Genomic DNA, 142,973 nt, shown 5'->3' with positions numbered 1-142,973 from the left:
GGGATTTGAGATTACATGGTTAAAAAACAACAACCCTCAGACAGACTTCTTAGAAGGTCAAATAAAACACTACATGCCTCACAGGGAGGAAGGAATCCTCTACTACCAGTGTAGTACCAAGCACCAAGGTGCCTGCTACCTGAAAGGCAGCAGCGTGAGCTCAGGTGCTGGTTGCTAGGGGCAACCAGGAGGAGCTAAGGGCCCACACCTGGTGAGTCAGCTGACAGGAAGGGGCAGGGCTGACCACTATAAGACTCAGACAGGCGGGTGAGGGCTCTCCCCCCCCAACTAGCAGCCAAGGGAGAAGGAGCTCTGTGAGAGCAGAGCAGCCTGATGGCATAAGCAGCTTCTGTTTGTAGATAGCCTATGGAGAATTCCCTGGTAGGAATTTGGATGATGGTTGGCTAGGTGGCTTAGGTTTTATGTGATAGCCCAGGGGCTTATGTTATTGTCATGTTGTTGTTGTTGTTACACTGGAGGCTGAGTGAGGCTATTAGGGGTTGGAGGAGGCCTCATAGGGGCTCTATAGTAGTGTGGGGACCCTGGTGCCAGAAAGGACACATCATTTAGGGGTGCATTGACCCCAGGCCCAGTGCAGGTGGTGGTGAGACACATAGCCCATAAGGCTGGGGTGCACTGAGTCAGACAAGATTAAGGGCAGCCTCCCTTTAAACATTATTAATAATCAAAGATGTGGAGGGTGAGATTGTAAGGGTGCTTTCAATAACACCTGGGCATAGTAGGGGGTGCTAGGGGAGTTTGTGGCCACCCCTAGGACCCTACTCTGCTACAACTGGTCTTGCTTAGAGGAAAATACCTAGGAGAGACTGTCCTTTCTCTGTCCAGGAAGATGCTTGTGTTCTCCACTGATCACCAAAGCCAAATAGCCCTGGTGCTTCCTTCTTCATTTTGGATATTTCAGCTGAGCTCAAACTTTGTACCTGGCCCTAAGAAAATGCCCTAATCTACCTGAATGGTTGGATACCCAGGTGCTTTCTCATTTGTGCCATCCCAGATGCTAGATTTTAGAAGACCCCTCCTAACTTTTTTTTCTCTACCAGCCCAGTATTGTGGTGTTCAACATCACAGACACTGAGCCAGAAAGAGGGAAACAGAAAGACCCCAAGACTCCCAACACTGACTCTTGTGTCCCAATGTGTATGACCAACACTCTAAATGCTCCAGGTCATGACCATCTGAGCACAAAGTCTCAAACTTTTTCCATCTGCTTCAGTGCTCCCTGAGTTGGTGAGGGGGGAAGGGTTCTCTGACTACTTTGTACTCTTCGGTACTTCAGTGCTTATTACCATTTTCATTTTGCTAACCATGAATTAGAATGGAGACCTGCCTTTGCTACCATGGGACCTATGGTTCATTATTACAAATAACCCAGATTAGGAGTTTTGTATTGGGAGGAAATACAATCATTTGTATTATATTCCCCTTTTACAGGGAAGTGGGGTGATTTTTAAAAGAGAGGTGTGGGGTTTTTTTTGTTTTTGTTTTTTTGTCTTTTTTAAGAATCATTCCCCCTACCCCACATCAGTGCAAAAACTAACTTTGAAGTCACCTGTCCCAGTGTTCAGCCCAGGTTTGTTCAAAGCTTTTGCCGACATTTGAAAGATCCTTGAGCAAACCTGGTCCCAATTCTGGTCTCATTTGAACCCAATTTAAAGCAGGCCTGAGTTGATTTATAGTTTTGCATTTTATATTTAAAAAAAAAAAAAAAAACTTTCTGAAAAAGGTGACTTTGTTCACATTTTATGAGACCAGATGAGATCATGGTGGTTTTGATTAAATTTCCCTTACTTTTTTTTTTCTGTTTAAGCCAGAGGTCAAACTTTGAGGAGCAACTCAGTCCAATGAGAGCCAGTGCTTCTAACTAGCTGCCACGACCCAACATCAAATCCATTTGCCACTGACATCTGGGCTCAGGATGAAATCACTTGGCAGGCCAGACCCAGTGTGGAGGTTGCTGGTTCCTGGTTTAAATGCATGAGCCCAGGCATATCTTGGGATGGGGGTGCTGGTGAATCTAAACCAAAGGGAATGTTTGCACGTGCCCCCACATCAGAACTGTTACTGCATTACAACTCTCAGACAATGGGAGAGGGGAGATTTGTTCATCCTCCTGCTCTACCTGTGACAGGTTAGGGTGGTTTTGAGTCATGTGCCTTATAGTTGTGCAAAAGCATTGTTTGTATAATGCTAGGAATAAGTTAGACAAGCACTTTTATGGGATCATTTGACTAGGGATAAATAAGGGCTTGGACAAAATGACTGCCTGAAGTTCCTTCCAACCTTGTCTTTCTAAGACTTCAAACCTTTAGCAGCTGTAAAGAAAGAGCTGCTTTCCTATTAGTTACCACTGCATGCTCTGGCTTTAGCTAGGGTTTTGTATTAGACTCTAGACCTGACCCTGTACTTCCTCAGACCAGTGACACTGTATAGACTGCTCTTGAGATTGTATTGCAGCTGCTGTCCTTGGGAGATCAAAAAATTAGCAGATAGGATTAGGTCATGGCAGTGTTTGAAGCTTTGACCCTTCAAGTCTTAGTGAATAACATATTGGTGCTAATATTTGAATGGGTTCAGTAGGCACCAAATAAATGGCTTCAAGATGCAGTATGCACTGAACATATTTTAGAGCTACTTTTTTTTACTGGGGAACATACTGGAGCCTTTTAAAGGATTAAAAATAACCTGCAGTCAGTTAAAGCATTCAGATTATTCAAAATCCAGTATATGATACCAGCCAGAAAGTCTGGACTGTTTGCACCCATGTCAATTCTGTACATATATGTCTGGCTATCTCTTATATGAATAGCAGCTTGTACTGGTGACCAAGATGACAGGTGGGTTGCCAGTCAGGATTGTGGTATATATAATGTAGACTGAGGGAACAGAAGTTTGCAAAGCCTTTCTCTATACCTTACATACCTCTTGCAAAGAATACTTGCTCCTCAGTATTCATCTCACCAAGTGCTAAAGATATGAGCAGAGCAGAAGGAAGCATACCTATCTCAGCATTGCTTTCTGAGGGCCAGGAGTAGGATCTACAGAGATCTATAGAAAGACCCCCAAAGACCTTGATAGGCAACTGATTAGGCCCTAGTCGTCTCTGGTAAGAAGTGGATTGGAAATAACCTCCCTAAACTCCTTTAAGTGCTGCTGATGGTCCTCAGTCCATGCTTCCACACCAGCCCTCTCTCAGGGCAGTGATGATGATGCGAGTTTTACCCAGCCAATATTTAGGTCCTCCTAGTCTAGGGAGATGCGAGGAGAGGAGAAATGAGGGAATGTTTGTGGTTTGCTGCTTTATTTTTTCCTCTAGCTAGCCTCCCTCTATCCACCCAACAACAACCAATTTAAGACACCAGGGCTAGGTACAGACATCACACAAATTGGCTTAAGTGACCATAAACTTGTTTAAATATGTAACAGAACAGATGTTCAGTGCATATAAACCAGTTTGAAAATGGCTACAATCAGTTTGAGATAAACCTAGTTGAATATAGTATCAGACCTAACTGTTTTGGGTCAAACTGATTTATGTAATGCCTGTCTTAGACCTGTTCCTAGTTTAACTTAAACCAAAGTCCCCCAGCGTCCTAGATGCTTTGCAGCCCTGGGCAGGGCTCTCTGCTGGAGCTCTGGCAGAGAGGGCAGGTACAGCAACATCTGCCTGGTTTCCCCTTGCTCCCCACCCCACTCCCTGCTCAAGCAGGGATCCCCCTTCCCTCTCCCAGAGCACAAACAGTAGTCAGCATGCGGTATGTTAGCTAATGCTGAAAAAGGTCTGTGTCAGGTAGACAGGAGGACAGTTGGAGCTAATCAACGGGTAATCTCCCTCCATTCCTTCCTTGGAAAAAGTTGTTTAAGAAGAGCTTGAACTAATGAGAGATCCTTTTGTTTTCTTGATGGGCTGATACATGCTGATAAATGTTCTGTTATCAGCTCCCTGAGGGCTGCTTCCTGGTCAGGAGCAGTGAGGTGGGAAACCCCTCCCTAAGCAAAGCATCTTGCTGGGGCCTGGCCATGCCCCCCTCAGCTCAGTGTTCAAGGGGAGGGAGAGCTTCTCTAGTACCCCCTGGCTTCTAGCCTGAGCCATTGCAGGCATGTGTCTGCATTTCTTCACCCCAGAGGGGATGTCTGTGCAGCTACAAACCAGTTCAGCCAGGCAGGTTAGACTAACCTGCAAAGATTGAATCAATGCAGGCTCAGGCTCTTTCAGTGTCTATCCCTAGCCCTGAAGCCTATGAACCAGTGCTGGCTGTGACCTCTACTTTTGTCCATTTGGCAGGCACTTTGTATTTTTAGGGGTTTGAATTCTCAGGCCATGCAGCAGGGTGCTTTTCTGTTCTGTTAGGCTGGTGAGGAGTTTGACTACCAAGAGGCACAGACAGCTGCTGATGGATGCAAGGATACCACCTACAGGAGACTGTAGCAAATCTGGGGCCTGATCCTAAAGCCCAGGGACTAGTAGCCTCACTGACCTCAGCAAGGAGGCTACAGAATTAGGCCCCTCCACATTAATCCAAGACAGGTGCACAAGCAGTATCTATATGTACCATGTGCCAGAAAGAAGTTTCTGGGTTCAGAGCAAAGGAAAAGGCAATTAAGGGGAGTTTGCTGTGGAATTAGCCAGGAAAATGGTAAGTAAAAGGGGAATATTACATACATGACTGTGTGAGATCATTATATTACAGAGGCTTTCAACACTATCTCATAAGGACACATTGAAAAGATCTACACATTTCCTAATGAAAGACTAAAAAAATCCTGTACCTTTTAACATCCTGCACTTTTAACCAAAGGCTTAACCTGCATAGAAAGCAGTGCTTTTCATATTTAAATTTGAGTGGGGCTGTTACAGGACAGGAGGAAATATAGCTAGGCTTTCGAGCCCAGCTGCCAACAAGGGAATGCTTAAAATGGGGTTGAGAGAGACAAAATTGATCAGGAATGGTAATATAGCTCAGACATCCCAGTTTGCTCCCTGCCCTTGCTTCAGGCCAGTGTGTAGCAGGGTGGTACCCAGCTGCTTGCTCCAGGAAAGAAGCAGATAGTTGCTTACTTACCCCCAAGACCTTTCTGCATCCCCATAGGGACGAAGGAGGGTTCCCTGTGCTGATGCATGCTCCAGGTCACACTCCAGCTGTACAGGAGCAGAGAATATTTGTAATGCCAGCAGTGTTTGCTTTCCTGGGCACCAGACCATCAAGCCTGCCATCACAGGTAACACAGCAATGCCTTGGCGGCACAGAGGCTTCTAAGCTACTGGCCCATCAACGCAAGAAACATCATCTCTTGGGTCACTACAATCAGGGGATTGTTCAGAGATGTGTCAAGAGCAGTTTTGGCTGTAGATTTGTTCGGTTGGATCCTAATGAGGAGTTCACAACTAGCCGTCAGAAACATGCTGCCCTTTTGGCCCGAGTAGTTAACAGGATGAGAAATGGGTAATGTGAGTCAGGTGACTTTGTTAACATTACCAATTAAAACAATCAACCAAGAACCTGATGTTTCCTTGAAACCTGCAGTAGCAAACACTTAGCAGACAGTCTTGCTTACAGATCCTTGTGCCTGCCATTTCAGTGAGTTCTGCACCCCAGACTTTATATCCTGCTCCCTCTTCTCCCCTTCTTTCAGGGTCACATCACAACATCTCCTGCCGTTTTTCCCATGCCAGCAGTCCAACAGCCTCCTGCCCATACTTAAACCTGCATATGGGCAATTTGAGAAATCTTTGTGCCTGCAAATGCTGAGCTCTGACCTAGCAAGCATGGCCACAAACCCCAGCCATTTTTCTACAATGAAGAGCTTCGCTTGAGCTTCAACTTGAGCAAAACTGAGTGCTTTACACAACCCTTGCCCTAAATGAATCCTGCCATTGTCTTTGGAGCCCAAGACAAAAGCATGCAGAGTTAATAATGGCTTTTAATAAGCATAAAACTTGGCATAGGTTCGTTAACAGATCTATGTACTTGAATAATAAGCACTGGTTGCTTAATCAGGGCAGCAAATGTTACACAGCATTTCCTGAGTTGTATTGAAGGCTCCTGCCCCTAAACTCAGTGATCAGACTGCTGGAGAAGAGGATGCATACAGGAATGTCCTTTTGGAGTCACTGTAAGGACACTGCTCCTCGGAGTTTGAATTTGAGGCAGGGGACAGGGGAAGCAGCAACAGGAAAATCTTTAGCAATTCCTGTTTGCTCCTGAAGTAGAATAAAATCTGACACCCAAAGACAGAATTGCAGTCAGTAAGTCTATGCAGGGACCAACCTTGGCATCCAGAAACCTGCCAAGGCCCAGGGTTTCACGGGCCCCTTGCACATCAGCCCAGCCTCTTGCATTGCTGGTGCACGTGGCCTCCAAAGTAAGAAAACAAAAGAAAGTTGACGTGGAGCCATAAAGGCTGACCCAATCAGAGCCCCTTGGCCTTGAAGGTTTTAGGCTGTTTTAATCTGGATCCTGGGACCAAGAGTTTATGGGCTTGTGGCACCATGCAGCCCCATTTGGCACCCAAACTACCTCGCTCAGCGCTCATTCGAGGCCAGCACTGAAAATGGAACAGCTGCATTATTGCAGCACTTCACCCCAGCCAATTGTCCTGGTTGAGAAGAACTGACTGACTTCAAATCCAGAAACAGACCCAGTTTCCTCTTTTGAGCCTGCCTTTCTGAACAATCAGCACTGAAATACATTTATCTTTAGGGCCATTATCAGCCTGGGCCCAAGCAAGGACTTGAAACAATCATGGGAGAATGCCATAGCATAGCAGCAGAGGTAAAAGAGTGAACATACAAGAATATATCTTCTTAGGTGTCTTCCTAGAAACTTAACTCTAATGCATCTCAATATAACTGTGACATTTATAACAGAGCTAAAGGCACAGCAAATTAATTAGATGGAAAAAGTACATCAAACTTATTAACTAATTATGAGGGAAAATCCCTGAAGCAGATGCCTGTGTTGCCTTAAGTGCAACTAACTCTTAACTAGAAACCCCAAAAAGAATTCTGCTATTAAAGCATTATTTGGACTCAGACTCCTAACAAATGCCTTTTTTTAAATCCTGTCTCTCCAAATAATCCTAACAGTTTCTAAGGAGGCGGGGGTGTGAAGGAATCTTTTTAGAACATCTCAGTTGTTGAAGCAAAAAAAGCTCTAGTTTGAATTATTTGTGAGTATTTAAACCTATTATAAGCTGATGAGCTATTGCGTATTAGCTTGATGTCCTGCATGTGTACTGCACTTAGTACCATGAAGCCCTGGTCTATGGACTAGGGGTCTTGGACAACCTCACAATTCAAATAATTAACTAATAATGTCTAAATTATGAGGGACTAGTAAACTAAAGAACTAATCTAAAGATTGGTACAGCATTTTCCAGCGCCTAGGAATAAGCATGGCCAATAAGCCACTCATGATCAATAAACCTTTCTGCTTTCCTCATCCGTAAGAGTCAGATGGGTAATCAAGAAGCAGAGAGGGAGGCTACTTCGCACTGCTGCAGGTACAAGACCAAGAACTAAGAGAAGTGGGAGAAGACCTGGACTATTTGAAGTCCCTGGCAAAACTTCTATGAACTTCAGTGTTGTCAAGATTTCATCCATTGAGCAAAAAGCTATAAGAATCAAGCAGATCTCTTTGGAGAGGTTCTTAGTTATGTGTAAGAGAGACTAGAGAAAAAGTAAAATACCACAATTATCCACTATACTTCATCAGCAGATCCCTTTAGAGGTCCAGAGATCCACCAATTTATTTAAAATTGGTATTAATTTCTAGTGACAGGTGCTGCATTGAGAACCCTGGTGACTGAAAAGTAAAGTAAGATGGGTCATGAAAATATGGACACTTGTCTTAACCATCCCAACACAAATATACCTCATTCTTGGCCTAGAAGAATCAGCTGTTGGAGCCCTTCAGACTTTATCTATCACTCATTGTTGATGTTGGAGGTCATTGGTGAAGCTCTGTTGCAATGATGGGGTTTATGCTGTAGACTGGGAGACAGCTCATTTTGTGTAGTTCACCAAAAATCCACAAAATGGTAATACAGCTACCAACCACTTTTAGTCAGGTTCATTATGATGACTGACAGGTGCAAGGCATCATTCTCAAGTGCCAATCCTGTGATGCATCCAGTCGCAGGTGTTTTGTCTTTGTATAAAGATGCGCAATTGCGACCTACCCCATTGTCAAGTCAGACACTGGAATTTTATTCACAAATGCAGCAGGTAGCAAGGTTAGCAAAGGCAGTGTGGTCTCTGCCCATACGGGTACACAAAGGGCAAACTGGAGCCTTCATTGGCTGCCTGGCTCGATCTCCTGAAATCCATCCCTGCATGGAGTAGTTGAACTGCTCATCAATGTGATTGTACAGTTTGCTGACAAACTGAATTCAGCAGAAACATTCTGTGCTATGCAGAAATATTTGCAAGCGCAGGGCTCACTTCAGTGAATACCAATTACCGGCATATCTTCTTCCTTTAATTGGTAGCAACTAGCACTCAGTCTGAAACACCACCTGCAAAAAGCTTCCCTTCACGTTTCAGCTGCAGCCTCATGTTCAGGGAAGCACAAAAGGTAGCCAGTCTGCAGAAATGCATGACAATCCCAGGGCATCTCTTTTTCAAATGACACCCAGGAATTTGCCTCATTCACAAGATTTATTAACAATATAGAATCCAATTCTGGACCTCTATCATGTTGAGTTGGATCTTACTCCACAAGCCTGTTAATTAGCAAGACCTCTTAATTGCAGTGGGATGCTTTGTGGACACCAGGTGTATATAGAGGGTAAAGGTGGCAGGATCATCACAAGAAATTTTGCTTTAGTGACAGACAAACTGCCAATGGATTGGAGCAGAAATAGGCCAAGAAGGGCCGGTGTTTGGGCCTATTGCAAAACCTCAGTCATCTTTATTATTATTTTTACACTGCCCAATTGCAGACTGGGTGCTTCACAGTGGCAGCAAGGAGACACGATCTTTACTTTAAGGAGTTCACAAAGGATGTTATCCTATATGACAGCATTTCTCAACCAATGGGTCACAACCCAAAAGTGGGTTGCAAGAATAAATGAAAGGGTCATGAACAAACTCTAAAAATGGATTCTCCTTTAAAGGAGAAAAACGTGGGAAACTGTGGCTTTTCCCTAGCAGGCTGGCAGATGTCCAGCCTGCGAGGGGCTGCTTGGGGCTCCCCATGCCACCCATTGCCCCACACTCAGGGGTTGGGATCTGGGGGTGGGGGGCAGCAGACCAGGAGTGAGGTGCCCTGGGTCAGGACCCATGTGTACAAATGGGTCCTGCTACAAAAATAGTTGAGACCCACTGATCTAGGAGACTGGAAGAGAGGGAGAGTGGGGAATGGCAGATGAAAGGCAAGAGTACCATCAGTAAGAAAGTGAAGTTACTCAAGAAGAGCTAGTTTATGGTACGGTGGCTAGAGAAGAGTTTGTCCACATAACATGCTCTGTGGCAGGGACTGGGGCTTTCATTCTGTCCCACTAGGACTATTAGGGGTTATGGTAATAAAAATAAATGTCCTTCCATTTACTTGAAGGAGATTTGGATCAGACCCACAGTATAATTCTGTAGCAAGAATTAAACTGATATTTGGCTCTATAAACAGGCTGCTATGGAGTAGGGAAGTGACACTGGCTGTGTACAAGGCTTTGGGAAGACTCAAATATTGTGCTCAGTTGTGGCACACATACTTAAAATCACACTGAAAGCCCAGAGAGGCTTTGGAAAAGAGTTCCAAAAATTACCAGAATTTTGCAAGTGGATTTTAAGTTTACAAGGGCCTGTCCCAAATCACCTCCAGACACTGGAAGACTTGAAATTCAGGTCCATTGGGCACAACTTGAGCCCACTGTTACTTTGCAGTAATGTTGGTGGCAAAAGTTGTTTGTGGTATCAAAAGGACAGTTGTTCAGACCCATTCATGCCTGGAATAGCATAGAGCAATTGATAAGTAAAAATTACCAGTTTTTGCCTTTCTCCCCTGTTGGTACAGTACTCCAACACACTTCTAGTCACCTGCTCTCAGCTGCCAAATGACCTGAACTGATAAACTGGGCAAATTCAGAGCGAAGGACTGTTTGCTTATTAAACCTCCCATTAGGTTTGTGTGAATTTTGGGGGGGGGGTTAAGAAAAGAAAAAGTAATCGATGTTGTTGCTGTTGTTTCCATTTTCCTAGCAACTTGGTGGAATCGCAGTCAAGAAACTTTGGCTATTTTAAGACTCTGCAAAATCCAAACTGTGTGCTGGCAACCCATCCCTCTGCTTATTAGTAACATTATCAATAAGGAGGGTCATAAATCGCTCACCAAGTGGGAACTCAAAGACCAAAGTCATGTAACACAAACAGGCTCAAAGCAAAGGAGTCCCTTTAGTGTGAGGGTGGTCTGTGTAAAGTTAGGAGACACCTGCTAGCAAGTCCTGAGACACTAGCATCTGTGTAAACTTGCCCCCTCCCTGTGCCCACAACCCTTATAAGGTGTTGAATGAATCAGATTCATGAAAAAGGCACTGTTTAGTGTAGGTCTAAAGCTTACATATACCTAAGTAAAACAGAGCCAGCGCTGTGCAGTCCTGGGATGGATTACCAGGGACCACAGGGAGGCCTATTAATTATTGTGACAAGCTGATCTGCGTGCTGACTGGTGGATTGAGTTCCATGGAGGCTTTTCTTTTTTTGGTGATAACAGACCCCTCTGTGCAAAGTTTTCAAGGAAGTGCAATATAGTTTAAAGGATCTAAGGAAACAAGAGCACCAGAAGAGAGTCCAAAGCTAAACAATTCCCTTCACCCAACCCAGCTGACGAAATCTCATGCTGCTAGCTAATGAGACCAGCACCAGGTGAGCTGCCAGCTTTGCATTACCCAAATCTCAGTGAATTTGGAGAAGCTGAGTGCTTTCAGGCCTCTCTAAAAGCACAAACCAGATGGGAGCTTCTGGGCGACATCTTATTCTTGCACCTGTGCAAAACCCGAGTCACTTTGATGCGGTAACTCTGGATCATATAACAGGGAGCAGAATGTGGTCCCGTGCCTGTGAGAGTGAAGTCATACTAGGGCTCATTCAAGAAGCAGGGAATGCGACTCCAGTTTGAGCCTTTTCATGCTGGGGGGAAGCTAAGCTAGCAGCTTCTCATGTGTTAGAAAATTAAGTACAGCTTGTGTGGCCTGTGCAAGGCTCTGCTCACGGGGGACAGGGGCAGGGCAGAAGGAAGCAAAGAGGGCCGCAGCATGCACCCTGACTCTACGGGACAACTTGCAGAGGCCCCAGCCTCAGCTAAGGCAGCTGGGAATCAGCCAAGCACAGCTGAAATCCACCCCCATGCCCCCCAGCATGCCCCATTCCACCTTTGCCAGGGTTTGGTGATTCAGTGGCAGCAGAAGCCAGCAGTGATGGCAGGTTTATGCCAACTGGGAGAGCTGCTCTCTTTGTCTGGGCTTGTTTGTACCACTACAACAGCAGCAGCAAAGATCTGGCCCTTGAAGTCCCTGAGGCCTGATCCTTCTGCTAATGAAATCAGGAGTAAGCAGAAATGTGAGCACCGACTTATTTCTAAAGTCAAAGATGAACCTCAATTATAAAACTCCTCAAGCACTTGTCATCCAATTTGCCTAATGAGTTAAGCAGTAGAAGTGCCCTGTGCTTTAGCCCCTTTATCAGAACAAGAACTGAAATCTGAAAAAAACCCATATTGCACCAAAAGCAGGTATTTTAAAAAACAGAAAAGTCATATATATTATTCTAAAGCCTCTCATTGTAGGTGAAATCTTTTCATCACCCGCTCTCAATATAACATGCACTTATCTTAAAGGACATTTACTTTTCTCCCCTTACTGACTGTATTCAAATTGTCAAATGACACTTTGTTGGAGATATTAAAACCTAGAGGTCATTGAGAACCTGACATGAAAGCAGGAACACACATTCTTTCGTCTGAGCAAAAGTGCATATTTGGAATTTTAAATGCAAATTTTTGGAGGAAGAATCGCTTTTCTGGCAGGCAAGTACAGACGGAGCATTTGAAAGAAGGTTCTGCTTTAATTTTTGACAAGTGTTATGAATAGATACCATTCCCCACTATTACAGGGAAGGGCTTGAACAGAGGTCCTTTGGAACTGGTCCCCAGTAGAACAGCCACATAAGGGGCAGCTACAAAGGGGAAACAGTTTTTTGGGGACTGTGAATCACAGTTCATTATTCCTAACGTTGTGCTAACTTAACTGTTTAGGAGAGATATCAGGACCGTGCTGTATCTCCATCATTGCCAAGGCAGCAGAGTCAAAAGCTAAGGCAACTGGCCTAGGAGACGAGTCCTAGGACGGTGATATTGCTGGCTCTACCACTAGCCCTCAGTGTGACCTGGGGGATGTCACTTCACCTCTTTGTGCATCCATTTCCCCTGTCCTCATAAAACCTGCCTCTTTTTGCATGCTAGGCTTTTTCAGGCCAGAATCATCTGACTCTGCGTTTGTTCAGCTCCTATACAACGGGGCCCCAATCTCAAGTGGGTATTTGTGGTGCTTTGTGTTACAAATGAGAATACACCATGTACAGAAATGTCACTGATATTAGCGGACATAAGGAGTAGAGATTAGGCACTGGATCCTCACTGATGCTTTGATACCATGGTGACAGGCACCCTTGAAAGGACTTGGATATTTTGGCTTATGATGTACTGGGACATTATTTCAAATCTAGCCCAGGTTAGCAGTAACCAGAGACTGTTACCTGAAGGTAACTTTTTAGTGGTCCTAGAAAGAGTTTTATAGTATCAATTTATTTCCAAGAGGGCAAAAAAAGGTCCTGCAAACACCCAACCTTCCTGCTGGTTGTTCCAGCTGTTTGGTGCGCACAACCATCCATGGGAAGCATTGCAAGCAGGCACCGTCTTGGCAACACATCTTGTCTAAAACATAAAACAGCTGTGATACTGGGCTGGAGGCTGCTTGTTTCCAGCTGTTGGGCAACTAGCAAGATACAGTCAAACACAGGGATGGAGAAAAGGGAAGTGGTGCTGGCTCCTACCTTGGGGGTCTTTAAGAGGAGGCTTGATAATTACCTAGCTGGGGTCATATGAGCTCAAGCCTACCAGGGGTCATATGAACCCAGTATTCACTCCTGCCCAGGCAGGGGGTCGGACTTGATGATCTGCTCAGGTCCCTTCTGACCTTACATCTATGAAACTATGAAAAAGCCCTCTCCATTAACCAATCTCAGGAAGAGCCAGGACAGATATTTGCGCTCACATCTCAGTGGTGCAGCCTACCTGTGTACGCCTAGAAAAGAGCAAGGGAGATGCCGTCGAGGTCAGTCCTGGTGCCCAAAGGAAAGCAGGTTACACTTGATCCTTCCAATACTTTCCTCCCCCCCACCTTATAGAAACCCCCCCCCACCCAACTTTCTCCGTGATATAATTTGGGCCTATGTCAGCGAACATCTGTGAACTGAAACACCCAGGCAATCTCATTAACTTGTATGCACAAAACAGACAAATCTGGACCATGCCATCTAGTGCCAAGAAAGCTAACCACACATAGTCCTGGAGAGCCCAGCTCATCCCTTTGTCTTTAATCAGATTTCCTCTTTATTGTGCCCAGCAAGGGGAGAGAAAGGGTAAAGAAAAGATGCACAAAGTTTCACTTCATCCTTTAGTTGCAAGGGGCTAATTCTGCAGGCCATTCTGGGATTATTTACTAGCCACCTTCACACCCCTTAATACCTCTCTTTCTCCCTCCCTTTTTTCTGCGATGTCCAGTTGTGTGACATGCTGAAATGCATTGCGGGACATGAGCAGCTGCAAAGCTATCAAGCCAGCTTTTGCAGAACCATTTTTCCAACTGTACCAAAGATGTCAACAACAATCAATAAGCCAAAGAGCTTGAAAGAGGATAAACAGCAGCCTTTTCTAGGTCCTGAACCAGTTCGGTTCCTCTGAATGTGTGTTAGATTACAGCCCAGCGTGCTAACCCTGACTCACCAGGGCACACAGGTGCAAGCAAGAGCCTGGGGCTATAGAGCACTGCATTTTCCCAAAGTATCACTGTTACAGAAATGTCTGTGCTGGGGCTGCTCGGGTTTGTACCATATAATGCTCAGGAAAACTACCTACTCACTTCCCAACCACAGCTGTGCTTCACAAGTTGCTTCTGGTTAGGAAAGATCCTTCTATTGTGGTCGATACCCTGTACCCATAACGTGGGGGATACTGGCTGCAACACCAGTGCTGTCTCACTGCAGACAGGAAGCTTTTTAAATGAATCTGCTATGCCGGGACATTGGTTCAGACTGGTATACACAAGTGTGTCTTCAAACACCTGCTTGCCACGTACAACAAACCACATAGCTGTAAAATGCCGCGAGTGTGCTTTCAATAACCGTTGCACCAACACTTAGTACTCCCATAGTATTGCATCTCGAGCCACTGCACAGATGATATCCAATCCACCCTCACCTGACCTCAGCAAGGTAAGTGATCATTATTACAGGTGGCGGAGCCCGTTATCAGTCCCTCCTTCACTCTTTTGTTACCTATGTTGCACGCGTGCTCTTTTTCACTAGCCGGATAAACAAGACATGAATTAAGTGCAACTCTGCGTCTTTCAGAGTGCTGAAAACTCAATCTCACAGCCTGCCGGTTTCGTACCCCCTTGAAATCAGCAAAGCCTACTCCGCAGTTCCTTTTCCGTGCCTCCCGGAGAGTTCCTCAGTGATGATCTGAAGTTTGGATGCAATGTTGTTTTTCTATATAAATGACATTATGACAAATGATGAAGGATTGAATTACACTTCAATCAAATCAAGCCAAACCCAGTAGGGATCAAGGTCCCAATGGAAAATATACACGGAGTTCCTTAGCTTCCTGATTTGAATCACTTTGTTCTTCTTCCAGAGAAAGAGAGGGGGAAAGAGGGGAAATTTGGCCTAAAATAAAACATTTTCCTTTTAAGTTGAACACTTGAAAATGGCTGGGAGGAAAGAGCTGAAATCGCTGATACTGAGGATCAGCCCAGGACTTTCGCTTTTGGAAAGCAGAAGCCAGAGAGTGAGCTATGGTGTGAAAAATGCAGCACCGTGTGCCCCAAAGGGGGCTAATGTTTGCTGCATCCAATCTCCTGCAGATTGAGACCCCTCTGCAAAGCACTAACCCAGTTAGTTCCTCCTCTGCCAAAGGGGCAATAGCACTGCCTGGAGCTTTGGGAAGGGCTAGGGATGCATTCACTCCTCCTTGCACTTCAATGAGCAACAGAGATTTTTTTTTTCTGTTTTTTTTTGTTTTGTTTTAGGGGATCTGCCGGTGAAAGAACTGCCTTCTTCCATCTCCCTCCACATAGGAAAAAGCTTTCTTTTCCTTGCACTGACTGGCACTTTTTTGAACATATCTTTTCTCTTCTCTCCCAATTTTAATTGCCCCATCAGTATTAACTTTGTGACCTTAACAGCCTCCATTGTATTTATTTAAAACTGTTTTTTTCTACACGTTGTATTCCGCAGCTCTCTTTAGGGCTGGTGTCTATACATTTGGGGGATTTTATGTTTATGCTCAGCTACATCCCAAATACATATCTGGGATTCATCTGGCCCACGGAAAGTTTGAAAAACACTACATAAAAATATCCCTGTTTCAGGATGGTGGAATTCTAATGAGATTGGGCAAGCTTAAGACATCTCTGCCAAACAAGGCAAAATTTTGCAAACACAGCTCGTAAGGCTTTGAAATGGCTGTGTATGAATCGAAGCTCTAGCCCAGATCTGACTTTGATCCCAGCCCCATGCAAAACTTGTTGAGATCCATCTTCTCTGTCCATAAATTCCAACACTTCTGCATGCATTAAAAAAAAATTCTTCTTGTTACTGCTTCATCTCAGTGGGCAAAAATGTGTACATACCCATCCTGAAATACACACATATCATCTCTCGCATGAATATACGGAGCCCTGATTCCTATTTCCACTAAGACCAATTTATATCGTTCTGACCATTAAAGTAGTCACTCCCTTTCCCACTTCCTTATGCTTCCTCTGTCAATTTTTGCCCCTATCATGGTCCACACTGCCAAGATTTTACCCTCTGAGTATGAAGCCCACATACATGTACACACACACACAAATAGGCACACTTGCTATCTGGCAATCACACCCTCATCCATTCCAAAAAATAAAAAGAAATCTATTTGCTACAAGTTTTCTCCCCACAGTAATAGGCTTTGCAAAGTCTTTTAAAGAATAATTTAGGCAATAATTCCCAGGAAATCATTTGTTACCCACAGTTAATATCCAATATGTTCATGTTACATCTCAACTTTGTGACACAGGAATCAAGGCGAACAGTACAAAAATCAGGGGCATTAGATCCAAATGGGTTCAGCTTCTGAGGATAATAAAGACTTGGAAAGATGTATAAATTTAAGTGGTTTTGAATAAAGACGGCATTTCAAAAAGAGGCAGAATTGTTACTTTGAAATAAGCCATTATTTTCTGCTTTTTAAATTCCAGTCTTTAATGGGGGACGAGATCCAGACTGAAGAGGACCAAAGAGAATTTGTGATGCAAATGAAAGGTGGCATTTGAGAAGCAGAGGTATGGCATAATGGGTTGACACACCACCTGTTGACCATGGGCTCAGAGCTTTGCCTGGCACATCTGCAGGCACATCACCCCCAAGACATTAGTGGGGCAGAGGTTAATGTTCCCTTCCCCATGAAAGCACCTACCTCCTTTTTACATACATTTTTCCTCTGGCTTTGAGCTCCAACCTCAACCCCAGGTGTGAACATCACTGAGTTTTAAAGGGGTTCCACTCTGGATTCAGATCCAGACCCCAAGATCAAAAAACATCCCCCGCCACTGGGATGATGTTCTTGTTATCGGACTGGCCAGTGCCCCAAGGCCAGGGCAGGGCAAGAGGGAAAGCGCATGATATTTCCCCCCCCGCCCCCTCATTGCAAACAGAAATGGAGGAGGGCATGACTGCTTGAATGAAAGAGCGCGTGCCCACGTGTTGGTGTATTGCACTGACCGTGTGTGATAATATCCCCAGTTTGTCCTCCCGGTGTACTTCCAGCAACGGCCGGCTCACTATCCTGGTACAGTTCTTGGTGGAGGACAGCCTGGAACAGAAACAGAGTCAGGGATTTGAGGGCTTCTCACCCCCCGGTAAAGCTTGAGATTTTCATTTCAAAGCCCTTCTAGCTGGCTCTTCGTGAGCCTTCAAGTGGGAGGGGAAGAAAAGGGTAGAGAGAAGCTCAAGGCTGGGATCTTCCCCTTGCCACAGCCACCAAGACAGTAAGAAGAGTTGTAGTGCTCTTCTTCCTCCATGATGCAAAGACACAATGATTGCCATTGTGTCTCTTGCCTACACCTGCTCATGTCAGCTAGGGACATCTCTAGATACCGTGATGTACGCGTTATAGCTGCTGTGCATTCAGGAGGGCAGAGCATGTCTTTCCTCATGCTTCTGAGTTAATGGAGAGCAAGAGCCAGGGTGCTACATGGAGGGGAAGGGGGAAGAGGAGCATGTCCAACCACTTTCTTGGGCCCAGACTTGGTCTGTAAAGGTGCTGTGTGTATGGGAGCTTTGTGAGAGCCAGGGCAAGCAGAGCCCTCCTGCCAGGCAAAGAAGCAGTTGCTCCTTGAACGCTGCTGAGCCAAGGGGGTAGTTGTTTTGGGGGCTGTGGTGTCACCTTCACACAAGACAGGACAGGTTCGTGGTGGATCTGCCCCAGCCCATCCTTCATGTCTCCCCCCCATGCTGCAGAGAGGATGAGACCTGCCCTCAGAGCACTACTTCTGCATAGGCTGGAAGAGAGAGGGTGAAGACTATGCAACCTGCATGGTGCATCTAAAACAGTGACTGATGCTGTTAATTAAAAAGCAAATATGCAACGTGTGCTCCAAGCAACATCAGACCACAGCACGCCACCGCACACACTATCCCCCCCGGGGAGAGGACCAGAGCAAGCCACAATGCTATTAAACAGATAATGGGAACGCCTTCAAATAGCACGGGGGAAAAACCAGCATGGTACAGAGCAGAACAGGTGAGTGCTAGAATGGAAAAGAAAAAAGAGGCATCCATTAAAGAGAACACACATGCACAAAACAAACAACCCTTTATCCAAAGGGAAAAGAGGTTGTTAAAAAAAAATTTAAAAAAATAAATAAAAGAGGCTCTTAATAAGGGCCTGAGCTAGGAGTGAAGGGCTCAGTCTAATTCATGTACATCCACTTAACAAGAAAACTCATTGATAAGCAAACCACCTGATGCTTGCACAGCAGAAAAGAAAACACCTGGTTCTGCCTATGGGTTGATAAGCCAATATCTTTAATCTTTTTTTTTTCCCTTGATGACTGAAGTACACACTCTGTGCGGCCTTATGCTCCAGCCACATTGGTAATAGTGACAAAGCTTTGATGTCCCTCTCATTCAACAGAATGTTGTTTAGTTCAAAGCAAAGAACAGAGGCGATTCTTTGCTTTTAAATTATTAGCTCCCTAAGTCTTCTGTAATGATATAGTTTGACTGAAGTGTGCAGTTTATTAACTACATAAAGACGATATTATTAGAGCGGAGAAAGGCAGCCGAAAGTTTTGCCTTTCAGCTCAGCAGCAGGGGTTTCTGATACTTTGATCTCAATCAATGCTAAATGTCTTTGTGAGATAGAGGGAGCAGCAGAAATTACCTTTGGCACCATGGCTACATCAATTATTTAGCTCCTTTTCTTATAAATTAAAAGTCTTCTTCAACTTTTACCCCAATTTCTTCCCTTTTTTTGTTACTCCTCCCCACCCCCCAGTTGACTGGGGAAATAAAGGCTGACTAGATGTCTGGCTGCATACACTAATGATTACCTCTACGTTACCTACTGGTAAATCCTAACCGTGTGCTCTAGCCTTGCAAGGTCTTCTCTGGGGTTTGGCGACAGGTTAATGCTAACAACTAGAACAAAAACATGTGAACTTGGCCAATTTGCTGTTTAACCAGATGATGGCATGAATTGTTGTAGATGTGTCCATGTCTCTTTGGTTTGTTCCCAGTGCCACTAGGACTGATAGAGCTGCAGAAGCAAGAAAGCTAATGCAGAAGAGGTATTTTTACCATATAGCTTTGCTGTGAGCTGGGTTAACCCAGTGGTGATACTGCAGGTATCTTATCTATACTATAGCTTTCTCCATTGGTCTCCAGTGCAGCAGTGGGAAATTTTAAGAGCAAGAGTGACAGCTACCACCTTGGCAACATATAGGAGACTGAACTAGGGATGGCTAGAGATTCAAAGCCTCCTTATTTAGTGCTGCAACTTAGGCTTTTAACCACTGTGACTGGACATAGAGGAGGGACCCATAACACCAGTTGGTTACACAAGTATAGCATAGACCAAACCTTTGTGTGGTAGATGAGCTGGCAAAATAAAATGCAATTATGTTGCCTAGTGATGCTGTTCTCTTTAGCTTGCTCTAATAATGCTTTTCCTTTCTGTAGCCCCTTTTCAGATAAAGATTTGAAAACACCTTAAAATTAAACTCTGCAAGGCCTCTGGGAAGTGGGCAAGTATTATTTTTCCTATTCAGAGTTGATCCAGTGCCTGATGGAGTTAGTAAATAGCATTTCATTGGCTTTAGTGAGTATTGGATCAGGTCTTTAGAGAGATATATAGGGCTATAGTGATTAATGGCAACATTCTGAAAAATATCTAAGTGACTTAGGTGCATAAATCCCATTGGCTTTCAATGGGAGTTAGGCTCCTTGGCACAGATTTACTGATATATTTAAAGTGCCTAAAGAATCATATAGGTGTCTAATAGGATTTACATTTACAAGCAGGGTAGGCACCTGCCTGCTATTGGGAGTCAAGCACTTTATATCTCTGAGGCCCCTGTAAACCCATTTTGACTAGATATGAGCTAGACATGAATAGCTTTTTTCCCTCCTCAGATTTTGAGGCTCTAGCAGGCATTAAAATGGACTAGGGTTTTTGTTTGTTTGTTTGTTTAAATCAGAGCAATTGCTTTGTTTGGGTCTCCAAAAATGAGGCAAAAACAATGTGAAGTGATGTGGAATCAAGGTAAGAGGTCTTGTTGACTATGGATTACCTTCTCATTGGGCGTGTCTACATGTTCATTAATGCGCTTTTGCTAATGCATATTAAAATTTAGTATCTCCATTATGAGGAACTAGAAAAAGGTGCATTAGCCTATTTTAATGTGCATTAGTGAAAGTGCAAAATTTTTTTTGTGCTGCTTTAATGCACACTAAAGTGGGCTAATGTGCATTAAAGCACATGTGTAGACTTGCCCATGGAGTCTTTTAAGCAGAGGCATCAGGGAAACATTGCAAGGACAGGAGTTAGCTACATGGATGTTAGTGCTCTGGATATAAAATGACTGCATCATGAGAGTGGTAGGAACTTCCAAAGTCATCTCATCCAGTGTCCAGCAGGATTCACTGGTCTTAAACCAGGAGGAAGGAACACAGGGAAGGCAGCGATACCCACACTCAAGTTACAGATTCTTTTTCCGTCCATGTCCTGTTTCCCGCTGGGAGAGTCCGCACAATTGCAATTGCATCAATGCAACTCCTGTGACTGAGCTCCTAAGAAAGTCTGCTTGGAAATCTTCTCCTCTCAGCACCTTTGGTCATGCAAGGTTTTTCTACCTGGCTAGAAACACCGAGAACTAGAACATCACCTGGTGTCAATGGGCAGAACACAGTAACTTCAGGGGAACCATACAGGTTTACATCAGCTGAGCACTGGGCCCTTACAGCTCAGCTTGCATCCTGCTGTATTTTGGGAGGCTGGAATGGCATCCTTCTGACTGCAGCCTTACCCTGAGGGAGAAATGGCAGATCTTTGTGGAGAGCAAAGGCATGAGCTACAGGAAAGTTGCAGTATGGCTGTCAAGCTGTTGGAGAGCAGCATTCTGTTTTCATGGTGATCAAAGTTTTGTAAGAACAAGAACATGAGGAATTGCTTCAAGCTGCTATGGCAACATGAATTTTAAGAAATAAATGGGTTTACAAGTCTTTTTAGAGTGGTATGGAACAGCTCTTGGAACGAGTGTCACTAGGAGGATCCTATCCAGGAATCAGATGCTGCTGAGCCAGGCACACTGCAAAATATACCACAAGGAAGAGACATCACCAAGACTGGATTCTCCTGGCCACCAGCACTGCCTCCCCCTCAGCTAGAAAAATGATGTTGGGATGGGGATCTTCATGAGATATTCATCCCTAATCTTATAAGGAGAAATTCACCCCTGGGAAGAGGCGCACTGCATGCACTACTAAATTTGGGGTATATTCTGAGTTGAGCAGAGTTTAAGCACAGGCCTCTGCCTAGAGATGAATTCCACCCACAGAGCATGATTTCCAAAAGCATCATTAATCAGAGCTGTGGACGTGGGCTCAGCTTGTGTCTCAGTTTGCAAGCCAACTTCCCCTCGGTGCAAAGGCAGCAGTGACAGGGAAGTTGCTGATGGCTCATTTCATACCATGATGCTATGAAGAGCTGTCATGCTCCGAGTCAGCTGTTCTTCTATTAATGGCATTTCAGACAGGAAGAACTTGCTCAGACAACTATGCAAACCACATGGAAACCTCATGAGAATGGGTCTCTCTTCCAAGACATCAAGTACTTCTCTTTCTGAGGCCTGATCCTGAGAGGTGCCAAGTTCCCTGTTCACTTTAAAGTCAACGGGAATCGAGGCCACTCACTCACACATAGTACCAGGCCTCTAGAGAGCAGAATCAGCACTTGGGGCACTTGTACACGTGACAGGGGTTTATTCTGTACCCCCTAAATTGAAACGCTGGATTTTTAATTGAAACCCATGGTTTAAAATTTTCTGTCACATTTATGGCGAGGGGTCTGATCCTTTTTTTTGGTCAGAGCCAGAGCCTGCCTGCTGCTGGGGGGCGAGTTTCTGGTGAGCCAAGTGGCCCCTGAGCTGCGGGGGCCCCCGGTTCTTCCCTCCATGGTAGCAGCATCCCTGGGCTTAGCAGGTGCCTGCTGAAAGCAGAAGTGGCAAGGGGCCTGCTCCTTTTTTTTCTGCACACCCTGCCCACCTCTCCCGCGGCCAAGGGGCAAGCTGACAGCTGCAACGCATCATCACAAACTCCACTACATCCAGATGCAACTTAGTTTGCAATGATGCAAACTCAACTAAACCCCCTGCAAAACTGGTGCACGTGTAACATGTGATACCATTAAGCCACACAAATGACATTTTCTTCATGTGTACATTGTGACGACCGTCACGTGTATAAGCGCACTTGGAGTATAAGTCCCAGTTAGAAAGAAAACAGGAAAAACGTGAGAGTGAGCTGGGGGCAACTGGTGCTACTGAGAAAATAGGTCACTGTAGGTGCTGAAATATGCAAATGTCCAGTTTTCCAGACCCATTTTTAGCCAGAATGTCTGTACTCCAGAATATATCTCCTGATTAGCACTTAACCCTGGGCTACATTTACCCGTGCCTTTCAACCACTTTGCATAGCTGTGGCACTAGTACGACACCCACAAACCCAACTTAATGGCTACTTAGGGTTAGCTGAACACCAGCAGTTTAAAGCACAGCCCGTGTTTGGCCTCTGCCGAGATGACAAGCATAGATGGGACAAAAGAAATTAGCTCCTCCTTCACTCCTGGGGTGCCCTCGCAAGGTCATAGTTGAAGTACATTGGCAAGGCACCCTTAGAGTTTGTCCCGATAGTGCCCAATGTAGACAAACAGAGGATTGCAGCCTCTTGGCGTGTCAAGCCTGGTCTCCTTTCATTGGCATCCCTCAGGCATGCCGGTTCCAGAAATCTGGGGTCAGTCTGAACTTCAGGCCAAGGCTCAAGTCAGAAATAAATAAACTCCACCCTGGATAAATCCAGCCCGGGAACTTTAGCCATTCTTTGTGCCACCTGGAACTTCTTTGCCAGTGACGGACTCAGTGCAAGTCACGCAGTTAATCAAGTATCTTGTCCCCCACGTGGGAATTTGTTACAAACTTTTCCATTACAGCTCCCCCGCTACATGGTTCCTGACAATCATAACCAGGAGAATGGAAGCTTTTCCAGGGTCTGTTAAGAGTCAAAGCAGTACTGTAGCAATAAACATTTCCTGCGAGATGTGAACAGATGTTCACGTCTCAAAGCAGAAGCAAACAGGAATAGAATCAAAAAGGCAGGGGGCTGATTTCGTTCCCCGCGCTGAACTGTGAAAAGAAGTCTTCCTCCAGCCACCCACCCCTTCAACAAGGAGGCCGGTGTGACAGAGTCCTACTCATGTAGGGCAGAGGATCTTCTCTGCTGCTGCTGGTTTCTTCTTTCTTCTGTCAGCCAAACAGCAGGGGACTTTTTGAGAAACTGCCCATGGGGAGTGATCACTTTTTCCAGTCATTAACCTTACACATCCTTCACATTATCAGAGTACTTTGGATGTCTAAGTTGCTGCAGTGAGCTAATTCCTTCAGGTGACTCCAGGCAGCTTTAAATGGGCTACTGCACAGCAAGGGGATTTGAACTGCAAGAGCTGAAAGACTCCAGCACGTCGAGCCTCCAACCGGGGAGGAAAGGGGGGAGGAATATCATCAGATGTCAGTGTGCTTGCAAAGCATATGATAGCAGCACTTCTCTGAGCTACCCAGGGATCTGAGGCCTCCAGAGGAACGACTAAGCAGGTCCTGAAAATGCTCTGACCTGTGATGGGAGCCTGTACCCTAGAGCTGATTGCTGTTAGCATGTTAGTTTTGCAGTGCTGAACAAGAAATTTCTTGGCTCTTTACATGTGCCAGCTCTAGGCATTTACAGGCTTCTCTTTGGGTGTAAGGGGCAAACGTGATGCCCATGTACCACTTTAGTCCCACTTACACTCTATAATGAGGACTCAAGTGCTGTAGATCGAGATGGATTTTGCTCTTGGGGCACAAGGCAGCTGTAACTTCAGCAGCATCAGGCCGAACTTCTGCTTTTCCTCCACTATGACTCAGATCTCAAGACACCAGGAGGTCCACGCAATCTGCAACCCCAGTCTGGCCTTGGCGCAGAGATTGCCAATAGCACGCTTGTGGCACATCCTATAGGAACTAGAACAACTGCACACGGGTCACTGAAGGCCCGCAGGAGGGTGGTAACTTTCCGTCTCTAGCATGGACATTATGCATCAGCGACCAACCTCCCCTTTCACGCTAATGCAGAATCATGAGGTCAAATTCGTTGTTCAACAAGTCATCAAGTCCTTGTTCAGATAGCTCCACCTGAGAGATCCAGTACACGTGCTGCTGTCCAAAGCCTACAGCCATTGCATCCAGCTACTGCAAAGAACTTCGAAGAGATGAGAAAACCACACAAACAGACACTATGAGGTCCAAATGGGTATTTTTTTTAATTCCCACATATAAACATACAGGCCCTAGCTATATACACCACTGTTCTGTTCAGCCCTGTGACTTCTGCAGTAGAAGACCTGGAGGCCTGCTAAAAGGACCCCTGCCTCTTTATAGAAATATTACCCAATTCTTATTTACTACAAAAGTCCTCCTAAAATTGTGTGCACTGAATTAGATATTACCACTGCTTAAACACTGCTGAGTAGCTGGTGGCATAGGTAGTGTGCATTATGTCACATTTCTCATGGTAGGCAATAGGAGCATGTTGCTGACTGACCACATCGCAGCCCAGTAAGTAGATGGGTAGAGAAGAAAACTCAGTTTTTCTCTTACAAAAAAGAAAAAGCCCGCTGATTCTGGAATATTTTATTTTAGAGTGAGAGTTGTCTCTGTTCAAAACACAGGCCAAGCCCAGCAGCATTCCCAGAGCAGACAAAACAGGTCATTTGACTGAGCACTAACAGCAAGGAGTGGTCTGAATTGTATTACACATTCCAGGATAAAACAAACATTGGAAGATATTACCCGTGGCTTGACATTTGTACAGAAGAAGCAGTCAATGTGCTCTGCCCTTCGGGAGAAGACAATAAAAGGGTACATTTTCAGAAGGAGGTCAGAGTTGGGTATAACCATGTCATAAAACATTAGATCCTCTTTCTGGATGAGCTACGCACAATCTTTTATCTAGCAATCTAAAGGTCATCTGTCTGCTTTGCATGGGCACCTTATGAGGTGCAAGCTGTGTTGTTGCTGGCTTAGCACTAGCAGAGTTGCACATTGGTGCAACCAATCTGCCTTTTACTTGGGTCTTAATGTCTACACAGGGCAGCCCAGAGGAGCTAAGAGATGCTTTGGACTAGAGACAGAAATATTATTTCCCTCATATCTCAGTGAATCTTTCTATACCTATTAAAGCTGGAACATCTTAGTGGGCACTTACGGTTTTCCATTACCCAGGTATAAAGGCATATGGGTAGTTGCTGATTAGGCCTGAAGAAGGCATCATCCTTTCCTCGTCTCTCTCAGCCACAGATATAGTGGCCTTCAGTGTGGAATGGTCTTGAAGAAGGCAAAAATTGTGGGGATGGCTACCTTGTTCACCAACTCCCCTCCAGGAGACAGTATAAAAGCAGAAGAGAGAGGCAAAGAACCACATGAGAGCACCAGAAAGACTCACTATCACAGCAGTAAGTCACCATAAAGAGCTGTTTATACTCAGTTCAATTGAGAGACAATAAAGGAATACATTTTGTATGTACTGAATCACAAATCTTGTGAACTCACTGCTGCAAGAGTTTAGGGAGACAAGCAGTTGATGCTGTGCCATAAGAAGATACTTAAAAACTGATAGGAATGTAAACATCATCTCCTGCAAGAGTACCTGCAAGAATGCAATGGCAAGGGAGCTTTCAACCGTCATGCTTCAAAGCATGGTATTTAATGAAGGAAATGCACCAGTGGGTTCCTCCCCTCTTTCCTCTCCTCATTTGCTGACATCTCACAAGATCCAGGGATGTAAATTCTCAGCAGAAGAAGTCACCCCTCCTTTCTGACTTCAGTTAAACATCGGAATGGGAACTGTGCCACTGAAATAGGGGCTAGGCAGTAATGCCTTGCTCTAGCTGTGCACCTTTAGCGAGAGTTCAACTCAACCTGCAACAGCAAACAGTACGTGCAGTGGGATGTAACGTTCACTCAAGAGATCAGGAATTAGTCAAGTGCATGTGAGTTGGGGAAAACTACCCCAAAGAAGGGGAATTATTAACCCTTTCCATAGCCTTCTGGATACAACTAGAAATATGATTACTGTCCTTTGTCTGAGCCCGGGCCACAAAGGCTGGGGACTGTAGGACAATTTAGGACTGAAATCAGTGTTGCATAGGTACTCACTGTTCCACCCCCTCTCTTTTCCTCTTGCATGCACATGTACACAGTCTTACAAGTCAGCATCAGTTTAAATTGATTGCTGAACATTACAGAACAGGCCACGCTGCCTGGGTAGGTAGGTGCACTGAAGCAAGATCCCAGCAGAGGGCAGCAGCTCTTTAAAAGAGAAAAAAAAATATAAGGGAAAATGATCAGGGGGAGATTCTCCCTCTTCCTACTAGGGTTGGGCAGATTTCCTTGGGGGCCCGTTGGAAACAAAACGCCACGCTGGTGCAGGCAGGAAAGATTGCCCATTTGCTCAGATTCTTCAGGCTCCCCAAAGCAGGAGCAAATTGCTCAGTGAAAACTTGTGAATGAATAGCAAGGCTTGTGCTAGAATTTGGAACCTCCTGCCACGGGGAGGTTCCAGAAGAAAAACTTTTCCAAACATCAAACTGAACTGCAAAAAAAGAGGAAAAGGCAAGAAGAAGGGGACTCATGACACCAATTATAGCTCCCCAATTCTCTGCTCAGCCTAGGGCATCTTCGAACAGATGAGAGGGCCTGCTGGGAGCCTCCTGCAAGGGAATATGGGCCAGCAGAGCACAGATGGAGCACAGAGCACATTCCACGCCTCCCCTGGACACCTGCAGTTACTCACACTGTAACAGAACAGCAGTCCTGACAACTCCTGTTATCATGAGTCTTGTGATACCTGTGGTCTTTCTGACAGCTCCTGTTCCAGAAGTCTTATGAGCTACGAACCTTGGCTTCCAGTGACTAAAACCAGTTCCTGGTTCTCCTGGCTGCTATAAAGAGCTGGAAAAACGTGAAGCCGTACAGGTCAGAGGCCCCTGTAGCTAAGACAAGGAACCCTAAGGATTTGGGATTCTCAAGCAAATCTTGTGGTCTTGGGGGCAACGCCTAGTTTTTGGCCATCCTGGAATAATAATCTTGTCCTAACAAGATGCTTGGTCACCACGTGGAGTCCCTGGCCATGGCATCACATCCTGCAGCAGGCGGTGCTACAAGACCTGCTCATCAACTACGAATGCAACCCCTCATCAAGACAATTTTAAGATCCAGATATCACGGCATGAGAACATGGGTTTCTGAGGAAATCATCTCCTATCTCTGCTAGGAGGGGTCCTGGTAATATTCCCATCCATATGGGAAACACTCCTGGTTCCTTCCCTCCCTACCAAATTACATGAGCCAGTAGACTAGGGAAAGCTGCAAAACTACTGCCCCCAGAAGAACACATAGGGGTTGGGTCAGACCTGCAGGCTTCACAGGTCCTGGATTGCTGCTAAGGCAAGGGTGGCAAAGTCTGGCCCATGGGCTGGATCTGGCCCGCATTTCCCAGCAGCCCCTGCTTGTGTGGCTGGGGCCAGTTTCCATGGAGACCCCAGAAGCAGCCAGGCTGTGATAGCGGGGCTGGGGTTTCCATGAAGACCAGCCCTAGCCACACTGGCAGTCAGCAGCGGCACCAACTTCTTCCTCGTGGGAGCTTGAGGGGGGCTGTGCTGCAGGCAGAAGTGGGGTGGGCTCAGCTGCAGCCATCTGTGCAGGGCAGGCAGTGGTGCTGCTGGGAGGGTGGGTATGGGCAATTTTGGGGTGGCTATAGCTCCCCCCTAGTGCTGCCCCTGTTTGCAGAGCATGTGGCAGGGTGGGGAGCTGCTCTGGGGCCAGGCTGGGGTCTTGTGATGGTGACAGCATGGTCCAGAGCTGTGATCTGCAACTTGCAGGCTCTGGCAGGGGTGTGCAGGCACCGGATCGTGGCTCTGCCCCGGCTCTAGACTATGCTGTCACCACTGCAAGGAGCCAGGGCAGAGCCATGATCTGCTGCCTGCATGTCCCTGCCTAGGGCATGCAGGCTGCAGATCGTGACTCTGGATCATGTTATCGCTGCCACAAAATCCCAGCTGGGCTCTGGAGCAGCTCTGCACTCTGCCAGTGCGGCTGGGGCTGGTCTCCATGGCAACCCTGGCCTCATTCTATCACTGCAGCTGCTGCTGGGGCTCCCTGGAAACCGGCCCCAGCCACACGGGCAGGGGCTGTTGGGAAATGGAGTCCGGCTGGATCCACCATTTTGCCCACCCCTATATTAAGAAGATTTCAGGGCTGGAGGCTGAGTATTTCTGTGGTAGATCATCCAAGCCTGGTGTTAATCCTGAAGAAGTGTTGTTCCAGGGCAAAAACACCCCAAAACTGTCCTCAGCCTTGCCAGAAAACAGGCAAGCTGCCTTAAATCTGGGCAGCAGGAGAGCATGCAAAACCAGAGACGGGTGAAATCCAGTGCACAGTGGTTAGAGAGTGCACAGGGCAAGGAGACAGACTGGTAGGGGGCAATTAATATTTAAATGATAGGCCCCAGTTGTCCTCTCTAACCTGTTTTGCTGGAACAGACAGAAGAATCAGAGCTTGCAGTAGAGGAAAGGGAGGAAGAGGGCACAACTCATACTCTAGACTTGAATGTTGTAGGGTGGGTTGATCAACTAAAGGACTTAAAGGCAGAACTTAATTTGCTGCAGCCAGTGCGACAAGCTGTGTTGAGTTCAACTAAATACAGTGCAGACAGCAGCTTTACCATCCAGGATTTCAAATGCAGCAGGAGGAATCAGCAGAATCAACCATTTCCACTTAGGGCGAGCACATTTCCACATACATTTAGAACATACAAAAACAACAGTAAAATAGCTAGTCACAGGCCACGTGGCCAATTTACAAAACACCCAAAGTTAGCCACATGTAGGCAGCCCCTCTGCGTAATCAACACGTTTGAAGCAAACAAGGAGGGAATCATAGTGTCAATGCAGTGACACCATACTTGGGGGCTGGACCTGATGGTCTGCAAGGCCCCGAACAACCTATGAATACCTGGAAAGTGACACTCAGGACATTCATGATAGGGATACAGTTTGGGTCAGTATATCCATTTCAACTGTGAATGGGCCAAAGCCAGGAAATTTGATCTTCCAAAATGGTTAGGGGGCTGTTGGATCCAGGGTTTCCAGACCCTTCCTGACAGCTGTGCAGTGCTGCCTTAGCTATTCCCCTTGTGGTTTGTCTTCTGTGGAAGTTGCGGTTGTTGTCAGCTATCGGGTTATGCCACCGTAGACCTTACTGGTGTAAGTTTCAAACATCTGCATGGGCACATATCCCCTAGCCATCGCCTGTCTCCAGTTTAAATGGACCTAAAATAGATAATTATTAATAAGAACCTGAGATGGGCCTGAGCCCAAACCCTGGATCCAAAGACGCCCAGACTTTGGAGGTGTTTGAAGTCTGAATGCCAGTCTCTGAGATGCCTGCAAGAGGTCTACGTTCCAGCTGTGTTGTATGAAATGCAACATCACCTCAGGACAAGACAACTAACTATGCATGATAGACCATCTCTTAGGATGTATTTGCATCCCCTAAAAGGTAATAAATAAGGTTCATTTGTCAAGATGCCAGTGAGAGTTGGGTCTAAATTTCAAAGGATATGAAGGAATATAGGTCTAGAGATGCACACAATTCTTGAGTTACATACAGGGTAATGGGTCCATTATTCATAACTGGTGTGGTTTCAGCTTCCTTGATGCTGAAGAATATCTTTAATGCACTTCTTGAACAGCATGGTTCTTGTATTGAACCGTATGTGGTGAACCTTGCAGAGTCAAGGTCTGGAAAAAAACATCCATTTATAAGTAGGTCACATCTTGGCTGCCTCAAGGGCTGCTTGTTATCCAGCCTTTCCTTCTTCTGTAAGGGTCTCCCAAGGGCAGATAACCTCCTTTGCGGAGTCCTTGCTAACTCGGTGGCAGTCCTCCTCTTCCTCCTCAGAGTCTATTGGATAGATTCTGCTCTCCAAAGGAACATCCGTTTTTATCTGGAAGAAGCTGTGTTGCAAAATGAAAACTTGTCACGCGTAAGGCACTTTTTGAAGTGCTCTCTGAGACAGCGAATGCGCAGCATGGAGTTTGGCTTTGAGTCTTTCTATCACTCCAGCCCCAAAGCTCAAAGTAAAAAAAACTCAGAGGCACAAGCCCACACAGACAGTAAAGAAAGTGTGCACACCAACCCCTTTGAAGAAGGAAAAAAAAAATCTGCTGTGCAGCACTTCCCCAAACTCCTCAGGCCCCAACCAGATGGGTTAAGAGGTCTTAAAACTTGTCACTCTGATTTTGCAATGTGGACTTATTTACTTACCTGGTAGCAAAGATGGACCAAAAGAGGTGATGGTCGCATCTGGATTACTTTTTGGCTATAGGACAAACCAGAACTTGCCCAGGGGATTCAGAGAGGTGGAACTTCCAGACCAAAATCTCCTGGCTCAGAAACTGTGTTTAATGATATTTTGGCTGAAAATAGTGGAACTTTTGCAATCATTTCCCAAGGTCCCAGCCACCTTGTTACCACTTTCTTGCTCATTAACTTGGGCCATATCTGAACCTGCTCTAGGGAAAGTCCCTTTCTAGTTTTGGAACCAAAGTTATATACAAGCATATTTAGACATTCAAGGCCACTCTACTCTGATATAAACTTACCATCTTTACTTGTGGTACTTTATTCATAGGAAAAAACAAAAAAAAAATCCAAAAAATCCCCTCCCTCTCAAAACCCCCAATTATTAGTGCTGTATCTTTCCAGTAACACTGCCCTTTCTTCTCCTGAATGGCTAAGTTGCTGATCAGCAGATGCAAATAAAGTGCTGGAGCCAATACTCCAAGCCATCATTTGAAAAGGGGGTGACTGAAAACAGATAGCACATAAAAGGAACAAGCTCACAATGTGTAATTTTCCATTAAACTACAACCCCCCCAAAACAAACAAACAAACCACAAAACCACAAAAAAACCAATCCTTTGTGGGCCTCTCCCTTGCTTCTTCTTGCCAGGAGATGCACAAGATCAGAAAGACCTGAATTTGAGGAGTTTGGAGCAAGGATTCAGTCTTCTAGGAAGCATTCAGATGGTCTCCCTCACTCCTACCACTGCTGGATGCAGATCTCTAGGTCTCTCCCAGGTACTCAAAAGCCCCCATCAGTAAAGGCATTCAGATGCAGGTTGTGATACTAGAAAATGTTAACAGCTGCCCTCAACCACTGACCTGGAGGAAGTTCATGTTGCCTTCGTTCAGGCAAAATAAAATGCTGATTAGGTGCCTGTTTGCTGAGAGCTGAAAGGAGGCCTATTGCCCAGGCAAGGCCCTCAGAGAAGCTAACGATGTTCAGCTGAGGAGGTTTGCTGGAGATGGACTGCATAGGCAAGAGCTGGGGCACAGAAATGGTCAGCAGCCCTGTCTGGGCAAGGGTGCAAGGCATCGGGAAGCGGAAGAGAAACAGCTGTGTGCATGGCTGGGAAGGGGCACGGACAGGGCGGACTGGCGACACAGCTTGGAAACCACGAGCAAGGAAACAGCTGGCGGCTCGTCATTCCCGCTGCATTGAGGACGACCGGATCGCGCGTCCGTTGTTTGTAAACGGAAGGCATCAAAGAAGTACTTGAATTGTGCAATCGCTCTCTCCCCAAACTAGAAAGGCCCCAACTCTTGGCTAAGTGTGCAGGGCGAGGGATCACAATCTTCCTGAGAAGTGGGAAATGCTAGCACCCCCTTTCCCAGCAGGGAAACTGGGGCACAGAGAGGACTCTCCATGGTCGCACTAGAATCGCCGCGGAGAGCGTCGAACCCCACGTCCTAACCCCAGGCCGCTACAGCATCCTTCCTGCGGAGCAAGAGGTGACCTGTGTCGTGGGCAGGAGGGACGCTGAGACAAGGGCAAGGGGAGGAAAGGCTCGTGAATCAATCGAGCGCGGCCCAGCCCAGGCCGGAGAGCTCTGCTGGTATCACCATGGCTGCAGAGGTGTCATCCCGGGCCAGGGTTTGCCCTTCCTCGCTTGCAGGGCTGGGCCGTGGCAGGACTTGAACTTGTCCGGTCCACACGAGAACAGGCGAATACATGAGCCATCAAAGCCCCCGTTGGCAGAGGGGAGCCCCCATGCATCTGTATTTGCCGCAGAGTGAGCCCCAGCCAGAGCCCCCGTCTTTGGGTTCAGGCCTGAGCCTAGCGCAGGCTGGGAAGGTCCCCAGCCACCGCCGCCGGCCCTGCTCCCCGGAGGCGCCCGGGCTCTCACCTACCAGCTGTGGGGACAAGCGCTTCGGCGCCGCCGCGAGCCAGGCACTGAGGGGACGCGATCGTCAAAATGGCGTGAAACCAGGGCTGAGCGCGAGCCCCACACGCAGGAGAGGCACAACCCCCTCGCAGAGCTGGCACCGTCCTTCCCGTAGCTCCGCCTCAGGTGCAAAGCTGAGGAGAAGGTGCCGGGGCCACAGGTGCGGCCTGTTACTTAGCTCCCAGCCTGCGCGGCTGCGGGGAGGGGGCTGCTCGCCACTTATTTCCTTGCTGTGGCGTGGGGGGGCTGGCTCCGGGCCCACAGAGGAAGCCGGGTGTTTTGTGCACCGGCGCAGGCAGAGCCGGGGGAAGTGGCTGTCAGGTGGGGCTGGGCTACCTGAGGAGGGCAAAAATCTCAAAACGCCGCAGCGAATGCGACAGGAAATGAAGCCCTTCCTCAGGTCCTGGGCTAGCTGCCCTTGCTGCAGACCTCTCAGGCTTTTTCCTCACGCCCTGGTGAGAAGCAAAGCTCGCAGGCCTCGCTTTATCCCCGTGCTGAACATAGCGATGCGCGGGGCTCGGAGCCACCCCTCTGCGACGGTTCGGCGCGGTCTCTGGCCGTCGGTGCGAGTTCAGAGCAGACTCGCGTACATCTGTTACTCGTGGCCCCGTATGGGTCGAGAGCTGCCATGACACAGAGACACGTGGCCGCATCCCTGTCTGCCCCGTTCTGTGCTCTTGGAGGCATTGCTGCTCCACAATTAAGCACCGAGGAGGATAACGGCACGAGGGGCCCAGCGCCCGCATGCAGAGACCAGCATCAGAGGGTCCCCCCCCGGCTGCCCGGCTGCCCAGAGGAGCACGGTGCAGGGATACTTACTTGGCCACTCTCTTGGAGGTCTGCTGCAGTTGCTGTTCCAGGTCATCCAGGGGCTGGACCTTCCCGTGAGGCACTGCCGGGCACTTTGGTGAGAGAGTCGCAAACACCGGCGAGTTCAAACATCCCCGTTTCAAGAACCTGCTGAAGGACAAGCTCATCCGGGCTTTGGGAGGCACCTTGGTGTCCGCATGCCCAGGCACCTGGCTGTTGCAAGGGCCCGATTCAGAGTCTGTGGAGATCTCGGTGCTCTCCGTGATGGAAGGGAAGTGGCTCGAGTTGCACCCGTTGGTTTCCCACCTGGTTTCCAAGCCGGGGGCACTTTCTAGAGCTACGCTAATGGGTGAGGGGCAGACAGTGCTGTTTGGCAGAGCGACGTGTCCGGGGGATTGGAGAGGAAGGTTAGTTGGGACGAGGCAGGAGGGGGATGGATTTGATGGTGATGGAGGAGCACGGGTACCGGTGTACACAGCCAGGTGAGGGACTGGAGCTGTGAACTGACACAACTGCAGGGAAGAAAAGGAGACACTTTAGATCAGGAAAAGCAGCCGGCGAGTCACAGGACACAGACCCCTGAGACTCTGACTCCTCTGTCTGGCTCCCAACTGGAAATAATCCCCTCCGAGACTGGAAGCCCTTTGGACTGTATACCATACTGGTGCTAGTAAGTTATAGAAATGAGAGGTGTAAGATCCTAGCTAGCTAGGTAGGTAGATTGTGTTTGTGATAGTGCCCTCACGGACTAGCCCCAAGACGGGATAAAGGCTCTAGTACGAACTTGCTCAACTTCAGAGGCTTGCGTTCTTACGTCTAAGAGACCTGCCCTCCCTGTATGAGATGTATATAGTATTGTGGGTGTTGCTGGATGAATTGCAGCAGGGACATGCTATCTGTCTGGCACTGATTCACCCCTATGCATGTTTACTATGTCATATACATGAGGATGAATATTAAGAGCTCTCCAGTAAGCAAATGCTTGGATAGCAAAACAGGTTTATGGCTTGCAGCTGGTGCTCTGGTCAGGCTGATGAATATTTAGGCTACAATATTCCAACATAGGGAGGGAAAGGAGGCAGCCTGTAAGGGAAAAGTAACTGTCTGACATGAGGACTAAAGCATGCATTACTCATCTAAACTGATCTCCTCTGGTCTAACAGCAGCTAACTGGTCTCTCAACCGAGGAGCACACAGGACTCAGTTCCAGAAAGTCCCCCTGCCTGAACAGCAGGTAGCCAGTGAGAGAATCCATGATGTCTTTGGGGCACAAAAAGCAAAAATACAGGCAAAATGTGGAGAGACAGGTAACAGGTAGGAGAAATAACCCAGAAAAAAAGAGAGAGGAGGAGAAAGAACAGGACAAAGAAAAGATGACAGCAGCTAGGCCAAACTACTGCAGTCCTCACACAGCAGAGGCTAGATCTTACTGCCTTGGGAAAGTAAGGGCTCAGATCCCTGCAAGACATGGGCTTGAACTCAATACAAAGGGCCCCAGGGCTCTGGGTCCAGTTGGACCAGGATCTGAACTTGCATTTGAAGGCCATCAGTAATAATCTGAGCAAATATCGCAAGCTGGGAGCAATCCAGACCCAGACTTTGAAATGTGAGCTCCTCGGTAAGAAGACCGGTCCCAGTTGCAGAGATCAGATTTGCAAATGGGTCTGATGGCTCCAAAGTGCATTTGCCTGGAGGTCTGTCTCTCAGAGTCAGCTGTGGGGCCTAAGCTGTCTTTTCATCCTGAGATCACTAAGCCTTTTGTGCAGGATGCAGGGGGAGACCTTCATCTTCTCTTCAGGCAAAAATGAAGCACAGAAGAGACTTGTCCAGGAGAGAGCCCTGCTCTCCAGCAGATTCCTATCCTGCTGCTCCGTGCTGCCTCCCGTAGGAGTAGAGATGGCTGCAATACTGTTCAAACAGGTTGACTATAGTCTGTGTCGCCAATTGTGTCTCCTGGTCAGCTGATGCTTGCAGCGCAGGAGAGCTGCCAGCTTTTCTTCACTACAAAACTGAATTCTCTTTTTTCCCAGGGATACAACAGTGCTCTCTTCAGAGGAGCTGTGCACTGGGGAAAGGACAGTGCCTTCCTCACTGCCCCACTTCAGGGACAGAGGCAAGAGGCAGATATGTGGTTTTGTTCTGGCTGGTTGCCCATGCTGGGCTCCTCAACTCCTCAACAATAAGAACTACAGGTTATCATCATATATATCTATATATCGATAGATCTATCTATCTATGTATATATAGATATATTTATATATAGAGAGAGATCTATAGCTAGATCTATATATATGATAACATGTAGTTGTAGCTAGATCTAGCTATATATATAGATCTAGATATCTATAGCTAGATATCTAGATATTGATATCTAGATAGCTATATATATGATAACATGTAGTTCTTATTGTGTGTGTATGAATATATATATATATTTTTGTTTGTTTGTTTGTTTGCTCTCTTTCTCAGTCTTCCCTCTTGTGGGGGGGTGTACACACACACACACACACACACACACACACACACACACACACACACACACACCCCTCCCAGAAGAGGGAAGACTGAGAAAGAGGACAAAAATAGAAAACGAACCTCCTGGAAGAACAAAGGAAAAAAGAGCTTGGGACTGAGAGGAAAACATCAAATCCCTGACAAATACTGCAGCCACCCTGACAGCAATGCAACATTTTTCACAAGAGGCGAAGATGAGAGGGATTCTGCTCTCTGCCTTTCTGGCTGGGGTGGTGTGAGGTGCTCAGAGGACTTTCTGACAAGCAGAAGTCACCTTCATGACCTCTCCCATGTGTCTCAGTGACATTTTGGAAAAGTTGCTTCTTGTTTTGAATGGCCCCCAACAACTCTCTGTCATACTTCCATCCTCCCCAGTCCCTCACATTGGCCTTAAATGCCTCAGGTTGCCAAGGAAATGGGTGATGGTTGATGCAGCCACCTGTAAGCGCAGCTGGAATTGCAGAGGACAACCTGACACTTCTTCTGTCCAGTGTGTGGACAACACCCAGGCAGGAATGCAAGAATAGATGGGGAACTCATTTCATGTCAGAGGCCAGGGCCAAGCCTGGCAGGAGGGAAGGAGCTGATACTGATACTGTCAGTGGCAACAGGGAGTTCAGTAAGTGTCAAAGACCTCCCTTCACGAGTGAGCAGGAAGAAGCAGTAAAGTACACAGACAGAGGAGCTATCAGTATCAGCCCACCTTTGGGAAATCACTACTTCCCTGAAAGCCTGCACATCTCCAGAAGAGCTGCAACCTAGACAGAATTAGTTTACCTGTAAGCATGTCCAAAGATTGGTCAGAAGCAGGATCAGGAGGGTAGCTGGGCCCTAATTCATCATCCATTTGTATCAATGGAAGAATTTCTATTGATTTCAGTGAATGCTGGATTTAGCTCGGGCAGACCACTGCAAAGGATTCAACTTGCTGATTTCATTACAGAGGTTAGTTGTAATCAAGGAATCTTGGAAAACTATAACATCTTGTTATTAAAGCATATAGTGAGGCTGGGACCTTGATTTTGGCAATGGATGGCATAGCCAGGCTAAAATCTGACTTGAGCATACAGATGTGATGACTGCTCAACAGACTGAGGATAGAACCAGAGACTCCAGGGCTAGAAACACACACCGCTACATCATGAGCTAAAGAATTAGGCTTTTTCAGCTGGGTCCCTAAGTCTCACATCCTCCACAGCAGGAAACCTATAGCACGTGCTCATCAGAAGGTTGTGAAGATAACGTGCCTATGTTGTTATCTTAGAGTACACCTCTTAGGTTTCCCCAAAAACTCCCAAATGAATCTGTGCCAGCAGAAATAAAGATAAGCTCAACATTTAAACAAAAATATTAAAGGTAATGGCCCCGACTCCCAAAAAAATACATGCATGGCAAAGAGACAATGCAATGAAAGACAAACACTCTGCTCTTTTTCACTTTCTACATTCATTTTTATTAGACAGGTGAGCAGAAGCAAGGAATGCATGGAAATGATGGCAGAGAAATAAAACCAAGCAGCACTCCGAAATCCAACAAGAACAATTAATTTCTGGACTAATACGATATAAACTCCAATTTACATGGACTGGCTTTGATGTGAGTCAGTGATATTAGCCAAGAGAAGCAATGTCTATGCAAGGGTAGGGACTATGCCGAATGTGGGAAAAACAGTTGATGGAGATGAGAAATAAAATCATACCAAGAAACCAAATAAACATTGCAGCAGGTAGATTTCTTGGACCCTGTGTCACTGCTGCTGTTTGTGCCACAGCAGTGCCCTCCAGGAGACAGGAAATCTCCCATGTTCACTAGTCTCATTTAGCTTTTGGGAGATTCAAATAGCCTTCGACCAAGCCTGCCAAGTGCTAAGCACCCTCAATAACCATTTAAACTAAAGGCTGCTGACTGTTCTCAGCCCCTTATAGAACTGATCCTTCCAAGCGTAACCTGACTTCGAGGATTTACAGCCTCATCCTGCTCCTATCGAGCTTCATCCCCGCTGAAGGCAACAGGCGCTTTGGCATTAGCATCTTTAGGTGCTGGAGCAGGGCCTTACCTGGCAGGCCTTAAAATCAGAGTAGAGGCCACATTACTTATTTTGCTTCAGCTCCTCTAGGCAAGATGAACAGCCGCTGACACCAGTCGTGAACACCTCAAGCACTGCAATGAGGTATCAGAAGAGGAGCTCTTCTTATTCTTCAGTGACACCAAAAGGGCTCCCAGGAATCACCAGACTGGGTGAAGGCAGGGGGCTCTCACCCTGTATCCTGGCCCGCTGCTTCAAAGGCAGGCACAAAAATTGACTGAGGAGGCAATTAGGCAATAATCAACCTGTCCCCTGTTAGTTACAGGCTGGTTCCTGACCTGAGACATGAGGGTTTATAATCCGTCTAGAATGTGGGTTTTTTTTCTTATTCTAATCCTGGATGTTCCTGGATCCGTTCTCTGATATTTCTCAACTGTCTGCGACATATTGAACTGCAGCATGTTCTGATCTGCACAGTCCTAGGTCTGGCATCACAGGAGAGGATGCTATGGGCTTGGACCCCCATCCCAGGGCTGCAGTAGTGTGGTATAACAGTTTAAAGTGCGAGTGGAACCTGGCACTATTTGCACGTGTGTACGAGGGATCTGAAAAGAGCCAAGTGCACATCCACAGGACTTGGGTTCCTCTTTCTTGGGCTCCTTTAAAAATCTCAGCCTAGCCTTTTCTGGCACGGTTTCAGAGGTAATGCACTCTACCTCCAAGGACAGGGTTCATTAGGCTGATTTAGCACTTGAGTGCCAAGGGATCTGCAGCTCAGTGGGATCAGTAAAGTTGGCCCCCTCTAGGCCCAGTATGTTAGGTCCTGCTTTCACCTTGCAGATATAAAGCCCCAGATGGAATGAAGGTGACTGGGGACCACCATCCCCATCACCTTGTACCTTGAGAAAGCACCTCAAGATATAGCCCAAAGTGATAAACCACCAGGAGCACTGGATATATATATGGTACCTAACTTCTCTCCCTCATGTCCCCCTGTGGACTGTTGCATGGTACCTCCTGTGTCTCTGCTGTGCACCTCCAAGGGGTTTTCCTGGCTGGCTGGGGCTGCAGCATGATGCTCCTAAGAAACAGTAGTCGAACCTGTGATTTTGTTTTGCTCTCCCTGCCACTGCGACTCTGGGAGCTGGACCGTGCTGGCTCCCAGTCAGTTGTGTGGCTGTACAATGGCTGCAGCTGGCATGGCTCCATCCCTCATGGCTGAAACTCATGCCCCGATGAAGAAAAGCAAGTCCATTTCTGCAGTCCTTTATGCATCCTCCACCCTGTTCTCAGTTACCTCCTGGTCCGACCGCTTCTCGCTTCCAGCGAGGGCGATGGACGAGCAAGACCGAAAGGATTCAAGCTCAGCCTCTGTCCATTTCCCATCCTCCCATAAATTCTTTCACCTTCCCCTGGCCAGGGTTTTCAATGAACCTCATCATATCCCACTGACCATTCAGCCCCAGGGGCTTCCCAACAGGCCTCAAGGAAGTGGGTAGCTCAGATCTGAACTCCTCTCCGTGTCCCCAGGGGGAAAAGGAAAGTGAAACTATGCTATTTTACAAGAAGCTGAAATCAGTAACGATGTCTCCCAAACATGGCGGCTTCTACACCACTGGGCTACAAGCCAGATAACGCCTGGAAACTACCACTCGCTCTTTTAGAACAACAGGAAATAGCAGAGCAGGAAAAAGACAAGATGAATGTGAGTCAGGGTTAGAGAAAGGGGACCTGCAGCCCTGGCTGTGTCTCCCAAACCCACACACCTGCTCTCACAAGGCCTGGGCAGAACTCATCACATGAACATGTGACAGAGGGACAAGGACTGACCCCCTGCATGGGCTGTGGGCCCCAGGATGCCTGCAGGATTGGGAGGTCCAGCTGCCATTACAGGGAACTGGGAATGCAAACCACCTGGTGCCTTTTAAAAGGCTTGATCTTATTGCTTAGGCTAGAAGCTTCCTCCCTCCTGCAGCCAAGCACAACTGCAGCTCCCCAGCGCAGACGCTGCCGTCTCCTGGGGCTGCAGGGTGCTCGGTGCTAGACAAGGGGCTCTGGCAGATGGACCACAGTCGTACCCCCTGGAAGGGAGGACCAGTGCACCCATGCCCCCTGCCAGCACCTTGCTGTGCTCCCAGCTCAGACCCGTCCCTGATCCACAGCTCTGGCTAGAAGTCCCCCCTGAACCTCTCGGAGCAGGGTGGGAGGAGGCCCTTCTGCCTTGCGCACTGGCACACATTTGTCAACGCGTGGCTGGAGCAATACAGCCGGACCTGGGGCAAGTTGGAGCAACTGGACAATACTGCTGCCCTGTGGATCAGGGTGCACGGGGGGTAATCATGGAGCGTGGGCCCGTCCGCGTGACACAGGATGCACACAGCCAGCTCCCTGACTCCAGCAGCACTTTCATGCCTAACATGCCTGAAAAGTGACATCGACTGCTGTGGGTGCCATGGCAACGGGGAGAAAGGGGTCTGGAAAGGTAAAGCAGCACTGACACCTTCAGGTAGGGGAGAGGAAGCTCAGCCCTGGGCTCGCCTTGTCTTTTTCCTGCATCCTGCCCTACAGGATCTGGAGCCTACTTAACAGGCTGCTTCTGTGTGAGCTGGTTCCTACGATCCAGCTTGCTCATAACCTGGGTGATGTCCACAGCGGTGGCTGCTTCTCGGGCTTTGGCCTCTTCCTCCAGCTGCCTCAGGATGACAGGGCTGGGGCTGGAGCGGAGCTGACGGCGCGTGAATGAGAAATTGGAGCTGAGGAGAGAGAGAGAGAGAGAAGCAGGGAGTTACAGGGGTGGTAGGAGACGAGCTTGAGGAGAACAGAGCCCATCGCCAAACCTTCTCCAAGCTCCAGGTAACCTGCTCAGTGCAGAGGATGTGTCTGTCTCCTCTACTCGGAGAAAATATGCTCAGGGTGCTTGCTGCAGACATTTCAGTGCAACCCAACCCAAGCCCCTTCCTGCACAGCAACTCCCCTGAGCTCTGTCAGAGGCCACACGGGACCCCAGCCCCAGTCCTTGATCTGTGCCTGGGAGTGACCTTCTGCTGGTGACCTGGCTTGCTGAGCCCAGTGTGGCTCACCTACTGGTGATATGCTGAGCAGGGGTTTCCCATTACTGTGTCCTCCCACCCCATCTTCACACCTCCCCAGGAGTTCATGGTCAAAATACGTCATGCAGCCTGGTCATGAGTGCATGCAGGATCACCTATGGTCACAAAAGTGACTTGGCTGGGAAAAGCAATCAGAAGTCATGGTAGAAGTGGTATCTTTTATTAGAAAAATAAAAAAATTCTTTAATTGCAAACTTTCAGGCACAAAAAATTGTCTGGGAAAGGCTTCTCTGTGGCAAAGGCAGCCCAAAGACGTTAAAGAAGTGGGCCCAGGTTGGATTTCACCTGCAAGCTTGAATTTCAGGCGTTCTGAATTGTGTTGGGACCACTTAGCACACTTCTCATCCAGGACGGCCCCACTCTGCCACCCTCCCTCACTGCGAGTTTGCACTTTACTTTGGGCATTGTCCCAAGGAAATACGCGGAGGCATTCGCACACTGCGATGACCAAGTGGAAGAATCTGGCCAATGTAGGCAAAATGGTTGTATAACGGCAGGACGTCCCTTTCACTTAAAATGTCTGTCTTGAATCTGAATTCACTGGCTTGAATTGTGCAATGAAATGAAGCACTAGACCCACAGACGCATCTGGCTCTTCACATCAGCCCCGCTCCAACAATAACCGCCCTGTTACGCTTCATTCCACCTTGTGCCCAGGATACATATTTGTTTTTCCTCCTAGATCAAGCAACACAGTCATTCACCGAGCAGCAGGCACATGCGCCGAATCCCCCATGCATCCAGATGGCCCCCAGGTAGAGCAGAAATACCAATTAGAGAAACAGCCCTGTTCAATTAAATCCCTGAGGCTATGCATGAGGTGTGCATGTGGTGCCTGGCACAGCGACTGCTAGTACACGACCAGGCAGCACCAAGGCTGAGAATCTAAGATTTCATAGACACCAGGGCTGGAAGGGACCTTGCAAGCTCATCGGGTCCAGCCCCCCGCCCAAAGGGCAGACAGTCTGTAGTGGACAAATGATCCCAGCAAGATAGGCATCCAAGTGTTTCAAGATGAAACGCAGGGAGGCTGCTTGGCACCATTCAGCCAAGGGTCTCAAAGGCACTTCCAAATGGTGCTTGTCTGGGATTGTACCCAACCTCTGAGATGGGGATAAAATGCCTGCCTGACAAGGGGATACAATGAGAGAGAAAATGTGGCCCTGGTACGTAACAGGGTCTTGTACCTCTAAGTGCTGTGCTGATCGGGAAAAAGACAAATGCAGAATTTGGTGGCTTATGGAAACCTGCGTATTTCAAAAGATAACAAGCCCAATGAGATCGGGCCAGAGACATGCAACTCAGCTGCCAAGTGGACAGCAGCAGAAAGGCATCTTTGTTCTGGGTCCTAGAGATGGGACAGTAACAAAAGACCCCTTTCCATGACAGTGGTCAGTACCTAGCTAATATTGGGCCCAAGCTTGAACCACAGATCTCAAAGGGAGCTTGGTGGGATCAGCGGGGGTCATATGTCCTAAACACTGAGTCTGTGCCCTGAGCAGATGGAGATAATTGGAGAGATTGTTTTTTTTAAAAAGCATTCATCCAGACCTCACCCTGCCCCTTTGGGTGTTTGACTTCAACAGCAGCAATTACTCTCATGCTGCTGGCTGCACCCCCCTCACCACAAGCTGCATCTTACAGCAACCTAGAGCCACCTCCTTCCACGCTGTTTGTTGGTGAGGCATGTTGTGCCGGGATGGCCCTCCCTGGCAGTTCAAGCAACAGCTTTGATGTCCTTGATGACACACTCTCCACTTCCTTTGCTCTTCCCATGATGGAACCGTGATCAGCCACAATGGAAACCCGTATAAAACAATCAGCCTTTGATGTGAGGCACTAGCCTGTTTTCCTGTCAGCGTACCCGAGATGTTTTCTGAAGTGTGAATGTTACATCCCTCCAGCAGCTATGTGAAAACATGAATGCATCTGCCAGGGTTACAAGCAACCTCTCCAGATCTGCAGCCTGGAAGTGTCTGACAAATACAGCTGTGGCACTCAGAGACTGGCCACATCTGCCCATGGGGGAAAAGAGCCTGCCTGATTATTAGTAACTTGTATTACAGCTGCACCTACGAACCCCACATGGACCAGAAAGCTGCTGCACAGCAAGGGACGTGAGCAACCAGACAGTGCCACCACTGTAGACGAGACAGGAGATGCTGTCAGGGTGTCAAACTTAGCTTACGTCTGGGGAACCTGGGATCTGTCTTTTCTCCTCGGTGACACTGAGAAAAAACCTTGTGCCTTGTGGCGTCAGGAAGGACCTGGTCCAAAACCACTGAAGTAGGAATGTTTCCCTGGATTTCAGTGGGCTTTGGTGCAGGGCTCAGAGAGTGCAGGAAGCAAAGCTCCTCCACACTTTCTGAGTGGAGGCACTCTCTCTTTCAGAGGGCAATCGTTGTCTTTCTGGCTCTGACACTGCAACTGCATTGGACTGAGCTGTCTTCAAAGGCCATGAAAACTCTTCTGCCAACTGATCTGAGATCAAAAAATATGCAAAGGATCTCCAGAGTTCATCTAGTGCAACCTCCTGCCTAAGGCAGGATCATCTCTATCCAAATCCATCCTCTAACCTCTTAGCAAATCTACACAGTCAAGCCTGACACAACCACAAGACATAAACACCCCAACCTGACACAGGTAAAGCAGGGGAGGGGGCAGAGCGGCCAACATCCAGCTGCTGCGAAGATTATTAAAATAGGTTCAAAAAATCCAAGGAAGAGGGCAATGACCCCTGTTACAAAGGAAGGCAGAAACCCCCAGTCTGAACCAAGCTAGCCATGGGGTAAAATTCCTTCTTGCCCCCAAAAATAGTGAGTGGTTTGACTCTGAACGGAGGGGCAAGACTCTTCAATCAGGACCCTCTGGGTTTTAGTCCCAGCAGGAGAATTGGCACAGCCCAGTGCAATGGCTGAACCTGACCTGCAAAGTCACACAGAACCCGACTCCCAGTGTCCTCGACCTCTTGTCAGCCTTTGCAGCGATACCAGGGAGCATCAGATGCTACTTGTCTGGCATTTCTTGGTGTCAGCATCTACCTCAGCACTGGGCTAGGGAAATGACAGTTGTTCTGTAAGCACGGTGGGATGTGGGCAAGACCCTGTTACCCCTTCTTGGTGTGTGGCGCCCTTCTGGGAAAACAAAGGGGCAGATCAGGGATCACAGCCTTCCCAAGCACACGCCGTAAACAAAAAGGATTGCTGCTACTGCCAACTAAGCTCTGATTGCACATGAGCCCTTTCCAAAGGGCTCCCAAACAAGCAAAGTAATCAGCCTCTAAGCAAGGCTTCTTCTCTGTGAAAAGTCCACTTTAATTAAGCAAATATCTAAATCACAGTAATTTTGCTGCGACTCAGGCACTTTGCCTCTTTGGTAAAACAGAAAGCATGTAACCCACAATTACACCCCATTACACTTGCCTTTTTCTGACTGTCTGCTGTGGCACAATGGCCTTGTCCAACATCTCCTTGTAGGTCGGAGACTTTAAATAGCGACCATAAGAGTCCTACTGGGGGGAAAAAGGGAAACTGGTAGTTATGGATTGCAAACACCCTAATTAAAATCATCTCCGAGTACAGCTGCTCAGGAGCCAGTGAGGCTGGGAAATGGATAATCTCGCCCAGCAGCCCAAGAGAATTCACTTGTATCTTGCAGGCAAATACATTTATTAAAACCAGTGGCCTTTCATCTTATGGTAGACTTCCCAAGGCAGAAATCAGAACAAAAGTAGTTTGATGAGTTTCACTCAGGACTGAAGAGTCTCCCTGTTATGACAGTATGAAGTCATTTAGACTACAAGAGTCAATGCTGGGCCATTTCCTTTGTCGGTGCAAATCAGCAGAGTTCTGTTGACTCCCATGCTATTTTATTGTACCTGCAGATTTGGCTTACACGCCCCTTTTTCCAAAGTCGGCTCTCTAGATCTGGAGGGAGGGGTTTCAGCTAGTGCATTTTTTTTTTTTACTCCTGTAGCCCTAGGAAACCTATTATCCTCCATGCATTAACTATATCTATCTGGGAGCTGACACAGTTCCTCAGCTTATTTTCAAGATACAGTGCCAAGTTCTTGATACAAGGGTCACACACTGGTATCACTGCATCTGATACGCTACACAATTATCGATGAAAAACAGCAGGGCTACACTATGTGTGCCACCCTGTGCTGACCTGCTGTGAGACACAGAATGAAATATAAGGTGGCACTTTAAAGGATATCACAGCTAGAAAAAACAATAATGATAACCAGCATGTGACATTTCAAAGTGCTGCACAAGCTGGTTACGTAAGTCCCACAACAGGGCTGAGAGGTAAAAGAGGATTATCCTTTCCATTTTACAGAAGGGAATGGAGCCATGGAAATGTCAAGTGATTTGTCCAGGGCCACAAAGTGGTTCAGTGCTAGAGGCAGGATTTGCATTCAGGACACCCTCCCTCAGAACCTAAAGCTCTGTTCTCTCCCTGGAGCCCAACAACCCTCCCAAATACACTCGCTTAAACCAGTTCCTTCTTTATGCAAGTCTGCAGGTTATTTTCGGTCAAACAGAAGTCACTTGGGAGCCAGAAAAGGCAGCACATAAACATGTCCAGGCACAGGTAATCCCTCCTGGCTTGTAAACAAATGACAAACCTTTTTCATCAGCATATAAATGTGAGTCTGAGCCGCATCCAACACATAGCGATGAGGGTGCTTGAGACCTTTGACTGTGATGCCCATGGTCGTGCCATCAATGTTAATCCAGCGCCTCGCTCCTGGAGCCAGGAAGAGTCTGAAATCAGAAACAGCCAGTCACTACCGGTGTTAATGAGCAGAGAACTCATGAAGTCCAACCCCAGTGTTCACAGGCAAATCCTGTGCCTTCGTATCATAATAAAGAGTCACGACAATATTTTGTGACCTGGTCCAAAGCCCACTGAAACCCACATGAGATGTCCCACTGACTTAGGCGTCTCTGCAATGTTTCTCATCCACAGCTTGCAAAGCAGGACACAAGTGTTAACTAACTAAACCTTGCTAAATGGCAGCAATGTCTGGACGGTCTTGTCACCCTTCTCGAGGCAGAATATAAGAATGGAAGTTATAGACTGAATCTAGGGCAGAACCCAGGTCTTTTGGCCCCAACTCTTGTACTTGCATTGACAAGGCTGGCCCTCTTCCTTATAACAACCCCATGAGCTGAGAGGGGAAGAAAGTTTTACTGCACATTTGTTCTTTCACCTAAAGGAGATTCCTTCACCAGCAGGACGATAACACATCTGTGCCCTGTGACTGATCACACAGAAAGTCCTCAGCAATGCACTATTTATAGGGGACGGCAAATGCATGTCAAGGATGTCACAAGTCTCAGGAAGGTGTTAGGAAACCACTGTATCTAAATGCTCACTTGTAGATCTCTTCTGCTTTTTCTTTGACCTTGGATTGGTCTCCGTACTTCAGATCCTCACAGGCTTCCCAGAAACTCAGATTCTCTCCTGTATCATGAGGAATTAGTGACAAGGAAGGGAGAGGGACAAAGATAAAGGGGGAGTAAAATCAGAATCACTTTAGTTAGTTCCTCAATTGAATTCACTTGATTCAAAATCTGCTGGCTGCCTCCTAGGAACTGTCCGGATGCCCTGAAGTTTTTAATGGGAGGCCTGCAAAGCCTAGGCCAGCTGCTGGCCCTTGACACAGGGATGAATTTCACCCTCGGTGCATGACATGTCCACTTTGTTCTCGCAGGAGCTGTGCGCGCTCTGGGGAGAGAACAGTCTCCTTGCACAGTGGCTCTTTGTGCTTGTATTTGTGTCCCGCGCCACTAGATGGTGATGCATGCACTGACTCCACATCCCAGCTCCCCAAACAGCAGTCCTTTCTCTTGGGTTTACCTCCTTTCTGCTTGTGTCTTAGATCCCCATCATATACAGCCCTAATATAAAGCAATGCTGCTACAAGTGTCCCACCTCATCTGCTACCATTGCAAAGCTATGCTGCCAGATGTTTAGGAGGGCAAGGGTAGAGACTGGCATGTAGACTCACCGCTGAATTCTTTCTTTAGGAACAGCTGAAAGTTTTGCCGGCCTTTTGGGTCCCTTATCAGCTCACTGAAATTAATGGCCCATCGCTCCACGCGCATCCTGGTGGGGATTTCCACGCTGCAAAGGTTTCAACACAAACAGCCCTGTGGGATTCATGTCACCCATTTAATTGACCTATTAATTGAAAGTAGGATGCCCTTCACTGGAGCGCCAAGAGATTTTCCCAGCCCTCTGTGTTTTCCGGTAAGCTGTAACGAGCTCCTGAGGTCAGCACACTGAGCAAGTGGCAATTAAGCAACTTTGTGCACAGTGGGATGGGGAATTACACGCAAAGGGGCCAGCTCTGCTCTGCCTCATACCAGATTTGCACATTGATTTGCTACAGCAACTTGCTCAAAATCAGAATCTCTCTGGAGGAGGCAATGCTTTTGGCCCATCGGCCTAGATTCCCCCAAGGGCACCACATCAGTGACCCAAAGCAGCTTTGGCCCTGTTTTAATGGGGAACTTAATACATACACTAGCAGTGGAACAGACCCCAAATATATGACATGCCCTGTATGGGGTTGATGCTTCACTTCCTTGGCAGGGAAATCTCTTAGTGAAGCTTTTCTAGCTCAAGAACTCAGGACCAGGACCTGCATCCATAACTGAGCATATGCCATTTTGCTACCAGTGTAGCGTAGCCATGGCTTTGATACCCTTAGATCTGCAGCCTAATACCCGTGGGAACCACTGGCAGTCTTAACCCCAGCAGCAGGGACTCAGAAGGGGCTGCAACCCCCCCAACCCCGTCCCATGACTGTACACAGTTCTTGCTGCAGTGCCAACACATGCTACATCATAGATGACCAAATGCCACTCTTCAGGCAATGGGAGCCATCCCACAGCAGAATTAGGCCTGTTGAACCTATCACTATACCCACCCGGGTGAGAATTCATGCACTCTCAAACCATTAAGGCAGACTCCACTTAAAAAAGAAAGGAGAGCAAGAACTGCAAATCCAGCACTGTGCCACAGTCAAGACCTCTCAGAACAAAAAAAAGCAATCCCATTTGTTACTAAGGAGCAGAGATCATGGCAGGATCCACGCTTCCTTGTTTTGGCGTCCATCAACACAAACGTTGGCGTGAACCAGAAGCTGGTGAGGAGTCAATACATACAGTTTTGCATTGAGGTCCCAGAATGTGGGGTCATCCGTTATCCAGGGGTTGCTGGGGAGGCAGACTGCCAGGAAGGGATCGTTGGTCAACAACTGCTGGGCATATTTCACAAGCCTGAAAACAAGGCAGATGAGAACAAAATGAGCATCTGCAAGCAGCATCTCAGACAGCTAGATTACAGACCAAAGGAGTCCCTGCACAGTCCTTACGGGCTGGAACCGAGGCCCTGAGAGCGGGCCTCAAGACACACATTGCCGTGACTCTTCCTACCCAGGGATGCCAGGCCACAAAAATACCCTCCAAAAGGCAGCCGTGATATTGTTTTGTCTGAATAGCCAGGGATTTGGCAGGCTCCAGTGCCTTGTCTCCCTTCAGTGCCTTACTCAAGGCACACAGTGACACCAGAGGAAGATGTGGGAAAAGAACCAAGCAATCTTGTTTCAACTGGTGGATCAGACTCCTCAAACAAAAGGAGGGCCATCGGGATGTGATATGTCACCCATTAAACAGAGCAAGGACACAGAGAGGAAGAAAACAGATGTTGTTGTAGCCTGGACTTGGATCCAGCCAGCTGGATGATGGCAAGGGGCAGGAGAAGCAGCTTTTCAGAACTGGCATCTTTTAGTTTCTCTTTAATGTGTGCTCCCAGCAAACCCCAGGATGGAGGGGACATTGCTGAATGCCCTCGTGTGGCCCCACTCCTCACCCAGCCCTCAGAGCTTATTTCCCTGCAAGGCGCTATGAGACATGCCAGGCACAAAGCTCAAATCTCCTCACTGTAGTTGGAGCAAAAAAATGGATAAACACCCCCACGCACACACACCGTAAGATCTGGCCAAACCTGTAACAACAGCCAATTTCGTTAATGCCCCAGGAATATTTCTTTTTCCCCCCCTCTTTCCTTTTGAAAAATTCATCTGGTTTCTGTGTTTAAAATTCATCCTGGGCTAAGTCGCTTTCATGTGTTCAAAGCTTGGAGTGCGCTGTCCAAGGCTTTGTTGCTAACAGGCATCTTGGCACAGATCCTGCAACTCTACAATGTTGTTGCACAAAGTATACTGCAGGGTTGCAGACACATTCAATACTGTCTCCTCAGTGGAAATGCCAAGGCATTTGGTACCTGCATACTTTAGTCCGATCCGTACCTTCTAATCAAGCTATGAATATAAACCCATCCATTCAGGGAACAGTGCTCTGTCCTCCTAATGATCAGGGATTTCTAGCTCCTCCTGGATCAATAGCATGCTCTGATCTGTGCGGGCTATCTGGAGGCTGATCTTACCTTGATCAGTAATAATTAGACTTGGGACCAGACTTCTGGCTTTGCATTAAGACCCAAATATCCTCAAAGCGCAGGAATGTTTGGATCTAGGGACTGGATTTCATCCCGCAGAGAGGCAGGGGCCAGCATGTGAAGTGTTTTGCCAGAAAACATTAGCAGCACTATGGGGAGGCAGGCAAGTGTCCTGGCCTCAATCCACAGGTTGGGAAGCTGAGGCACAGAGAGGTGCATGCCACCTGCCCATGGCCACAGAAGGGGTCAGTGGCAGAGGCAGGAGCTGAACAGAGACTCCCAGTCCCTAACAAAACCAAGAGACAACAGCACCTCCCTCCCTGCCCTTCCTCCCCGAGTGCCCAAAGACACCCAGAGACCCCTAAGTCATGTGGCCCAGTGTCCAGTCAACTGCAGTGAAGGTTGGGGAGTCCTCCCCAGAGAGCAAGGAGCAACACAACCACTCTACAGAGGCCGCGGGAGCCTAGCCATAGGACTTGCCTTGGTGTGCTCGATCAGTGTGCACAGGGCTGCGGGACCTGCTCTTCTCCACCGCTGTACCAGGACCAATTTCCATGGGTTAAAATTCCCAAGAAAACTCGTGAGCTGATTCTGGATTGGGACATGGAGCCCTTCTCTGCTCTGAGACTCTCCTTTGCTGTCTCCCTGGTTCCCAGTCTACTTAATGAACAACCTAAAGACACAGCATATAAATGGCGCTGTGTAGGGTTGTGCTACTGATTGCCCTGGAGAGTCACAAGATAAACAGTGCAATCATCTCATTAGTAGAAGAGAACTGAAGACTAATTAATGTGTTGGAAGAAGGAAGTGGAAACTTACCCTTCCAGGGAGACAGAAGATTTCACTGTGGACTTCATGAGGGCCTGCCTGTAGTACATGATCTAAGAGTAAAGAGAAATGTTTTGTGGTTAGCAGTTGCAGCCACAAGTGTGAAGGCTCCCCAGCTGGCAGCCTGGCCTACCCCATCCCATCTGGGAACAGAGGGGCTAGTTGCAATACTGCCCCCTCAATAAGAAGGTGCCCATGGACTTAAGTGTCATTACATCCCTTTATCACCAAGCTGTTTTCATGGAGGTTCTTCTACATGTCATGTTCTATAATGTGGAAGTAATTAATGGGAGTTTCTTGTGCTGCATGACAATAAGGTAATAGGTACTGCCTCATTTCTGTCTCCCCTGTAAGGAGTCGACTCACCTACAAATTCAAGCATGTCATTAGCATTGCTACTGGGCTGCTTCTACCCTGGCAACATTCAGGATACCTCCCATTGCTCTACTGCGCTCAGGTGCTCTGCCCTGAGTGTTCAGGGTGAAAGAAGCCCCCTTCACTAGCAGCACATTGTCTAGCTCTGCTCCAAGCCTTGCCAGCATGGCCAGTGCTGACAGCAGTGCAATGGCAGAAAAAGTCCTGCAAACATATTGGACTGCAGCCTCCTCAGGGCAAGGACCTTATCAACCTGCGCGCTTTTAAAGCACTGAGGGGACCTTGGGGCAGTCATGCAGAAGGTGGGGCAGGACAGCAATGCATACCAACCCCATCCCGCGAACATTTCACAAGGTCTAATTACCTCCCGCCTGTAAACATCAAAGGTTTTTTTCTGCAAAATAAAGAAGGAAAAGCATTAATCTTGGTGGGTGCTCAGAACTGCTCTTAAAAGAAGAACAGGCCACTGGAGAGTTTCTTATTGGACATCTCTCTCCACATAATCCTCATAACCATTACAAACAGATCCAGCCTATTAACTAAGCAGCTCATTTGATCAGGGGATCATCAATGCTAAGTGCTGCACACACCAGAAGTGGTTCTCTGAGCTGTATTTATGTATAGTGTGGCCCACTCCATCACAGCCTGCCTATGCTCATTCAGTTAAAGGGTTATGCTAATAGAGCTAACATAGATTCATTTAGGAGACAAAGACTAAATCATTCAATACCAGTTAAAGGAGACAGCAACCAACACACTGAGGTTGTAAATTAGGAGCCCCAAGCACACTGTCTTTTGGGCTAAGGGTGCTTAAGCTGCAACATGAATAACTCAGAGGATGTCTTGGAAGGCAAGAAATTGACTGCAGGGCATTTATTCCCATGGCTCCCTTTGAAATGCGGGAATTACTTTATTTAGAAGAAACTTAGGTGGTGAGGAGGAAAGGCAGGCCAAATCAAGGATCTTCCCAGCATGCCTTCACTGTCTTGATCAGACTTTTAGTCTTGCGACTGTCATTAAAGCCACCAGGAGGTATGCCACGTGTGATTGGTGAAAGCATTATCCTGCCTAATTAGCTTTGTTTTGTGGGATCCTAGGATGTTTATAGATGGGCTCTGGGAGGCGGCATGCACACACACACACACACACACGTTAATTAGCAAGCTGCACTAATTAAAAACACCCCAGCATCACATGCATCAGCATCCCCATGCTGCAAAAATGGCAGCGGGGCACTTTGAACTAGAGCTCGTTGCACTGATACACATGATGCTGGAGGCTGCTGGAGTACATTAACTTCTGTGCTCCAGCAGACTCAATTAATCAAGTGTGCTCCAATGTGCTGGATTTACTGCACGTCGGAGCAGCCTTCCTGAGCGTGTGTAAGTGCCCCTAGTATTTGCAAATAGTGCCAGGTTTGCAACCCAGGAATCCAAAATCCTTAGTCTGCTGAGCAGGAACCAGATGGAAAGCAGTGGCATGTATGTCCCCCCCAACAGGGGACCTCAGCTCTGACCTCTAGACTGACACGGCATTCTCGCATGGCTGCTCTAACCCCAGTGCAGCACAGCCCCGGGATCAACTGGAAGAACCGGCGCTGGGTCTTAGCCACTCCAACATCTAATCCTGCACAGCATGGAGAAGTGAGTTCAGGTGCCAAGGCCTCAGGAAGCCTCCTGGGTAGGGCTTAGCAAGGACCCAGTTAAATCATTTGCACTGGTGACCGGTGTAACATGGACACTCATCCACTGGGAACGGATGAAGGCAACCAAAGTTGGCAGATCACCTCAAACTGGTCTCCAAACAGCTGTCAGAATAAAGTCCCCTTGATAATTTTCCTTTAGTTTTTTGGGGGGGAAAACATAACTTGTATTATTATTTGGATGAGACCAGGGCCAACTGTTGTCCTGCCTGCAATGGCCCAGGCTGGCAAAAGCAAAGCTTGGGTGCTTCATAATTGGCGTCTGGATAAGCGACTGGGTCACAAATATGTGTCTCACGAGCTGGAACTGGTCCTGGGACAGAAATCCCTTTAAGGGATTCCCCAGCCTGCAGCATATTCCAGCATGCTCCATACTTGCCTGCTGGCATCTCCTGATACCTCACACACAAGCATCTTTTATGCATGTGAGGATCCACTGCACCATTGCAGTGACAAGAACAGGGAGGGCTGGGCAGCACTGAGTTTGAACAAGGCTAACACAAATGATCAGGCTCAAATTACAAACCACAGGATCTGCCATTTAGTCTTGGAACAACTGGAGACAAGGGAAGTTTTGCTTGATTAGTTTTCAGGCTCCTTACAAGCAACTGGGCTGCTCAAGGTTAAAACAAACTGCTCTGTTTGCATCCATGATTCTGGTCCTGAGTCTGCCCACTCACCTCTATGGAAAAGTTTCAGCTTATTTCAGTGGTGCCAGATTCAGGATCATATGCACACAATCCTGGTCTTACATCTGCAAATGACACCTGTCAAAGCCATGCAGGCATCACCCCGCCCTCACATTTCTATCAGGGGTGTCTTTACTATATATCTAGTCCAGGTAAAGAGGGGAGACAGAAACTCATCTGCTTCTGCTTGCTTCCCAGAACACAACCTGAAACTTCTACCCATTTACAGTTTCAGTTTCATAGTTTCATAGTTTCTAGGGTCAGAAGGGACCTGAGTAGATCATCTAGTCTGACGCCCTGCCATGGCAGGAAAGAGTACTGGGGTCAAACGACCCCAGCAAGGTGTACATCTAGCATTTAGGAAGACTCCTCCTCAGAGAGCTGGGCTCCCATTTTTAACCAACTATTTCATATGTAATCAGAGCTCATTAATACAGAATGGATTTCCTTTATCCTCCGGAGAAGCCTGAAAATTAAAAAAAAAAATCAGATACCTTCAGATTTCCCAAGTGCCGGCTAAATTATTTCACCTGATGACAGGAGCCAGGAATAGGTAGTTTGTGAAAATCAAGGCACTAAGACAATTAGGTAGAGGGAAAAAGCTTCTAAACAAAATAAAATGTCCCTGCTACTATTTCTGCTCCTGGGTGGTTCTTTCTGACAGCCGTGGTGCCGTTGGATGAGGAGGGAGGAAAAGCAGCTTCATAGAAGTGAAGATGATTTAGTCTTCAACAAGCCTGAGTGCCTTACAGGAAGGCGCACACCCCACACACGAGAAAGACAGACAACTGCGGGGAAAGAGAAAAGGGAAAACACTGTAAGTGAAATGCTTTGCAGAGCAATACACCCATGAGTAAAGGTGAAGTCGGAAAAAGAAAAGCTATTTAGGAAACAGTCCACCCTCTGTGTAAGTAGTGACAGCAGGTATCTAGGAATCAAAAAAAGGGGTTGTGGTATGCAAGAAGCTGCAAACCACCAATGGAGTGGAGCCCCCACAACCTGGGAAGTATGAGAGAGAAGCATAAGGTGATCCCACCCACCCTCTCCCAGAAGCCAAGAGGAGCAGAGGCCTGTCCCGGGGGCCTGGCTCCCACCAACAGTATCCATCCGTCCCATTCAGCAGGGCAAAATATGCCCCAAAAGCACTTGGAGGACAGCTGGGATTTAAACACAGGACAGGCCAATTCTGGAACAGCAAGAGGGACGATGGGTCAATGCTTTTGCGGACGCCAGCAGCTGCGCAGAGCGGCTGCACCTGTTCCTTGAGTTGGATCCCAAAGCAAACCCCAAATACCAAAGCCCCCCTAGATTTTTTTAACTTGAGTGGCTGATTCTCAGGCTTGGTTTTAGGGCATATCTCCCTGTCCACATCACCAGATCCCCCAGCTCATAGTTCGGATAGGAAAGACCAAGGCCTGAATGGGATGCTGAGAGTCCGCTCTAGTGCTGCAGGTAGCATACGAGTACCTGCTCTCCTGGCCCATGCTATCACCTGAAGTGCCGTGGCATTCAGAGCCCACCGCCTGGCCACCTGCTCAATCCACAATGAAGCCTTTTAAGAAAACTAAGGGACTAATCCCAGCTCCCTTGCCCCACAGCTGCACAGGACTTTCTTACGATCCCTCCCCCAGCACCAGTCGTTCTGGTTTCACTTCTGCTATAAACCCATCACAGAGACTCTAGGCAGATGGGGTAGTCTAGCCCCGTCCCCAGGCTGCCCCTCTGAAGTGGGCTCCAGAGTCCCCTGAACATGCGACCACTGCTCCCCTCCCACTATGCACCCAGCTCAGCATCGCCTCCTTGGCCTGCCCTAGACCACGTGGTATGCAGAGGGTCCTGCTCTCTGACTGATGGAGAAATACCCTTTAGCCGAAAAGCACCATTACTTTCCCTCATTGAGATTACTGTAATTGGTAAGACCCTTCACCTAGAGATTTATCCCACGTACCCAGAGCGCAAAGCTCATGGTCCCGTTAGGCTCCAATCAAAATGGCAATTAGAGGGATAACTTCAGTCAGTCTCATCCGACTGTCACATGCTCCATGAAGCATCACGCACAGCTCTGTCACCCCAGGTAAAGCATCACCTCCAGCCTGCTCCTTGGCTGAGCACCGACAGCGAAGGTGGATGGAGCGTAAGGCACTAGAGCTGCTCCCAATTCAGGGCCCTGATCCTGCACAAGCCTCGTGGGATGGTGTGAGATGCTCTTAGCTGACTGCTGTGCCAAGATGTGATCATCGGTGTACACTGAGCTAAGAGCTGCGCTCAGGCACTGCAGCTAAATCCATCCCGAGCAACAAAGGAAACATCAGTGAGCATCAGGATACAGGGATAGAGCCCTGGAAACTAGTTTCTATATGGTAACACAGCTCAAAACAGAGCTGGGGGGGGTCCCAGCAGCAGTGCCTGGACTGGGAGTTTTGTCTGTTTTGGAGCCTCCCTCTGTCCCGGGAAAACTTCTGCTGGCAGGACCCTGGTGGGAACCGGAGGTGGTCTGCTCCAAGGTCATAAGGGTCCTGGCACTGGCTATGCTGCTAGGGCCTGGAAGCAGTGGGATCACACCTAGATACCTTCAGGCACTCCAGGATGGAGTTTGAAATCGAGAAGCAGCCCATAAGAGGCACAGTCTGGGCACCACAGGACCCATCCTGCACCCATGCTCTGAGCTCCACCAGCTGTATTGCGTCCTCGCCTCTGAGCCCAGCCAGCAGCCCCCTTGCTCCTGGGAGCTGGGCAGAGAGGAGCTGAGCAACAATGACATGGGAGCAAAGATCCTGTTTGGTGGGCAGCTGTGTACCAGCTGCACAGCCCGGACCGGCATTGCTGCGGCCCTGTGGCCTGCTGTGGGTCTGCTCGCGGTTTCCATCAGCAATTGGGACAACATTAAGTATTTATCACTCAGCTTGTCCGAACATCTTAGGTTCATGATGTGTAAAGCCAGGAGGGACTGTTATCATTCTCTAGCCTGCCCTGCTGAGCCTCGTCTTTCAATCTCTGCAACAGGCCGAAGAACTTGCTGCTGAACGACAGCATATTTTTTAAAGAGACTTCCTGCCCTTAGTGAGACTATCCCTCCCTTCCTACTCAAAACGAGTGCCTTATCCCTCTTCCTGCATCCCCAAGTCCTTTATCCCATTAACACACTGAGACTCACTCACAGGTCAGTGCTAGAAGCCACCTGGAGAGGACGGCTGTTTGCTTTAGCTGCTCTTTCTTCCAAGAAACGCTACCAAAGCAAGCCTTCCCAGGCAAGCAACACATACTTGAAGATGTTTGTGCCAATCGTGGCTTCAAAAGAATTAATTCTGCTGCCTGAAATGGATTATCAGTGGGAATATTTTATTTCCAGCTTCAGAGATAAAGAAGCCTAATTAGCAGACAAAGCTGCGGTAGATGGAGGCAAAGCGGAGCCACAAACCGCAGCTGAGTTAAGATGCTGGTTTCTCTTCTCCCCCACTGCTCCTCAGTCCCCCTGAACACACCAGTAAAACTTCTGGCTTTAGCAGGAGCAGGATTTGACAAGACCCACCAAAGGGGAGAGAGGGATGCATTTTGCGGTCCAAGTATCAAGACTCTAAGAAATTAGCCAACCTAGAGGGTTTAGGAAGTCTGGTGTTTTCCAAATCAGAAGAACAGCTGCCAGTCAGAGGGGGGGAGAGCCGTGCACGTTAGCCAGGTTTTCTAGTGCATTTTCAACTGAGCTTTGAAATGTAAACAGCAGAAGCAGGAAGGATGCTCTCCACTCGGGAGTGCATATTAACATCAAGAGAAGGCAGGCTGGGAACACCCCTTCAAGCATCTGGCTGGAGCTGAGCACAAATGTTTCAGCCAGATTTTCCTTGATGGAAAAAGGGGGGTCTTGAGCAAACTGGGAATGTTCAGTGAAGAAAACAAAAACCCCTTCCATTTTCATCTTAAATGTGGATGGAAATCATGGTTGCGGATGAAAATCCAAGAGCCTAGAAAAGCGGAGATGCAAAAATCTAGAACTCTTGGGACAGAAATGATACCTTTTGTTAGACCAAATAGGAAATTGCTTGCCATCAGACACCTCCGGGGAAGGAATCCTACCTGATCTACGTGACAAAGACCAACTCAGAGACACTCCCACGATCCCAGAGGGACAGATTTTCCATCTCCGGCTCCCTCTGTGCAAAAATGAAGTTTATTTCCTACCTATGGGGACTTTTTACCATCTTTAATTTTCCCAGAGCCTGATGAAGGGCCTCTGAGCCCGAAGGCTTGTAGAATTTTTTTGCGATTTCCTAGTTGGGCTAATAAAAGGTGTCGTTTCTGAACCAAGAGTTCTAGGTTTGTGCATTTCTTTTTGTCTCAGACCGACAGAGCAGCCAAATGCATGCCTGAAAGAATTGAAGGATTTTTGTGTTTTTGGTTTTCAGAAAAACTTTGAATAATTGCAAAGGAAGTTCTTGCTGAAAGCTCCACAGCTTTGTTTTTTCCTATTTTTTTCCATGCGGGGAAAAATTATTCCCTCCTCAGGTCACCCCAGAATAGCCACACCATCCCTTCCTGGGCCCACTCGCAGCGCTCTACCTAAGCACTTCTCTTTCTGTCCCTTTTTCCTCCCTCCATTCCTCCCTTCCCATTCCCTTCTCTCTCTTCTCACTGCTTTCAGATAACCGCCCCAACTGAACTGATTTCCATTCACTTGGGTATTTACTTTCTTTGGATTTATAACTAATGAAAAGTGCTCACAGACAGACCCAGAGCATCCTGCTGAGCCCCTCCAATGACAAACCCAGAGTCCAATAGTCAGCTCACCCCCCACCCCAAGCATGGTGCACAGCCCCCAGATGTTGCTTTGTGCTCCCACGCTCGCTCTCTCGGAAGGCCTAAATGAAAGAAATATACCCTGCAGGGCACCCAAAAACCAACCAATCAAGCTGATTTGGGACTGGGCATGGGAGGGTATTTTTAAAGCTCTAGAGCCGCTGTGCAAAGTGCCCTGCTAGCTGCCCATTCATGATTATATCAAAGGGATCCAGCAGCAGCACCTCCACTAATGGTAGCTGGGGGAGCTTGGCCAGTGACTGCTTCTGCTCTCACGCTGCATGCGGCAGGCTCTGCGGGAGCCAGTGGCGTCCTGCCGGCCTAGAGTTGATGCACCCCAGCTGGGACTCAGGTGTAGCATGAGATACACAGTGCCTTTACTTGGCGTGTTCTCAATCCCTTTGGCCTGCATAGGCTGGTGTTCTCCCACCTCCTGGTACAGAAGGGGCACATTTATACGTCACCATAGAGCACGTGGAGATACAAGGGTGAGCCATGTAGGCACAGTGTCCCCTAATATTCTGGATGCCTCTGACCCTCTTTCGCCCACCAGGCAGGTATAGCACCTGCAATCCTAGCGTGCCCTTCCTCCTGCTACACCCCTCCAGGGGAAACCTGCCGGAGCCATAAAGTGCACAGGGGCCTGCGCACGGCATCATCAGAGCCTGCTGACTTGATCCAGCCCCTCGCTCCTTGGCATCTCTGCAGAGCCCAACAGGCGTCAGCCTCACCAGCAGGTTGTTACTTTTGCTGCAGAGACATTTATCCTTCGGGATCTAACCTACTTCCCCATTTCGCCAACGCCGTGGGGCAGTTCGCCACGTCTGAAGTGTTTGCAAGCACTTCAAAGGCTCGCCTCTTGTGTTTGCCGTAGACTCGTGGGGCCAATCCGGCTTAGCACCCTTCTGCTCGCTTCCTGCGGTGCAACAGGCACCTCGCTTCCCCCCCTCGCAAAAGACATTTCAGCTGCTGCCGTTTATCGTGGAAAGGAAACGCTGGTGTTTCGCTCTGCTTTTCCATCTCCATGGCGACAGAACTCCCTCGGCCAAAGCAATTACCTGCCTCTGACAGCCGAGATGTTTCAGGGTTGTCAAAAAAACCGAAAAGTTTATTGGCAACGCAGCCAGTTTTATCAAAGTAATCATCGCCTTTACTTGCTGAGCAGCGCTGGGAGCCCACACGCTGAGCAGAGGCCAGACCCTGCGCCATTAGTGAGGGTACCAGGTGCAAAAACAGGGAACCGCCCGCAACGATCGATTCCCGGGCTCCTGTGTCCACTTTGCCCAGAAACACGAGCGAGGGTCCCGGGACCGCTCCATCCACAGCGGCACATCTCCGCAGGCCCAGCCAGTCGCACTCTCTGTGGTCTCAGATCATCAGCGTTACTCGCTGCAGTCAGCCAAAGCCACTGATGTATTCAGAGACAAAAAGAGCCCGCTAGATCAGCGGTTCCCAGTCGGTGGTACGGGTACCACCACTGGTACGCAGACAACCTGCCAGAGGTACACGTTGACAGATGCATTATGCTGACTTTATATGTCAAAAATTTGCTGGTGGTACTTGAGGTTTTAAATTGTACAATCTGGCAGAGTTTGGGAACCGCTGCACTACGTATTATTGCTCTAGCCAAACTAGGCTCCCTCTACGAATGTCTATGAAAACTATGAAATCTTGCACCAGGGCAGTCAGATGAACACCTCAGTAGAAGTAACAACCGATGGGCTTTGAATTAGCAGCTTTGGCTCTACCCTGTTTCTACGTTGTTCTCAGCTGTAATTGCTTTGCTATGGCTTCTACAGACTACTACCGTCCAATGCATTGAAAATTCAGGGAGTTTCATGAGCGCACAGGGCACGTGTACAGATAGATACCCAAGCTAGCTCTAAATAATGGAAGCAGCATTGCCACATTAGCTTGGCATTCAGTCCTGGCTGATCAGCCCTGGGCTGGAAGCAGAATAACACAGTTAGACTGCACTGGATCATGTGGACACACTCACAGTGTCTATGCCCTCCCATTCAAGCAGTCTGAAAGTATTCAGGCTCACCTGGTTTACCTTATGTTCATTAGGATCTGTCACTCGGTTCAATCCATACTCTAGGGCGTCCTGCATGCCTGGCTGTGACAAACAAAACACAACATTAGATTTGGGCCTGGTGCTTTAAACCCACCTTAGCCATGCACAGAAAGCTCCTGCTAATGAACAGCTCCCGTCTGGGAGACAATGGTAAAACACTGACTGATCTCTCTTGAGATGGCCCTGTGGCTTAGCTGCGAGGGCAGCGGGCATATACCTGAGGCACCCAGGTCAGGATAGCAAGAGACAACTATTGAGTGGGGCATGCAAATGATGGTGACACCTGGAGACAATTTGGGAGACCCTTTTTAGGGAATACCCAGAAGATACCTTGTTGTGGGAGAACACGGTTAATACACAGGACACTTGTTCCTGCTCAATGCAACAGGAATCTAGATGGGGACATTAGAAGGACTGGGACAGGGCCACCAATTTGTCTGCCCTGGGTTCAAGGGATTTTGATGATGGTCAATAATTCAATCTCAATAACGAGCTCTGTGCTTTCCGACACGGAAAAAGAAACAATCCAAGACATGAAAGGCGAGTGGGGTTTAGACAATGTTGTCAAACTCTTGCAATTTAATCCCAAATTTCCTAATGCTTCCTACTTTTGTAAGTCCCATCCCCTAGAATCCACATGATTAATGAAGGCTGAAATGATCCATTTTTTAAAGGAGATTTCTAGCCTATCTAGGTTCAAATCACAAAGCCTAATGTCCACGACAACAAAAGGCAAATAACAATTGCCCAGATGTCGTTACAGCGATGATCCTGCCTTGAGCCGGGGTTGGACTAGTCCCTTCCAGCCCTACTTTTCTATGATTTGTTTTAACCCTTGTGACTTTCAAGCAATTTCGTGATTCTGGAGAGTTCTGACTCATCGCTTTTGGATATCCGAGGTCAGCGATGCTGTGTAGAATCAGAGGGAACAAATTCAGCCCTGGTGTAGCCACAAAAGAGCATACTGGGGCCAAAGTAGCTGGGTGGTGTAAAGACTCTTCCAGCCATGGCATTATCTGCAAGCAGAGCTCTAATTACACGCTGACATTTGCCTCCAACTTAAAGCCGCCCTGCACGTTAACTGCTGGGTTCTCCGCTGGCTGCTTATTCAATGTACACAATTAGCAACGGCTCTTTGATTATGATGGGGAATAAGGAGCGTAGCTTTTCGGGACATGTCAGCATCCAAGGACATGGTGCGACCGGCAGGGCCTCGCTCAGGAAACACCCTGTCGACATCTGCCAGAAGTAACTGTACCCTGCGGGGTGCGTGCAGCTAGGGCTCTCTGCTCGTGGCACGGACCCTGTGGTGAGACGCTCCTTGCCATGTCTTTCAGAGCAAGCAGGGCGCTCTGGGACATTAGCAGGCACAAGGGCTAATGTCTCTCCCCTCTGAATCCAGGCCTCCCAGGGGAGCACAGCCAAGAAGGTATCACCCCCAGGTTGCCTTCCTAAAGGTGAAATGATTTCCACCCAGCAGAGCTCCCAGGACCTTCACCTGCAATTGAGATCTTATAGTTGTGCGCAGCTGTGCTCAACTTACAGGTGTTCGATGCACAAACCAATACGCCCTCTCCTGACAGTCCAGGGCATATCTGTCTGCCTTCTTCCGCTCCTTTCCTGCCCTGGAAAGCCAACCAGAGGGTTTAATAACATCAGACGAATGCATGGGTCATTTCCCACTTTCAACGACATGACTTTTGCTCCGATTAGCTGCTGTTCCAGGTGACTGGGCCAGCACTGAAGCAGCTTGTGCTATTCGCAGTTAAAACAAGTGAAATCAAGGATGTGCAGCTGCTCCAATCCTTCCTAAACCCTTCTTCAGCTATGGGGACACAGGGCCTCCTGCAGAACGGCTCGATGTCAGCTGCTGCTCACATCCACAGTGTAACTCTATGTCCAGAATCCAGGGGGGAGGCTAGGCTTCGACTAATCAACTTCTTCCTGAGCTCTGCTGGACCAGGTGCATTCTCGTGGGTAGAGAGACAACCACGTCTCCCTATAGCGGCTGTATGACCAGGCAGGGGATAACTGTCATGTCTCATCTACCCAGATCTCCTGGTAATGGGTGGCTTTGTTGGGAGCTCGTGTCTGCTACACAGAAAGCTCCCTGCAGGAGAGTGTTCCTCATTCAAAGCCTCCAGGTTGGAGAGTTTTGTGCTTCGGATGCTTCAATTCACTCTCCACGGCCTTGGACAGGTCACCCCCCCCCACACACACACATACAACTTCATTGAGGCATTGAGAGAACCCAAGTCAATTCAGATTTAAAAACCCAACTGCAATGTGCAGCCTAGGCCAGACCCAAACCACACAGCAGCAACCCACAGAACTGGTGTATGTATACATGATGCCCTGACACGCTGTATTTAGACTTGACTGGTGCAATTGCAACAAGGGAAAACATGGGCCTACATGCACCTCTGCCAGCCCATTATATACAAGGGCCTACAGGGCTAAGGGAGATGCATAAACCCATGTTTAAATAATTAAGTAAAAGTAGCTTCATTGCTAGGGGGGGCATGCACAGGGAGTCTGGGGTTTTCACTTCCATGCCATCCCTATTTTGGTGCTATTTCTAGATGGAGTTTATAGCCTAGTTGCAAACACCCTGAGGTTGGATGTGTTCACTGCTGCCCCCTCATGACATGTCTACTGAAAGCATTTTGCTCATGTGAAGCTAGTCTATGAGCCAGAGAGGTAAAGCTTTGCAGGACTGGGCCCCAAGTTTCCAAGAGGGGCTGCAGCAGATGCTGTAGCAAAAGCCACTTCTTGCATGCATGACAAAACACTTGCAAGGACGTCTTTGCACGTCCCCGCAGGGTATGTGCACACTCAAATGTGCTCTCTGGCCCACACAAACCACATTGTGACTCCACATTGTGTGAAGAAATAGGGAGATGCTTGCATGCAGGACAAATGCCAGCAGTGTGGTTTTTGCTGGCTGCTGCTTTTTCAGGCAGTCAGTCAATTGGGCTGGCTGATTTTTCAGTCATTAAGCATCAAATGAGTAACAGTGGGTATTATATGGGGGGGTTGGGAAATGACATGGAAACAGCTTCCAGCTGCGCATTTCCCAGTGGGTGTTTTAAGCCACTTTAAAACTGAAAATTTATTTTTTTTTAGAGTTGCTTCTTTTGTTTGACTGCAACCGAAGACAATGCCTCTGCCCCACTCTTGCCCCAAAGTAAAGGAGAGAAGAGAATGGGAGTGAACTCACTTATACTGTTCTTTGGCCTGCATAATAATAAAATCCCATTTGTAGTTTATTTTTTTATTTAGCAAGTTGTAGTGTTCCTGGGATTAAAAAAAAAAAGGTACTGTTAGTACAAAACACAGACATTAGCAATCACAAGCTTTCTGTTTGCGTCACGGAGACCCTGCTGCAAATATTATCTCCTCCATGAATTAAACAAAGGCCAGGCAGGCAATGGGAGATATAAAATCTGGCTTGTTCATAGGAATGGCAGCCATTCTGAATATTTCATTCGAACCTTTTGGAGATGGCAATTTCCCTACTAAAATTATCATTTATTTTATACACTTTTATGCATCAGCAGCTATTTCACTTCCACATTTATGGCCTCAGGTGCTGCAGGGGCAGTGCTTCATTCAATTGAAATGGGGAGCGTGTATGCTGCTTTTCACCATTCTCCGGTCTCAGCAACAGCTGGCCCGAGCCAGTGCAGCCTCAGGGCTTGCAAAGGAACAAGGTAGGTAACATTTTCCTACCTTTTCATATTCTTCCAAATCCCCTTTCCTCTTAATATTTTTCTTTGCAAGGTAGATTGCTGAGGGAAAAGAGAAGACATCCAGTTACTCAAGTCCAAAATTAGCAAGTGTATGAAGACACGCAGACCCTGTGACAAAGGATGGAGCCACTGTCCTGAGGGTCTCCTTCCCACACACAAACTCTAATGTCACACACGCCTCCTCAGGAAGGTGCCCTTGGCTTCTTCGGTGTGTGGAGGATGGTCCCCTCACCCTGCAGAAGTCCAAGAATAACTATCCTCCCACGCTGTACATGTAGCGTGAGGAGGCTGATTTTAAAGCTGTTTGGCCAACAAGAACTTGCAAATGGTTGTGCTTGGCTTATGGCCTGTTCCTTCATCTCCGAGAAGCACAAACTCCCTGGGGCTCCAGCCTGGTTTGGATCCCTTGGGAACTCAAATAATAATCCCATTTCCCCTAGCCTGCATCTGTTGGTCTATTTAGATGGTAAACTGTGGGAAAGAAAGTGGCTGTAGCTCCAGGACTGGCAGAGTAGGGCTGTTATATCACAAAAGCCACTGTATTAAAGTGGGCTGAATTTAGCACCGTTCTTGACATCTGAATCTTTTGGAAGGGCTGAGCCCACAGAATAAGGATGCGCACTGGCTGTGCCAAGGGGTTGCACCGCTGTGTAGACATGCATCTTTTGGATATCTATATATGCATCTTTTGTTCATTGCTGTTGTGTCTTAGAACCCCTCTCTACCCTCTATCCACGCTCTGCTAGCAGGGCTTCTGGTATCTCGGGAAGAAAAGCAAAGAGAGGTAATGGATCATTAGAAGACCAAAGTATCAAGAAACACACTGAGCCCAGGGGCATGAACCAGGAGCAGCTGCCAGGCATAGGCACAACCCCAAAAGCAACAGGCCCCTAGGGCAAGCAGCAAGCACTGAGTGCTGACGGTATGGGCCTGCGTGGCATGGCCCAGCGCTCGCTGCGGCTCTCCCAGGGCAGGACAGCTAACACTTACCATAGTCGGTATCATCTGCCGGCCACTTCTGCGCAGGCCAGAAATAGGGGGTCTGCAGGAAGAAGGCAAAAACTGATCACACACCAGCTAAATCTGGCCTTTTAAAATCATGGCAATGGTTGACACAATATTGCTTATTTTTGTGCACAAAAGAGATGGAACAAATTTTCTGCCAGAAATCAGCTTTTCATTTCCCCCCTATTTTGCCATGTAAGGGGATTTCTCAACACACACACACACACACACACACACACACACAATCCATCCATCGCTTTTGCACTCAGCACTTGCATTCATGAGGCTATGAATGGTCCAGCCAGGTGTTCCAGATGCACTATGTCTGCTTTTACAATCAGTTATGACTGACCAGAAATACATTTGCAGAACCCAAAGCCTGGAACATTTTGCCTTCACATTGTTAAGATCCTGGATCCTGATCTGGGTGATCTGGAGGTTTTGTATATGTCTTTCAGAGTAGATGTTTAGCATCATAGCCCTCTAATCTCTTGCTGTGTGAGGAGGCAAGTCCAACCATGGAACACAGTTTTACTAGATTAACAAATCCCATTAATGATGTCTACCCTCCAAAGTGTTCCAGCAATAATTATGGATTTTCCAGTAGATAAGTTGGAAGGTAAGAGACGAAAGCCTCAAGCCTTTGAAGCTGCAACTTATTTAAACAGAAGCACGGAAACGTTGGTGTTACACATAGCCAGAGCATTTTGGCTACGAGGCAACTCACCTGAAACCTGTAGAGGTTGTTGTCTGTTTTAAGGGTGAGATTCTTTGGTTCCTGCAGGGGGTAGATGTATCCAAACTTGACAACCATAGTCCCCAAGCGAAGTGCCTCTAGAAAGAGACAAGTGAGATGTACTGAGACACAAAATGGGACTGCAGCAAACTCAAAAGCAAAAAAAAAAAAATCAGGTATCATCTAACAAGGATTCACAAAACCAGCTGATTATGCTCCTACCCACCTTCCTCGGTGATTTGCAGATGCTGGATAATCCACTGCAGTATATCACCACCTGCAAGGCAAAAGAACCAGCAGACACTTTATATCAGAAGACGCCGGCAGTTCAGGGAGCCCTCCAGGGAAACTGCCACTGTCACCATCTCCAAAAGGGGCCTGGAGCCCATGGTGCATGCGGGTCCCAGCAAGCAAAATGCGATCTTGAGCTCGGAAACTGACCCGCAGCTAAAACGCGGGGGACTGCACTCGGCTTCCTTTCATTTAATCCAGGTGGGACCCTGGATCCAGGGGGGGACCTTTCATTTAATCCAGGTGGGACCCACCTGCCAAACTAGTTCAGCTCTTCGTCAGGCCATATCTGCCCCTGAAACCCCTGCTGTCAGAAGGGGTCTTAGCATCAAAGCACAGCCCTCCCTCCTTGTCACACTGCCCCTTGTACTTGGTCTGGGGCTTCCCCCGCCAGGTCAAGCAGCCTCACACTTTGGCCTCTCAGCATTTTCTGATGCACAATAGATACCACGTGGCCTTACAGCTTTCCAGAGAGCAGAGCAGCCTCTTCAATGCGTTGAGCAAAGCTGCACTGGATAAGTAATGCATCATGTTCAGAGCAGTGGGGGAGAGAAATCCCCGTGTCTGGCTCTATAGACACTGCTGAGCTGGGGCCCCAACAAGCCCCCAGAGAGGGGTTGCTGCAAGTAGAGGCAAAGTCCACCCAAAGGGGAGGACTATTTAAGTTCACAAAATAGCCTGGCAGTGAGGCACAGGCCTTGCGCATGGGCGAGTTTCATTCAAGGGACAGCATGTCCCAGAGGTGATGTCCTTCCTTCTGTGGGCCCAGACTTTTCTGCTCACAGATGCAAAGAAGGACCTGAGGCCCTTTCTCTCCCTGTGAACAAAAGATAATCCTCATGTATTTCCTAGGGGGGTTGTTACCATGCCTCGACAGGGGTAAATTGGCCCTGGCAAGAGGGGCAGCACTAGACAAGCACCCCAGATAATGCCATGCAGAGCCCTGTACGGTGCACAGACTGAAAGGGAGATTTGATGCATTTTCCTCCCCTAGCATATGGGTGAACTCCAACCCTAATGTGCATGCAGTCTTTGGAGATCCCGTGATGAAACGTGTTATGGGCAGGCCAAGGATTCGAGCCAAGACTGCTGGCTCCTTGGGCCAGGGACCTGCTCTGCCCCACTGGGTGCTCAGAGACCCCTGAGATACCCCGTCAGGCCCTGCACGACAGGTTTTAAATACGTTGCAACAGCATCTCTTGCGCCTGCAGGTAACTGAAAAGCCTTCATTTTAAAATCCATATTTCTGACAGCTTTTAATGACTCTTTCTGCAATAGCTAAAAATATCTTCTGTAAGGACAAACAGCTCTCAGTTTTGTGACGAGGACTTCACGTATCCAATTATGTCGGGTTTTGATGCAAACTGGATGTGTTCTTTCTGAAAGGTGACTCACTGGGAACTTATTACTGCCAGCGTGAAAGGCAAGGGGCTGCTCATCAGGAATCAGCCAACTCAATTAGGAGCCTGACTCCTAAATTAAACCGAGGCATAAAAAAACAATTCAGATTTCAGAGCAGGAAATCTCTCACTTAGTAATGCAGAAAAGACTTGTAAATTGAACCTGAAAGGGGCTTTATTTATTAGATGTATACCCTCCCCTATCCAAACAGCTCAATCGTTCCAATAGACTGCTGCTGTGGGGGTGAGGAAGGAGGAGACACAATAGGTCGGTAGTGACAAACAAACAGATCAAAAAATGTCAGCTATTCCCAAAATGTTGGGGTTGGGTTTTTTGGAGGGGGTGGGGGGAATCTATTTTTCGAGATTTATGAGAATTTGAGGATTTTGACACAACACTGAGAAAGTTACACTATAATAATAATGCACTGAGAAAGTTTTTAAAAAAATGAAAATATTTCAGACTGCATTTGAAATAATCACTGAGAAAACATTTTGGGTTTATGAAAATCGTGTTCAGGGACAAAAATAATTTTCAATTGAAATTCGGAGGTTTGGATTTTGAAAGCCCAAAGCCAAACTGCTTTGTGATAAAACGAACCAGCCAAGAAAATGTTGTAACAGCAGAGGCCCAGTGACCCAGTCCTGTCCCCTTGGCACAGAGGACAGGAACATGGACCTCAGTGACGGAGGAGCATCACAGGGGAGAAAGGCAGGAACTTTCCAGTGTTTCTTTTTTGGACTCCTCCTTCCCAAAGGCAAATGGCCCAAAAGAGCCATTCGGTGGAAATAAGGGGTCTCTTAAGGAGGCTGGGGCGAGCGAGCCATATGCGGATGCACTGCCTGTTCCTAATCCTCCTGGGAGAGGTGGTTTCAGCCCTGCAGAGAGCCCACACAAGGCTTGGGCACCATTCAAACCCTGCTGAATCAGCTTAGGAAGGAGTTAAGCAATGCACAACCTCGGTGGGGATTTTCTGCACGAGGGTGAACTTCACCCACAGGAAATACGTGCGCTTTCCTCTTGCTTACTCCTACAGATTGGGAAGAAGCATGGTTCTCCTGTCACCCAGATTCTAATTCCAGGATGCGAGATCCTGCTTAAATCAAATCCAAAATAATGTCAGAGGGGCAGTGGAGTCCCGGAGGAGTGTCTGAATGGAAAAGGGTGCAAGAAGGAACAAGAGACCGTTACCAGGCAGCTTCTTGTCTTAAAACAATCACCCCTAGCACCTCCAGATGCACAGAGTGCAATCCTACTTCTGCTTAATTAGAAGATCATCTCTGTTAAGTAACTAATCTTTCCGAGTCCTTGAGTAGTTTCGTGGCTTCTCTGGCTTTTCAGCACTTCCAAGCGACACCGAAGTCTCTTGCCTTCAAAATTCCCTTGGAACGAACAATAGCCGCTAGTCGAAAAGACGCACCGGCAGGAGCCCCCTTTCCTGCAGGCCAGCTTTCCAAGCTCTGTGGCAGGCTGCTGGCACCTCAGGCACCAAGTCACCATCAACCTTCGCTTGCCCCTCTCATTATCTTCTGAGGAGCAAACAAAACCAGTGATGCTCCCTCCAATTCAAATGGGGCACCCAGCCCCTTATCAAGGACTAGCCTCTCCCCTCCAGCATCGCTTTGCCATGCCGATTGAAACGCTGACCTTCCCTGCCTTTCTACTGCTTGCTTATCCTTGTGCCAGGAGTCCAGAGCTTTCGCCCTACTGCCTGCTTCCTTAAATAGACCAAATTAAGGGATTATCCTGTCATTCATTTCTAGACAGCTCTCCTTGCAAGTGCTCTCCCGGAAAGGGGAAAGTTAAACATGGCTGGTTGCGTGTCCCGTGGGAAGGGCTGACCAGTTCTGAAAGGAGTTTCCTTACAGCAGGGGCTGCACACCCATGCGGTGCACCAAGGCGAGCCACGGGCCCCTGGGGCCACGTGCTGCATGGCTACCTGGCCCACCCAACCACAACCCCATGTGTCCATGTGGGCCCCCCCTCCCACAGCTGCGCCGTGTGCTCACAGTTCCCCAAACTGCACTGCGCACTGGGGCGGGATGGAAAGTGGCAGCTAGAGGAGGGAGGGGGAGCCAGAAGACTAGGGGGCAATGGGGGATAGTGGCAGCCTGGCGGGAGCGTAACCCCTTGCAGGCCACATGCAACCTGCTGGCTGCCCCATGGATAGTCCTGCATTGAAACAAGAAGCTGACACAGACCCACTGACTTCAAGGGAGCAGTGCTCGTTTACAGCCGCCCAGACTCTGATGCAATGTCTTCGCAGTTCCAGCAGGAAAGATGAGTCAGTCTGTCTTGCAGGCACCATGCTCAATTGACAGATATGCAACCCAAAGAGGACAGAACATATCACAGCCTAAAAAGCAGAAATGATTAAAGTGCAGAGGAGCACCAGTCTGCAGCCCGGGAAGATGTGTAACTTTTGGAAAAGACACCTAAGGATCCAAAGTAAAAACAGATACCGCTCACTCAGGCTTGAGTCCACAGGGGTGCTCTCTCTTCACACCCTCTGGTCATTGATTGTTATTAATAAGTAGCATTATTTTTAATGCCCTATCTCCAACAACATTTGCATTCATGGCATTTTCACAAATTTAGCCTGGCTGGTTTCATTTCTTTTGTTAGAGTAAGGGTTCCTCCTTTGCAATGCTGCCTTAAAGCACAGTAATGATGCTGCAGGAAGATGCAGAGGGACAGGGTCTCAGACTGCATAAATCACTTTGCTGACTGCAGTGGAGCTGTATGTATTCAAAGGCAAAATCTGGGGACATCCTGTTCCTCGGGCATATTCTAAGTTCTCCTTCTATATGCCCTGCTCTGACACGTTTCCATTGTGGCTTTTGGCAAGTTCCTTAACTCTGCTACCTCAATTTCCACATGCAGAAAATGGGACAAACAACCGCACAATAGTTCTGTGAAGGGCTGCTGAATTAGGTTTTGGCTGACTTGTCCTCTCAGATGTGGCTGTACAGCTCCCTTGATTTCAGAGGTTTTTTGTCTTGGATTTTAAAGTACCACGGAAGGAGACAAGTGAGTGTAGACTCCAGTACAATGTGTGCAAAGCGGTGAATATTTATAGCGTAGTATTCTTCATAAGTGCTTCTCTGGCAGTTTCTAGGATGGGGAAGTGAAGGTGTCGATAGTGTATTTCTGGTGCCATGAGAAAGGAGCTGGCAGGCACAAAAGCAGAGTGTGACTGTCGCTGACTGTAATGATAGACTTGACACATCAAAGCACACCTACCCATCTATTTCTTCTTCAGCCTATTGGAGTGGGGAAAAGCTATAATTTAGAGGCATAGAAATGGGTTGAATATTTTGCTCCTCTCCAGTGATTCGAGGAAAAATTATTATTACCAGAAAATGTTAAAAAGGGAGAGTAATGTCTTGTTCGTGTCTAATCTACCATATTATACATCTTGGTTTTGTTCTGCTTTTAAATGTGGCAGTCAGTTAGTCATAGTCCCCCAGAGCCTAGAAGACCCATGTAACTGGTGTGATAAAGACATCTCAGTGGCATCACACTGGAGCCACGTGGCTAGCATCTGTCTGGCCTCTTCCGACTCCTCAGCCCCAACCAGGTATCTATTTCAGACGCTCCATTTCAGCCGAAGCCAACAGCATCCATAAAGTCGACGCTGCTTCGTCTATGCAACGGCATTAGGAAGTTATTCAGAACATGTCAACAACCTGCCTTCGGCATAGCAAGAGAGAGCCATAGAGCATAAGTGCCTCCTACTGTGGATAGCTAATGCTCCTTCCACTACCCCAGTAAAGACCTGTGTTTCAGGTGCAAAGCACGCTTGACTCAATCCCCCAGACACCCAGCAGTTTGGTATACATGCACGTGTGGAGGCTGCTTAGACATTAAGGGACTTGTACAGGTAAATTAGCAAGAGCCAAAAGAACACAGTCGGTTTTTGAATGACAAAGTGGAAACATTAATATGTTTGCAGACAAGTACAATCCAAATCAGGGCTCCACAAATGGATGGATGACTATAAGATGTGGGTGGCACAGAACTCTCCTCTGACCCGTCCATGTCCCAGGATCCTGTCCGAGGAAAATCCCACAGAGCTGAATGAGTCAGAGCTTCGCTGCAGATTAGTACATCCCTGAGCACGGCTAAGGGCCTTCCCCACAGCCAGTCTGATGAAAACCAGATGGACTGGATGTTAAATACACATTTGCACTGTTACCCGATGTTTGGCATTCCCAGCGCTCTTCATGCCTCCAGATCCACCTTTAGCAAATGACCCACCTGGCCACAGTAAATGGCAAAAGTCTTCATTTTAGCTTTAATAAGCACTGGCCTCATGCAGCCTCAGGATCCACCTTATTCGTCACTGAACAACTCTGCTGCAAATGAGCTTCTTTCCCCCTATATGAAAGTCTGCTGTGCTCAGGCCTGCCCAGCTGTACGTTCTCCGCTTCCCAGCTGTCTGGGTGTGCTGCAAGCCGGGAAGCAGTCTAAAGTCTGATTTTCCTGACTGAGACACCTAGTGTCTCCACTGCTTAGGATTTGTACTACTATGCATCTGGCAGATATGTCCTGCCACTAAGCAGCTTGGGAGGTGAGGCTTAGTTCTGATCATTTATTACCTTAAAATATCAGGAATGTCAAATATGATGTAAGAGAAACTGTTGGAGGATCTCAAGAGATGTGACTGAGGAGAGGAGCTGAATCTATCAGACATCTTCTCTCCACAGTGCTAATCACACGTTAAAGCTAGAGAAGTGTGAACAAAGGCCAGAAAGAAATCCAAGAGCTTTAAACAGTCTGATTAATGGCCCTCCCCTTTTCCCCGGACCTCAAGTGAGGAGCTTGTATGCCCCTCTCTCTCTTTCAGGATATCAACAGCTCATTTGATCTTTGATCATCTCCAGGGTGTCCCAGGTAGTCAAAACTTGAATTTCCAGTGTAGGAAATAGGAAGATTGTTTTTACCGTCTTGAGCTTTCTGCATGTGTCCTAGAAGAGTAAAGTCACATGGGGCTGAAGCCCAGCTTTTTTCTGTTTTACCCTCAAGCACCCAGATCCCCAGGGAGAAGATCAACATCTGTAAGCAGAACAGTAGCGCAGGTGGACCGCTCTGGGCTGATTTCCATTTTGTATGGAAAAAAAAAAATTGGGTCTTCTCATGATGCTAAGAAAAAAACCAGGGTAGCACATAGTCAACTACTAGGGATCTTACCTGCCACGGCATGAGGGATGTTCGTGATCATCACCCTCTGTGTGTGCGTTTTGATGCCCGTGTCGGGATTCTGCATCTCCATGAGGAGGCCTTCGATCTGCAAAGGATGATAGGGACAGAGAGCTTTGTGAGAATAAGAAGTCCACAACAAAAAGAGAGCCGCTTCACAGGGATAATCAACCTGGAGCAGCGCAAGGGAAGAGAATTAGCAGGCTGCACCAACACCTCCCTGCCTTCCTATTCCCTCCAGATGCTGCTCCAAGGGGCAGGTTGCTATTGCAGGAATACTAAGCTGAGCAGCAAATGATACCTGCTTAAGGTACTACCATGCATTGTGTTTCCTGAGGGATGCATATGGCTGTGATTAGTAAAAGTGGACCATGGAGGTGGCTGCTGCAAGCAAACTCAGCTCAACTCTTTCAGGAGAGACAAAGGATGGTTTGGAGTGAGTGGCAGAAACCTCACGGCTGCAAACACCTGTTCGTTTCTGGCCTGCCAGCTGGGAGCTGGGGCAGTAAGAGGAACGTTACAATACAGGGGAGGAGCGACTAAGACATGGAAAGCTGGCCCTACGGGACTCGCATCCCATTTATTTATAGATTCACTTGAAAGTATGTCAGCAACAGGTTCTGGCACAAGATGTGTGGACACCCAACGCAAAAAGTCTGCTCTGCAGACAGGAACTACAGCAAGTCTTATACACAGCTCGCTCACACACTCACCCTTAGGGCCAAATGTCAAAGGTAGTTGGACGTCCAAATATCTCAAAACCTTCTCCCTGGTTTATTTTAAAGCAAAAATGAAAAAAGAAGCATTTGCCTTAGCAAGGTTTGACCCCTTTTTAGCCACCGCTCCGAGAGCAGAAGAACCTAGGTCCTAGGTCCGGTCCCCTTGCACAGATGCGATGGGTTTGCTTATTAAGTAGCATTCCTTGATCTTGCCGTTGCATCGGTCTAGGCTGGCACACCAGGCTCATCACTGTGGTACTGAAGTGCCCAGAGAGCAATTACATGCTTGTCTTTTTGTGACCTGACTCTGGAAATACACCCCTCCAGTTGGGGGTTTTATGCTAAATAAATCCACCAATGCCAGTTGTAAAGTTACTTCCCTCTGTGGACATGAGCATGGGTTGAGGAAGCTCTTGTGTAAAGAGGAACATTTTTAAAACTCTCAGTGACACAGAAGTGTCCTGATCCAAGTTGATGGAGAAATCCCGGCTGGTTTCAGTGGATTTGGGATCAAGGCCCAAGTCTCAGTGAACGTCAAGTCCAATGTCTCTGGGCTTGACAGTGAAGACAAGATATTCATTAACTATTCATTTTTAAGTACAGTGTCACATTAGGAATGAAACAAAATTTTCTCCCCGGGATTGCTAGTGGCAGGATTGTCCTGCTGATGCCAAAGGAGGCAACTCCACTGAAGTCAGTGGTGCTGCGCCTGCTTACACCAGCTGTCAGTTTTACCCCTCAGGTAGGGCTTGATCTCTGAAGCCCCATCCCGTGCACCATCATTCACATTTGGGCCAACAGCGAGTGTGAAATGCTATCTGGTCCGACTTGGCAGCACTTCACAGGTGCTTTGCACAGGTGAGGACGAAGCTCAGGACAGCGGGGGAGTAGGCCCCTTGTATTTAGGGCCGCTGGGCTCTTTGAACTGAGCCAAGCTCCTTAAATCTGGCACTGAGATTTCAGCGATTTAAGCAAGGTTTCAAATCTTTGTACCACTTTACTGCTGGAAGAGCTATTGACGGCTAGCGACACGGAGAGCTCTGCAAGCGTATGCCATGAACACTGCCTACAGCTTGAAACTCATTTGTTCTGTTGGTATATCCTGGAGGCATAATACCCTGGAGGCTCAGCCTCCTTTCATGATCATCGCCAGCACTTCGGAAGCACCAAAGGACAGACTTTTTCCCAAGGATCCCTCCCAGGTTTTATATGCAGCCCTGTGCAAGCTGGGCTAGGTATCTGGGAGATCAAAATATCTCATGGCTCTTTGAATGTCAGACTACCTACTGTCTCAGTGGAACCACAGTGCCCGGTGCTACGTGATGAGGGAGGCTGATTCTCAGCACCGTCCACCTCATCTTGCCGTCTGCATCCAGACATAACACCTGCTGATGACAGCGATGGTGCAAGAGAGACCAGAGCATGCACCAGCCATGAGTCAGGCATCGCCAGAGTCCTGAGACTGCCTTCAAAAGTCAGGAAGAGCTAAAGAATAAACCTTATTTTTTCCATTTACCTGGTGGTTTCTGAGAGTTGAAGCTGCATGTTTTCCTGGTTATTTCTGCAGCCACAAAGACCAGAAAGTAGCCTTTCCTTGATAGTGAAAGGAAAACCATTGCCTCCAGGATCTGGGGCTTTAAGGGGAACCCCCCGCTAAACTTCACAAAACTTTGTAGAGAACGGGCAATGCTGCTAATCCGCCCTGCACACAGAAGCACAGGCCACGTCTCAGCGGGTGCAAGCGTGGGTCAAAAGCAGAGTGATGCTTGTGTCTATATGCAATTATTCATCCTGGCTCTGAAGACGGAGGAGGAAGCCGCCGCTCTGGGGACTATAGCACTAGCGTAACTTGGAGGGTGCCTTGGTTCAAGTCCCTATTCCGTTGCGGGCTTCTTGACCCCGACGTTGATGCTTCCACTGTGAAAAGGGGATAATAGCATTTGCACCATGGCCAGGAATGCAGGAAGGGTAAATACATTAAAGATTGTGAGGTGCTCAGACACCACAGAAAACCTCAGGGGCCCTGAACGCTTCCTTAGAAACCAGATTGCAACGGGACCGTCCCAAAGCGGCACCCTCCAGCTCAGACCACCTGCCTGTCCCGTTGACTTCACCGGGGCTCTCGCCTTTCCAGGCCCGCTCCATTGGCCAGACCAAATTCGCTGCTGACCCTTTGGGTCTACAGTGTATGCCCTGCGTCTCCCCCCAGGCCGAGAGACAGACCTCACCGAGAGCCCAGGACTTGACAGCTCACACGAAGCCGTGTCAGTCTTCTTGCTAACGAGCAAATAACCCCAGAGACTTGTAGCTCTTGTTGTCTCCCCGCTGCTCACCCTCTCTTCACAGAAGCTGAACACATATTAAAAGCAACAAGGGAGATAAGCAAGGGAGCTCTCGCTGGGTGGTGCCTGCTGCTCTGGCTGCAAACCACGCACTTTCCTGATCAAAACTCAGCAGGTCTTTTCCTCTCCTCCGAAGGGAACTGGCTGCTTATTATGGATTCCTAGAGATTAGAAATTGCCATTAGCACCAGTGTGTCAGCAGGAGCCCGGGAGGACTATTTAAAATACAATGAGAACATCTGCTTTCCTTTCTGGGGCTTGGCCGTGTGCGCTTTCCCAAAAGAGCCCTGGCTGGTTTTAATTTGGTGTACGTGAGGCCGCTTCCTGCCCTCGCTGCACACGGGCAGGCCCGCGGCGAACCAGATGAACTCCTGAGGAGATCTGCCCCGGTGCGGAGAGCCAGCCCAAAGCGTGGGCTGCATTTCAGGCCCACCCGGAAAGGACAGAAATGCAGCAGACCCTGATCAATCTGCTGTTCCAGCGAGCGAGTTACTCCCAGTGACCGCTTACCAGAGGCAGGGAGCGGGACAGTCGCGGGGAAGCAGAACAGCAGCAAATGACATTTCAGTGATAAAACAGCCCTTGGGGAAATGAAACTGTGGGTTCACTGAGGTCCCCAAGACCCTGCGCAGAAGTGACTTTTGCCCCCAGAGCCCCAGGGAGGGCGATAGGAAAAAAATCTGTAGGCAAGAGGCACAAAGAACATAATCCTGAACTCAGGACCTGGGGGAGAAAGTTTGCAAACCGGGTGTAGGAGGCCACAGATGGGACAGGAGGAAGAAGAAAATACGGGAACTGTGTTTCAAGCCTCAGCTACTTAGACCCAATTAGCTTGTTACCTGCTTTTCATCTGTCCCTTCCCTCTGCCCGTCCCCTCCTGCATGCTGAGAAAGCTCACCGAAGAGAGTCTCGCCACTCGACCCAGCCTCGATGGGCTAAACTGGGCAACAGAGAATCGCAGCTGTCTTGCATTCCCGTGCACCCCCGGTCTCCCTGCTCAGCCCTGCTCATCTGGCTGCAGCAGTGGGCTCTGGTCCTCGGGCTGGGAGGTGCCCCGGTGCATGCCCAGCTTCCCACTCCTACACTTGTAATCGCTGACTTTGCTGGCGGGCATCCGTTGTCAGCAAAGCAGCAGCCTACAACCCTTCAACTAAGTGAGGCCATGCAGAGTTTGCTACTACAGAGCGGTGGATGAAGAAGGAAGAGGCAGAGGCAGACCGCCGCTTGCTTGCACTGGCCACAGCTTGTCCTACTGAGCAGAGGTTTAGTGCTAGGCGGTTTTTATTTTGCATTGGGTTTCTGCAGTGCTGAGCAAGCAGAAAGAGCCACAGAAGGGCTTTCCTAAACTGTCTAGGTGCCAGGAAGAGCATCGATATCAGACACTGAAATGTGCATGGAGGAGGACTGCCCCAGGATGGTACCTTGTGCTTCAAGCCTTTCATTGCAGGTGCTGTCGTCCCCCACAGCAGCAGCACCAGCAGGTACGGAGCAGACAGTTACTACTGGGTGACCTGCTGTGTGCATCCACTGCTTTGTGGGCAAGCAACCTCCGCTTATGCAAACAGGATTGCCCTGAAATCCTAGAGATGATGCCCTTTCAGATAATTCCCCCGGGGAGAGGCATGCCCATAAACTGTAAGAGCCCAGTGTTGCTTGCAGAGGCTTTTGCATGTGATATTCAAAGGTAAAGGGGCTTAACTACATTAAACGTGCCTTTCCTCTCAGTCACAGACCTACACAAGGCACCTTCTCCTAGTAACAGGCAACCGTAAATCCTCCGGATCACGGTGTATGCAGAAGAGGTTGTCAGGTCCCTGATGAACCCACTTGCGGCTGACAAGCCCAAGAGTGACCCAGCGTGTTGCCTGCTTCACAGATCCGGGTGTTGTCCGAGCTGGAGTCCAAGTTTACAGCAGGCTGCTTCCTTCTTTCTTGCTTCGCCTCCATCCTCTGGATCGAAGCCGCTTCATGTTGAACTGCACCCGGTGCCACGTGTTCCCTCCAGACTGGACAGGATTTTCCACACTCCTCCCAGATTTCTATGTTGATGTTGAATGACTTTATACCATTTTTGTGCATGCTGTGGTACCATCATAGAGGGCGACCCATCCAGAACCTCCTCAAATCTCACTGTACAAAATATTCTTGGGGATATGGGCTCCCTCCATCCTCCTGACACGGCCAAGCCATTGCAACCTCGTCTTCTTGATGGTGGTTTCTAAGTGCGTCTGTCCTGCATGCTCCAGCACCTCTGTGTTTGCCATTTTGTCTTCCCACTTTATTTTTAGGATCTTGCACAGGACTCAAACGTGGAAACTGTTCAGTCTCCTGATGTGCCAGGCACATGTAGTCCACGTTTCTGAACCATAAAGCAGGGATGACTGCAAGTCTCCTAGATTTGCATCTTCACCTTAGTTGATAGTTTGTTCTTATTTTCATGCATGTTCCTGTAAGAGCCCAAAATTCTTCGCTGCTTTTCCGGTTCGGTCAGTTCAGTCTGAAGATTGAGATTCCCGCTGATCGTAGGACCCAAATAGCAAAAGCTGTTGGTGTCACCAAGAGATTTACTGCCCAGGGATGTCAGGCACTGGTTCTTCCACCCCTTGGTACACGATCATCATCTTTCTGAAACTAATCCTCAACCTGAAGCTCTTGCATGATGCAGAAAAACTGCCCAACGCATTTTTCAGGGAAGATTCATGGTGGGCAACCAAAGCTGCATCATCCGCAAACAGGAAATCTCTCGGAAGCAGGTCTTCCACCTTGGCTTTTGCTCTAAACCTTGTGATATTGAACAAGCCTCCACCCAGCCTGTTCAAAGGTAACCGCCAGCATTGCTGTCCTTGGATGCGTGAAGAAGCAGGAATGAAAAGTAGACGTTCGAGAGCACAGGGGCTATGGCACACCCCCGTTTCACCCTGTTGCTGATGTCAAGGGCATCGGATTCTTTCTTTTCATACACTACAGTTGCCTTCGTACCTCGATGTAGTGAGCGAATGATGTTCAGCAGTTTGGGGGGGACAACGCCGTTTCTTCAGGACAGTAAAAAGGCCCCGTCTGTTGACCGGATCGATGAAGGCCATGTCCCCTCTCCTGTTAGACTCCACAGTATTGCAGTATCCAGTGCTATGGACAAACACCTGCTGCTTTATCCGTTAACAACCCCCATTCCTAATCTCCATTTATGTGCTGGTTCCTGCTTGCAAAGATCCCAATCCCAGCTCTGATATTTGAGGCAGGAATGCAGCTTTTCATCTCGGTCCTTCCATCCCCACGCTAATTTTATTCTTCACGAGGCCTGTAGCCAACGAGCCCGTCATGGTGTCCACCCCGCCAAGATCAGAGGTTCTCTCACACACGTTATTAACAAAAAACAAAACAGAAATGGAAAATGTGTTTTGCTGGAGCCCAGTTCACACTCACCCCCAGTGCAAGACGGCTCGGATGGCACAAAGGGGCTACACCAGAGTGTGAGGAAGTCTAAAACAGGGTGGTCGAGGAGTCAATCCTTCATTGCTTGCTATTATCTCACCTCACCTCTATGCTGATGCAAATGAAAGAAATCTCTAGAATAGCTAGCTCTTGCACAGAGCTTTACAGCAGTAAATCTCAAGGTGCTTTCAGAGGAGACCAATAACACTACCCCCATTTTACAGAAAGAGAAACAGAGGACAAGGAAGGATGTGCTATGCATTGCAGACAAGAGGCACAGCAGAAAGAAGCGGAGCCTCTCGAGTCCCTGTCCCCTGTGCCAAAGTACCTCCATCGGGCACTAATTGGGGGAGCACAGGACGGACAGCACTTGACCAAGGGCCTTCTAGTCATGTGCCAGTGTGGCTCCCCCCACGCCGCCAGGCAGGACACTTGCAACGCGTCTCTGCCTTTCTCCAGAGACGGAGCATTTGAGATGCAAGTCGCAGGTGGCTCTTTCGGGGGGGGCACAGCACAGCTTGTCCTGGCCCAACCAAGCGCGGGGCAGAGCGTTTCTCCTCCCTCCCCTCCAGACAGCCAAAGCTCTGCTCCTGCAAAGTGAAGCTGGTGAGGCTGATGCACAGCAAGAAGCAGGAATTTTAATGAATGCTAATTTCCCCCCCCACCTATTTAAGTTAGTCTAATAAAAAACATCAGATTCACCTACAGAGCCGTGTCTGCCAAAACTGAAGGAGCAGCAACCGCTTGGCGACCACGTCCCTGGGAAATTCTTGGTGGAGGGTCCCAAGGCAGCGCTGGAGGGACCTCAGTTCAGAGGAGCGGTCAGCAAAGGCAGGGCTGGATCCACGCCCGCAGGTCTGAGCTCTGCCCCCCGGGGTCTGGCCCTCTATAAATAAGAAGCAGCTGGCAGGGGTGGCAGAGACCAGCCCGAGGGGAAGCAGAGGGGAAAGGCAGGCTGCATCTCCGGGCATGTAGCCTGGCAGGGAACACTGCATATCCCCCCACTGATCTCAGAGCAACACATTGCAAACTGCTGACCAGCATGCCAACGATGCAGCTAAACGATGGGCCAGATCCTGATTATTTCAGGCTTATATGGCTCCTTATAGCTGTAAAATCTGGAGGCATTTGTAGACTCTCACCGGGGTCAGCCTTTACCCTCCAACTATACTTGAGTCATTCAAGGCCAAGAAGACAGTATCTCCCCTGCCGGGTAAGTCTGAGGGCCTGCAGAAAACCACGGTAATTTGCCTCCCATCAGCGTGGCTGCAGGGGCCTCCTCCCAGCCACGGCTGGCCTCGGTTAAAGAACTGTGGGAAGGGGCGACACGTCCTCTACCCCTGGTGGCAAACCTCTCTCCTTTACCCCACGCAAAACCTTCTGCAGTGTCCTATGAGGACGTGTGAAAACAGAAGACTCCCTCTTCCACCCTGGAGGAGTGAAACCCATCCACAGTGAGCCACCTTGAGCTTGCTTTGGCACAGAGTACAGCTCCCTGCCTGCAGCTGATGAGAGGACAGGACAAGCAAGGAAAAGGTCCTGGACATAAAAGTGCGTGAACCTGGGATGGATCCTGGCCACTACCAGCATGACAGCTGCTGGCCGCTCCTTTAGGCAATGTCTGCCCAGAGTTTCTGCTACAGAGCTGCTGGCACGAGCTGCTGCACATGCACCTCCAAGGACTCTCAGCCCGGGGCCAGGAACGCACCAGCCTCAGCCAGGTCCCTGCGCACACTTCCCTGAATGGTGCCATTTCATTCACGGCCATACGTTTCAGCTCCGGCATGGCACGAAACTGCTTCGTCCAAGCCTCAGCTGCACAGAGGAGCGACTGAGCAGACCTGCTTCATCTGGGGAAAAAGAATCCCCCGCCTCCTGTGCCCTGTGCTGGCCACGCGGCAGGAACGAGCACGCACAGGCCCAGGAAGCATACGGGCGTTGCACTGCTCGTGGAGCAATCAGGACCAACAGTGTTATGACACCAGCAGCACGCCCCCTCCGCCTGGCTGGCACAAACCATACGTGGAGCATATGTGACTGTGGGGGTGCCAGCTGGTGGCAAGGCGCTAATGCAGACTCGAGCAATTAATGATGCCTTTATCGCTTATCTTAGCTTCCTACAGAACCGATCCCGAGCAGATCAGTGCAACGGGTCCCCTGCTCCCACTGGCAACGGGAGTCTGAGGTGTGCAGCGACGTGTAGGGCACGCTGCAGCTCACAGGGTCTGCCCATGCATATGGGCTGCAGGTCATCACCCTAAGAGTGGCCAGGTCCCGCTGTGATCTAACCAGAGAGACGGTGAGAACCAGAGGCCGGATCCAGATTCTTGCCATCGACTTTGGATCAAAGGCCCCTGCTCAGCCACGCAGGAACTTCCTGGGCTGAACGGGGGCTGACCACGTCTCAGGCTGAGCAACGCGGCGCTCTCTGAAGTCTCCCAGGCAAGACCCACGCTGACAGCAAGTTGCTGCACTCTCCTGGCTTCTCCCATGCAAGTATCTCAAGAACACTTTGCAAAGGCTGATCATCCCCATTTTAGACAGAGCAAAGAAATGCTGCTAATTAGGTTTTTTTACAATAAAATGTACAGACTAATGATCTGTATCTTCCCCAAGCAATCCCACTGCCTTCACAGTATAAATCAGTGCAAAATGTGACCCATTTTTTTTTCTTTGATGGGGCTTCCCTGCCCAATCATGCAGAAACGAACACCTGCAAAGGAACCAGTGTACACGTCGCCTTCGGCATGAAAAGCACAAATGTTTGTCCTGTAGGACTCGTATTGTGAGACTGAATAAATTCACACCCCGTTGCCTCTCTCCTCTGAATTTCAAACCCAGCCACCTCCTCGTTGTGGTGTATGCATGCCCTGGCAGAAACGCTTCATGTCTGCACTCGTCTTCCTTTTTCTGCTGTGCTTGATTGTCCTGGGGGGTGAACTGCTACGCAAATACGAGCCAGACAGCTGTACCTGTCACTGGAAATTCAGCTAATTCCACTCAATAAGCTAAGCCAGGTAAAGACAGAGGGATGGAGAAAAGCTGGATTAATACCTACCCTCTTTAAGCTCGTTTCCTATGCCGGCTCTAGCAACATGCTTTTCGATGGAAGTTTAAACAAAAGACAGAAAGCCCTTCCAGAAGGATGCACGGCATCGGGAACGTGCTCCTTCACCTCCCCGCTCCCTGAAGCTATAACCGTTTTACACGCACTTGTCTTCCCAGGAGGGAGGAGCAGACACGCAGCCGGCGTTCGCGTGATGCATCCCTTGAAAATGGACATCGGCTGCACGTCTCCCTGCCGGCTGCGGGGAAGGGGAGGAAAAACAAACCCACAACGGTTCATGGGAGAACCGAACTCTGATACCGGGGCTTTCCCCCCCACCCCGATTTCAGTCCAGGGTGGGGGAAATCTTCCCCTAGGATCATTCAAGGATAAGCCTGCAAGATGCGAGAAATTCACCCTTCTCTTTCCTTTTTAAAAAATTTTTGCTCTATTAAATATCTAGATTAACCCTCCCCCTCCGGGCCAGGTCTCATCCCAGCGCTGCTGCTACCCCCGGAGGAGGCCCACGGTGCCCTGGGCCAGGCTGTCTCCCCGGCACCTGCGGAAAACTGGGCTCTTTGCCCCAAGAGCAGGCGAAAGCCACGGCGGCCCGCCCCCGGGTGCCCTGTCCGTCCCGGCATCCCCGCGCGAGGCAGGTGGCACGGGGGTGCAGGTGCGGGGCCAGATGCATCCCTGCCCAGGCGGGGTTACCTTTTTGAGGACTGCCATTCTCGGCCTGTAATGCTGCCCCTGGTCTAGCCGTTTGATAGTCATCGTGCCCCCCCGAGGCCGAGCGAGGCAGCCGAGAAGCGGGGGTCGCTCCGCCGCCCGCAGCCGCCCCTACGCGCGCTCCCGGTCTGGGAGCTGAAGGCAGCGGTGGAACCAGACCCCGCCGCGCCGCAGCCAATCCACGAGCGAGTTCCAGGGCCTCATTTGCATGAGCGGGCTCAGCGCGTCCCGATAGGGGGAGCGCGGCCGCTGGAGGCCAGTGGGGAGGGGTCCTCGGCCAATCAGCGGGCGGCGGAGTCCGCCGAATGCCGCCCATGTAGGCGCCGTGGCTGAGGCGCTGCCAGGGAAGGGCCCAGTCCCGCTCTGCCTGCGGTCGGGGGCGAGATCAGCTCCCAAGTCAGACGAGAGCAGGGGACGGCAGCCTAGAAAACGCTGTTCTTTGCCTACGAGCAGATGAAGCAGGTGAGTGGTCAGAAATACGTCGCCATAAGTACATAAGAAGGCGCCAGACCGGGATGAGAGGACAGGCCTCGAGTGGTGATACCAGCTGGGTCCCGCCAGGTGGGCAGTATCCCGTGATGACTGGTCAGGGCCTGGCAGGAGGCGATCTCGACCCCTCACGTTATAATATGGGTCCCTGACCTCAGTACCGGGGAGGAGGGGCCCTCCCACAAAACCCGCATTGCTGAGCGGAGGGGGAGAGGCGATGGAGGTGGAGGGCGGCCAACCGAGCACTTGGCACGAAAGGGGACGTGCAGAGACAGGAGTCGCCGTATCGGGGCAAAATGAAGCAGGACGCGCCCCCTCTCCGGGAGGGTGTCCAGGCACGTCACCCAGGTGAGCTGCGTGTGCTTGAACAAGCACTCAGAGGAACGGCCCCCACCCCTGAAAGCCTCTTCATAAGTCAAGCACCCTGTGCTGAGCGGTTGGGAGCATGATGGGCTTTGCCTTGACAATACTGGAAACTCAAATCCATCGTTTTATCCAGAAAGGACCAAGAGCACACAAGCTTTATCCCAGGCGTGAACAGTGGCGATGGCCCTTGGGAACAGGGAGAGGTGAGACCTCAGTGCCACCAGGGAGGAATCCATGTGCCAAGTCTCACATTCAAGAGAGCTAATGTGTGCAAGATGTGAATATGTACTTCACAAAAGCACACACCACCCAGATGGGCCTGAGCCCCCTCCCTGTGTACTACACATGCACATACACATACACTGAACCCGGTGTGTGCACACACGAACTGTATGTGCGTTCACCCTCATGTATTGCACAAATTGTACACAGTGCATGTGTACACACTTCATTGACACCTCAACGCGTGTGCCTACAACCGCACACACGTAGCACACATCAGACATTCTCAAACACAGCTTGCATCCACTTGAAGTGTGTGTTTTTATGCAGCACGGGTGTACACACATCATACGCACACAATGCACCCACAACAATACTAAATGTGCACATGCTGTACACGTATGTGTATGCACACCGCATGCACAGTCACGCTAAACATGCACATAATGCACATATCACAGGTGTGGGTGCTCACGTGCATGCTATATATGCATAAACGGGGCTGTATTTGCATGCCCGGCCCAGCACTGTGCTCTCCAGCAGCTCGGCTGGCGTCCCAGTTCAGAGTTCATGCGCTGCTGGCCCCGATCTCGTCACCATGTTCTTTTCCCCTTCACAATAACAGCCGAAAGCACAGACTGCCTCCATGAAAGGGCTTTATCTTGATCTCGGCTCTTAAGCGTCTGAATGAGCCGGCACTGTGGGTGCTTTGAAAGTCTTCACTCATAAAGATTCCCATGTGAACTGCTTCCCTCCCGTGGCTCTCCCAACAGTAGTCAGATGACTGACATCACACTTGCTTTACAGAAGGTTTTCCTGGAAATCTCCGCTCCTCTCTGCTACATGATTTAACCACAATTAATAACAATTGTAGTTCTGCAGGGTACTATCAGGGTAATCAGATCTCATGTTTCAGGGCATCAGCTGATTGCGGAAAGGATCAGGAGGGAGGTTCTTCACTCATTTTCAGCATCTCAGAGCTGAATTGTTCCATTGTTGTTTGCCGCTTTGAAATGAAACTCCTCATAGGCAACCCTCTGGAGCTGGTGAAGGGGTTGACAGGGAATGTAACAGCACAGACATTTCTTGAAGGCAAGTGGCAGGGAAAGGAAAGATGGTGAAGTGGGAGAGCAGTGAAGTTGCCTAGGCAGCTCAGGGTTAATGGAAATTATTTGGTTTCATTTAGAGAAACAGAGGTGGTACAGGAAACTGCTTGGCTTTTATATGTAAATAATTAGTTAATATTAGATAATATGGGGGTAGCCGGCACTCAAAAATAGGAGCATAGTTCTGGGTTTTGTGGAAACAGTAAACCTTTTTGCTGTGCATTGCAAAACATTTCCTCTGTGCTGCCCTGTTCATCAGCCCTGGGGGGAAGTGGGGGCAGAGAAGAAAGGGTCAGTGTAAATGCAACAGGTGAAGCCAGTTTTGAGTAGTTGGCTTTTTTTTTTTTTTTGGCCATATAAAATAGTTGATTGTAGACATTCAAAACACCTCCTTCTTGTAAAAGGCACATTAATGTAAAAATTAACAGAAGGCATCAGCAGAAGTTCATGCACCTGGGTATGAGAAATGCCAGACACAAGATGAAAGTTTATTAGAGTGAACAAGTCATCTGCTGCTCCAGCCTGCCCTTTTACAAGGCACTCACATCCTGCCTGGGCTAACTCCAGAAGGGCCATAAAGGAGGCAGTGATGGTTTGACACAGCCAGCAGATGCTGGTCCAGGAGGTTCAGCTGCACCAGCAGAAAGCCCTAGTGCTGGCACATGTCGCTGCTTTGCTGGGGGCTCTGCTGACATAATGCTGTCGGCCTAGTGATAGCAGTAGAGGCTTCATGGTGTAGGCAGGCCCCAGGTTCTGCAGGAACAAAACCACCTTGCAGCATGCTGAGCTCTGGCATGGACACCTGTGTTACCGACACCAGCCCTGGCACCTTGTGCGGGCTCTCAAAGTGTCCTACAAGCATCTCTCCGCCTGCTGCATGGCTGCTTCCTGTCTTCATTTGTCTGGCTTCATTTCAGCTCTGATCAGACTGGTAAATGGCACCAAAGTAAGGAGGAGAGTAGGCCACCAGAGATCAGAGCTGGCCCGTGAGGTGATGCATTGAGCCTGGAGGCATGGAGAGATGTGGTATGAATTACGGAGGAGGCCCAGGGACTTCGCAGGTAAGGATGCAACTTCTGTTTCAAGCAGGGGTGGGCCGAATACATCTTGTGGGCTGGTCCTTGTCTGGCCCGTGGGAGGTCCCTCGACCCTGCCTGGCCCAGGCATGGAGGGCAGCTCAGGCCATGGCATGTGCAGTCAGTCCCAGTGCCCTTGGGTGCACAACGGGGCTGGGGTGGTGTGGTAGCCAGAGTCACTCCCTTGCAGCCCTCGCAGTGGTGGTTCCTTCCACTGCTTTTTTTTTTTTTTCTTTCCTTTTCCGTTTTTTTGCACCAGTCCTGGAAGCACTGTAATACCAGGTCAATGCATGGAGTGGATGGAGCAAGCTCCAGTGCTACCACCCAACACCAAAAAGAATCTGCTCAATATAGACCTCCGATGGAGGACATATCAGAGACAATCACCTGCCTTGGGGAGCCTGCCTATGTGGTCACGGTGCTTCCCCTGCCAGGTAAGTATGCTGCAAGTCTCCACCACCACTGGATCTGGCCCTGCTGCTTGGTCTCACTGGCCCATCCAGCCTCCGCCCATTGCTGGCGGTGCTGGACGGAGTGGGCAAGCAGGGTCTTCATGCTCATCGGTGGTTTAAAGACTAACTGACATGTGAAGGGTGAAAGCAGAGGAGAGGAAATACATGGCACAGACACCAAACTGTCTTCTGGAACAGCCATCAACAGATCGTATTTCCTACCCATATGACAGCAAATTAGCCAAGCATCAGATTCATCTGACCAGGAAATAAGCCCCGGAAGGGCTGGAGGCTGAGATGTATGCAGAGCTTCAAGTTGTGAGCCAGAAAGGTCCTGGCTTAGCAGTAAAGCCCAGCCCTGCTTGCTGGCCGGGTGGGATTGTTCCCAGAGGAAGAGAGGTGACTGTCCTCTCTTATCAGCGAAGGTACAAAGCAAGAAAGGGGAAGCAAAATGGGAATGATTGCTAAGCACCAAATCAGCAACTCCCAGGCTCAAGGCCAAGCAGATTCCCTGACTTAGTTTTGCACGTGGTTTTGCATATCAGTATCAGACATGAAAGCAATGGGCTAGGAGCCAGGCCCAGTGCAGGTAGGAACCATGCAAGACTCTCTCCCCGGATCAGTCTTGACAAATCTGTTGAGTCTTTTCCCACCCCAAGAAGCCAACTGTCCTGGATGTCTCCAGTAGAAAAGAAAAATACTCTGGGTGCTTGGGGGACTCTTTTTAATTCCATTTTTTTAAAGGACAGATGATTGCTTTGATTGTTTTTTGTTCAAAAATCACAAGCTGCAACTTGCAACACCACAAGCATGTGATGTGTGACCGCCTCCTTGTCTGAGCAGCTGGGGGGAACATCAGGAAGCCCATTAGCATTGCCTTGCAAGCATGTCAAGCATGCATCTTGGGTGGAAATTCATTATCTGTTTGCTATCAGGAAATCTCAAAGCACTTTGCAAAGAAGGTGGGGAAGCTGAGGCAGGGAGAGGGCCAGGACTTGCCCAACAACACTAAGCCAGTTGAGGCTGAGCTCTGGAACGGGACGCAGCTCTGGAGTCCCAGTCCAGCGCTGTATGCAGCAGACAACCCCTTGGAAGATGATCCATCTCCCAGTATTGCTCCCGTGTTGCTCTAGCAGCACCATCATGTCTGTGAAAGGGCAGAAGGTGTGTTTCCACTTTCTGGGGAAAGAAAAGGACAAAAACTGAGAGAAGGGCCTCGGCCACACTCCCTCACAGGCTGTGGCAGGTTGTTGTGGGGTAACTGGAGTATTACTGGGAGATGGAGCAATGCTGAGCTCCCTTGCTTCCCTTACTGAGCCTGCCTTTCCACCCACCTCCCTTCTTTTTTCCCTCTTTTCCATTTCCACCCCTGAGCCTCAGCTAAGAGGCAGGTGGAGGACGGCCATGCCAGAGCGACAAGGCTTGGGAGGGTTTCCCAAATAGGAGCAAGGATGAGAGTTGGGATGGGGGGCGGCCGTCAGCGGGGAATGTGGAACGACAGGAGTGACAACTGGGTCCGAGGCTGTGTAGACGGAGCAGCAGTGGCAGCAGGCTGGGGAGTGGAGTGGCAGGATGCAATGGGTGCGACAGCAGTTAGGAACAGGAAAGGAGCAAGGACAGCGGGGGAGTGATGGTTAGAGCTCCCAGGGGGTGACAACTGGGGAGAAAAGACCCCCAAAAATGGAGTTTTGGCAGGGGAAGGAGTCTCAGACCTGGCAGAGAGGAAAGGTGCATGGGTGGCAGGATGAGCTGTAGGAGAAAAGCAGGGCAGGATAGGAACAGGAGGGGACAAAGGGCAAAGAGGAAGGCAAACAATGAAACTGAGAAGCAGGGAAAGTGCACAGATGGCAAAACCGAGATCCCGTTAGGTGGGAGGTGCTCCTGTCTGACTGACTGAACGGGGCGTGGGGTTGAACAGCCTGTGTTATAATAAAATGGCTATTTCTGTTTCTCCCCCAAATCCATCCTTGTCTGCAGAGAGCAACTGGCTCTGGTGATGGGAGTGGGAGGATGCTGCTGTGTTACGGGGGCACAGTTATGCCTCCCGCAATGGGGAACTCCGGCTTGGCCATCCTGATTTTAAAATGGTCCCAAGCGCATGTTGGTATGTGGCACGGTGGGTGGTGCAGCCCCTTGCTCTGGCTGGGAGCTTAGTTACCTTCTTCTGCTGGGGCCACAAGGATTTTCCTCACCTGAGTCTGCCCCTTCCTCATCTCTGCTTTATTACTTACAGCTCAGGGTACGCACTCATGCAACGGAGGAAGCCAAAATTCAGAGCAGTTTTAGCCTTGACTTGCATGTTGCTTGGTGCTCCTGTCAGTAAACTGGGGCAGGAACATCTCATTTTGGCAGGGTGCTGAGATTTACAGATGGAGAAAGGGCAAAGGCTCAGAGTCACTGAGCACCCACAACTCCACGTGAAACCCATGGGAGTTGGAAATGCCTTGACAGTAATTAAAATCAGGATCTGAGCTGTGTCCAGCCAGAAAAGGAAGTCAGTGCCAAGTCTTGGACCAGAACTCAAGAGCTTCTGACCCCCCATCGCTGCACACAGGCTAGCAGGTGATTATAGGGATTTTATTAAGGTGGGTACTGCTCTCTACTGATAGATGATTTTAGAAGCACCATCTGGAATAAATGTAACACCCTGAATGTCACAGAGCCTTGTGGGAGAGAGCACACTCACCATGCTGGGATAGGCACTTGACTACTTTTTATGATTGATTTCAGGGGAAGAGTTTTTCCATTCATTAAAGCAGTTTCCCAATGCTAAGTCGGCGTCATGTTTTCCACAGCCATTTTTCTTCTTCAGCTTTTTAAAACTCTATGATACAATCAAGAGATCAGAAGGCAAAAAAAAAAAGTATGCAAAGAGGAAAGTACTGGGTGCCAAAGACAGGGTTTGGGGGAAGAGAAAGGGAACATCTGATATAATCAGTGGGTGTGTGTGCATACATGTGTGTGCATATGTATACACAGATTTTCTGTAGGATGGCTTAAACATTGCCAGGTTTGAATGATGTGAAGTGCGTATGAGTATTTGCTGCATGTTTTTGAGTCACGTGACCCAAGTATCTTCTTGCTAAAAATGTTTTTCCAACTATTTAAGTTGGTTTAAAAGAAGATATCAGATTCACCCAAAGAACCTCTTCTGCGTGTTTTTAAGAGTCATGACTGTATGATGTGGCTTGGTGTTTCAGGAATATAACTGATAATACCTGATTGATTGAGATTGCATGTGTACACGTGCACATGCCTGTGTGCAAGCATGTGAAATTTGGCTTTTCTATATGTGCTTGACCAACGCGACCCATCTCTTTTGGGCCATTAATGGAATAATACAAAAAGGAGACAGTTTTTTAGGTCTCTAAACTTGTAGGCCAGATATTCAACTACAGCAAATCTGAATACCTTCACTAAAGGAAATGGAGTTGTAGCCCCTTATATCATCTCAAGATCTGGCTGCAATTAGCCTAAGTTTCCACGTGATAGGCAGATGATGAGTAAGGATAACCAGGATTAGAGCTATTTCCAATCAGATGTGCAATTTCAACCTTGCATGCGTCTAAGTTTTCAGTCTTCAGCGAAGTGTAGTTCTGTACTGTGAGCTAGTAGTGAAATCCTAGAGGTCAGTTCCCATTACCTCCTCTCCCCACCTCTGTCTGACCATCCCAGTGCCTGGAGACCTGAGCCCAGGGCAGTTCCACAGCCCAGCTGCATTCATCCCAACAAATCCTGGAAGCGCTTACTGCTCTTCTTAGGGAAGTGAAGGCTAGAGGCATGCCAGGGGTTTTCTTCTGCTACAACTTGACTGTTGTTTTTTTCCTATTGGGCTTGGACATGGAAAGAAGCTGATGGGGAAGTTCAATTTTTGTTTCCTTGTAAGAAAACCTCTAATAGCTTTGTCCGCACAATATAGTTTTCTCATGTATCCCATTGTAGGTGTAGGACTCCCAGTATTACACATAGAGACACATGTGGACACTAATTTTGCACTAAGTTCAGGACATTTTTAGAGCATCTCCCCCAGCTGGGATGAAGGGGCAGCGTGTTTTACCAGCCAGATCTCCAGTGCAGTCCTAGCTAGGCCGGTGTGGTTCTCTGGAAAGCCGGCTGGAGCTAAGACGGTGACAGGACCACGCGGGGTCTGGCATATTTGCAAATCCACCTCCTTCAAGCTGTGGCCAAGGAACTGGGCAGGAAGCAGTTTGCTTTCACCGATGTGCTGCTGCTGCACCATCCCTCACAGGACCCAACGTGCCTGGTTTGCAGCCATTCTGCTAACTCCGAGCCCCGGGGGCACCACCAGCCTTGCAGAAACCTCTGGCACCTTGCAGCTATGGCTCCTTCACCCCCTTCCCCCATCTGCAGCTGATGGGCACATGGGAGGGCTGGAGCAGGGGGCTACAGACTGTGCTTTACCTCCACTGGGGTATTGGTTGCAGTCGTGTTGGTCAAAGCACATAGACAGACAAGGTTCTTGGGGTAAAATCTGGTATCCAAGTTGGTCTAATAAAAGATAAAGATATCAAATTCACCCCAAAACCCTCATTTACCCCAGTCGTGGCTTTCACCCATCTGGACCCTTCTGCTAGGCGGCACCTTCTCCCCCCGGCTGTGGGCTGGATGAACTCGGGTTCAATCCCTCGCCCTGTGTAAACACCCCATCCTTCCTGCTTGCAGTGGGAAGTGGTGGTGCAGGGTAGGACCAGTGCTACCAGGTCTTAAATATGAAAAAGTGTAATAATGGACTGTTGAAAGGATTGTAATTGTTGAGAAAAAATGCCAATAAGTGATTTATTTGATATTGCTCACTGTAGGTGTCCCGTGGGTGAGACTTGGTTCATCCAGGTGGAAGCGTGGTTTTTATTTTGGCCATCGGAAAGTGCCAACGGCCGACCCAAGCCTTGGTTCAGATGCTTCTAGTGCCATTTGTTTTGTATGGGCTACCACGAAAACCAGGGCACATTTTGCAGGGACGCAGGTTGCACAGAACAATTTTTTCCCAGGTCTGATCAAAGATCTCGCCTTGACTCTGTCTGCCGAGGGCCTATGCGGGGGATGGAACAAAAAAAGGATGCCAAACTCTAGAACTGAGATGATCACTTTTATTTAGACCTGTTGCGAGACCCACTTAAGGGATCATCTCTGCAGCAAGAGTGTTACGCTTTGGAGCACGTGCACTACAGTACTTCGCACTACTCGGAGCAATGTGGTAAACCTTACCCGGTTTGTGACCCGCGCGGCGTCACGTGGTGCGGAAGGAGCCAGTGTGCCGTCACGTGACGGGTGACGCGTGCCGGGGCGTGGCAGGGAGGGCGGTCAGGTGGTGGCGCGGCTCACGTGACGCGAGGGTGGCGCGGTCACGTGCCCGGGCGGGCGCGTGGCGCATGCGCAGGCAGCGGGCGGCGGCTGCCGCTCCCTCCCTCGCTGGCAGTGCTGGCCAAGATGGCGGACTTCCTGCCGTCGCGCTCCGCGCTGTCGGGCTGCTTCCCCGGCTGCCTGCTGAGCAGCGGCGAGGCCGAACAGCAGCGCAAGTCCAAGGAGATCGACAAGTGCCTCAGCAAGGAGAAGACGTACGTGAAGCGCCTCGTCAAGATCCTGCTGCTGGGCGCGGGCGAGAGCGGCAAGTCCACCTTCCTCAAGCAGATGCGCATCATCCACGGGCAGGACTGGGACCGCGCGGCCCGCGAGGAGTTCCGCGCCACTATCTACAGCAACGTCATAAAAGGTGCGGTACCTCCGCCCCGCCCGGAGCAGCTCCCCTGGAGCCCGGGGGTGTGTGCGTGTGCGTGTGCGTGTGCGTGTGTGCCTGCGCCGGGGGGGGGCGGTCGGGAGACCCACACCTGTGCTAAGGGAGGTTCGGGTGTGCGCATACACAGATGCACGCATCCGCTGTAGACCCCTCAGTGCCTGTCCGTGTGTGCATGTGCGTGCGTTGTGTGTTGGGCCAAGTTGGAGGTGGATGGGGAGACCCACACCTAGACTAAGGCAGAGGTGTGTGTGTATTTGTGTACACACACACACACACACACCCCCCTGCCATAGACCCGCCTCAGAGCCTGTATGTGCACCCCTGTGTGCGCGCGTGCATGTTGTGTGCTGGGCCAAGTAGGAGGCAGGTGGGGAGCCTCACATCTCCTAGGCTGCAGCAGATGTACATGTGTGTATGTACGTATATGTACACACGCACACCCCTTTCTGCCTTAATCTAGGAGGTGAGGGTCTAAGGCGTGTGTGTGTGTCTGTGTGTATATGTACACTGCCCCCCCACATCTAGGCTGACCAAGGCAGGCATGTGTGTGTGTCTGTGTATACATACACCCTCCCCGCACACCTCCCAGAGTAACCAAGTCAGGGGTGTGTACACCTGCCTTACACCCATGTCTCCTAGGCTAAGGTGTAGGTGTACATGTACATAATTACATGCATGCATACATGCATCTGCCTTAGTTTGGGAGGTGTGGGTCTTCCTGCCTGTCTCCTGCTTGGCCCCAGCATCCTCATGGCTGTTGCCTCGCCCCACCCCGCACCTCAGTCGCTGCCCTTGGAGCAGGGCGGGTCGACCTGATTTGGAAATCCCCAAGACACCTGAGATGGGTAGTGTCCAGCAGGGCCCTGGGGGCTGACATTTCACTCAGGTTGAGTGAAATGGAGGGTCATGGAGGCTTCAGCTGCCTTTGAGAGTGGGATTTGGGCTCCTAAATCACTCAGGCCCTTGGGAGTGCTTAGTTGGGCTGTCTCCCAAGGAGGGTTAGGGTTGCAGAAACTGCTGCTGTCTGCCGTTGTCTCTGTGGGGGAGGCAGCTGGAAGAGTTTGGCTATTAGGTTTAGGTAGTTAATGAAATTAAGAGATTTTTAGAGCAGCCTTCTGATATCACTGTCAAATCTTGCCTTGCCAGTTGACAGGCAGAAAAGTTTTACCCCAGGGTTGATGGCCGGTTTTAGAAAACCAAGGTGTATCGTATGCTTTTTGATATTAAAAGTAACCATGTGTTAGGAGTATAGGTTGCAGCCATGTAGGGTGTAGCCATGTGTGTTAAACACTTCTTAGATTAAGAGATTTTGGTCCCATATACCTAGCTCTGGCCTTGATTCTTCATGCTGATTTTCTTCCCCCTATTTGGGCTTTAAGAGAAAATCTAATGGTAGTATTAGTTCACCATTCTCATGTAGACAGTAGAGGTACAGGGGGAAAAAAGCACAGATTTTCTCTTAAAGCCCAAGGTTGAGCGTTAAAGAGAGTTGTTGCTTTTTTCTTGGTATTTAGAGGAAAGACTCAGGAAACTCTGTGCTTGTAATGGAACTCTTTCCATAATTAACTGTTGTGTGGATATCAGCAAATTGAGGTACCTTTTTGAAAGCATTTAATGCCATATCAGTTGTATGCTACACAGTTTACCTTTGTTTCTGAAAACGAATATTGCCATCATCTTTTGGCAAAACTACCAAGTTTATTACAACATGTGAAAAGAAGGAAATGCCTTTAAGCAAGGTGGTAAACAGTTCACTGGATTCTGAAATAGTGTTTAGCATAGTTAATTTATATGCTTGAAATCTTGTATTCTTGCTAGGTGAACTAAACTGCCATAAACTCGTTCTGGAGTTCAAACAAAAGCATAGACTGTTTGCTAGCATCAGTTGTTTATTTTGTAGTTGAGAGTATCGTTTACTAACCTCAGTTTACATCATTAAAGGTAAAAGGATAACGCTTGTGAAGTGTATTTCACAAAACCACCATTTTAATTCTTGATGAGGACATTATTTTTCTTCTTTTCTTGCCCTTGTCACAAGCTAGATGTTTTTCCAGAATCTTGCATTAACAATCTCAGACGTATATAACTAATTTTCTCACTACAAATAACTGTAACGTCCATGTTACCTTAAAACGGAGCTTTAAAGCTATAATTTTAGCAATGTGAAGGCATCATATATGCTTAACTTCCTGTTGTGCCGTTAGTCCCATTAGCTTTACTGGGACTACACAGAATATGTCGAAAGTACATGTGTGTTTAAGTCTGTCTGGCTAAGGTCTAGTGTGATAAGTAGACATGGCAGATCTGGGAGAACACTAATTATGGCTCTTCCTTTTTATTAAAGGTGTGAGAGTCCTGGTAGATGCCAGAGAGAAACTTCACATTCCCTGGGGAGTTCCTGCCAACCAGAGTAATGGGGATATGATGATGGCTTTTGATACTCGGTCAGCCATGGTGGCACAAGGGATGGTGGAGACTCGGGTTTTTTTACAGTACCTTCCAGCAATACGAGCACTGTGGGCAGACAGTGGTATCCAGAACGCCTATGACAGACGCAGAGAATTCCAGCTGGTAAGACACCGTTTTCTTAGTATTGCTGTTCAAGATTGTAAAACAGTGTTTCATTTTTCAGTGAAATATACTCTGTCTGTTTCTGAGGACCCTTAGATGTATCCTAACATTTTTAGCTCATGGAATTGCAGCCTGACAAGTTTTCATTTTAATGCTGTTAACAAGAAGAGTAAATCAAAATTAGCTCACCCATGAAGGAAATATTATTTCTGTTTTATGAGCAAGGGCACTGAGGTATAGACAGATTGTTTGCCCATTTTAATGAATTTTCTGTAGCAGACCTGGGATTTGATTCTAGATGGCTCTTTCTAGTGCTTTAACTAGAAATATGATCTTATTCTTTGCTGCTGGTTCACTGAAACTTGTAAAAATACTTTTCTCATTTTGCAGAAAAGGAAAGGAGGAAAGCATACTAATTAGGTTTTTTTTGTCCTCTGAGACTGTTGTCTTTAGTTTACCAGGTCTTAAAACCGTTCTTTTCTATTCCCATTTGTGCAGTTTTGCAGACATTCCCTGCATATACTTCCTGTTTCAATTTCATGTGAGTGCATTAATTTTCATGCAAGCAGATATCTTTTTCTGATGAAGGTCTCAGTGGTAGGTGTGAACTGTGGTTCAGTAGTTTGATTCTAGTGGGTAGGTGCTTTGTGTTATAGGTGAAAAGAAGCACCAGGTGATAGTCCCTTGAAAATTTCGTATTAATGTAGTTGAGATGCAGGAGCTACAGAGATGATCAAGCTGTGCCTCAAAGTGCTCGAAACCCTTATACCAGTTGAAAATGAAAACGTATGAGAAGAATAATATTAAGTTGGCATCCTAGAACCTGGGAGTTGCAGCTAAATATCAATTTTACATATATTTTCCCGAACGCCTTTCTTTCTCTCTAGATTGACTCTTATTGTGCTAGTTGGTTCACCCAGTGTTTCATAGCTAGTGCAGCTGTGGAGTCAGGTCTTCATTTGCAAAGACCTATATATTTGAGATTGTAGTGTATCATAATGTAATTCTACAAGAACTTTTGGTTTGTTCTGTTCCTTTATTGAATTTCAAGTATTTGGACATTCCTATTCTAGAAACATTTATGTAGGCTACCTGTACGCTGTTATGTTACTAGAGGGGGAGGGGGATTTTAGTGGTAGCTGCTGCTGCTTTTTTTTTTTTTTTTCCAATGCTTTAAGTCTTAGCCGTATTTGACCTTTTCTGTCTTTGACACAAGCAGAGGGAGGGACACAAGTGCAGATTTCTATGGTTCTGGACTCTAGATTTCCCTATTGGCACTAGCACATGAAGTGACTAGATGGAACTTTCCTCAACATAATCATACTGTGTGCTTTTAGAAGGAAAATTTAAGAATCCAGAATACTCCTTACTGCAAGCAGTCTAATTTTGGCTTCTTTTACTGGAGTGGATTTAGAGACAAGAACATATGTAAATCTGACAGTTTGTGGTTTTGTACCAAGTTTCTGGCGTGACTTTTCCTTCTCTCTTTATTTTTAAATTAGTTGCTTTTTTGTATGCATTGGTGCATAAAATTAAGCTCCAGTTTTGGATGTTGGAGCTCTCTGACCTTTGATTGTGGTTAAGTTGCACAGCTCTGCTCCTGTGATGGTATCTGGCGCGCAACATATTGTTAAATCTGCCACTGTTCAGCTAGGCTGTTGCATTGACTTGTTGCATTGTACAGGAGTAGCAAAGACTTGCTTTTTGACCTTTCTGTAGTAGGCCAAGCTCAGTGTTCTGTTCTTAAATTGACTTCTGCTTGCAGGTAATCTCTGCAAGTTTTTGTTAATTTGGATTGTATTATGAGACTTAAAAATAGCATTTGTGTTAGTTGGAGATCTGAACAATAGACCACAATGTCCCCTCTTGGGCTGTTGTGTACTATTGTGGAAATGTACACTGACTTAAAATAGTTTGTGTAAATACCCTTTATAAATTATGTATTTGCCGTTAGGCTCAAATGACTTCCAGAGAATGTAAATCAAGTAAGTATTTGGGCAGGCTGTGGACTGACCAGCCCTCCAGCAAGTCTACACAAAACTAATTCCTGGCAAGACTAATTCCTACATAAGACTAAAACCTTTTGCCCTGTACATTAGTAAGCTGCGGGAGTGCATTTGGGTATTACTCTAGATGCTGTCTAGCACTTTCCTTCTCCATTACCCCTGTGTCTTGCTTGGGGCATTGACAAGCATGGTCTGATGGCGGGTGTGGCCTGTATGCAGTTTCATTTTGAATAAGAGCCAGAGTCCATGTGTTCAGCTTCAACAGCAAGACTGTTTTAACTGTCCCTGCGTTAGAATCCCTTCCACGCTCCATGCAAATGACCATCTGTCTAAGAGACCAACTTTGGCAGAAATCAAAATATTTGCAAAGATACTTTCAACTGTTACTCGTCTAACTATCAAACTGTATCTGCCGATCAGTTTTAGAAACTGCTTTGACTTAAGACTTGAGTTTAAATTTTTGTTTATTCTTGAATTGCTTTTTGCCAGAGTCCTTGCAAAATCTCAGCACAAACTATTTATGCCAAGTTGTAAACATGTGAAAACTTTGTCAGATGATGTCATTGTATTGAGCGCAAACAGCGTAGTCAGTATGACCAATGCATAAGACGTGGTTCTTGCCTCTATGAGCTTCCAGTCTAGGTCAAGCTGATGGATGAAGGGATGCCCCTGTTACAACAATATTTTTGCTGTTGTTGCTATAAATAAAGAAAGAAAGAAAATTAAAAAATTGTGAAAATATATTTTCAGATAGGCTTGACTAGTGGAAGAGATGGGTTGAACATGTGGTATAAAGTCAATGGGGGGGAAAAAATCAGGTTGTATAGGAGGGAGTCTTGGGAGTAGCTAAGTCAGTAAGAGGAAGACCTTGCAGGACGAAATGAGTTATCAAGTCTTTGTATAAGGACTAGAAATTTGAAATCAAGGAGTGAGTGCAAGAAAAATGTGGTGTCAGGTTGGAAGCTGAATTAGATATGATGACTGCTGTATTGCAGGGCAGGGTGGCAGTGTTAGAAGAGATGGTGTTTGGTGCTGAGGCAATGACTGTATTTGGTGAAAGTCTGGAGGGAAAGGAGAACAGAAGCAGAAGATGGGAAATAAACACTGAGGTTGAGCCTGGTAGAAAAAACATTGTGACAGTGTTATGGTCAAATGCAAGCTGTGGCTTAGTTTGAGGTGGTGGAGGGATAGTAGCCTGGTGGAAATATGGCAAGTGTAGGGGGTTGAGACATTGGATAGAAGAAGGGTTAGATGCGTAAGTGCCACGTGCTTATGCTCCATTGTAAACTGTAAGCCATAGGAGTGGGTGAAGTTTATGTACAGTGGCAGAAGGGAACAGGTTGGGAATGGAAGAATTTGCAGCATATGTGCAAGGAGAAGAAGTTTCCTACTGAAAGAATGAAATGCGTTCCTGTAAGCTAAGAAGGACAGAATGGTTGGGTTTGGTCACAGAAAAGATGGAAGGTGAGATGTCACTTCAAGCTGCCTCTGAATTTTAGGCACAACTGTGTGAACTGAGGATGGTACTGAGGGAGTGAGGAATGAACTTAATCTTAATTTTACCAGTGCTCTAACAGGATGCTATGGCTTGGTGGCTTTGTAGCAAAGACTGGTGGCTCTTGGAGGCAGGGTTACTGCTTTCAACCGAGCAAGGAACTGCTGACTGGGAATTCTTAATTCTGTTATGAATTTGTGAAGTCAATGACCTCTGTGTCTCCAGCTGTAAAATAAGGGTGTTACTTGTCTGCCTTGTGATGATGTGTACGGAGATTCATTAGTTAACACATAAGCTGCTCTTTGACGATGAAAGAGCTGTACAAAGCTAATACAATATTTGGCACTTGATACTTTTTCTACTGCCTAATAGTATAAGCCTTCAAACAAACGTTATTACAAACCAATTAAGACTGTTTGAGCCTTAATCCTCCTAACAAAGCTCTGAAGCCAGAGAAGCCCTAGTTAGTTGCAAGGAATAGCTGAAGAGTTCACCACCATGACTTTTTCATCGTCACGTCAAGTTGCCCATCTCTACAGCTGTCCTGTGGCCACCTGCCTCTTCTCAGATCATTGCCTGACAACAGCATGAGTTAGGAAGAAAACCCACCCTTTCCCATCTTGTTCCATTGCATAACAGATTCTGCAAACCGTCAGCCCAGCAGTCCTTCCTTCAGCCCAGCTCAGTTAACCGTGCGATCAGCTGAGAACCTGTGCCAGACACGCCAACCATCAGCTTTAATGCAGCACAGGGGCGACCCGACATTCCAGTCTGGCAGAAAAACCTCTACTTGAAACCGCTCCACGTGCTGGAGTGAAATTTGCCCTGTCTTGTGTGAAGGGGGAGGGAGGAAGTGTGTGTGTGTTTTGTGGGTGAGGTAATGTGGAGAAGGCAAAATCATAGCGGTAGCCCATAAGGGAGGGCTGACAGTTTAACTAGGGATTTCCTGGCTTTTATGTTTGCGTTGGTGGAATAGTCACTGGTACCATTTTAACTGTTTGCTGTTTTCTTTGGGGCTTACTTCAAGGTATTGGCAGCTGAAGAGGAAATACCTAGTGCCAGAGAGTAGGGCATTAGGCGGAGGGAGAGGTGAGAGCAAACCTCTGCATTTCAGTAGCAGGCTGGGGGAGAGCTTGCCTCCAGCACAGCCAGTGGAGACATGTTTTTGAAGCAAGCTCTTGATGCAGGTATGCTTGTAGGAGTCTTCCACTCTTCTGAAAGAGAAGTGGGAGCAAGCTGAGAACTAAATTTCTCACTTTTGTGATGGCTACATATTTATGTTAAAGGGGTTGGAAGAGCTAAAGAAACTGTTTTGAATGGATCTAACCATTTGGTTCCAAGCCTTGGCACAGCGTGTGGTTCTCACCAATGTACTCACCATATCTAGTTATCAGTTTATCAGCTCAGAAATCTGGAGCTAGCCTACTTTTGCTGTTGTTGAGTTACAGACCTCAAACTTGTTGAAGACTAATCAGCTACAAATGCATGGACCCAGCAACACCCCCCCCCCCCCAATGGAGTCACTAGTTACAGAAGGCTGCAGTCCGAATGGAAACTGCTGGACATACATTTTGCTCCTGGATTCGTGAGTACTTGTGAGACATTGTTTGCCAGTGCTAGATCAGATTATAGAAGACAGGAAAAGGCGTGTTCAGTAAGATTCTTTACTGATGGCTTTGCTGCAGTTTTTCTTTTTCTCTGACTGTTGTGAAGAGGAGTTTGTGGACTAGCGTCCTCATATTTGCATGATTCCACTTGCAGTAATGCTTCACCTTCTCACCAGTAGTCCTAGACTGCTGTTCAGCCCATCTGAATTGCACTTCTTCAGCTCAGTACAGGCAACCTCCACTTAGCTCTCTTAACTGGTTCCGGAAAAAATGAGTGCTGAGTGAAACAGCGTCAAGTGAAACCCATTTCCATTGGATTTAATGTAAATAAATATAATTAGTTCTGCACAACATGCCGGCCCAGACCCCACGCAGCAGAGCTCCAGCTGGCCCAAGGGAAGCAGCGGGGCCACCCGCACCCCGCTCCACCCAGCGGACGTTCCTTCCAGGGCACCCGACACTGGGACTATCTGCCAGTGCCGGACTGCCGGAGGCTCAGGCCAGTGTCCGTGCCCTGCAGGTGAGTGCGTGACCGGAACAGGGCACAGGCTGCAACCAGAGGGAGGGGTTCTGCAGGCTCAGCCCCACTGCGGCCTAGGGCGGGGGACAATGCGCATGTGTCCTGCCAGTCTTGACTTCGTGCTCCCGCCGCCCACCTGCCCTCCCTCCCCTTTTCTCACCACCACTGCTCCTCCCTGCTGGCTCCAGCACCACAGGCAGGAGCAAACCCCACTCTCCTGGGCTCCCGCTGGCTGTTGCTCGCCTCTTCGCTTGCTGCCACCGCTGCTTCTCCCCAGCCCCGCACTGAGCGTTATAATGAAATGCCCTGCGTGCTAAATGAAACCAGGTATGTATTTTAAGTGAGCACTATAGCGAAACCGCAGTAAGCAAAACCGCGTTAAGAGGGGGTTGCCTGTATAGTGATTCAAATTTACTGACTTTTGTCTTGGGAGGGAGTGATCCTCATAACAGCTATTAAGGGGAGCCACCAGCGTGTTCTTAATAACTGTTAGTAGCTGGTTTCTGTGGGGCAGGTTTGGTCTGGGGTTTTGTAGTGAAATAACCTACTGGCTGCAAGGTATTAGTCTGATGTCAGACCAAACAAACACCCAGGAGCTAACCAGAAAAGACTGCTAGGGGTTGCTCACATTTGAAAACAATATACAAAGTTTTTGGCTTTGAGAAGAAAAGCAGAGGCTTGAACAAGTGCGAGGAGAGCATTGCTATCTTGTCTGTGCCTTGTCGGAGGTGTTCCACAAGCAAGAACGTGTGGTAGCACCTCCCGTGGCAGCTGAACCTCGGGAACAGTCTGGGGCGGTGGTGCCTGTTGGGACTGCACGCTGGAGTCACTGTAACACTGCTGATTTGGAGCCAGTGGCACATTTCCACAGTAGGACTATGAAGCCCCTACCTCAGAGCTGTTACCTCCTGCTGTTGGCTCTTGTGTAGCTCTCGTGATTACTGAAAACTTAATTAGAGACCGTGAGGTTTCTTTGTTCCCCAAAAGTGGCTTCTAGGCATTGGGGTGTCCCATGCTACCTCCTCATCCTGATTTGCAGGATTGAATATTCTGTTCTTTTGCTGGAGCTGAGCTGCTTTTCTGCTAGGGGCTGTTTGAATGTGTATGGCAGGTCTGGGAAACCTTTCACAGATGCACATGTTTAGGGATGTTATTTTTTTCTATATTGAGAACAACCAGTCAGATCTTTAGGCTACCAGTTAAACGTAAGCAGTCGTCATCTGGGCTGACAGTTAATGATTCTGTGTTCTCTGCTACATTTCAACAGTTGTCATATTTAAGATTAGCTATTTTGGATATTTCATGAGATTCCTGTATTAAAAAAACCCAGACACTTCCTGGTTTATGGTGAAACAGAATGGGTTTTTTTCTGGGGTTCTCCAGCCCAAGGAACTCTGCCAGACCTTGAGTGAAGGTCTCACATGTGCAGAGAGCATGACTCGCCCTCCATGTCACCTGCTGTGTCATCCCTGTGCCCAGGAGAAAAGGAGCTGCCAGTGATCATGCTCCTGTATTTTTGGGGAGAAGTAATGTGGTATGTTTCAGAGCTTGAAGGGACTCAGATCTTGAGAATTTGCATGCATCTTCGTTACCCAGAAACAAAATCATGGTGACTCAAGATCAAATGAAATATTCGTAGTACTTGGACTAAGTGTTAAGTATGTGAAGAAACCTGAATTCCTAAATTCTTGGCCTCTTGCCAGAAAATATTCCCAATTCTGCTAGTCTTCATTTTAAGATGCACAGAAGTGATTGTGGGTACCTCTGATTATAGCCATTTCACCTCTTTGTTTATACAACCCTTTACGGTAGTTTAATGTAAGAGCCAACTTGATCCCTTTCTAGAACAGGACCTAGCTTCTCTTTCTCTCCTCACTCTTGAGTTCTTTAGTAACTACGTCTTGGGACTTCACTCCTTCTTTATCCAGTATTCTTTCTTCCTGCCTTGTTGCTTTGAATCTCTTTGTAATATGTCATTGCCCATTGATCTCCTAGTGCCAGGTGCTTTCAGTTGGATTGTAGAGTGCTGTTTTGAGCTATTTTTTTTCCCCAGCGATGGAAACTGGGGTGGCCAACCTGCAGCACAGGTGTCAAGTGGCAGAGGCAGTCTGGGTGTTTGACCATGTGGGTGATCTCGGGAAGGAAACAGGCAGCACAATGGCAGATCAGGCAGGGGAAGGGAATTGAAATGGTGCTTAGGGAAGTCACAGGGCTAATTTGTGGCACGCCTACCAAAAAAAGTTTTCCCTTACTGGCATAAAGTCAGCTTTATGGTGCAAGTCAGGTTAGTATTCTCTGCAGGCAGTTGAGGTGTGATCGTGGCATTCTCTGTTTCTACCGTGTCTTGTGGTTGCCTCACCAGTGGTGTGAAGTTTGGTGTTTTGTGCATCTACACCCTGTCGCTAGGTTTCCTTTTGATGCATAGAACTGAACCTACTTTAAAGGACATCTGATAAAATGGTTCAGACACAATCATTCCTAGATTTCAGAGTCAGTATTTTGTGGATAAGTACTATGGAGTGGTGTTTGTACACTTGATGGCCTGCATTCTTTCCAGCCAGGATCATTAAACTTCATGCATTTACTTCCACATGCACACGTGGTAGATTTATGCAGCTTTTAAGCAAAGAATATCTGAACTAGAACCCGCCTGCATGCTACAGAGCTAATAAACTCTCAGATACATGGTACTGGTTTCCAGTGATACTGTATTTTGCAAATTGAGACAAATTTTTAATCATGATTCTGCTTTTGATAAGCAGTGAGCTGTTGAGGAAGTCACTTGATCAGCATGTGGTATTTAGCTTTCTTAATATTTTAATATGAAAGAATGAGAAGTGCCAAGTATTATTCAAAGGCTTGGCTCTTGTAAGTCTTGTTAAATATGACAGCAGACGAAGTGCAGCCGTCCTGCTGAATATACCAAAATACACCTGTGCAGTATTATTGGAACTTTCATTACTAAAAAAGAGCTTCTTCAGAGTCTCTGTTAGGTAAAGATGTAAGTAGGCATTTTCCAGAGTTCCTAGATGACCTCTGCCATGAACTGTGACGGCTGCATCCACTGTTGATAATGATTCACATATTGGAGTGGCTTTCCCCATCTGCCACTTGCCATGTACTACTGTGTGAGATTTTGGCAAAATCCAGAGAGAAACCATTAACTTGTTTGTCATTAATATAGAAGGCTGCGCTTGTTCATGTTTGTAGATCTGTCTTGTGGGATTTTTTTTTCAGTATTAAAAGACTTCATGGGGCTCTTGAGTCTAGCAGTTCCCAGTCTGAAAGAAAGCCTTGCATTCATCGCCAGCTTTGAAGTGATGACCCGGACATGCTAGCAACAGCCATTACTTTTTGGGTGTGTATGTGAAAGGCTTTGGCTTCTGTCCAGTTCAGCTGGTATTGGTTTCAGGAGACGCATTGGACTGGACAAATATGGAGCAAGCACCATTCACATTTGTATAGTTGTTTAATCTATGGTGGGGCCAACAAGACAGTGCTGAGTGGTTAGGGAAAGCTTGCCCTGCTGCTGACTTCTGAATCTGCCACATGGATAAATGACTCGGGGGCTGTTAAGTGTACACTTGCTCTCTTGTTCTCTGGGAAACTCTGGGGTCCACAGGCTACTGCTAGCTGCATGTATTTTTGAATACCGTTTGTAGACCCAAACTTGAACATTGTGCCCAGTTTTAGTTAAACTGGTCCATGTTTGCTCTGTAATGCTTGACTAGAACCAGCAGAGCAGTAGGAAGCTCTATCAAGCAACTTCCTCAGCCTTCAAAGCTAGCGGGAGAAACTGCAAGCACAGCTGTAGTAAGCGACGTTACTGCATCGTCTACAGAGAGAGACAGCAGTGGAAGTGCTGTGCTTGTCTGTGATGGCATAGGACCTGCTATGTTGCTGAATAGTCAGGTTTCCTCAAGCAGGATGTCTCTGATAATTATAGTTTCCATTCGCTCATCTTTTGATTGGTAGGTTGTGAAAGTGTCTGGGTGTCGGGCTGGAGATGAAGGTGATGATCCAACACTTGTGCTTTTATTGTTAGAATCACTGTCCTGCTCAGAAGTTAACAGTTGATATCTTGTATGGTACCCTTTAACGTTAGTCCTTGGTCTTCAGCTGGAGTCTGCTCCCCACTGGTATTGGAAAGGAGGGTTGGGGAGAGGATCTGTGGAATGCGTCCTGTTACAGCAAATGCAAACAGTTTTAATATGTACTTGAACCAAAACTTATTATTAGTGAAGAGTTGAAGTCAGGAATTTAGAGTGTTTGTGCTTCTACACTAAATGTACTAAATGATAAGAAATCAAACCTTTGCTCTGATCCCTGGCCTAGACTTCTAAAAGGCTTTTGATTTAGTATCCCACAATATCCTTGTGGGAAAACCGGAAGATTGTGGGCTCAGCTGCTCAACAGTTCAGTGGGTAGGAAACTGGCTACATACAGGGTGGAACCCAGAGTTCTCGTGCATGGATCTGTGTCGTCCTGGTGCGAAGTGGCCAGTGGTGTCCGTGCTTGGATCGGTGCGTTTCAACATCTTGATCAGTGATTTGGATGGGGGAGTGAAAAGCTCGCTGGCCAAGTGTGTGGACATCGGAAGATAGGTTGCAGATACAGGCTCAAGAGTTGAGCAGACCAGAACCACCGTATGAATGCGAGGCGGTGGTCAGCAGGGCAAACAACATGCTGGCATTGCATCAACCAGTGCATCTCGTGTAAAACTAAGGAAGTGACACTCCTGCTGTACTTGGCACTGGTGAGACCGCAGTTGGAGTACTGTGTCCAGTTCTGGGCACCACACTTCAATAAGGATGTGGAAAACCTTGAGAGGGTCCAGAAAAGAGCCAGCCATATGATCCGGGACTTGCAAGGCAAGCCATACAAGGAAAGGCTGGTGGACCTGGGCCTCTCTAGCCTACAGAAGAGAAGGTTGAGAGGGGACCTGGTAGTGGTTTACCGCTATATCAGAGGAGTGCATCAGGAGCTCAGTGAACAACTGTTCAACAGGGCACCCCCAGGGAAGACCAGGACCAGTGGATACAAACTCCTGGAAGGCCACTTCAGGCTTAATACCAGGAAAAACTCCTTCACAGTTAAGGTGTCCAGACTGGAATAAACTCTCCAGGGGTTGTTCAGTCACCTTCCCTGGAGGTATTCAAGAGGAGACTAGACAGTCGCCTCCCTGGGGTCACCCAACCCCAGTTATCTTCCTGCCTAGAGCAGGGGGGCTGGACCCGATGATCTGCAAGGTCCCTTCCATCCCCTAACAATCTATGAATAAATGTTTTATTAAGTATCCAACACTTGGCCTATGCAATAAATGCTTGTTTAATTACATTAAATATTATGAACAAAAGTATTTGTAACTTGCCCTACTTAAGTTCAGCAGGCCCCTGCTAGGCACAAACAGTGTCTAGGAGAAGTTTAAAAAGGAATCCCCCCCCCCCCCAAATATTTGGCCTTTAGGTTTTTTCCATATGGTATATATTAGTAGTGGGGCCCTAAATTTATGAAATGGTCCTTTATTTGTGTGGTGGTTTACTGCCTAGCATACTACATTACACTTGTTAATTTTTGCACTTGATTTGGTTCACTGTTTCTAAGGAAATGGGTCAGCTTTGGAAGTGTTTTACTGCTCTTTGCAACCTTTCCAGCTAGTACTTAACTGCTGCACTTCTGGTGCAGCCAGTTCCATGTTTCACATGAGCACTTGCCCTGCTTTCAGGGCACTTGAGAGAGACAGCTAGGCTCTGTATGACCCGGCTACATTTGGAGGCAATCATAGTTCCAAATGAGGAATGATGGACTTGCAGATTTGCTGTTTCATTTAGATTCAGTGTGGTTTGAGCTGCAAACACATGAAGTCATGGAGCCAGTGGGTCAGGGCACTAAGAGAGGAGCAAATGTTTACAGTCTACTGGTTCCAGTCTGTTTTACACACAAGACTTCTGAAGTTTAGAGATGTTCTCAGAGAGTAAATAGTAACTGGGAGGGTGCTGTTTGGTTTTGGTCAGTACATGCTCCCTGGTCGCTTTATGCTCCCGAGTTTTTTCTGTAGTATCCTGGTCCTGTCCTTGAGCAGGAGTCCCAGCTACTTGTAAGCACCCAGGGGCAAATATTCTAGATCTAGGGGCAAATATTTGCTGAGAGAGAGAAGATTGAAGAAACCTCTGCAGTAAGAAGATGCATCTCTTATCGTGAGCTCATGAATATTGCATGCTCTGGCATTGCAGGGCCTATGCACACAATGTTTCCTGATTACTGCATTTCCTGGGCTGACTTTAAACACTTGGAAGAGCCGGGAACGGTCAGAGTCCGCCTTGCCGTTGGAAGCAGTGCTGTGTTATAAATCTGCTGGAGCTGTGGTGGTGGTGTAAAATCCTTATTTTTAGTTCAGCTGAAATGTTTTCTTTGGGCTCAGTTGACTTGTTAGCTGTTTGCATGGTCAGCCAGCATTGTTAGGCAAGTGCAGATCTGCACAACTCGAGAGCTGCGTTGTTTAGTCTTCAACACCCTGGATGGTGCATCTTGGGTTTGGGTCACACACGGGTGAGCGTCTCTAGTTGCTAATGACGAAAAGGTGTGGCGTTTGTGAGAAAAGTGTCCTGTTCATGGGAGAACCATGCCTGTCCGCACCCTATAGCGGTGGGGAGTTTTTGGTTTTCCCAGTTTGATAGCAGTGATTCTAAAGAATGTGTACCGGGCCTGGCAAATAATTAACAAGACTGAGGAAAACTGCAGAGAACATACATCTATACATTTCTTGCCTTTTATTAGGAGAATAAGTCAAATTGGAAAATCTTGCTGTGTTTATAGAAGGGTAGGTCCGTGGATTTGAATCCTGCCTAGTACTGAACCTGCTTCTATTTCTTGATCATAGTACTGTACTATGGGGTTAACTGGAGCAGATTTGAAGCTGTTTGAGAGGTTTGCCAAATTTAAAACAAGTTACTGATTTGAAAGGGCAGTGCAAAATCAGCTTTAAGGTATAAATAACAGCCTAACGCTCCTAGGAGAAATCCAGTGCTTTCTTCAAAAAGTGTTTAGTTTAGCATCACTTATGTGGCCACCACTGCCTCCCATTTACAATTGTTTGGACTTCTTCATGGCAACCACAGTAGGTGGCTCTGTAGAAAAGCAATACATGGACTCCTTGCTGGGTGTTTTCAGTGGAACCACTTGAAACAGGGAAGGGTGTGGAAAATGCATCGTTTGTCCTCCTGCATTGGTCCTGTGGATTAATCAGATGCTCCAGCTCAGTGGGGGGCAACTTTTTTTTCCTGGTGTGCCACAGATTGGCCCTGCACTCTTGCCAAATGCCGCTCTGATCCCCTTCTCTTGGCCTTTCTGTTCCTTGCGCTGTCTCACTGCTGCCTGTCCCCTTCCCTGGATGCCTTGTGCCACGCCAGGAGGCTGCCTGTGTCACTTATGGCATGCGTGCTACAGGGTGGCCACCCCTGCTCTAGCAAATGCGGAATGAAAACCTAATGTGATAGGAGGGTGGTTCTTACTGCCGTTATGCAAAATGTTAAATATACACGTCATGCTTGATTCCTTTCCCTTGTCAGCTGTACTGGTAAGCAGCAGCAAAAAAAAGTCTTGTTTTTTAATAGAAAATTAGTGGAGTGGTTGAATTGCATGCCCTGTGTGTGTTTTTTTTTGTTTGTTTTTTTTTAAGTCCAAATGACTCTCTTTGAATTCTGAGAACCAGTGCAAAAACACCAACTAGTTTCTGTATGACTTCTGTAGCATGGTGCTTCTCATCTTTTTTAGACTAAGGATATGCCTCTGAAAATGGCAGCTCTTAGTTTTCATTCATATTTTTACTACAGAAAAATAATAGAGGAACTATTCTGCTCTATTAGAATAGATCACTAGAACTCAGCGACACACCGATTCCTGCAAAATCTCTGGGTTTATCTTGTGTATCCTGTTTGCATGCCAAACAGCGCCAATATGGTGTGGCATCTCCTGGCACCCTTAAAAGGATCTCATGGCTTACTAGGTGAGAATCACTGCTTTAGCAGGTACCAAATGTTGAGCCTAATCTACATGATCGTATTGCTTTAACTAGTCACGTTGGGACTCCTTTCTCTTAAGGGGACTGTAAACTGTAACTACCCAACTGTTTTGTAGTAAAATACCTGCTAAGTCTAAAGCTTATCTTTGTTTCAAGGGGAGACATTAAGATGGGAGTTCTGTCAAATTGCCGTGGAGAGGCTAGAAGTGAAATCTATTCCTGCATGAGGCAGCTCTGTTTGGGTTTGGCTCTTTTCAAAGCCTCTTGAGCTGCGCACAGGAAGTGCTAAAAAGAGGAAATAGGATAATGTTTTGAGAAGAAGTAGGATGAGCTGTGACGCATTTCTCTGTGACATGCTTAACAGGGGAAAAGTGTTTTGCACCCTCATCTATGTAAACAGACGTAGTCTGTAACTGTAGTTCTCCTGTCGGGTAGAAAGCTGTCGCCAGTCTTAGAATTTGCCAGAAACAGCTGATGCAATAGACTGACACCGGTCAGACCGAAGCGCTGGTGAGGCCTCGTCTGGAGTGCTGTGTCCAGTTTCGGGCCCTACGCTTTGAGCAGCATAAAGAGTTCAGCGCAGAGACAAAAATGATTAGAGGCCTGGGAAGTGTGACTAATGAGGAAAGGCGGGATAGACTAGGATTATTTAGTCTGGAGAAGAGAAGTCGGGGCGGCAGGTTTGCTAAGCCTTCAAATACCTGAAGGGTGATAACAGAGAGGATGGAGATGGCCATTTCTCTCTTGCTGTTAGGGACAGGGTGAGGGTCAATGGCTTCAAGCTGCAGTAGATGAAATTTTAGCTGGGACATCAGGAAGAGCTTTCTATGACAGTGGTCAGGCATTGGAACAGGCTACCTAGTGATGATGTGGACTCTCCATCCCTGGATGTTTTCAAGAGCAGATTGGACATGGACTGGTGTCGGTGAGATAGTCCTGCCTTGAGCAGGGGGCTGGACTAGCCTTACTTTCCTATCATCTTAACAGAACTGTGCAAGAATGATGGCTTTAGGTTTTTTTATACCCAAACTTGATGCACAGCAAGAATGTTTGAGATGCTTTTAAGTCACCTTGGATAAATGACCTTTTGGCTACTGCTACCACAGTTTCACCCCTGTTTTGAGAGATTCTTGAATGGGTTTAACACTTCTGTTGGTTGTGCAAGGGTTATGGTGCTGGTATTTCCTTCGGTGCTGTGGCACAGTGAAGAAAGACCCTTTATGTATGCATCTGAGATTCTGGTGATAAGATCCTTGGAGATCCTGTTCTTTGCTTCAACACCGGCAAAAACAGAAGACTTGGAGTTGGGGGAAGTCTTTTGTCACAGACTTGTGTGATGTTGGGCAAGTTACTTAACCTGTCTCAGTTCCCTGGACAAATATCAGTCTCCGCTATGCTCAGAGCTCCAGGGTGAAATGAGTACACAGTTTTGTTCTGCTGATGGTTACATCTGGAAAAGGGTAATAAAAATGTACAAATGGTGTATGCATGCGGGAGGAATCCTCCCCTATAGAGAGTTGGGAGGCATGAATCAATAGGAGTTAGCTAATAAATCCCTGGCAACCAAATGAGGGCTTCCAAGATGGATTTCTGGCTGAAACATGAAGCCAGTGAACAAGCGGTAGGGCCACTGTCTCACCAGCCCCTCTAAAGTTTATGGGTTCAGGAATGCCACAAAGATGCAGTTTCTGGAGTCGGGGCACTGTACAAACATGGCTGCTGAGGATTCAGGGTCAGCGTTCAAGGGGTAACCCAACTGGGAGAGGATGCAAGGGGGTTGTTAGTCAAGGCAACGCCAAGCCACAATTCTTGACTTTGGTCTGGTGCTCGAGATGTTCATCTTGACTCCAAATGGTCTGAGCTGGCCCGGTTTTCTTGTTGAGGCTCCAGAGTGCTCCAGCTGTTCCTCTGGTGGCAGCTGTGTTGCTTCACGATCATTCTGCTGTGAAATGACTTTTGTGTGTTTAGGGAAATGAAAGTTAAAGGGTCCTTGGCTTACAAAACCCACACCTATGGCTTTAGCTGAACAAACATCGAGTGACCAAAAGCATGTATAATTAAACCAGAGCACTGAGGATTATGAAGGTCTTGGCATGCTGCAGAATTTTAGGACCCTGTTTAACTTTCTCCCAAATCCTGTTTGTAACTAGTTTATTTAGGTTTTTTCCCTTCATTGATGCCATTTATTCTGCACTGCCTGTCGCAGATGCATTCAGTCCAGAGTTCCCAGCTCACCTGTGGCTTGTAGTGCTGGCTTGGGCTCATCTTTTCCTCACTCCTTTCTTAAGAAAAGTACAAAGCTTTTCAGGTTCCTTGCCTTCATTTCTACTTATGAAGGGGAAAAGTATCTTAGTGTTGTGTGGGTTCCTGGGATTCCAAACACTGGAAACCTAGAAATGCCAAACGATGCCCTGATCTGTTGTCCTCTTGCCAGGACAAGGATTTCTAGATCTTGTAGGCACCTTCAGATTTACTTTCCCAGATGTTCAGGGTAACTTTATCCACCTGTTGGTGATCTGTTGAATCTGCAGTCAGACTGAGATGGGGGTGGGGGTGGGAGGGAATTGTTCAACTCCATATAAAAGTTGTGTTAAATGATCTTTAATTCAGACTCTGAATTAAATGCTATTCCTAACAAACAATTTTAGATGCATGTTGTGCTGAAATTCCTTAAAACTTAATTGTGAAGCCAATTTGGCTAGTGTTTAGTGTTGATTACTTGGTATGCATGCAGATTAACTGCGTGTCTTTATCAGTAAATAGATACTACCGCCTTTTGGTTTAAAAGGAGCAGTCACTCATTCATTCACTCATTCATTTACTTGTTGGGCATTTGGGTCAGTCTTTTTTACTTAAATCTGTAGCGCTTAAAATGCTAATGGTAGACGTCGTGTGAGGCTTAGGTACGTTGCTTATTATTTAAGGCAGCTATTCTTAGAAACTAAAACTAGGTTGTTGGACTTTGGAAAACCACATGCAAGAGTCTTTATGACCCACTAATCTTTCTTGCACGAAGCGGACTTCGCTGCTGTGTGAAGTACACAGCCTAGCTTCTTTTTCAATTTAGACATATTTGTCATGGATAGAAATGAGCTGCAGATGTTTCTTCAGCCTGAAGGAAGGGTGTTTGTACCCAAAAGCTTGTGAAGAATTTTTTCAACTATTTTAGTTGGTCTGATAAACATATCAGATTTTCCCAAATAACTTAGTCTGCCTTAGACCAATATCCTTAGACCAACACAGCTACAGCCTACACCCCTAAAATGTAGTGCATCCTTGAAAGGAAAGCTTTGCCTTGATAAGAATATAGGTGAGCCGTTTTCCTCTTAATTCGTCGTATGAATCATTTGTGTAATCGCACCAAAAATAGTTTGGTTTGATTTTCTTCAGCAGGGATCACAAGATACAGAATGCAAACCAGCCAGCTGAATCAATCTTTGCTGAAAATGGAATACTTGACAGTTATGAATCAAGTTATTTAACAGCGAACTTCCTGTGGTTTACATAGATTTCTCAATTGGAGGAAGGCTAGGGGCCTGTAGCCGAGCTCTACAGAGCCTTGACTTCAGTTGAACAAAAGCAAGAATCTTGTATGAGCAGTCCAAGTGAAGGCCTGTTTCACTTGTACATCAAAGTGCAAGGGGTAACAGACCTTCTTAAAGGGGAAGAATTATTCTCTGGAAAGCCATGCATCTTCCTATCAGTGTCTTAACGCCTGTTTATTACATAGTCCCGTATGTGAATTATCACCCATACGCAATTGTTCTCAGTTCCACTTTTTTTTCTCTTCACAGATCATTTTTTTTATATTTAACTAAACCTCCCTGCGCTAGTTTATTTTAGTGAAAATAAAGCTCAAGAGCACATGTTAAATATAGCTCAAGAGCTTTATTAAGCTTATATGTTTTAAGCAGTATATTTGTCATGAAGAGCAACAGTGATTATATGTAGACCACAGTCTTAGGAGCTTGCAACTTGGAAGTGTCATGGTTAAATAAGTCAGATCAAAGCCTAAGATTCTACCTGCCCTGTGTTTGCCGCCAGATTGATTCCCCCATTTAACAACACATCTCTGTCTTAATCGTGTAATAAGACATTTTGATCATGGTTCCAAGTTAAGCTGCTGCTTAGGACATTTGGTGCACATTGTGAGCTTTCATTGGCATTGAAAAGTTGAAGACTTCAAATCTTTATTAAAGACTTCCGGTCTGCCATTTGCATGTTATACTTTGGAGTTTAATCATGAAGATGAAGCCTTAAACTGTCAGTTGCACGTAAATGCTTTTTGGGGGTTAAGCTGTCTTGGGTATTGTAAACCACCCCCTCCCCCCAAGAAGTCCCAAAACAGAAATGTTTCACATCTCCCTTATGCAGCCTGGTTCCAAATTTGTGTAATGCAGGGTGCTCAGATATGGCACAGTTTAAGACATCAAGTATGTAATTCTTAATTCTATATATTCTCTTTGAAATTGGGTCTAATACAGAAGCAGTTTTTGCTCCAGTAGGTTTTGTCTTATCCAGGTAGTCAAACTTGACAGGTCTGGCAGCCAGTCAAAGGTTAGGTAGTCAAGGGAAGTTTTGAAACTATTCTGCAAATCTGCCTGACTTGACCAATGTCGCAATCGTACCTGTATATTCCAAGCACTCTTCGACTGAATTAGTAGGAGTGAAGATGCTTTCTGTCGTGAAAGCTATATATTTATATTTTACCCTGTAATTGTTTGAATACCAGCCTTTCCTGGTTGGCTGTAGTGTTTTATTCAATGCTTAAATGTAACTGTGGTTATTCTTATCAGGGAACAAGATTACTACAGCTTTGGAGGAGACCAGCAGATTTCCTTGATCATTTTATAAATATTTACAGTAAATCGAGGGAATTTATCACTCAGGTGAAACTCTCCCTTATCTTTGAGTTTCATGCTGTTAGATTCACTTATCAGGATAACTTAGTAATTAAGAGTTGGACTCTAGTCACGAAGTACTTAGTGGAATAAAATTTGACGAGGGTCCAAGTTGAGTTAAAAGCAATGGCAGTCAAGGCTTACTTACAAATGAACGTGCAAACATGACCAGGGTAAGGAAGACAAACCAGAAGGCAAGGACTAGATGATAGTGGATTCAAGCCATGCAAGTCCATGGTGATATTACATGGTAGAGGCCCAAGGACTGAACAACTTTTATACTGAGGGATAACAAAGCAGAGGAATGTCTGCAGGACCTAAATGGATTTTAATAGGTAGTATGCCAACAAATAGACTTGGATATGAGAGAAGAAAATATAAATAATGTAACCCCTGTGCAAGCTAAATTTTGCTTGTCATAATAACATTCCTCATCCATAGCCTTTTATGATTTTTTTGTAAATGGCCATCTGATATCTAATGCACACAGCAGCAAACAAGCTGGAACCAAAGCACTGTCTCAATGCAGCTTTTGAGCAGCGGTTTGTACATTGTATCAAATATGTGAAACTCTAGTAGTTCCATTACTGTGAGCTAATGTATTTTGCTTTTAGGTTGCCAGGAAATCCCCTCTTGGAAAGACGCTTTTTTTTGTGTGGCTTTGACCTCCTGCAGGTGGTGGTCTGCTTGGGTGGTGTTAACAGTTCAGTCATTACTGCAGCCATGAAGACGTAGTAGCCAGCTGAAGAGCAAAGGCCTCATGACAGCATTGCCATTGCTTTGAATGGCACAGATAGGGCCATTAAAAGTAGAAGCAGCTTTGCAGAGTCTGGTACCAAGATGATCCAGAACAGTTGCTTATAGTTAGCATGGCGCCTCTTGTAGTCTAATAAAGATTTAGCAGCTGAACTGTGAGTGCACTTGGTTTTAGCTTTGGTTGGAGAGAGTGGCTGTAGGAATAGGAGGAGGCCTAGTCTGGATGCTTCTCCCCCCACCCTTGCTGTGCTGCAGACTTCCTGTGTAACCCTGAGCAGATCTTCGCAGCTTCCTCCGGTACAGAAGGAATGCCAGGTCCTTCCCTCCAAAGGGTGGCCTTAAAGTTGCAGTTGATGAAGCACTAAGGGCTTCTAGAGCAGAAGGTGCATGTGTGAAATGTTGATCCCTGGTTTAGTCATAGCAAGCAGCCATCCTACAAACTTGAAAACGGTACTGACTCAGTGTTTCCATTGCTGTGGATTTTCGGTTTAAGTAAAGTAAGCAACATTAAAGCAAGTAGATTGCAATGTGGTAGCTTTTTAACCTATTTCTGACTCTTTGCAGGTGCCTCAAGTACATGGGCATGCCTTGTCCCTAACATCCTAATTTTGCCTGATCAAAGGCTCCTGTTTAAAACCTGTGTGGTGTATACGTCACTAGGTTTCTAATTAGTAATTGGGAGAGTGGCAAAAATGTGTGTATGTGCCTTCAGAGTTAACCAGAAATCTTTCTGGTGGTTTGGTTACTTAATCGGTCGTCTCATTGCTGAGAACAAGTTACTGCTTCTCTGGAATGGATTAGAAGACGTCCTCTGTTACGTGGTAGATGAAGGGAATTCATTGCCAACGTGCAGCTCTGCTCCTTCTTCACTGCGGTAACTTTTAAGGGAATCCTCCTCATCTGTGCTATTTTATGGATTGGAAAACCTCTTCATTCTAGATGAAGAATTTTAGTTAACTTTACCTCAACTAATAGAGTAGAAGCCAAGATTTAAAAGCAGGAATACGTGCTACTTGGTATTTCTGCTGCTGAGTAAACCGTGTTTGAGCTGCTTGGGAGTTAAGAAAGTCACCTTCCATCTCTTGTATTACAATATCGGTAGTCTCAAAAGTGCACTTCCTTCAGTTGCAATGACAGATGTGACTGTCACTTGGGATCATGCAAAATTTCAAGTTTCTGTAAATCTTACACAGTTTCTGCATGTCAGAGGTCATTCCGAATTTCAGGTGCAGTATTGCCTTCCCTTTGCAAGCTTGTTTGACAGAAGCAGGATGATGCAGAGTGCAGCGTGGAGCTCAGCTCAGAACTGCGGGTGCTGACTTCAGTGTGCATTTCAAATGAGTTTATAATAGCTGACTTGCATCTCCATGCACTTTTTCTTTATATGGATTACTGAATCATATAAAGTACTAACTGAAAATATTTTGTGCTGAAGCTGGTTGACTCCGGGGTGGGTCTTGTACGGACGGCCCAAGTGAATAGCACCAATACAGTGCATCTGAAAGTCCTAAACTTTAAAAATACGTTAACCATTATACATTTTTCTCCATGTTTTTAAGGTTATATGTTTAGCCCCTATGAATAGCAGGCTGCTAAATTTCTTCTCGTGGGTTTGCTGCCATATGTGCAGAATTTGTAAGTGCTGATGGCTAAGGCTTTTATCCCAGATTTGTTTGGTTAAAGTGAGTTAACTGGACATCACAATGTAGGCTATTATGAGCAATTCTGCCACTTATGGTGGAAAAAAACACTAATCTGTTCACTTTGCTTTTCAGGGGGAATCTGTCAAATATTTCCTGGACAACTTGGATAAACTTGGTGAATCAGTAAGTTTAATTTAGTTGTGCATTTTTAATATCAGATTATCTAAGGATATTGGTAGAAATTTTGCTTATTCAATTTAATGCAGTAAAACTTGGTATGTAACTTGGCTCTGATAACTGGATCTCATTTTAGTTGCTTCCATATTCCACAGATGAATGGGTAAAATCTTAAAACGTTTTGTTGGGGACAGAAAATAAAATATTGGTGTTTGTTCTATATGATAAAACTCTACTAAGCCAAAGATAAAAGGGGTCAAGATAAATCTCTAAATACCTAACTTTTGTGGAAATGTATGCTTTAATCGCTTGCCATGGAAATTTACAGAATACCCAAAAATCAGTAATTTTTTCCATAACAAGTACAGTGTTGTTGTATGTTGAAGATGGCTGTAAAAATAGTATTGATTTCCATAGTTATTCTCCTCTGTTTGAAGATCAGGTATGCCCTTATAAGAATATTAACAATACATATAAATATTGAATAGAATCTAGTCGTCTTTAGGGGGAAAAAAAAAAAACTTTCAGTGGAATCTTTTTGCACAGGTGGGGACAGGAAATTTAGCTGCTGGTTTTTTTCATAAGCTTGTGTATTCAGTGTATATACTAATGTCTGTTTGTTTTGTTTTGCAGAAGTTGTCTGTGAAAATTGGCCTTGTACTGTAATTGAGTAGAAGTTGCTAGACCAAACAGAGAGCTTTTATGTTGCATCTCCAGCTAATAGCTAGCAAATTGTTATAAAGGAACTAACCCACTTAAATGGCACCCTAATGACATTAGACTTATTCACAGAGACTGAAACCGAGAAGGAAGAGTCTAGGCTCTGAGCTGTACCCAGCTCGCCCAGAGCCTTCTGAAAATGATATGTAAAACCCAAACAAAATCTTTCCTAATAAGATTTGTAGCTTTTAGTACCTACTGGGGTAGCACCTGTTAGTTTTCATTCAGGTGTTACAGCACTAATGTTGCTTGTTTTGTGTATTGACTGTTTCTGCGGGTCTGAAGCTAACAGCTCCACAATTAGCATTCCAGTGAATTAACTTACTCCAGTGCTAATTAAGTCCCTTAAAAGTGCCATTAGAATGACTCACAATATTTTTATTTTATTTTCCAGATTTTTTTCCAACATTATTTTCAAATGTAAAATTTGCTTCCTTATGAAAACTGCTTTTCCCAGCCTCCTTCTGTAGTTGTGATGGAGAACTTGTGAATATCTTAGTGAAGATTTTAACTCTCCATTTGATTGTGCTTATGTCATCAACTGAAGCTATAGTAAATGAGTGTGTGTGTGTGTTATTTAGCAGGCACATCTTGAACCACAGTGTCTTAGCCATTGTCAGAAGACATTGGCTTTAAATATTTTAAATTTGCTAAGCGTATTTGGTCTAACTATAAATCAGGAATGCAGTTAAGATAGAGAGCGTTTTCTTACAGAACAGTTTTGTTTTTTAAGACAAGCCAGTTTAGACTCTTGCAGAAAAACGCTGGGTAGTTTTGTAAGGGAGAAACTTGGTAGACCCCTTCTTCTTTCCTATCCAGACAGTTGGAGTGTTGATGGTTAGACTTGTTGTTTTTGTACTGTAGCACACTTTGTGTTAGGGATCTTTATACCCAGAAACTGTCTGCAAGCAGCCTTGAAATTAGGGTAATGACTAGACCTGATTGTGATCCTGTTACCTACGACATAAAAGGAAAGCATGATATGCTGCATATGCATATATAATCTTTTTGTGCGTGTAATCAGAACCAGATGGGCTCATTTCAAAGCAGAATTGCAATAATGTTAATGTCTCTAACTTACAGGATTTCTCACACTGATGAATTGGAATATTAACTGCTAGCGCACAGGATGGTTAGACATGACCCCTGCTTGCAGGGATTGTGAGTTAATTGGACAAATAAAATTTGAAAATAAGCAGATGAGTTGCCCAGACAAATGAGCCATTCTGATATTTTTTAAGAGGAGACTGCAGGTGGATTGGGGGAGTAGACAGTTGAGGTGTGAATGGAGATGGAAAGTAAAGCCAAAGCAGTGAGTTTTAAAGAGGCATTTGACAACTTTGCTTCCAGGAAGGGCAAAGGGTTCATAGGCAAAGGAAGCAACAAAAGGGAACACATGGAGGAGGAGAGGGAGAAAGAGATAGGAAAAGTGAGCAAAGTTCAAGGGGCAGGATTGAGGGTGCAGGGCAGGGATATATATGCATTCAGATGGGTGGGGAGGAACAAAGGATCAGTGAGTGACGCAGTAATGGCAAGAGGAAGTGACTCGCTGCTGAATGTTGGAGCTGTTCAGGCTTCATGGCTGCCAGCGGTGATTTCAGGTGTACTGGCTAGAGAGAAAACCAGTAAGTGCTGCCGTGTTGGCAGTGAGATTGGCTCCCTTCTAAGATGGTAGAGACGAGGCAACCTGACAGCTCCTGAGCAGAGAAAAGTTAGGAGCACATGTCTAAAATGTATATTCATGCCTGACAAGGGGACGAGTAGATCCATCTCAAGGGGGGTGGCGGGATTGGATGGAGATGAAATTGCTTCCTGCATGTAAGCTTTAGGAAATCCATTAGAGAAGAGTCCAGACTGGTCTCAGTTCCTGTGTGTCAGCCAAATTTTGTCTTCTCTGTTTACAGAAGACTGTTCATTGCACTTCATGGGCTGTGTACTGTCCCATAAGCATCCTGGCTGGCCAAAGGCATGGTAGCGCATATGCTAGTAATGGTAATCAGCCTTCAGGAGAGGAAGTGAAACTCATTTCTGTTGAAGTTGCAGAAGGAATATACCAAAAGTCAGTGCCCAGTTGGGAGGGTGATCTGGGCTTGGGGCTTCATAGCTGTGCTCTTGCACAAGGACCTTGGCAGCTCAGAGGCAGTCAGAGCCTTGCGCTTTGTGTGCTGTTGTGCATATTAATACATGAAAAGTCCCAAAATGCTTTCTAAACAAGTGTCTCTTGCTACCTCAAATATCAGGAGTGTCTGCCCTTCCCTAGTTTGCTGAGGACCTTTGTGAGAAGCAGTTGGTCTCAGGAATGTGTTTGACAGGAAGGGTGTGGGGGCGGGCCTTGAATCTTCAGTGCAGACATCCTTTCCCGTACATGTACCTTAGGCCCTGCAGCTAAAAATCAGCATAGACAGCTTGCCTGACTGTGAAAAAGCTTTTCTTGTACTCTTAGCTTTCAGTCCCTGGGATCCCTCTTTTTTCCCACTGTCCTAGTCTTTTTAGTAGACTGGAATCAAACGGAGCAAAGCAGACAGACAAGCTAGTCATCCTTCCAGGAAGCTTTTTTCCATCTGAAAGAAGCAGGGTGGAGTAGAAGGCACAGACCCAACTTTTTTTGCACGGGGTGTACATCTAAAAGGTTACAGTGGAGTCTAAGGGATTCAGCTTTTCTACCTGAAGAACAGGGCGATGCTGTTCGCAGTGTGCATCAGTATCTTGAAAAAGCAGGGAGGGGAGCCTGGTGGTACAGAAAGCTCCTTTGTGACCGGGTGTTTGTGATAAAATCAATGCCTTCATCGCAGCCAGCTTGAATAAAGAAACAGGAGTTTGGACAAAACAGTCCCTCTTCACTGCTTGTTTCACTTCTTCTCATTCGGGGAGGAGGGGGAGGGAACAGAACAAAGTGCTCCTTGAAATCTTGGGAACATTTAACCCGTTGATTTGTAACACTTTTGTTGTTGTTGTTGTTGTTGTTGGAGTTAAACTTGGGTCTCTTAAAAGAGGGCATAGCGTGTCTGTCTAAAGCAGGGCTGTCAAGCTGAGTCCATGGGGGCTGCACCCCACGTGGGCCGCACCAGGCAGGCTATGGAGACTGGAGCGATGGGGGAGCAGTGGCCAGGTAAGATCCTAGGGGCCACACATTAACCCCTCGCAAGCTGCCAGTTGGACAGCCCTGGTCTAGAGGATGTGCATTGCCTTGGAAAAGGGTTGAAGCCTCTGTCTGCCCAAGAAAGTTTTGCTGTGATGTTGACCTCTTATTAGTCAGATTCGTTGAAATAATTCATCCTGAAGTTTAACTAGTCCTTGTGAGACAGGATTTTTTGACTGTTCAGTTTTTGTATCATTTTAAATAAAGCGTAATGCAAGACAGAGGCAATATTCAAGTATTTCAAAACCTGAACAGTACTGCCAAGCTCTGCTTTAGGTAAGCACATGTTTATTCCTGTCTGTGCTTGACAAGATTTCCAAAGGCCTCAGGTTGAGCCTTCCTTTGTGTGGGATAGTCTAGAAAAGAACAACAATAGTTTGAGTAGAGAGGGACATGGAGCCCAAGTTTTAAACAATCATGGTTCAAAACTGCAATGAATGATGGAGTCTGATGCATCAGTACGAAGTATAACAGAGGATATAGATACACTTGCAAAACAGAGCAGTAAATACAATTATCAGCTAACTGGTTGATCATAAATAAAGGCTCCAAAGAGCAAAACAACTCCTGTAAGACAGAGATGCCAGAGATGGATTCCCTTCTTTAGGCGTTAAGCCCTACAGTGTTGGCCATCTGGGTGTGTGCCATTTGAAATTCTCATGCTTTGGAAAACCAGCTCCTACTTGCACTGTTTTCATTAAACTGGATGTGGCTTCTCATATAGGAAGAACTTGGAAATTTTCTCATGTTTACCTGCAGGGGAGGCAACAGGTTGCTGTATAGGCATTTACATATTATTTGGAGTTGACTCCTCTGGCCTCAGCTGATTAAAATAAAGATTGCAATCTTTCAACAACTTTTTGGAAAGTGTTAGCTCTGTTGCTTATGTTTGATCTAAGTAATTTAGGAACTTGCATATGAAGGGGAAGGACTGAGTGCTAGCTGTTAAAGTTGGATATTACACCAAGTGAGGGAGGAAGGATCTGTGCATCTAGTACCCTTTGCAGGGGAAGAAGGGTGGCTTTTCATAAAGAATCCAGAGTGAGGAGATGACTGAAGTGGTAGTGTGACAGATAACTCTCCATTATAGAAGGACACTTGATACAACTAAAGAACAGTTTCGGTTCTCTACAGAGAGTGTCTCATTCTTGGTACTGGGCTTATTGTTTTCCACCTTGGAGCATAAGACGTTACTTTAAAAAGCAGTAATAATTAATGAAGGCTCTGAAGGAAGGAGATAATTTTGAAGTCTTTTATATCAGAAGTCTGCAGAAGCTGCTATGCCTGCAAATGTAGCCTAACCAGTGAACTTTGCTTTATTTTTTTTTATTTTATTTTATTTTATTTTATTTTTTTAGGATTATCTTCCGTCACAGCAAGATATTCTGCTGGCAAGAAGACCCACTAAAGGGATTCATGAGTATGACTTTGAAATTAAAAATGTTCCCTTCAAGATGGTGGATGTAGGTGGCCAGAGGTCTGAGCGGAAGCGTTGGTTTGAGTGCTTCGACAGTGTCACATCGATACTCTTCCTCGTCTCTTCCAGCGAATTCGACCAAGTGCTCATGGAGGATCGGCTAACAAATCGCCTTACTGAATCTCTGAACATTTTTGAAACGATAGTCAACAACCGGGTTTTCAGCAACGTCTCCATCATCCTCTTCCTAAATAAGACAGACTTGCTTGAGGAGAAAGTACAAAAAGTCAGCATCAAAGACTATTTCCCAGAATTCGAAGGGGATCCCCACTGCTTAACAGACGTCCAAAAATTCCTGGTGGATTGTTTTCGTACCAAACGCCGGGACCAACAGCAGAAGCCCCTATACCACCATTTCACCACTGCTATTAACACAGAAAACATCCGGCTGGTTTTCCGTGACGTCAAGGATACCATCCTCCATGACAACCTCAAGCAGCTTATGTTACAGTGAGGTGCAGAAAGACGTTTTTATTTTGAGGATTTTTTTTGTGTTTTCAAATAGAAGTTTACAACAGGAGCAGAAAAAATCCAGGTCCTGTCGGACTTCTTGATATGTGGCATACAGCTGAACACATGGTTGCTAACTTCTGCTGAAATCCAGGCTTTAATCTTTTTCCACTGTAGCTTCAAGTTGGCTCAAATTGTAATTTTATAGCAGACCCAAGTTGCCTGTAAAGTGACTAAATTTGATCTCCAAACACTTGCATGTTGCAAAGAATAGAGCTAGAAAATTCATTCCACCGCCAATTCCACGTCCAGCCTTCAGCGTGCATTCATTGGGAATACATTAGACTCAAGGCAGTAATTTAAAGAAACTTTCTCTTTCCTTCTTCCTTAAAACAATGATGAGACTGTGATATCATAGCTGACTTTGATTTCTCAGGTCTTTTATGTAGAAATTCCATAAATCTCTTGCTGGAGTCTTTCTGAAGCTAGGATGTATAGCATAATGCTGTCCCTAGTTTGTGTACAGCTTCGAATGGATTTTTATGATTAGGTTTGCTTTTCAGGAAGAAGCTGGGAACTCTTGTCTACGTTAACGCTTTCTGCCAGAAATGTCTAATGTGATTGTAAGTTGCAGAGTTCTCCCTAAATTTCATGCTGTTGCAACATTTAAGGACTTTTTTTTTTTAGAGCCATAACAAAGCACAAGGCACTATGACTAGGTTCTTCTGAATGTCTTGCAGGTGGGAAGCGGAAACAAGCTAAAAATTCGTATTCATTTTCACATTGCCAGATTTTACACCTAAGTACCTAGCCCCAGGGTTTGTCAATTCGAAGTGTGCTTTTGTATCTTTCCCCTTTGGTCACACAGCTTGCCTTGCGCTACATCAGTAGTCGGATGCACGGAACTATTTTCAATTTAAGTGCCTCCCCTATTCTGTCCTCTTGCAGTATTTCAGTGGCCTTATATGAATACATGCCCCAGACAGTAGCCGTGTGTAGATAAGGGTAAGTAACCCAAACACCACTGTGATGAATGTCTGCACAGAAGAATAAGCATAATGTGTGTCAATAGTAAATGCTCGTGCGTGAAAACAGCCGAGAAATCTGTCAGTTGTGTCTACCAATCCTGTGTGCACTTGAGCCAAACATACTACACAGTGCTGTAAGATGCCATTTGTCACCAGTTATATTCTGCCAAAAGTCCCATTTCATATTCTTTCACAGGCCTTTATTGTGGCTGTGGGGCAGGTGCTTTCAGCTGAAGCTCTGTCTCCCAGGGTTTGTTACCGAATAGAATTAAACTGGGCTAATTTGTGCTTTTAAAAAGGAAAAAAAAAACCCCTCAGTACCACCACTGCACTTACTCCATTCACAGTGCTTTTATTTTAATGAGTGTTTTGCTTGCTACTTGCGTTATAGAATTGACTAATTCTTGTGGAGGGAAAGAGTGGCCAAAGCATTTTTTTAAGATGGGTTTCAGCCCTGCTGTGCTTCATGTGTGGCAAGTGGTTTGGCATACTGGTCTGATGCCGTAAAACTGTCCACATGATTGTGTTACGTTGTTAGGAGTTGGGAAATGTGGACTCTGTTCTCAACACTGCTTCTGACTTTCTGTGAGAAGTCATAAAAACACCTGTGTACCTTGGTCCCTGCTGCAAAGTGGGATTGGTGCTTGTCCAGCTTGGGTAAGAGTGCTTTGAAATCAATCGGTGAATTTTAACGTGTTCAAAAGAAAAGTCATAAATATAAGAACCAAGAATGTGCTCCAAACGTAGACGGAGCACTTTTTCTAAGAAGCAGTGAATCTGAAGAGGGCATGGGAGGTTCTGGTGGATAAGCTGCTCAATGTTTACTCCCTGGGTGGACATGAGGGCTAATGGTGATCCTTGGGTATGCGGATAGAGGAATCTGAAGTTGGGAGATTGTTTTGCCTGTACTGGGTCCTGACGTGGCTGCTTATGGAGTGTTGGATCCAGGTCGGGGATCAACAACTCATAAAGGACACTGATAAACGTGGAGAGGGTTCAGAGAAGAGCCATGAGAGGTGATTCAGGGGTTGGAAAACTACATCTTGATACGAGACACCAGGAGTTCTGTATTTTTCATTCCCTAAGAAAAGGGTCAAGAAGCTTTGCTTGATGCTCTAAGTCAGGGATAGGCAACCCCCAGCAAGGATGCCAGCGTGGGGCATGCAAAGGCATTTTGCTTGGCATGTGTGTCTCTGCGCAGACAGCAGGGAAGGTCTGTGCTGCCACAACACGAATCGGACCCCCTCTTGGTTCCCATGTCACCCGCTCCTGGCACACCAACATCTTACAAGTTGAGGTTGCAGGTATTTGTCACGCTGCCAAAAAACGTTGCCTACCTCTGCTGTAAGTATCTACAAGGTCACTGAAGTATCAACTATGGACTCTTCAGTATGGCAAAATCCATTGATTATAGGACACTGAAGCTAAACCAACTTGTATGTGAACTTCTAGCAGTGAGGGTGGAATCCAGAAAATGATTAAGATCCCTGTTGTTACCTAAACTTCATATTAGAACTTAGGTGGTGGCACTGAAGTCTTGAAAATGGCTTGACCAAGAATAGCCTGTTCTCTGAAGAGAGCATTTATTGAGTATAATAATTTACAATTTTAAGCATAAGATAAAGAAACAACGGGAAACTTGCAGGAAAGTTGAGACAGAACAGAAACTTTGCATGTCCCGAGGACACAGTGCCTCCCTGCGGCTGGCCAGGCATTCGGGAGTCTCTGGGGTCTGCAGGTGCTCTTGGCAGGAGGAGCAGGGGTCCCCACAGTCTTCGTCTTCTGCTTGTCTCTTTTGGGTGATCTAGACCCTTTTCCCCCAGGTTGTCTTGACACTGACGTCCCATGATGTTTGTTGGCATGTTTATGGTATGGTGGCACTGTTTACAGAGTGCCCTCTGCCCACTTTGAAATCTAAGCTGCTGAAGCTCCCTGCTTCCTTAGATCACCAGTTATCTACTGTCCACTTAAGTGGCCTGGCCTCCCATGCTTTCTTAAGTCACATAGGTTATCCACTCAACATCTTTTTTTTCTACATTGGCTACAGAATTAAAGGGCCCCAAACAATCCCCTCCTTGATGGCCCTCCTAGAGGAGCCATCACTTTTAATTTTAGGCTCGGGCATGGTAGAGGGTTGAGCCTGGTGGGTTATGTGAATAAGTTCTTGCAGCCGCCAGTGGAGCAGCTGTCTTGATGCCAGTACTCAGTTTCTTTAGTTGCTTATTTTTTTTGATCCTTGAGCATACGCACAGCCTTTCCATCTCCTTCTATGAGAAGACCTAGTTTTTCCATATTTTACCAATTTTCTCCAGCCCCTTCCGTAGTCAAGCATGTCAAGGTGACCCATGTTAAAATGCTTCATGGCAGTTTCTAGATTGATTTGTTGTATAACTTTTTAGTTTTTTGATACTTGAAACCCAGGGTATCCTTTTGCCCCAGCAGTTTGTACGGAAGTATTACTACACTAAATTTATCTTGTAATTTTTCTTTCCCTACCATTTGATTCAGCATGATGTAGGTGACATTTGTTACTGAGGACACAGGAGTTTTGTCTTTCATTCCCAAAGGATTAAGGGGTTGCTTGATGAAGCTGTAAGTATCTGCAGGGGCAATGAAGTCTGAATTATGGACTTTAGTACTGTAAGGCCCAGTGATAGGGCACTGAAGTTAAACAAACTTGCACGTGGATTTTTAGCAGTGAGGGAGGCATCCAAAGAATTATTCAAAGAAGGTCCCTGTGGCCTTTGTCACACAGATTAGGCTAGATCAGAGGTGGCCAACCTGCAGCATGCATGCCGCAAGTGGCACAGGCAGTCTCTGCGGGTGGCACATAGCAGGCGGTGAGAAGATAAGCAGGTGGGGGTGTGGAGCAGAAAGCAGAGCAGGCAGAGAGCATAGGGCAGGAAGCAGAAAGCAGAGCAGGCAAGGGAAAAAGGATTAGAGTGGCGCTTGGGGAGGGTGTGGGGCTAATTTTGTGGCCCGCCCAAAGGGTAGCCCTCCCCATGCCCCACTGGAACAGTTGATCATGATGGTTGTTGGGTCTCATGCCAAAATGGTTGTCAGCCCAAATTCACTTAAAGGGGAAAGACATTTCACATCACAGGACCTGTCTGTGTTCGATGTTACCAACACTGATGCCAATACAGGAACCAGGGCCCTGTCTCTGAAGTGTTGAGGACCCACAATTCCCAGATGACTACAATAGAATATAAAGCTCTGAATTAAATCCTTGGTCTTTATATTATCAAGAAGCCCTGGTAATCTCAGTTAATAAGCCTTTTCAGGATGTTTTCCAAAATGTGGGACTTGTGCAAATACGTTGTTAGGTAATATTTTTTGGCAAGTGTTATGCCTGCTCTTTCCAAAACATCTTTTATTATTAATAAAAAGTTCCAACCGCTTGTTGGACTCTGCAGGCGCTTGTTACAGCCTTAGTTCAGACAGGGCAGGAAATTCAGCAAGCGATGCATCTTCAATCTTGTGCCTTGGTGTTGCTGAAGAGGAGTATGGAGCATCGGCAGTCGCTGATGATTTTAGTTTTCTATTTCGCGCTAAGGGAAATCCCTAATCTTTCAGAAGTATTTAGTGTTTTATTTTGTTCTTTTAATTTGAGGTGCCTAGCTCAACAGACCTCCTGGCCCATCTCTCTGAGTACTGGACTATTTCATGGCAAGCAGCAAGGTGTTTTTATGTTTTAGTTTTTGTGATGGCCTTTATTGAACCTGCTATGTACTTGGGAGAGATGTTGGAAAAGCTTTCAGGCACAAAGTGCCCTTCTCTTGCCTCTCCTCTGTTTCCTGGACCAGCATGGCTACATCACTCCAGCAGATTTGTCTTAAATTAGAGACCGAAATCACTTGTTTTCTACAGAGTAGGACTCGCACTGTAAGCACTAAGGGTCTCAGGCTAAAGTAACTATGTTCATACAGAATTATATGAAGTTTTGGCACTTGGCATTTTTTCCCTCCACTTTTGTTTTTCGAAAACTAATCTTGAAGCACTGTTTATGCAATTCCTATGTTAGACATTGCCTTAAAACAAATTGAATCAGCACTGTTTTTTTCCATCTCCTTTGTACTTGCCAACTAGCTGAGAAGCAGCACATCTTCTGCTGTGTTTATTTCTTTGGAGACTTGCTACTAAATGTTGCTTTGTGGCAGAATATAATTTTGGTGCAAAATCTAGTATTTTAACTTTGTTGAACAGGCTGTGCGTGCATGTGCTGAAGTAAAAGCAGATGGATTGCTCCGTATCAAGTAATGAAAGTGAAGACTGTTAACGTAAGCCAGTAAGTTATGGTACGAGGTCAGGATTCATGTTTCTAAAAAGTGGGGATACAGGAAAACTCCAGAGGCTTCTTCAAGTTTACTTTTTACTAGGGCTAACTTCCAAAGATCATTGGCTAGTTTCTGCTGCACTGAATGATCATTGACCACATTGAGATGTGAGTGAGAAATACCACTAGCTTGTACAGTCCTCCTGTACTTGAAGGTGAATGCGGCATTTTAGCGTTTGCTCCCTGCTGCATTTTTTTTTAATCTAATTGTTTAAAGACTGTGGCTATTCACCAGTGCTGGAAACAATCCACCTTTTCCATCTGGAGTATATGGGAGCCAAAGCCATCACTAGTAACATTCACTGAAAACCCCAGCTCTTACAGATGAGCCTTCCTCTCATCTCTTCTGCAGGTGTCAGCTAGTGGGCTGAGGCCTTTGGCTAATAGGTGCTTGGTAAACTCTTTTTAAATCTAATCGGGATCCTTCAACCAAATTGCTAAAATACTTTGGGCTCTTTAGAGTTTTGTAATACAGAGTATAGTGAACTCCCAGATAACTTCACCAAAAGCTCTGGAACTAATGGGACTTCTCTATCTTGCCGTTCATTTGTGTAGTAAAAATTCAGTATATCTGAACACGGCTCTATGGCAGGTTGCAGCCCAAGGTTTCTAAGTTATTGCAAAAACCGATGGTTGGACACCCATATATTTCGGCAGGTGGTTGCCCACTTAAGAATTCCTTAGACATTTCTGTTTAAAGGGGTCATTGCAGAAATACGCTTTCCAGCGGCACGTTTCTGGTTTCAGAACGATCAGGATATTTTATGCCACACTAAATTTGTTCACAACCTAACTTCACAGGGCTTTCTTTATTTGATGGTACCATGACTTAAAAAAAAAAAAAAAATCACCGTATTGCAATAGTGCCATTTGTAATTTCTTTTCCTTTTACTTGAAAATAAAATTGAATTGCAAACTATTTAAAATTGCTTTCCTGCCCTTTCAGTAGCAGTGAGAGCTTACCTTATGTGAAGCCTTCTGTAAAAATATATTTTGTAACAACCTCATAGATCGTTTATCTAACAAAACCAAGATTTATATTAGCTTTGTATAAATGTTTGTGGCTTATAATTTTTATATGTTTAACTTTTATAACTTTCCAGAGACTAAGAGGCTCTATATTGTAAATTTATCTCTCCTTGCTTTAGTTCAGGATTAGCAATAAATTATTTCTGAAGGGGGTCTTAAAGGAAAGAAGTATCACTTCCTTTTATAAAATGGTTAAATTACTAATGGGTTAAAGCCTTCTTGCATTCAGTTGTACATTGCTCTGTACATACTCTGCCAAAATGTTGCCTTTCCGCTATTAATATTTGCCTTGTGTTAAAAAAAATTTAAAAAATTACTGACGATAAATAAACGTATACAGCCTTACATTGGTCCTGTGCGGTTGTTTTGTTGTGGACATAATTGTGTAGGAAGACGACTTGTTTTTAGACTTCTGCGTAAAAGTAGCAGAGTTTAACTTTTGTCCAGTTGAAAATTTCCGTTATTACTATTAAGATACTTTGATTTTGACCTTCTTTTGTTACAGTCACTACAGGCTCTAACTGGTGTCCCTCCTCACCCTACCCCCCCGATATCTTCAAGTATCAGCAAGTGAAAAATGGATCAGTGTGTCATGGCTTTCCCTCTCTGCTACATCATTTCTTCATTTGGATGATGCTCCCATTTTTTTAATGGGATTAAATGGGAAATCACTGTAAATTCATGCATTTGAACTTTCATATAGTTGTTTTGAATCAGCCAGTTTTTGTGTATCTTCAGATCCGGCTGTAGCAATGAAATCAGTGTAGTGCTACAACACCAAACTCTTTACAGCAAAACCTGCCCCGAACCTTTCTTCCCTGTTTGTGGTGCTGTGCCTGGCACAGCTGTGGAGCTCCTCTCATCCCATAGAAGGTGTCGAGGACGCAGAACATCTCGGGCCCTGCTCGTTTGACGTGAGGCCAGCTGGGACAGCAAGTCAGCGAAGAGCTCCCTGACCTCAAAGTTGTCTCCTGGAATTGTGTGCGACTGTGGCTCGAGGTTCGTGCACTTTCTCTTGGTTGGGAACAGGGGTTCTGCAGGCAGTATTGGGCGGATACTTTTTAAAGCTGCTTCCTTCCTGCGCGAGAAGCTCTGATTACACAACAAGGAAGCTGACACAAGGGAGCAAACTTGCATGAAGTCCCATTGAAGAGTGAGTCCTTCCTTTGCTGACCTTGCTGAGCCATTGCAGGGCCAGTAGCATATTGTGCAGGAGACGCTGAAATTCGGGTTTTTGTTCCCGTGCTGATGGTTAGTTCCTCAATACCAGCTCAAGGGCAAAGTGCTGCAGGAGCAACTACTGAGAGAGTCTGTCCAGGGGGACAGATGTGTAAATGGGATAAAGCTGGCTTGGTGCCTGCCTCTGTTCAGCAGCAAAGGTGTTGGGGAGAGCAAGGAACTCTGCTTAGTATTGCAGATCCTAGCAAGGCCGGGGGATTGCCTGCACCTTACAGGGGGATTCAGCCACTCTTGCTATCAAGAAGTTCCCAAGATAGTGAAAGCTTGTCCTTACAAATGGTCTGTGCTGTCAAGGGATAGTCTCTTCTTTCCCCTTCTCCCTTTCAATACATTTAGAGGCTTAGCAGCCTAACAAGTCACATTTACCTGGAAAAGCATATTTCCTAAAGCCACATGTAACACAACTTTTCTACACGGCTGTAGAATTTAGTGGGGAAATGTATTCTTCTTCGTGTCAGTCTCTGCTAGTGCTTTGTGTATATGTCCTGTAAAGTGCTTGATAAACGTGAGCCAGGAAAACCACCAGATGGGAAGGGGTGTGCGCTTTAGCCTTTGCATTTCAATCAGTTTAAATAATTAAAGCTGATGGTGTACCTTTAACAGTCTGGACAGTTTGGGTAAGCATTAGAAGCATCCAGTCATCAATACTGCAGTGATGAGCATACTGCAACAATGCAGATACGGGTGTATGTGTTTGTGTGTAATGGTTTGCCTTTTTTTCCCCCTCCTTGCATTTCTATAAAAACAAGTTCACATCTTAGCACCATCGGCTCTTTGGGGCAGTAGCAAGAGTTCACAGAGCAAGAGTTGAAGTGCACAGTTCATTTCACGGTGTGTTTGAAGATCGCAAACTAGTCCTGTTAGGGCTATGTGGCCACTGGATCTTACCGTACTTTTTGCAAGTGGTTGTGAAGGCTTGTCCTTTTGTCCCTGGCATCTTGTTTTAAAGCAATAAAAGCTTAGAAGCCCCAATTTATTTTTCCTTTGAAATCAGCGTGTTAGAAATAATGCCGTGGGTTTGCCCATTACAAGGTGGTCCAGTGAACAGACCCCAGGACTACAGGATGATTCGTGTTCCTGACTCCTGTGCGTCCTCATTGCAAACACCTTTAGATGCGTCTGCTAACACAGGTTGCTGATGCTGGTGAGAAATGTGCTAATGCTAGTGCAAGCAAGTAACCTAATTTAGACTTGGGGCACTTTTTTTCACCTTCCTGTGGTGTGACAGTAGGACTAGTGTCATAAGTTTGTGCTCCTTTTTTAACATTCATGAATATGCAACACGGGAATCCGGAGGCTGGGCTGGAGGGATTTCTGAAGTGCATGTCATGCTGGTCAGTGCATCAAGCTGGACAGAGCCGTTTATCCGCTCTCTGGAAGCAAGGTCCCTGGGATGGGTGGTGGACACAAATGAACGACTGCTGGAGCCTTGTAAGAACATCTGCCGTGTTCAGGCTGGCCTCTGCTGTGCTGCTTGGCTTTCTCCTTCCTCCCCCACAAGCTGTTTTTATGCTAATCCTGAATACCAATTACATGATCAGGCGCGGTTCAGAATAACAGAGATCAGTCCTTTATGGCTCCTTGGTTATATATGACTCTGCTTTTAATGTTTCTCTGCCTAATGTGTGTAAGAAGGGTTTTAATTCTGCTCTCTTTTCTTCTCCCCCCACCCCCCCCACCCCCCATGTGGGCATGCTGAGTGCATGAACTTATCTGCAGGGTAACCTCCATGGCAAGCAGTTTTTCTTGCCCTCTGTGCTGTGAGTGATGAGGGCACCTTGGCCCGAACGAGAGTAGCTGTGAGCACATAGCTGCCCCACCCTCTGGCAAGCAGACGCCAGTGGCAGAATCGGAGAGAGAGAATCCTTACACTTGAGGTCAGCAAACAAGATGCAGAGGATTCAAGATAAGGAATCAAAACATCCAGAAGAAACGAGAAGTGCACCAAATGAGAGGCAAAAGAAATGCTTCCCACCCCCTCACACAGTAATGCATGGTCCTGCCAAGTGTTTTGCTTCTGGGAGGAAATGAAGCTGTTTTGATTAAATCTTATTGAGGACCTGATCCTGCAGTTGGGTGAGCCGAGGTAAGCAAAGCTCTGCTGTCGCAAGCAGAGGCTGTGGGTAAAGGTAAGCGAGCAGGCGTAGTAAAGGGATCGAGGCATGGGCAGACACTGAACATTTTGCAGAATGTAGAGCGGGAGGGAAAACAGTCATCAGCACCCACAGGCCGTGGCTGTAATGAGGTCCTGCTGTGATGAGTGCGATTCGGTATGGGGATGTTAGCTAGCACAGGCAAGTTTGATTTAATGAAGGAGCTAAGAGCCATGAGAAACTCTGGTGTCCTATTCAGCAGCCTCAGAAACAAACACGAGTTTCCAAAACTCACTTGTTCCTTCTTTCCCAGCATGGTGGACTCTTCTCCTCTCTGGCCTGGAGCTAGAGACTCGTCAGTGTGATGCTGAACGCTGCCATGTTCACCACTTCCAGCTGCGTGCTTCTGCTCTCAGCTCCCCACCCAGGACAGGGCAAGGCCAAGCCCTGTGGGTGTTTTGCCCATGTTAGACTCTGCGCTGCATGCCCTTTCTTATATGACTGCAGTTTGGGAGGCAGCCAGCTTATGTAAAAGAAAACCATCTGTATGCAGTATCCACAAGAGGAAGCAGTAGTGGAAAAATGACTTTGGGTGGCATGTGTTTTAGGATGTCTCGCTCTGAAAGCGGCTTCCCAGCATTTCCGTGATGGAGGACAATGACTTACTGTTTGCGCATTGAACGTGTGCCACCCTAATGTTGTTTGTGGGATGGCCCCAAGTTTGTGCAGTCACTCTCCAGTGACTCACCCCGTCAGGCCATTATGTCAGCAAGCACTTCCATAATCAGAAGGTGGGATCAGTAGTGCTGGCACAGTGGGGAAGTCTGTCTGTCAGACAGCCCAGCACCATACAGTTTGGGTTGGTTTGCTTTTTACCCTTTCTGTATGGAAACGAGTTACAAAGGGTCCAGATCTTGGGGTGTTATCCTAGCACTTCAAACTAGCTGCAAAAGCATTAAACAAAGCTGGAAAGCTTTTTCCATCTACTGACTAAGAATTGACAGAATTAGAGCCATTTCCTTCCTGCCCCTTTTTGTTCTCTCCCTCCACAAATGTAAAAAAAAAAAAAAAAAGACTTTCTGTGCAAAGCAACGTTAGACGAGAGCTATCATTAAGGATCTTTCAGAAGAACCTCAGATCAAGATTTCCGCAGTGACGTCCCTGTTATGTCATGTCTGGACTTCGTAAAGTGTGGCACAGAATGAAGAGGGAGTTTCCTTTTTCATTTGTATGTGCAAATTGAGTAGATTTTGCCCCCTCCCCTGAAGACACCAAGCAATGCATGTTTGGGAGGAAGAGGCAGTGAGTTTCAGCACAACCTTGTGCACCAAAGAGCAGCAGGTAGATCCATCTTTCTCAGTTATGCCCTGCAGTATCGCACAAAGCAACGTGGCTGTACAGGTGTAACAGAGCAGGATTTGTCCCAGTGTCGTACCCTGTATGCTGGGCAGAGGGGAAGAACTGCTCATGGACCCAGGAGTGCCAAAGTAATCAGGTCCCAAGTTACTTGGGTCCAACGTGTTTGCTGTGTCCTTATAGCACTGAACACTGTGTGTGATGGCTGTGAAGCTCTTTGAAGGGCTGAGCACTATTGATGCAAAAAAAAGTGTGAATTTATTTATCCAGGGGAGAGGCGGTGATTTCTGGGTGGAGGTGGATGTAGCCATGTGCAGGTTCTGTGCAAACTGTCCAGCCTCTGTGCGCGGTGACATATGTAGGTCTTGACCTACGGATCCCCCTGCTTCTGTCCTGAGATCTCTGTACTGCACAGCTCTCTGCTGCACTCTCCTGACCCAGCTGCCTCGGTCTGAGGCTGCCTGAGCGGGATCTTCCGTGGGGGGGGGGGGGGTGATTTTTTTTTTTGGTGCGAGTGGCTGTCCAGTGGGCAGCATGGCCACACCATCAGGACATTTTAAAATCAGGAAGCTAATATGTTAATCCAGCCCTCCATGAATCAAGCTTCAGCATGAATGTTGCATCTGGAAGGGGAAATCCACCCAGACTCTCCAGCCAAAGAAAAGCAAGTTCCTTCTCCTTGGGATTGTATCTTTCTGTGGATTGCATTCTTGCGTTCCCTTTCTCTCATCACACCCTACTTGTGCTTCCAGACCTTTGTTCTGCTCAGCCTCTCCCCCACCAGGGATTTTGCCAATAAATCGCCCTGCTGGTTACCCTGCAGGATGCAGTGAAGTCTTCATCTCCCCTGTTTTTTTTTAAATTGTTTTTGTGGAAGGTTTTGCTGCTTATTATCCTAAACTGGTGATACATCAGTGCAAAAGAGCCTCCGTGCACAAATGTCAGTGACAAGCCATCCTGAATGGAGCAGTTCCTGCTCCATGTTGAGATTGCTGAAAGATGTTTTCCTTAACTGGAGAACTCCCCAGCTACCTAAGTCAGCAGGAATACATGCATAAAGGGTACTTAGAAAATTTAATATGCTAATTAATTCCCCCCAAATAGCACTCATCGAAGACTGCAGCCAGATAAATTGCTTTTGTTCTTTCCTGTTCACTGAAGCAGAGGGCTGGCATGAAGTGGCAGGATGACAACCAGCTATTCAACCGGATCCTAGCTTTGTACATTTCTTCTTTATAGCAGGCTAAATTAATCCTTGGTGTTACTCTGCTGGAGTCAGCTGGAGTAGCAAGGGATGAACTGAGTCTAAATGGCTTGCCTCTGGTAGAGGTGCTGATTGCCTGGTGTCTTACTTGGGGAGCCAGAAACCTGGACTTCTGAGTTTGGTTCCAGCTTTGGGTGGGGTTGGGCAAATGACCCAACAACTGTAGCTTTATTTTCACCCCATCTTTTCCTCAACCCTGCTCTTACCCTCCTGTCATTTGGGGGTGATGGTATCTACCTAACTAGTTAGTCCCATGGGTTAGGTGGGCTTTATAAAAAGCACTTTGAGCTTTTTTTTTTTTTTTTTTTAAATGGGAAAAACCCACTGTTTACTACTGATAGAGGATCCTGCAGAGTGTCTTAATGGGGGAAGATCATGGGTTCAGACCCTCCTGTTTTCCAGTTATTTGCTTTTGTAGTCTCTTGTATTTGCTTTTGCAAGCAATTTCAATTAAATGACTTCAGATTTTGGCACTGTGCTGTGCGAAATAACCCCCATATGTTTAACAATTTCTTGAAGACAGAAAAACTACTTAGAATACATTTTTTTTTTTTTAATGCAGTTTTCAGTCTGTGTTTCCCCCTGAGTTTCTCTCGGGAGGGATTTCTCTTTGCCAGACATGACACATCCAAATGTCACTCCATCTCTCTGGCTCGGCCTGTGTGGGGTAGAACTAGACGGTCAGAGAGGAGCTGAGCGTGATGATGACAAATAGGACAAATGGGTTATAAAAGCAAGCAGTAAAAGGCACAGCTAGTTTGAAATCTGTTGGTGATTGCAGGACAGTAATCCCCTAAAGGTCCTGTAACATTTTAAAGCAGCTGTGCTGAACTGTTATATTTACAGCAGAGTGACAGTGTTATAGCTACCTGCTGGGTTGTGCCATCAACAGGAACTAAAGATGAGGGCAGAGATGCCAGAGGGATCAGAAAAGTGTAGCCCTCTTTGTTTCTGTTAAATTGGACATTGCTCAGTTTTAGATGCACAGGCTACAGTTATGTCACATTTGTCCCAAGATGCACAGTTTTATTCCCAGAACAAAGTGCAGTTGTTCAGACACGCATGTCTGTTGTCCCGGCATAAATCCTAAAAAGGTTCATGTTTATCCTGGAACACTGCAAAGTGTCTTTGAACAGTTATCATCATTGAATCAATGGCAAAAAAGCTGTCTGAATCTGGATTTTTTCCTAATCGGGCTGTTGTGTGTACGGGCCAATCCCAGGACATTTGTGTTCTGGGACAAACATGGGTACAACTTTTCCAGGGACAAATGCAGCATCTGTTCCTAGGCACAGCAGGAGACCTGATGCGACTGGAGCACTGGACTGTGAATGCAGGAGCACCTGAATTCTGACCCTGCCGTTTATGCTGACTGTCCCTCTGGTTTGGGTAAAGTACTTGGTCCCCCTGTCTGAGGGCATGTCTGCAAAGGCAAATTTTATACTGGTATAAGGTAAAGTGTGACTATGGATCACTATAGTTATGTCAGTGCAGCTCTCCCTGTGGACTTGAGTGTAAGTTTGCCTTTTACTGGTTTAGTTTAAGCTGCTTTTGAAGTTATTCTAAGTGAGCTCAAGAATCACTGCTACTCCTGGATGTTAATATCCACATGGGGAGCTGTATTGGTATTACTGGTATGATTTTCCTATTAGATAAGTCCTCTGTTTTCCTGTCTGAGTGTAATGGTACTTCCCAGCAAGATTCATAAGGCCTTTACAGATTACAAGCATCAGATGGCACTGATTTGCTGCTATGAAGTCAAGGACCTGTAAAGCATCATGGGGAAACATTGCTCCTGGCAGGATGATGGAGGGTTCACATCTGCAGTGGTTGGGGTGGGGGGGTACCCAAAATATAACTGTTGTTTCAATTTCTACAGCTGAAATTGCTTGTGGCTGCTGGCAGACTGAAGTCGGAAGGGATCGCAGCTCGGGGAGAGGCTGAGTTTCCGTAGCCCAGTCACTGACCCCTCTGCTGAGCGTGTCAAAAATTGGCCCAGTTCTTGTTAATGGGGTTTGGACATTTCAGTGTTATGTGGCTGTTTGTCCACTGTGAGTTGGACAGAGGCTGCTGAACAGCGCTCACTCCTGGTGTGAGCTAGATTTGCACTTTTCATCTGGATGGTAAAGGGCTATTTCAGTCAAGGAGATGTAGCTTTGCAAAGCTGCCAGTGCAGTTGGACACAGCCAATGTCGGAAAGCCTTTAGAAAATGGTGCAAAATCTGCTTCAGAAAGGCCTTTCCACCACACGAGATACAACATTGCCTCCAAAATACCACACAAGAAAATTGACAGTGGAGGGGAATCAAAAGTAAAAATCCTACTGAAGCACAGAAGTGCTAGCATCGGTGACTGCAGTTACGTTTACATGGAAGGCATTCGCTTTCTGTGGCTAGCAACATTTAAATCCTTATTGTCACTGCCATCACCGTCTCAAAGACAGTGTTTCATGTTTGCTGCTTGTTCTACCTGCGGGATGAATTTGTCCAAGATGTCTTGGAGAGTAGCTTAGCACCGTGCCATGGGTACAAGCAGAGCAGTAAACGGCAAACCAAGAAGCTGCAAGCCGGCACAGACTGATGGACTGGCATCCTAAAGCCCGACACAGCATCTGTCAGAAGACACTTCCGCAGTTCTCAGGATGCTACGTTACACAGCCAAAATGACAGGAAATTACTTCTGAATTTGAGGGGGTTTTTCGCTTTGTAGAGTGGCAGTCGAGAGAAACTGCATTCTTTCTGAAAACCGACCGAGAGTTGGTGCTAGTGAATTCCTGTAAATACCACAGAGCAGCAGAGTCTTTCTTAGGGCATTTCCCCAAATCTTACGCTGTGGCGTGCAGCTGGGATAACGGGAAATAACAGCTGTTTGTTCACAATCTGTAGCAGGCAAGATAAGTGAGCCCGATGTGCAGTGTAGAATGGGGGTTGATTTCTGAGAATCCCAGAGATTTTACAGAAATTACACTGGCATTGCATAATTCAGGGTCTTTTAGTTAAATCAGTATTTGCTGCTCTTTAGCCAATTCAAGTGTGTCCACGCCCAAGGGTTTCACTGATTTAAAGCTGGGATTGAGTTCAGTTGGTGCAGCTTCTGGGTATGGGGAAGTCCTAAAGAGTGGCGCCAGCTCCACAGGAGCAATGACAGCTGTTTTCAGCCCGCAGGCAGATGCATAGAGTGCTGGGTGGTTTCAAGTGGGCCTGGATATTTCTTTCTGTAGCTGTGCTCCTCCCCAGCTTCCCTACCACGCTAGAGAGACTCGAGCCAGCTGTGTGGGAGGAGATGGAATAGGGATGGGAATAGTAATAGGGTCTAAGGCTTTTGTAAAGCTAAAATGCACTTTTCGTAGTGAATCTCTTGTGGTTAATCGGCCTCTTGAAGGCTCAGGTCAAGCGTAGTGCCTGTTCTTAACCTGGCAGGGGAAATGCCATGCATCTGTGTCCATGAAGGCAGTTTTCCTAAAGCATACCCCGGGGGGTACTGCTCTTCTGGTGTGGTTCAGTACCTGCCAAGGTGTACCGGCTTTAAGCCCACTTTATGGAAATGGGAGGCTCCTCCCCAGCTTGCTTCCAGGGCTGTATGGCTAAGGGCAAGCAAAACTTGGAGGCACCCAAACGCCAAGCCTCCAGGCTTGGGCCTGCAAGTAGGATGCCTGCCAAAGGATTTTGCAAACGTCTGAAGCCTCAGGTGTGGGTGGAGGTTGTTTTCTGATAATAGGACCACTTACGGTTCTGGACTGCCTCACGGGTTTGGAATTGGATTTGGCTATTTTGGCTTGGAACATGGATAAATTTAATTTAAAAAAATCTCTTGTGGTTAATCTTGGGTTTGAAGGCTCAGATCAAGCATCGCCTATGCTTACCTGGCAGGGAAATACCGTGATCACCGTGGTAGCTATCTAGTTGCTCCCAGGGAAGACCGGTTTGCTGGCAGGGGATAGTACCCATTAGGCGATGCATAGTTAACCTTGGCTTTAATGCCCACTTTATGGAAACGGGAGACTCCTCCCTAACTTGGTTCTGTGGCTGTATGGTTGAGGGCAAGCAAAACTTGGGGCATCTGCACCCCAAGCCTCCAGGCTTGGGTTTGCAAGTAGGATGCCCACCAAAGGTTTTGGGAACATCTGAAGCCTCAGATGGGGGTGGAGGATGTTTGCCGGTAGCAGCCACTTCTGGACTGACTCGTGGATTTGGTTCTGGACTGACTCGTGGATTTGGAATTGATTTGACCAGTTTGGCTGGGAATACAGAGGATTAAAAAAAAAAAAATCTCTTGTGGTTAATCAGGACAAATACAGTGCCCCAAGCGACCAGCTGGCTCTTCCTAGAATAATTTGGGTTTTGCATGCTGCTCAAGGTCTCTGTCCCATGTGGGATGCTCTGGCAGCCCTTCCTAAGGGTGTCCACACACACAAGCACTCTGATAACACATCTAGTCTATCACTGAGGCCGTCTTAGCTGGAAACGGACACCTGGAGTCCTGATGGCCTCTTCCCTTGTGCGGCTCTCCTCTTCCGTACAGGTGTCCAGAACATTTATGGCAATGGAGGTGACTTCGGCAACTCACCTGGGACTGATGTGGCCTGGCTTAGAGTAAGCCAGGTGGGGTTTGAAAAGGCTGTGCAAAATTTCGCCGGCTGTTTTATTCTGGTTCTGTTTTGAATTGTTTCGAGCTCAAAACAGCAAAATCAGAATGAAATGAGGGCAGTTGAAATGTTTCAAGATGTTTCAAGTTTTGAAGCTGGGCTTGCCTGCAGGGAAACAGAAAGTAAGGAGAGGGAAGAGTGGGGAAGGACTTCTCTGACATTGACTGTGACTGTTTGGCTGCCTGATAGCTGCTGGTGCTACTGTGCTGCTTACTAAGTTATTACCTGTTGCCATTTAAAGTGGTGGACCGGGATGAGGCTGTAGGGGAGGAGGAGGCCTCATTGGGGCACACTACCATGTTGTGTAGATGCCCCAGCGCCAGTGAGGGCGTGCTTTAACACAGTCACGCATCACAAGTTTTGCTTGTCAGCAGCTTGAGGTGCAGTTTCCCAGAACACCCTGCACCTATTTCCTTGAAAGCTGGCAGGCGTGATGGCCTCAGCAGGGGCTAGTATGCCTGCAGTCATTGGCAACACATAGGGGGTGCACATAGGTGCACATGCACCCCCTGAGCATGGCAGTGCACCCCCTATGAAAAGGCACTGCTGACACTGATGGCAGTGCCTGTGGGCAGTCGCTGCTTGCTCCTTCCTTCCCCCCGGCTGCTGACACTGCCGGCGGCATCTGCGGGTGGTCTGCGACCAGGATCGTGCCCACATTGTCTATATTTCCTCAAAAATCTCCCTGGTTCGAGTTGCTAAATCCAGAAATCTGTGGCTTAGCTGGCCAAGGCCCTCCATAAAAATCTCCTCTTTTAATTAATGTCATCATATTCCTCATGGGTGCTTCTGCTTTCGGTTTGCTGATGCACACTGGTGTATATGACTGTTATCACAGCTATCTTGATCACCAGTCGTACGCGCTAATCGCTGATGAAGGTGGGGAAAGAGGCAAGCGATGAGATGCTGAGCTACTGTCTTAGGAAATGGGTGGTTTACAAAAGTGACCTTATGAGGGGAAAAAGAAATTGGCAACTGCTCACATTATACCAAGAAATGCTTCAACCACTGCATAACAAGTTGGCTTTTGTTGTTGTTGTTGCAGCACATTTCAGTCCGTAAATTATCGTTAGACTTGCCTAAGATCGTGGAAGGAACCGTTCAGTTCCCTGGCGTTGACTCCTCATCGCCAGCTGCTGGGGTCGGCCGAGGGAGCTACACCCCTGTGCCACAAAACAACGTAAAAGAGGTCGGAGTCGGGTCTAAAGAGCTTGCTGCCAGACTAATGCACCAAAATCTCTCTTGCTACTGTAAGTGGAGGCTGAAACAGGAGAATGATATAATACCTACGCTTGCAGCTGGGGATTTTGCAGCAGGATCTTCCCGTGTTGGTCCTTTTTTTCTCCCCCCCACCACTGAAAGCAGAAGCTACTCATGCGTTGGGGGCTGGGTGTGGAAATTGCAGGGAGAAGAGGAATCCAGCTACCCTGGCAGGCTAGCTATCAAGCAGGCAGTAGAAAGCATATGCCAGCTTACCAGCAAGATCAGAAAGGAGTAAGAGTCTGGGACTGCAGAGTGGTGGGCAGAAAGAAAGAGGGAGCTTAGCACTGTGAATGAAGGCTGGGTTTGCTAAATCTTTCGGGTCTTTCCCTTTGGTCAGATGAAGGTAATTAAACATTCGGAGGAGGTCCTGAAAGCAGCGCTCATCTCCAAAAACACGCAGCTTGCGAGGCTGTACGAGAAGCTTGAGCCCGGGGAGAAGCGTTTGCTGGATGAGGCGTTTCAGCCGCACAGTGCTCTCTTTGCACCGATCACGCTGCATTCAGAGTCAGACTGGATCTCCTCGCATCCAGAGCCCACGCAGGACTTCGAGCAGTTTTACCACGACCGTTACAGAAGCACGCCAACTTCACAGAAAAGTGCCATTTATGTACAGCCCATTGGTAATGCTGAACGATCTCTGAAACAGACCCAGGGTCCTAATATGCCGTTCCCATAAAACAAAGTATTGATTTATGTGTTAGTTGTAATCCCCTAGTTAAGTTGTGTGTTCCAGGTTTCAAAGAAGAACGCGCTACCTTAGCTCCCGGGCAAGCCGTCTAGTGCGTAGGACAGGAGGTGCGGGAATCGCGTTTTCTGGGACCCACTCCTGTTGCATCTGTTCAAATGCGCAGCTGGGAATAATTCCCGTAGATCCCTGGGCTTAGGGACGTTTTTAGCTTTGCCCATGTGAGTTGTCCCCGTTATAGTTAAAGGGATTATTCATGTGAATAAATGCAAGTATACCTATAAATGCCTGTGGAATTAGGACCTTGATTTGGGCCTCAGTTCACCTATGCTTAGATGGGTGAAACAAGCTTTATGGGAGTATTGTGAAGCCTCATGAATATTCACAAAGTACTTTGGGCTTCTGCGTGATTGGAAAAAAGCAAATTACTGCTGTTATTGTAATATATTTTTTGGTAGTATGTTGGGTGCAGGCATGTCAATAATGGTGGCAGTAAATAACCTGTGAAAGATTTCAACCTTTCTGTTTTTCTGATTTTGTTCTAAAATATATGTATAATTTTGAGAGAAAAATAAATCTGGAAGTTTAAAAAAAAAAAAAAAAGAATAATCACAGTCCTGGAAAACGAAACATACTGCAGGAGAAAACAGGTCAGCAACAAATGTGATGTGTTAAACTTCAGTTGCTGTACTCCATCCTTATTTAATCATCTGGTTAAGGAGATCTGCTGTTCCCTCCTAGCTGAAGTTTTAATTACAGTTATGAGCACTAGGCTCTATACTGAAGTTCACAGATCTGATGTAAAAGTCTGTGATACCTATTGTGAATAACACTGTTTCTTGTACGTTTTTGATAGTGGATATTTGATATTGGTCGAGGCATTTGGATGCAATGACAGTGAGCAGTACTTTTTACTTTTAAAATAACCGCCCCCGTAAATTACCGCCTCATCACAATACAATAGTTATTTCAACTGTGACTCCTGTTATTATGTGCTAGTGTTGTGTCCCATTACCGTAGAGTAATCTTAGATACTGCTTTTTGTTGGTCAAGGCCAGAAGTTAAATAAAGGGAGTCTTACCATTGTGTGGCAGCAGAAAAACTTGACGTGTCTAATTGCACTGTGTTTTTATAGTGTTGCTCCTATTTTCTTTTGAGGATTTGGTGTAAATGTGAAACTTGCTAATGAAGTGTTACGATTAGCGTTCTTGTGGGGGATGTTTTTTGTATATGATTTGATTACTTGACCTACTAAAGCATACTTGTAACCCAGTGTCATTTTGGCTAATTGTATAGGTTCTTTTGGTGATTCCAGAGTTAGTCCAGAGAATTATCTGAAATGGCTGAAGGATTACTGTGAAGCCTTTTATTATGGCCTGATGGTAAAAATCCTGGACCCAGTTCCTGTTTCACAGGCAGCTTGTGCTTTTCGGGTAAATGAGTACACGCATAATCTCCAGATTCATGCAGGTATGTGGGGAGGGAACCAGCGATGTGAGGTTGGGAACCTTCTTATTGCAAAAGTGCTAGGTTAGCAAAAAACCAAGCAAACAGTGTTCATTCACGGTAAATATTAGAGGTACAAGAAGAAAACATTTTAACATGATATGGTGCTCAACCTCCGCAGTGATAGGCCCTGTAGTGTCGGCCGAAGACAGATCAGCAACTTCACGTTCCTTGGAAGTAGGTCTGCAGAACAAACGTGGCTGGTAAAAGGCCATCCCTGGTTAGGTATCGAGGGAAGAGGTTTGTCTTAGACATGTAAGCACAGGTGTAAGACTTGGTTAACCAGCATCCCACTCCCAGCTCTCCGAGCTGACCTGAGTCTTCAGCCTTTATTCATATGAACAAGTTCACTGCTGTTGGAGGGTTTACTTGCACAAAGGAAGGCAACCAGATCATAGTTTGAAAAGCAGCTGACTTAATCTGCTATCCCCATATAACATGGGCCCTCTGGTAACCAAACTCCACGCATCAAAGGAATGGCCAGATAGCCAAATTGTCTTTTGTGAACGACTGGTTATTTAAAACTAACACGTTTACTCGGTGATTCTAGAGGTCAAAATGATGTTAAACCAAAATGCATTTTATTTGCATATGGCTTTGAAATGCTTCTTGACCCAGAGAATGTGACTTGTGGTGATCTCTGTCGTGTAACTATTGGTTCAGTGGGAATTTCCTGACACCTCCACCCTCCTAAAGGCCTTTCTGCCTCTAACAACTTTTTGCTACTAACAATTTGTAGTAGATTCAAGCATCTATTGTTATTATCAGCCTGACTGCTCTGGTAGAATAAAAACTCACTACCCTGAAGTAACCTGATTCCTTATGGATCCAGTCTTGCAAGCAGAACTCCTTAAATAATTTTATGCACATGAAAGGCTTGGAGAACTTGACTGCTTTAGCTGCATTAGATCCTCCTCTTCAATAGTGTGGCTTGACTCCTCTGTGCTAGACTTATTACTGCTTTCCTGTGTGGTGTGTAATGCTTTCTCCTGTTTCATGCAGGGGATCTTCTGCAATTCCTGAAGAAGAGGAAACCCAGGGATGCTTTCTGTATTGTGGGAATAACCATGATAGATCTTTATCCAAAGGAGTCTTGGAAC

General features: G+C 47.0%; 3 protein-coding genes across 4 annotated transcripts in view; 2 read left to right on the top strand and 1 right to left on the bottom strand.

The window, feature by feature from the left end:
- Nucleotides 1–28,900: 28,900 nt before the first annotated feature.
- Nucleotides 28,901–82,590, bottom strand: RGS9 (regulator of G-protein signaling 9). 2 transcript variants are annotated; one of them, XM_019542360.1, is made up of 19 exons: nucleotides 82,464–82,590; nucleotides 72,205–72,301; nucleotides 65,546–65,596; nucleotides 65,311–65,417; nucleotides 64,569–64,620; nucleotides 63,559–63,617; nucleotides 63,047–63,123; nucleotides 61,370–61,451; nucleotides 59,806–59,868; nucleotides 50,932–50,961; nucleotides 50,184–50,245; nucleotides 48,071–48,184; nucleotides 46,909–47,024; nucleotides 46,274–46,361; nucleotides 45,520–45,658; nucleotides 44,312–44,397; nucleotides 40,415–40,532; nucleotides 33,249–33,751; nucleotides 28,901–30,155 (listed from the first exon to the last, which is right to left on the bottom strand). In XM_019542360.1, the coding sequence occupies exons 1-19, from the start codon at nucleotides 82,524–82,526 to the stop codon at nucleotides 29,999–30,001; spliced, it is 2,064 nt and encodes a 687-aa protein (XP_019397905.1). In that variant the 5' UTR covers nucleotides 82,527–82,590; the 3' UTR covers nucleotides 28,901–29,998. The 2 variants fall into 2 exon arrangements, with proteins under 2 accessions (XP_019397905.1, XP_019397906.1); XM_019542361.1 differs by lacking the exons at nucleotides 28,901–30,155; nucleotides 33,249–33,751; nucleotides 40,415–40,532 and having other exon boundaries at nucleotides 44,321–44,400.
- A 9,020-nt stretch (nucleotides 82,591–91,610) lies between these two features.
- GNA13 (G protein subunit alpha 13) lies at nucleotides 91,611–122,756 on the top strand. Its single transcript, XM_019542359.1, has 4 exons — nucleotides 91,611–91,923; nucleotides 94,292–94,518; nucleotides 115,599–115,649; nucleotides 120,861–122,756. The coding sequence occupies exons 1-4, from the start codon at nucleotides 91,641–91,643 to the stop codon at nucleotides 121,431–121,433; spliced, it is 1,134 nt and encodes a 377-aa protein (XP_019397904.1). The 5' UTR covers nucleotides 91,611–91,640; the 3' UTR covers nucleotides 121,434–122,756.
- Nucleotides 122,757–139,010: 16,254 nt separating this feature from the next.
- Nucleotides 139,011–142,973, top strand: part of AMZ2 (archaelysin family metallopeptidase 2) — an 11,111-nt gene continuing 7,148 nt past the window's right edge. The window contains exons 1-4 of the mRNA XM_019542358.1: nucleotides 139,011–139,669; nucleotides 140,020–140,302; nucleotides 141,664–141,837; nucleotides 142,876–142,973. The exon at nucleotides 142,876–142,973 is cut by the window's right edge and continues 31 nt beyond it. Coding sequence (XP_019397903.1) covers nucleotides 140,020–140,302; nucleotides 141,664–141,837; nucleotides 142,876–142,973 — 555 coding nt within the window. The 5' untranslated portion in view covers nucleotides 139,011–139,669. The remainder of the gene's footprint in view (nucleotides 139,670–140,019; nucleotides 140,303–141,663; nucleotides 141,838–142,875) is intronic.

This window comes from Crocodylus porosus, unplaced genomic scaffold (assembly GCF_001723895.1).
Source record: "Crocodylus porosus isolate Cpor-Errol unplaced genomic scaffold, CroPor_comp1, whole genome shotgun sequence".
Taxonomy (NCBI): domain Eukaryota; kingdom Metazoa; phylum Chordata; order Crocodylia; family Crocodylidae; genus Crocodylus; species Crocodylus porosus.
This window is presented reverse-complemented; position numbering and strand designations above follow the sequence as displayed.

Bases quoted from the DNA above. Each gene is read 5' to 3' on its own strand.
- RGS9 (XM_019542360.1), bottom strand. From the start codon at position 82,526: ATGACTATCAAACGGCTAGACCAGGGGCAGCATTACAGGCCGAGAATG. The intron at 72,302-82,463 runs GTAACCCCGCCT...CATCCTTTGCAG, and splicing joins GAATGGCAGTCCTCAAAAAG to ATCGAAGGCCTCCTCATGGA. The intron at 47,025-48,070 runs GTATGTATTGAC...AAACCTTTGCAG, and splicing joins TGGGACCTCAATGCAAAACT to CGTGGAAATCCCCACCAGGA.
- GNA13 (XM_019542359.1), top strand. From the start codon at position 91,641: ATGGCGGACTTCCTGCCGTCGCGCTCCGCGCTGTCGGGCTGCTTCCCC. The intron at 91,924-94,291 runs GTGCGGTACCTC...TTTTTATTAAAG, and splicing joins CTACAGCAACGTCATAAAAG to GTGTGAGAGTCCTGGTAGAT. The intron at 94,519-115,598 runs GTAAGACACCGT...TTTGCTTTTCAG, and splicing joins GACGCAGAGAATTCCAGCTG to GGGGAATCTGTCAAATATTT.